The sequence below is a fragment of the Molothrus aeneus genome, chromosome 32 (genome assembly GCF_037042795.1).
Source record: "Molothrus aeneus isolate 106 chromosome 32, BPBGC_Maene_1.0, whole genome shotgun sequence".
NCBI lineage: Eukaryota > Metazoa > Chordata > Aves > Passeriformes > Icteridae > Molothrus > Molothrus aeneus.
The window spans coordinates 423,413-545,308 of record NC_089677.1 but is presented as its reverse complement, the minus strand read 5'-3'; the positions used below and the strand labels follow the sequence as shown (position 1 = coordinate 545,308).

Here is a 121,896-nt window from a genome sequence, read left to right as displayed (position 1 = left end):
TAAAAGTTAGAAATGTATTTACCTCCTCAGCCTGTTAAAGAAGATGGTATAACATTCCCTTCTGCTTTTTCTTCCTTGCCAGTTTGTTTCTACAAAAGGATTTTCAAAGAAGGTTCTTCTGGTCTTGCTCATGACGGGGGGTTGGAATACACAGGTCTGAGTAACAATATGTAGACCACACCAAAGTCCCCAGAAATTCTGGCTGTAAGTAAAGCCAGTAAGTGCTCTTCTCATGGGCTGCATTGTACTGACTCAGACAGTTAATTATCTAATTAGAAGACCTGTCTGCAGCCATGAAACCTTAGGCTGCAATCCTGTCAGCTTTCATGAGCTAAGAAGGGTCAGTCTGGGTGAGGGCACAGGCTGAAACAAAGGGACATCCCAGCCATGGTAAGTGGAAGAGGATGACATTTGCCTTTTACTCCCTTCTCTCTTGCTCCTCTCTGATGTTGCAGGTTGCTATTCCAGGAATTGCTGATCTTCAGCTTCAGATGAACTGTTGACTACCTGGGTGATCCAAATGCATCTGTCAGGGAGCTTAATATCTAGAGGCAGCTAGAGGAAGGAACTGGTGTAAGGGTTGAGGTAAATTGGTGACAAATCTACTCCAGCAAGTGGGGCTGGTGCCAATTAAAACCCGGTTTCTCTCTCTGGTATTACTGTGGACTATAGCAGAAGACACAGATGCATGGAAGGCCTGCACTTCTACCACTGTGCAGCAATAAAGGTTGTCTTGAAAGAATATTAAAAACAAAAAGGGCTCACAATTCAGGGTGTGTTGAATCCACAACTGACTGGCGAGAGAGAAGCAGCAGGGATCTGCCTGGTTCCTCTAAAAATAAATACAACTTACCTTTTTAGTTGAAAGCACAGGAGTTTTTGTTTGCTCCCAAAGGGAGCTTTCCTTGCAGTTCGGGAGATGCTTTGACCCATTTAATCATGTCAAAGTGCCATTCATTATTTTAAAATTGTTAGTTAAACAAGAAGCTTAAATAATTCTTGTCTTTCAAAAACACACATGGCAATAACAGTCCTCCCTCTCTCATATTTTTGAGAAATTAGTACTTCCCAGTGAAATTGCTTCACTGACACAAGATTCCTCCAGGACCAACAACACTCTGGAAGATCTTTTGTGTTCCATGGCTCAACTAGACAAAGTAAAATTTAAATCCTTGTAAATATATACCTGGCAGCAATAACTAAATTACACCTGCCACTGCAAATTCTGCATCTAAATTAATTCCAACTTTTGGAACAAATGCAACAGGTGAAGTCCAGGCACCTGGAAATAGGTGAGATAGCCACGGAGCTTTCTCCTCGAGTTGGTCTGGGCAAGGGCTGAAGTAAGAGCTGTCCTTAAACCTGTACGCATGTCTTGAGGATGTGCAGAATTTACACAGTCTGTCCTCAACACACAGTTTCTTTTCATTCAGCTTCAGGAGAAACATGTATATGCATTGCAGAAAGATATTTGGTTGTCTGAGCCACAACCAGTATTGTGTGTGTACTATGAACATCCTATTCTTACTCTTGAAGTCTTATCCCATAATTACTGTACTCCCTGAAAAGAATGGGAGGAAAAAGAGCAAAAAATTTTAAGTCCACTGTGTGTCACTAAGGACTGAAGTGGGGAATGAAAGTGTAATGTCTCTACAGACAACACCAAATGATTTGGGAAATATTCTTTAAGTGTAAGCAACTGCTTCTGAGCATGATTTATTTGTGGTTGTCCTTTTGGGATTTTCATCAATAATGTGAATTAATTTCCACAGTGAAATGAAGATAATCTCTTTCCTACAGTCCACCCAAGATGAATCAGACCGTGATCTGTTGTGCTGGTAAGCTTTATTGTTTGCTGTGTCTATACAATTTTTCAGGATTCAAATGGATAAGGCAGTGTACAGAGAATATTAGGCTTGCATTGTGAAGTTCCTCCATCATAAAACTTCAGATAAGCAGCTGGGCTTCTGGGCAATATTCATGGTGTGCATGTGCGAGCATGGCATTCGCACAGCGAGGCGGAGGGGATGTAGAGTTGCACCATGGTCCCGTTGGGACAGTGCAGTGGGATCGTCACCGTGGTGGTCTGAGTGGCTGTACAGCAGCTGCAGTGGTCTTCCCACTGTCCTGTATGAGCAGAGTACCTGGTGGTGCTTCTGCACTTGCCCTAAATGGAAAAAGAAGAGAGCTGAAGTTTGAACAGAACCTCATGATACTCAGAATCCTGGTTCCTTCCTTCAAAATATCCATGGGTGACTTTGTCTGGCTTCCATGCTCTGCTGAAAACATGAACTCAGAAACAGGTGCCTGGGTCCAGAATGCAGGGTGCTGCACAAAGAGTAACTTCTTATGAGCATAATCAGAGCAAAGGAGAGGTGAAGAAACTGCTCACACACACAAAAGAGCCCGGAATTTAAAATCTTATAGGGAATGTCCAGAGCTATGGTGTTGGCTTCTGAGTAAATGTGGTTATCATGCATTCAGAAAGTGCTTTAGCCCAAATGCTGCAACCCACACACCCACTGTTGTCCTGCTGGTGCTATTATTTCTTGTTCTGCTTGTCTGGCCACTTAACTAAATTAGACCAAGCTGTCAGTGCCTGTAGCTATAAGCCTTCATGATGTCAAAATAAGTAGCCTCACATAACACTCTCTCAGAGTCCATTTCCTTTGGTGGCTTTGTGCTCTTATTTCCCAGTCTAATTAAATTAAAATATCTTACCATTATCAGGGACGACTTTAGAAAAAATGTACTTAATATTGTTTATTCCCAATGTAAAATCTGGACTTCTGCAGGAGAAAAATCAATACTCATGACTTTATGGCTAAGGACCATTTACTTTGTAGACAGGACAAGAGGTTAAGAATTATTAGTTATGCCATAACTTGGATTGCATACAAGGGTGATTAAAATCCTTGTATGGGGCTTCGTTATCTTGGAAAAAGCAGAGATGGGAACACCCAGAAGGGAAGTTATGCTCCTGTCTTAAAAGGAAGTTGCCATATAAGGTGTAAGCAGTGATGGGCTAGAAATTAAACTTTTAATCTGATTATGGAGGATACAAGACATGTAGAACACAAGAGCTTGGTGCCAAGGCTAACTGAGGAATCCCGGAGGTTTTAAGGCATACAAGTCAAATCTTGGCACTTGGGTTTAAAGGTCTTTTAAAATGCCATTTATCTAAATACTTATTTAAATTCCCCTAATCAACCTAGAGGCTCAGTGCTTAACTACATACTCAGAACTGAAAACAAGCTTCACAAATGTGAAGATAAATATTCCTCTTTTTAAGTAGAAAGTCCTAACAGAGCTACTTCAGAGTCATTAATTTCTGACGGAAGCAAGAGAGTGGGATGAACAAAGCCTTTGTGTCTAACATGTGCCATTTTTCATGCTGGTTTGACTAGGGAAAATTCAGCATCAGCAAATTACTTCAGGAAATAAGTGCCAGTGAGGTTAACACTAAGCCAATCAATGAGAAACTGATGCTCCACTTACTGAAGTGAAACCATGGTGGAAGAAATGGTTTCATTTAGGGAAAGAAAAAGGGGGTTGATTTTTGTTATTTACCTCACAATGAGAAATGGGCACCTCCTTTTCAGCCACACATCCATTGATATTCCCATACTGCAGTCTGGTACTTACTGGATGGCATTCCACCTCCACACCTACCAAGTAAAAAAAAAAAAAAGAAAAAAAAAAGAAAAATATAAAAAGTGTTTGACACTTCTGGCAATTGCTTGTTATAACTTATATCCCTTTACTCCTGAAATTGTTGTCAGTGAAATGTTCTTCCTGGTAAAATCTCTAACTGGGTGTGTCTCAGAGTAATTCATGCAGAGCTGTGTGACTATTTCACACTACAGCCCTAAAATTCCACTAGAGAAGGGTTTTCCTCATGTTTATTTTCAATTGACTGCTTTGTTCTAAAGTCACCTTGGCCATCGAACACCAGCCTCTCTCCTGGTCTTAAATGATTCTCCTAATTGGTTACTGGTTACTGGTTGGTTACTGGTTAACTCCAGTAACCAACAGGGACTCTGTTCCCCCCCCCCTTTCAAAGAGAACCTCATCATTAATATGCTCAAATATAAACTAAGCCAGAACATTTTCTCCTGAACACTTGCATGTTTTGGTCCTGCATCTAAAGACTTGTGAAGGAGTCAATGCTTTTTTCAGTGGGTATTTTGTGCATAGACAACAGCAGCTCTGTGTAATGTTACTGTAGTTTTATGTCGCTGTGAAGACAGATGCTTACTCATACCCATTTCTAACTAACCAAAGAAATTTCTGTTTAACAGAATATTGGACTGATTTTTTAGTACTACCCCAGAACACTTCAGAAAGTTTAAGGAATTCAGCAGGGCAACTGCACAACTAAGTACATACGCAAAGGGAAGAGAAAGGTATCCATCTTCCTACCAGCAAACACAAATTTCCGTCAGCATGTTGGTTCCCAATTGACTCTGTGCCTTGCTAAAACCTTAAATTTCATTAAAAAAAAATACAGCTCATGTCTGGTTCCAGGGCTGAACTGCCCTTTCTCTTTTAATGATTTCATCACTCCATTATGAAAATTGTCCACCTGAAAGTTGGATAAGTTGTGCTCACACACTTGAAAAGCACAAAAAAAAAGAAGTCATCAGCCTCACACAGATCCATTCTGTTTTTGATCCTGACTTATCAATTTGTTTTCTAGTTACTTTACCTCTGTTATTTACTTTTTTTGTTGACTGTGCCTCCTCTGCAAAGCTAGTGCTTGTAACTTAACAAGACATGTGAGACTGAGATCAACAGAGAAAAGAGACGCAACTTCTTTGTTAAGTGGGAAAATAAAAATCTCATGAGAAAATAGGAGCTGTTCACTTGTGTGCTTCCACAAACCTAAAAGCTGGAACAATGCCCTCAGACACGCTAAAAAAAGTCCAGTTGTGAAGGCATAACATAGGAAGGGAAATTGACTCCTCAACCAGCTCCTTTGCCCAAGGACTTGTTGGAATCTGCTGAGCCAAAGGCATCAGCCTGGACTTCAGGAAACGAGTTCTTTGCCCAATTCTTTATGGCACAGAGACATCTGAAAGAGAGACTCTCTCAAGACGCTGGAAAATAATGTAATCTATGTCCATGAGAAACTGAGAACTGAGCTACATCCAGGCAAAACATCATTTGGAATAAGGATCTGAAGGTCTATTCAATATGGGAGGTTTTAGGCAGGCAGCACTTCACTTAGATCAGCTTGCCTTTGCAGCTGCAGGGAGGTATTGCTTTTAAATGATTCTGTTAAATAAATCTATGCATTGATCTCTGCTCATTTGGAACTAGTTTCTCCTAAATTACAGTGATTGGCACTAGCTACCCACCACCCTGTCTTTTAAATCTCAAAATCTGTTTTTGTTAATAAATAATTTTGAGTATTCCTTACTTGTAGCCTGGTAGATTAAAGCTCCTTTAACCAAATTACCTCTTTGATCCATTTGATGACAGTCTCTCAATAGCTTTCTGACTTCTATCTCTCAAGCCAGAGCTCAGTGATTATCCAGACAGGTAAAGGCTGCAAACTCTCAGTCAGGCTGTTCCATAGGAATGCATTTCCCCCACTATTTTTGGTTAATATGTTATCAAAAAACATTACTGCCACCAGGGTTGGGCTTTTTTGATTAATTAATTTAAAGTTGATCTTTTATTCATGAAGTGTTTTCCTCACATATTCAGCAGTATCAGGTTATGTGACTTGACAGGCTGTCTGTGCAGGACTATTCCTGTTATCACCAGATGAACAATAAAATAAAACATTCATAATTAACATCTGCATGAAATATGGAGAGTATCTATTTCATTCTAAGCACTTGGGAATACTGTCAAAACACGTGTTCTAGATGACAAAACATGACAGACAGCAGCATGTCAGAGGGTGGGCTTCTTTGATGGTTTATTATAACCACATTGCTAAGATCTGGTTCATTACCCTGCATATTATGGAAAATGTAGGTACTTACACACTCTGTCTTTTCCATACAAGATTTCTGGATTATTTACTTACACGTGTCACAGCAAGTGTTGCCCATTTTTGCTATTCTGCCCTAAAATTATAAAAAAAAAGAAAACTCAGATGTTGACGTAAGTTATACACTTCGGATCTGCTGGAAGAAGATGTATAAAGCAGGATATTAGGCAAAAAAAAAACCAAACTGAATTTCTATATTATACTAAATCATAAATCTACATTTATAATTTTCTCTTTATCAACTTTAAGATTTTGAACTTGTGATGATATTTGCTGGTCGCTAACTGGAAGTAATTGACTTATTAGCACATTCAACACCTGAAAATATTGCTCTCACCTGCTATTAGGAGCTTTCTAAAATAAAGACATTAAATACAAATAAATTCCTGAAAACCAGAAGGATACAACCAGTAGTATTCAGCTTTCATTCTGTTTAAGAAATATCACATCTGTCAAGTAAATTTTAAAAGCCATAAAACTTTATGTTTTGTTTCATTGCTATCATCCAGAATAAATTCTCAGAAATATATGTATAGTGGAAATTATTGAAAAACTATAGTAAAAGGCAAAATGGAGAAATATTTACACTGCAGGGTGATGCCATTGTTGCACTCAACCCCTGAGCTTACATGCAAAAGTTTGGAGACTTTGTTAATTAATAACCCTAAAATTCTGATCTGCAACAAGATGAAAATCACTAATTTTATAGCTGAAATAGTTCTGTTTGTGGCGGATCAGAGAAGAATAAATGCAGTTTGAGAAGTTGTTTAAAAAGTAAACTATTTTTCACTGATTTTCCATTAACATCACTTAAATATGATAATAACCCAAAGCCCATAATGTAATGCAGCATTCTTTTCTAAATCTTTGTTTATACAACAAAACCATGTATTACAATTACACAAGTGAGAAATGCCCTGTAGAAGTTTTATTTTTCCCACATTCTACGTAAATTCTCCATTTGTTTCATGTGTATGAGCAGACTGGTTTGACCACAAGCTTTACTAAAGGTTCCCTGCTTCCTGCCATGCCCAAGAAAATTGGAGCAGGTGGATATAAACACCTGTAAGATGTGTAAAACCTGACAGATAAGCAAAAACAGGGCCCCATGTGCTACACTCACACCTCACTCTGCTCCTCCGTGTCTAATTAACCTCAAATCACAAGAAAGATGGATGAGTACTTTGTGCAGGGCTTTTTATCCTGCTACACAACTGCAGTTGTGGAAGTTTGATCTTTCTACGGCAGTGTGAAAATTCCTTTCCCTAACATCATATAATGGCAGAGAAAAAATACCATAGCATTTCATATGCATATTTCTCAGTTTGTGTCATTGTCCACACAGTTTTGCTCTGGATCCCAAACTGAGAACATTGTTAGAAGAACCACTTGCAAATGTTTGATACTTCAAATATTCAGCTTCATATTCATAATAGAATTAGGGTCAGCAGTCAACACAGTCCCACAAAAAAAACAGCTTATATTTTCAAACAGAGAAAACCTACATCTTTCTGAATTTCAAAGTTCAAATTCAGTTTAGCCAAGGTGTTGAGAGAGAGTTGGGGTTTCCCAGCCCAGCACACAGAAGGTACCAGAAACATGGCAGAGTCCATTAGGAAATCTGGGAAGAGGACCTGTTTCACTACTTACTCCTTCAGCCAAGCATCTTTTGGCATCAAATGGAGGACAGCCAGTGATTCTCCTTTCCCAGATAAATTCCCCTCTCTCATTTACTCTGCAGGAGTGACTGTCACAGCCATCCTGAAGGGATGCGTTTGCCTGGAAATATTGAAGGGCTGTTAGCTTTACACAGAAACAACAGAGACAGGAAATTTTCAGGATATTACTTTGCTCATGTCTCAATTAAAGTACCATGGTGGTGACAGTTATAAAACATAGAAATCTTTGCCTATCCACAAACTTGTTTTATTCTGTTTAATTCCATGGCCATATTGATCATAGCTCTGCCCAGACTGCGAAAACCTGACTTTTTCAGCTCTTAACAGGGAAGAAATTTCCATTAACTTAGGAAAAAGCCTTCTCTAAGTGAGAGATCTGGGGGTCTGGCCTATGATCTGTCTTTCAAAGAGATATAGATACAATTATTTACCTTCTGGAAGAGTTGGGAACTTCTTTAGAAAACATATATACTACCATACCCCCATCCCCCCACCAAATCATTTAGTTTGAAATAAACCCTTAAGAGCAAGTCCAGCTGTTAACCTCCCACTGCCAACCAAGTCCACCAGAAAACCACATCTCTAAGATCCACATCCACACATTTTTAAAATCCCTCCAGGGCTGGTGACTCAACGACTGCCCTGGGCAGGTTGTGCCAAAACTGGACAATCCTTCCAGTGGAAAAAAAATCCAATCTAAACCTCCCCTGGTGCAACTTGAGGCTGTTTCCTCTTGTTCTGTCCCTTGTTCCCTGAGAGTGGAGCCTGACCCTGAGAGTGGAGCCTGACCCCCCCTGGCTGTCAGGGAGTTGTGCAGAGCCAGAAAGTCCCCCCGAGCCTCCTTTTCTCAAGGCTGAGCTCCTCTCAGCTGCTCCTGATGCTCCAGACCCATCCTCAGCTTCATGGCTCTTCCCATACTCTCCCCATTTAAGATTTTTCATATGAATGGAATAAAAGAAAACTTTAGATCCTGTCTCTGGTGACAGAGGATGGGGTTTAACCAGAAAAATATCCACTCCTGTTTAAGAACATATCCTGCACTGCCAGGTTGGATGTGTCTCTGGGCAACCTGCTCTACTGGAAGGTGTCCCTGCCCATGGTAGGGCATTGAGACAAGATTATCTTTGAGGTCCCTTCCAATCCAATCCATTCTATCATTCTATGCTGGAGAAGTTTCTCAAAAACACATTCTTAATTTAACTATTTCACATCTTAAATGAGGGTTTTCATTTCCTCTGTTTGAGGTCATATTCCAGTTGAAGTTCTGTGGTAACATTTCTGAATCTAGAATGCCCCTCTAGGATTTTGCACTGGGGTAAGAAGTCACCCATTTTTTATTTACGAACAAATTAACTTCCTTGATAAATTATTCTAAGATACAAAAAAAACTGGTAATACCACGTTACCTAATCAAAAACATGATGATACATTTGATTTATATTTGATGATACATTTACATTTACTCATAAATAAAATAAAGAGTGCTTAAAACCTACCTGAAGATATTGAACCCTTCCATCTCTCAGCCTGATGCTACATGAAGTTGGCACACATTTTCCACAGCAAGAGCCAGGGATTTCCTGCCTTCTGTAGTTCTAGAAGGTGAAGGACATTTTTCTGGATTTATTTTGTTTTAAGCATGCATCCTGTATTCATTTTAAGAAGCTTTTTTTAAAAAAAATAAGATTCAGAGGACAAAATGACAGCCAGGAAAATGCTTCTAAGTAAAACCAATGGATTCTATATGAGTGCAACATGGAAAAGCAGTTGGAAGTGCTGAAACTGTAGAGAAAAGGGCAAAGTATCCAGTAAGCATTAGGCAGGGAAAGGGCAGAATAAGGAAAAAGGAGAGCAAGAAAGAAAAGGGGAATAATGGAGCCCCACAAACAGCACTGAAGGGAAAATCAGTGGCAGGAAAAAGAGCATGGGAGAATGAGCAGCACTAAGTGGAGAGGCAGAAAGGTATAGAATGAATAATGATAAGGAAGAAAATCAAACCAAGCAGAAAGCAACTGAGCTAACACACGGAGTGTCCCACAGTAACGTCCCCAGCTGCTCCAGATAACCAACAGCTGCTTATGATGAGATGAACATTTTTAAAAAAATAAACACTTTCTGGTTCAGTTAAGGCATGCATGTTATCCATATGGTTTTTATTGAAGAGAATTTGGGGAGGGAGAGTTACTATTAAATCATTGGGGGAAAACATAGTTCATTGTTACTTAGGCGAACTTTCCCTACTAGCAAAAATATAAGTACCTAAAGCAGGTCATAAAATGACCCAAAAAATGACCCTCCTGAGCAGAATATGCTGGAGTTGGCTGCACTTCAATTGCCAGTGCTTTTCCTTACACAACTTCAGCATCCAGGAGAAAGCAGGTGTTCCTGAGAGAATTGGTACTCTTAACCCATTTGTACTCTTAAATTTTATCCATTAGCAAGGAATTGCTTTTAATCTAGGTATACCATGAAGTCAAAGACTTTGAGACAGGAAAGATCCTGTGAATTGTGTGAATCCCACTGGCCTTTAGGGAGATGAAGACATTCTGTATCTTATTTGATTTTTTTTCCCCTCAAGCTCCACAAATTCATTACAATGGCTAGGAAGGGATATATACTCCTAGACCTGCAACTTCCCTTGTGTAGCTTTCATAGTTCAAGTTCACAGTCCTTAATAAGCCCAACTGAAAATGGCCCTTTCTTCAGGGTTTTCTGTCTAGTCTGTACTTTCATGTTACATGGGGAAAAGGAGCTGGTTAAGTAATGTGTGGGTGGTGAAAGAAGCAGGAGAGGAATGTTCCCCCCCCAACCTTTTTTTTTATCATGTATTATATTGATTCCTCTACCATTAATTTCTACAGCTGGATCCTTGCATTAAGCAGCGAGAATGGATGCTCGTGTATCTTTGTGTGAGAACATACACATGCACACATGTCTCTGGCCACAAATTCAATCTGGTGTATCTGTTTGGGTTTTCTTTCATGGATCTGCCAGGTTATATTTTGAGAAAGATGCTCAGCACTGAGCTTGGCCATTTGTTTTCCCTTCAAAAGCCTATGTCTATAATCAAACCTTACAGAAGGGGTGATATTAGGGTCTAGAACCACAAACGGTATTCCAGATTGTCCTCTTTGTCAGAGGCTATATGCATACCACCAAATAAAAGGGATCAAAGCCAGTTTGATGGCCTAATGGGCAAGTGGAACACTTATGAATTATCTGAGCTGCATTCTCCACATAAAACTGGCTGGCCTTGTGTTGCCCTAACCACTGACCTGTCCCTGGACATCATTTGGAAGTCATATCATCATTTTTCTACTCACAACAGGCCTGCTGGGACACTGTTGACAATTCTTCAAGAAAAAGAGTTGCAGGAAATAATTTGAGTCTGCAGTCTTGCTCTATTTTTTTATTGGTAGAGATTGTCTCTACAGAAACTTAACTACATTTCCAGTCCTTTCCAGTTCTACTTCAGGATGGGAGATTGGACTCATCAAAAACTCTGCCCGTCTCTGTTCCAAGGACCCTATCAGTGTATGCCCCTTCTGGACATCAGCCAGAAATCCCACATGATCATGTTAGAGATGTGGATTTTGGGTGCCAGGGCCACCACTTGCACACACACTGGGTTTGGTTGGGGCCATTGTGCTCCATCCACTATCCAGGGAAAGGATGAAGAAGAGGAAGAGGCATATAAGTTTTGGGGTTTTTTTCTGTGAAACTTAGCTTCTGGTCTGTGCTCCTTGGACACAGGGCAATCAAACCAGCCTCTGCACCTCACTTAGATCTCCTTCTACTCGAGGTATTGGTGCTAAGAGAAAAAACTACAGAACTGAGCAGAGCTAATCAGGCAATCCTGTCACACTGTTGGTCAGTAGAGCAAAAATGGAAGATATATCTCTCTAGCTTTCTCAGCCAAAGTCATTCCTTGCAGGTGAGGGCACCAAAGCAGCAGCAAAGACTTCAAAAACCAGTGGTAACTGATGGGGACCATCACTTCAAATCACCAAAGGAAAGGGCTGGGAACCAAACAAATGCTACTGAGCCCAGCTTTTAGACAATTTGGAAAATTGTCATAGGAAAGGCCTGAAGCATGGAGATCTGCCTGAGCTGCCAGTCCCTGGAGGGACAGGTAACACTGTAGGAAAGAGGACTCAGCAGTTCATCTTGCAAATGATTTGCCAAACCTTATATTGCCCTAAGGGTAAGTAATCTAAAATAAACAATAAAATGTGCCTGTGGAGCTGAGTACCATCTAAAGTTATCTTTGCTACCCTGAGGATTTAGATCAGATTTGATGCATATCATCTACTTCATGGAAAGAACACAGAGCAAGACTTCTCAGAAGAACCTGAAGAAAGGCCAAAGGCCCCAGAGCTGTACCAGGCATAAAGTGGTGTGTACAGTGAAGAACATAACTCTCATCAGACACATTCCTACCAGAACCCCTCAGGCTGCTCCCACTCACCACTGGACAGGCCTGGCAGTTGAGTTTGGTGCACCTCAGGGTGTATTTACGAGGTGCTGACTGGAAGCACTCACACGTTGTGCACTGATCCACCATCAGGCGCCTCCCGTGCTGAAACATCAGAATCAGTTTGTCAGTGACCATCTCACCAGCAAAATCCAGACAAACAAGTGATTTCAGGTTAAATCTCTTTCATTAAATCTTGTACTGTAGTTCTTTGCTAGAGAAACAAGAAACCCATGCCGCCAAGTTTCCAGAGACCTTGATATTTTTCATCTCTAATTCCAGAACAAGCAGCATGAGGCTATTTTTCAAGGAAGCCCTTTAGAAGTCCTTAATCTGAGAAATGTCATTGGCATTTCTTTGTTGCTTAAATATCTAGCAAGCAAGAAAGGGATTCTTGAAAGTTATGAGGAAGATTTTTTTTTACTCTGTCTACATGGTTGCCAAGAGTTTTTTGAGTGCAATGAATTTATTTTGCAACAAGTTTTTATTCTAGAGCCATCACAACCCACAGATTATGGGCAGAAATTATATTGTTTTTGTAACAATTCTGCATGGAATCTCTAAAGGACTAAAAGCTTAAAATTAAGAAAATACAAAATTTTAAAAAGCAAAATTAGTGATTGAAGAACTCTACTTTGTCCATAGTTACAAGCAAATCAGGCTGAACATGATTCAAATGCCCTGAGCTCTTGCCCAGCACCTTGTTTTCTGGATCCCATCACCTTTTCAAAGGAAGCAAAAATGACATTTAAAATGCAGAGCAAAAATGCCAAACCATTAAGAAACAAAAGTATCTGGAGTCAGTAATTGGTTACCCTACACTGAAAGGAATCCTAAGACAAACTCTTTCTTCCTCCCAGGTGCAAAGGCCTTCATTTCAACCTCAAAATAACAAACCACAAAGGTTGAAAGGACAAAGTGGGAGTAGCCTACTCAAGATTTGCACAAACTTCTAAAAACTAATAAAGAAGGAAAATAAATAAGGTAAATAGACAATTTTGCTAGATTATGAAAGGTTTGAATTGTGCTTCAGATATTAGTGGAATGCCACCATTGATTTCACTTGGTACTGTGCATATCCTCAGATTCCATTTTGAATTGTTAAATGCTCAGGAAACAAGTGGATCAAAAAACAAGAAGCTGGCCAGAGTAACAGTGTAAAAGCAATGCATTTATAGGTAGTTTCTACTGTGAAGTAGAAATGTTCTGAGCACAGAATTTTAACTACATTCTTATTCTGTGCCCCAGGACAACAGAGGTGCTCAGGTCTCTATAACCAGTAACAACAATGACTCTCTCCTGAGGTCTAGAAAAAAGATCCTCTACATAAAACATGATTAAAGAGGAAATACCAAGGGGGAGATTCCTGTCTTTTAACAGCTTAGCTTGAGACCTGAACATGGGATTCCTCAGCTTTCCAGGTTTAACCTTTTGTAGTGACTATCATTAATCTGGAGGGTTAAAAAACCTCAACGGAGGCAGGTATGGGGATACACTCAAAATTTTGCTCCTGGAGAGGGAGGGCATGATGATTTTGCCTGGGGTACAATTTCCTTCCCAGTGGCTGGAATGGGGCTGTGGTTTGGATTTGTGCTGCACACAGGGTTGATAATACAGAATGCTGTTATTGCTGAGCAGGGATTGCACAGAGCCAAAGCCTTTTCTGCTTTTCCTACTGCCAGACTGCAGAGGAGACTGGGGGTGCCTCAGAGGTTGGGAGGAGACACAGCCAGGACAGGTGACCCCAGCTGACCAAAGGGATATACCAGACCTTATGGCATCATGATCAGAATATACAATGGGGAAAAGAAGGAGCACCATTCTGCTTGTCTGGGAAGGCTGAACACCTGCCCAACCATGGCAAGTAGTGAATTAATTCCTTTATTTGCTTGGCTTGCACAGCTTTTACTTTTACCCTCTTTATCCCAACCCAGAAGTTTTCTCACTTTTACCCTTCCCATTCTCTCCTCGATCCTGCTGGTGGGGAGGGAGTGAGTGGCTGCTGGCTGGGGTTACACCACAACAGATGGAGAGCAAATATCTTATGAAAATTCATATTTCTTGTTTGATCTCAACACTGGAAAGCAGTCAGACACCAGAGTGACAGTTCTAGTGCAAACCGCATGACATTCTTTATCAGAGAATGCCTCAGTGGCTCTAGGCTACAACATCACAAAGAAAAGGTCTACAAAGCCACAACTGATGTCACTGATATCCTCATGGATTCTTCTAATAGTTCTAACATTCCAATTAAACACAAAATAGATAAATCTGAACTCACATGATTATCACTCTGAGAGGCAGTAACATAGGGATTTACTAGACATGAGTTGAAATTAAATCTTCACACACAAGTGCCTGGAGCTTTTGGGGGAAGATCTAGCCCTGATCCCAAATTTGCTTAGCATGACAGAACTGAACAAAATAATAGATTGATACAGATTTTTCCCTTTATATAACACACCTATCATGTGCTTTCTTGGCTACCTTGGAACGAAATGTCAACACCAAAATAACCTGCATAAAGCTCAAATCTGCTCAGATCACCTTCAAAAATGCCAGTCAGTAAAAACCTGAGAAAACAGATGAGAGATACAGATAATCCTTTTGGTAAATACAGCCACCTGCTTGGAAACTTGCAGTTAAAACCCACAGCATTGTTAAGAACAGCAGAGTAGATGCAGTACACCAAATTACTGGAATATCATATTGATAACCAAATACATGATAAAAATGTGAAGGGATTAAGGATACGACTAGTCAATCACCAGAAATGCAGTAAAATCTCAAAACTTGGAACTATTCAGGGAAGGAGTTAATGAAAGAAAGTTTTCCCTTGACATAAAATGAAACTTGAAGCTTATTCTTAAAGGACCCAACATAAAAGGTTTGAAATCCAGGAAGTATAAACTTCTGTGGACACCACATCTTCCTTCCTGACCAGGACTCTGGAACCAGTCACCGAAGCAGAGAATAGTACAAAACAAAGCTGTGGTGACACCAGGTGCTCAAAATATTTCAGACAGGCAGCTAATTAACTTACAGTAAGTCATTAAATGAAGCTAGTTTAAGAAATTTTAGGATTGTTTTTTCAATATTGCAGAAGCTGAGACATTTTATTTTGAAGTTTTCAAAAAACAGACACTTCTCATTTTGGTTTCAATATGACATTTTGTTTCAAAATTTCCTTATGTTTAATTTTAAATTATTTGTAAATATTTTCAAATGCTTGAAGAAAGAAAAAGTACTTTACTTGACAGATCAGGTGAACATTTTTTTGGAGGAGAAAAAAATTAGTTGGTCATGGCAGAACAGCACACAAGTGGAAACAGCTTTGGTTTGCAATATATACATATATGGAATATATAATCCTGTATAAGAGAAAGTGGCAAGAGCTGCTAATTACTGTCCTGCTTGACATTCCCTACTAATATTGTCTTTATAGGATGCCAACTAGTTCTGACAACATACAAAAGAGGAAAGAAGTAGAGGGATCAAAGAGAAAGTAGATTATTCCAGAATTTATCACTTTTAAAACCAGTGTTCTGATAAGAAAGCTTTTCTTTTCTGACAAGAAAAACAAGAATTTTTCCTTTGATTTAATTCTACAGGGAAGTCGTCTCTACACAGAATGATGGATGTTTAATGACATCGCTTTAGCTCTAAAAAACTTATAAACTTATGCCTTTGGACTATACAAAAAAAAATCCAAACCACAAGAAATAGATAGAGAAAGGTTCTCTCTGCCACACCACTAAAATACAAATATAAATGTTGAGTACATTTACTTTTAAATAAATGAAAAACGAAGGCACGTGTTGACAAAGCAGGAATGAGTAGGTTAAAGTTAGGTTAAATGACTAAAGAGAACCTGTTTCCCTGGGGGATGGTGAGAATATTTAGAGCTCTTTGACACCAGAGGTGCTGCCAGAATATGGATTTAGGGAAACAATGGACAATTGACAGAGCTTTCCAAAGATAAATTCGGCATAAATGAGATCAGATGCTTAACATCATTCCCACTACCACAGGCTGGGTTAAACATGTCTTAATCTATCTATTAAATACGCAGTGGAGAAAAAATTTCCTCACAGAGCATATCAGCAGGGATCTTGAAAGAGAAAAGAGGTCAAACAGGGAGGAAGCTCAAGAACAGGAAGCTTTCCTGTTCTTGCTAATAGCCAAGGAGGGATACCTCTCCTTCCACACAGGTGGAGGAAGTCTCCATCCTTGCTTTAATATGCCTTATCCTCTAAGCAGAATATGGGAAGGTTTTGCTTCCCCAAAGTGGGCAAGGATCGCTAGGGAGATTAACCCTCGTAGAGAGTTTCCTGTGTGTTTGGTAGTCTGCAAACCACTACAAAATGCAGATTATCACAGTTTTTAAGCACTCTTTTCAAGCATCCTTCAAGATAAGAAACTTTGCTATCTCCATTTTGCAGAGATGCTCATTGTCATATAGGAAGACCCTGGCAGAGTCAGGAGCTGGACATAGACATACTGACCCCCTGGCACTGCTTTTACTCCAAGGTCTTCCTTGCAGAGATTCTATCTGGAAAAAAAAGCTGCCCTGTATTCTGTGTGTGACTATTCTGACAAGTGTGTGTCTTTCAAAAGCTCATTCATATATTTAAATATCTAGCCATCTCAAAAGGTAAAAGGAATTTGTGTCTTACCCCAATAACAGTGCCATTCAATGGACAACCATTCAGGGGCACTGAAAAAGAAAAAAGTATTCCTCTTAGCATTACCATTATAATGACAATTCCAAGATTTAATCAACCACAGCTATGCTCTTTTGACTCAGTACAGTTCCAGCTTGAAGAAATTTGTATGCAGTTTCACTGTAAAGAGGCATAACTGAGCCCTCTTACATTACACACAGGCAACAACTTGTCAGAGCTATACTTGATGCTACATAAAATTATCTCTGGCTGAGCTCTTTTTGAACAAGTACATGGCAGAACATAATAAACTTTCCCCTCCAGTTCAAGCCTCACACTTTCAGAAGATTAACTCCAATTTTCTGTAACTTAGAGAGCATATATCCTTTCCTCCTCCTACTGTTCCCTCCTCACCCTGTGGTTGCACACATGCGTGTCAACTAAACACCACTGTGAGTCTTCCCAGATTGAGGCCAATTAACCAAACGTTTAGCTTTAGACTTTTGAGTCAAGACTATGTTAGGAGTTACAGAATCATAGGCTTGGCTTGGAAAGGACCTTAAAGATCATCCAGTCCCAACCCTCTGCCATGAGCAGGGACACCTTCCACTAGCCCAGGTTGCTCAGAGCCCCATCCAACCTGGCCTTGGACACTTCCAGGGATGGGGCAGCCACAACTTCTCTGGCAACCTGTGTCAGGGCCTCACCACTCTCACGGGGAAGAATTTCTTCCTAATATCCAAGCTAAACTTGCTCTCTGTCAGTGTGAAGCCATTCCCCCTTGTCGTGTCACTCCAGGCCCTTGTCAATAGTCTCTCTCCATCTTTCCTGTGGGCTCCCTTCAGGCACTGGAAGGCAGAATCTCCTCCTCCCCTTTTGTCCACAGGGCTTTGGATGCAGCAGCAGGTGCTTCTGTACTCAGTGTCTGAATTACACAGGAGCCCTTCAAAGTGGGGCTATGCTTCCAGAACACAGACTTTTAAAATTGTTGTTGAGAACCAGATAGTCACCCCATGAAAGAATTCATGGTGGAGTGATCCCATTTGGCATGCCCCAAACATTACCACATCTGCAGGAAGGACAACAGTCGATCACTTCGTCACAACGCAGCTCAGTTCCCTCTGGACAGTCAGGCACATCCATTTGGGAGCAAGAAACATTCTTCTGCTGCACAAAAACCTCATTGTTCACCCGGACACACTCGTTGACAATGCAGTGGTTCCAGGGGGATCGCCACTCCGTTCCAACCTGAGGTGGAAGTTGAGAGTGGATTAAACACAATCAGCCCTCGGATAGAGGGATATTTGTGCCCCTGGACAGTGGGAAGGCCACCCCAGACAGATGCTGGCTTGCCAAATGCACATTTACTACATCAGGAACAGTGTCACTCAACAGGTCTCCACAAACCCTTTCTGTGACAATCAGTTTATAAAGTATGCTGAGTTTGTAGAGAATAAGAATTAGAGAAGTATCCTTCAAAAGGGACAGGTCAAATAACATGTGAAGAAGGAAAAGCACTCCTAACTGGAGTTAAATCTGCTTTTATTCCCCGGTGACCGGCTGCACTGCACTGCACTGCAGCTGAGCAGCCCCTTTTTTTGCTGCAATCTGCTGCAAATCTGCTCTGCTAAGCCCAAAGGAGGCTTTAGCAACAGGCTCTGGCCCTGAAACTTGCAAATGTAGAAAAGACGAGATCCTGTTGATAGATCTCTTATTATCATCACCCACAGACCAGACGAAGCAGGAACTTCAAGTGCTGTTTGTGGCAACAGACAGGGAACAGCAGCCAGGAGGAAGATGCTGCCACAGTTCAGTGCTGGGAGAAACTCTTACTGCTTTTTAGTTTAATTCCTTCACTGATACAACTCTGAAAACACTTTAGGAACAGCAAAACTCAAGATTAGATCCCCAACTGCAGTCAAACATCTTTGCTCAGAAAGTTTGGAAATGCTTTCTTCTAGGGGGTTAAATGCTTAATTCTTCACTAATGACAGAAGAGTTACAAGAGGACATAGCAAGGAAAAGACTGCAGAGTATAATTATTAATGTGGTAGGACAAAAAAAAAGTCAGTGAGAGACAGTGGGACACAAAAATAGGCCTTCCAAAGGCTTGTTTGATGAAGCAGAGAAGCATAGTGATCCACCTTAAGAAATCCTCATGCTAAAACAAGGAAAAAGGCAGGTTGCAAAACAGCACTTTAACAAGATTCTTTTTTTAAGACGGCAGCAGATTGTAATACAAATTAACTGGGATAATTTAAACAAATAGCTGACAGCCGGGGAGGCATTATACCCAATGAACATTCTTTCAAGCTACCATGGCTGAAATTAGTGATTGCACACAAAATATCTGGCCCAGACAAGGGTGGGGAGGATTCGCACATGGGAATTGACTGCGTAGGTCACAAGAATACCCAAAACATTGTCTCTCAGTGCTGCTTGATGTGTAGAAGAAAAAGCTGATATCATCTTCATCTCCTTCCATGGAACACAAAATAACTCCAGGGGGCTTTTGTGAGGAGGGAAAGTGTCCATCCCACTGGCACCTCACCTCATGCAAAGGAGGATCTTCATCACCCCGAGGCCAAAAGTGCAGCTCCTCACAGGCAGTTTTCTGACATCTCCCACAGCACTCCCCTTCTGGTACAATGTACTTGTAGCCCTGGGGGAGGAAAGAAAATAAAAGAACTTCCTTATCCAGGAAGAGGAGGCAAACAAGAACATCAATCCCAGCATTTTCTTTTAGGATCGATGTTTAATGTTAGCAACCTTTTATGAAAAGGAGAGTTTGAAAAAGGACAGATAGAATTATGAGGGGGTTTAAATATTTTTTTTTAAAAACCCTTTTTCATATAGAAGTATTTTACAAAGGCAAATTAAAGGTAAAAATTGCTCTTGTGGCATCTTGGAGGTTAACCAGCACTCGCAACTGCCCTTCCCATTCCAGAAAATTCAAGGGTATGATTCAGTCTGAGCACACTCAGACATCTGTGTTTAAGCAGAGAGAGGATGCAGGTTTCTTAGACATGTAATCCAGAGACTGGTTTTGACTGATCATTTTATCTTTTCTTTATAGAATCATTTACATTAAAAAAACCCTTTAAGACCAAGTTGAACCATTAACCCAACACTGTCAAGTCCAACACAGTTACAGGCAACAGTTTACCTGCAAAAGGCATTTGAAAAAAATTCTACAAAGATAAAAAAATGAAACTACTATGCAACACTAGAGATTATGTATCTCATCAAAGTCTAACACCTACTTACGGAAAACTAAATAAGAAGCATGAAAATTTAACAGTAGGGCCTCTGTTACTAAAGAAAAATCTTATAAATCCAGCAAAATAGGTCAAAAAAAACCCGACCCACAGAAACAACAGGAATCCCAATTCTCACTTTTAATATATATTAATCTCCAAAAGCAAGCAGCAAAATACTGAAACAGTAAAATATCTAAGTGCAAGAAAGCAAAAAGCTTTAATCTAATTAGAAATAAAATATTCTATATGTAATAGCCAGGCAGTGTCCAAGGGGTAAAACATAACTCTGATCTCAGCACAGAGTTCAAGGAGAGATGTACTGTCACATAATATTGTTCATTGAAAAATGCCTGTAAAATATAAGCATAATTTTATTTTGGTCAAACTGAATTACTGAGGGATTCCCAACTGCTCCCTCCCTTCATGAACAATCCCTGATTTGCAATCTGAAGCACATTAGCAAACCTTGATAATCAATGGTCTTTGATATGGAAGTTTATTTCATATAACATCATAAAATGTGATGCCAGACATTGACCCAGCTTTGTGAGAGAAGTTGTGCTGTTGAGCAATTTGGTTTTACATTACTTTTATCTGCTAAATACATGTCTGAAGCATCTGAAGTATCAGATGCCACTTTCTGCATGGCAAACTCAAGAGAAGTAAAAATCCAAGAGCTAGTACATGTTATGGAGTCAGGGTTTTTTTGTTTTTTTCTTTTCTTTTCCTTTTTTTTCTTTCGTGTAACAAGACTTAAAAAACTGCAAGATGACACTGTCAAAAATGATACAGCACAACTTTAACACCTGGCAATGAAATTAATAACCAGGAGCAGCAGAGAGTCTAAATATCATCCTAGTAATGATTCATGATTGAAGTAAGTATTTGATATCAATAAAACTTTTAATGCCATCTAATCTGAACTGAAAAATAATTTTAAGGTCATTTCAAACTGTATGACAGCACCACTGACGTCCTTGATATGTATATCCACTGAATCAGAAGTAAGCAAAGGAAAAAAATCTGAGGTATCCAGGTAGTCTATCAATAACAATTTTGGTTGTACAGCCTTGATAACCATTAAAGGAGCTGAAGAAATGACAAATTCCCATAAAGAACTGGCATTGTTTCCACCAAGTCTTTTTATGTGTTTTTAACCAGATTTTTTTGATGCTGCAATGTCAAGGACCTGTAGCTCTGCATTAATGAGATTTTATTGGAATAAAAAATTATTGATAAATTATTGCTGTGAGCTGAAACACAGCTAGATACTTTAGACCTAATATTTCATTAAAATTGCCATAATATAGAAAAGTCTTTTCTACACAAGGAAACTGAAGGGATTGTATTGCAACAGGTAAATCTGCCACATCTATTCTCATGGTTTTTCCTGCATTTGGCATCCTCAAACTTACTCATCAAACTCTGCACTTGCTTTGCTGGTTTTTTCCTAATGGATTAGGGGTTTTTGGTTGGTCCTAGAGAATGATGCAGTCTTTAAGATCCAACAGGATCATCGAGTCCTGCTCCTGGCCCTGCACAGGACACCCCAACAAGCCCACCATGTCCCAACACTTCTTGAGCTCTTCCAGGCTTTGGGCCATGACCATTCCCTGGGGACGGTGTCAGTGCCCAACCAGCCTCTTGGAGAAGAACCTTTTCCTAATATCTGGCTTAAATCACATTTCTCTACCAACTCTTTGTACCAATTATCTGTCTATTCCTGTTTGACCATCTAAGTCAATATAACAAAGTGGCTCACACTTCCTTTGCAGGCTTCCAAAAGGAAACCACAGGGTTTTATAGGATTTAGCAGATGTCTAAGCACAATAAAGGTCCCAGCATGAAGTGTTATTGCTGCTACAATAGGCAGAGCTTAGCAATAGACAGAGCTGAAATGGGAACTTCAGAAAGTGAACTTGAGCTAGAACAGACATCTGCAATTGAACTTCAGACATCATGAACACTTATTGTGCAAGTGGTTAAGTGACATACACTTCAGGATACAGTTTTTCTTCTATCAAAACATAAAATAAATTTGTCACTGATTTTCTTGGCAGCAGGATGCAATCCTAAAACAATTACCCTAAAATGAAGTCAATAATGCCCAGACTCATGCTCTTAGGTTCTGCTCCCAGGATAATCCATTGCTACAACACCTATTTTTCTAATTTTCTCTGGTTACTTTCTAAACAAGGAGGCTTAAAAGGGATCATTGCAGGTCCCCACCAGGGCTCTGCTGGGTAATGCATTGGTTTATGTGTTACTTACCTGAGAGCAGAACGTGTCACATTCTTTGTCATGACACTCTGTCATCTGAAGTCCTGTAACATCATCCCTCAGACTGCTGCAAGAGCATTCCCTGCATCCATCTTCCCAGGTTGTCCCAACAGGATAGACTATATTGTTGTGCACACACACCTATTAAATGCAATAGTTCATACATAAAAGAGCACACTGCTACTGTCAGGGTACACTGTTGGTTCAAAAGGGCTGCATTTTAAGGTGTGAAATCAATCATAAATTCTATGGAGTATTTTTAATCCCTTAGAAATGCTACAGTTCTTAAAATTGTGGTCAGCCTGTTGAGGAAACAAAAATAAGTACAAATAAAGCTACTGTTTTACAGAAAATAAATTGGAGAGTTTTATCTGCAGTCAATGGAGTTGCCCAGGGTCTCAGTTTCCCTGTAAGTATAATGTGACAATATTTAGGGATAATAAACAGTAAGTCCTCTAGAAGGAGCCTTGAAGACAAAATTTCTTCCAGCTAAACCATCTGGAGCTAAAAGCTTTCATCCTCTTGTATCATCTGGCCACCACAGCTACCCCCAAAAAGCAGAGCCATCCCTTATATTGAACTTCCTATTAATAAAATTACAGCTTGGTATTAAAGAGAGAACATTTATTTTTATAGCTAGAGCAAGTAAGTCTCAGAGACATAAAATGAATTATGAAAGGTCATGAACTACTTAGAAATGGACAATAAAAGGTAGATGTCCTGTTCTGCAAGATAAGGTAACCCTATGTTCAGGTTTAATGAAAAAATTACATTGCCCTGCAACATCTTCCCTAAGCAACTTTATATTAAAGGTTAACATAATATAACAACTTAATAAAAGGTTGGCAAAACAAGAAAAATATACCCCGGTGAAGCTTTTGCAGAATAATATTTTGGCAAAAACTTAAAAGTGGTGATATAGTTCTTAAAAAACACAACCCCTTCTCAGACGGAGACAAAGGTAATCAATGAGCCCAAGGAAGTTTAGATCTAAGGTGTACCAAATATGTCAACAAATTTAGTATGGTATTGGAAGAATATATAGTAATGGTAGTGGTCCCAAAGTATGTGTATGTGTTACCTGAAAACAAAAATCACCTCAGAAATTCCTGATGTTTGAGTAACCTTTAAGTTTCAAATGGTTTTTAATATTATCTCAAAGTTACAAAAATCGACTGGCTATGTCAAAATAAATTACTGTAATAAAAGCAACAGTATGAAGTAATAGTGTGTTTCTTTCAGGCACTTGTAAATTAAAAATGCCCTGGCATCATTTTCCAGCAGTCTCATTGGGGGTTTCTTCATATCTAGCTGTCTGCCTGCTTGCTCTGGTACTGCCACTCCATGTGGAAAAGACATTTCACTTCCCTTACCCGGTCTGGAATGCAGGTGGTTGACACACAGCCACAGTCATTGGTGAGAGACTGGGAGAGATACCCCAGAGGGCAGCTCACTGTGGAGTTCCTACAGCTGCAGGTACACTCATATTTGTCACAGCACTCGGTCTTGACAACAGTCAGCATCCGGTGTGATGGGCAGGAAAGGCTTGAGGTGGAGCTGCACATTTCCCTGTTGCAGGCTGGCAGGAAAAGGTGGGCACCATGTCAAGCTCATAAATTTTCAGAGTGCTGCCAGTGAACAGAACAGTTCACTGGCAGCAAGGCATTAATCAGGATCTCAAACTGTTATAAACATGTTTAAAGCCTGAGGAGTAACACAGATATAAAAGGCTCTGGTTTGGGAACTCAAAAAAGTTTCTGCCCTGCCAAAAAAATTCTTGTGCCATTAACAAACAAGAAGATTTATAAAATAAGCACCAGGGTCAGAGAACACATGCCCAAGAGTAAAGTGTTTCTCTTGTCCTTAATTTGAAAGTGTACTCCAAGTGCCAGCAATATGCTTCTGCCAAGTCTGGGAAATCGTTACACATCCATTATTAAAATTAAATTTTTAATAATTAAACCTTTAAACACCAAAATTAAACCTTTCAGAGGGGGGAAAAATAATGCCTAAAGGAAGTCGTCAGTGTTGCTCAAATGCAGTGCTCCAGAGTCACTCCCTGCTAGGAAAAATTATCTTACCACACGTGTAATTTGGTCTGCATTCTCCAGGGTTAGTTAGGGCAAGCTGCAGGCCAAACTCACAGACAGGGGCAGGAGGCAAATCACAGGAAACCAGGTCACAAACTAAGAGCAGAATTTTAGAGAGTGGTTAAAACCATGTCTACTTAGTCCCTGAGAAAACACACACACACACATGCACATCCCCATTAAACTCACACTCAATTGCTGTCTTAAAATATGAAGTATATTAAAGTTCAGCAGGTCAGAGTTTGTTTTCAAAATAGCTCAGAGAAGTGTTCAAGCTCTGGTTATGCGGATTAAGGTTCTAATGTTATATTTAATGGGCAAATATAGATGATGCAAAAATAAATGCTTGAGAAAAAACTATTCTAATGTCATTTAGACAAAAAAATTGCTCCATTCGCTTCCTCATCTACTACAGAAAGAGATACAAAGTTGGAAGTGAATGGAGACTCATATTCTTAGGAGCTGTTTGGTTTTCCACATGGATGATTGTACAACAATTCAGTGGTATCAAAAGTGAAGCACTGAATAATTTTATTTTTTTTAAAGGGACTGTATACCTTAGAAATATCTGGAAAAAGTACAGACCAAGAAGATTCCAAAAGTGTACAAGAACCTACCACACTCGTACTCAGGACAGCACTGGCCAGGGCCCCTGCGCAGGCGAGCGACTTCACATGGACCACACTGGACAGCTGGAGAAAACATCCATAAAACAAGTTTGAACAAAAACTAGGAAGCCAGGAACCAGAGCGTCAATTCAAGTCCAGTCACAGAGCTAAATTTGAATAATATTAATTAATAATATTGAATAATATTGAATTTACATTGGACAGTCGGGCAGGGTCGGACCGTACAGTTTATCCTCTTGCTATCAAGACATGTGCAGATCTTGCAAGGCTCATTCTCAGGAATCCATGTTTCCATGTGCTGAAGGAAAAAACCCCAACAGAGTGTTACATAGAAATCCCATGCTCTGGTATGATGGGATGGGAGGATGGGAGTGGGTGAGGATGAGTAACATTAACCTGGAAAATCAGAAGATTCATGAAGATTAATCTATGAAGGGTTGGTTGCTCTGTTAACAGTAAAAAACTATGGGGACACATAATTCTGCAACGACTGTCGTGTGCCAATTTAGCAAAAGATGTAAAGAATGCGTGGATGGGATGAGGAATTACCATTGTTTTAAGCATCAAAAATGCTCAGGTATAAATGCAATTGCAGGCTATTGTGAGTAACAGTGGACTGGTTCTACTACATATCATGATTGCATGTTCAGTGGTAAAAAGGGAAACAGCATTATTTTGGGAAATACAGAGAAGTGTCTGCTTTCCCTAATTAGTAAAACAGAGAAGAATTTCCTAGGCACATAAAAATATGCACTATTTATTTCTCTGTGTTTAGTTTCCCTAATTCTTCAACACAGAAAAATAAATTGTGCATATTTTTATATTAAGACTATTTGGAGTGTCACTTGATTCTGCAGTGGACTGAAGACTGGAAAAGCACTATTACACCTCTAACACCAAAATCATCACTGTGGTGACTACCTGGGGTTAATGAGCACATTCAGAAACCACCAGTAAAGATAATTTTTCAGTCACTGCTCCTTCCCATGAGATTGGAAATCATTGGTATTAAAGCTTCAGTCAAAGTTACCCACACATTTAACACCCATGTGAATAGGGAGATAAGAGTGGAAAGATGCATTATGAGACATTTTAATTTGCACAACCAATCCAGGTTCTGGATGACAACATGTAGAGGAGGTCAGGATGCCACAAAAAAAATGCTGTCATCTAGAAAACTCTGGAGCTTGGTTTAAAACTAACACTCTGCTGAGGCCATTAGAGATAGGAAGAAAAAAAAAAAGGACAAATCTAAGCATACTGCATCTATACTCAGAGACAGTTACAGGTTTTAAGCCACCCTGTTTGAGTGTTGGGACTAAAATCCCATAAGCCCAAACACAATCTAGGGTAGAAAAGAACAGAGGAATGAACACCAGAAGAAAAGAAGGAGTTTAAGGAAATCCTGACCCAAGTGCCTATTATCTTGTTCACAAAGCTAAGCCTGCAATGATGGAGAGGCAAAACGGGTACATGAGCTGATCCTCCCCAAAAATCTCATTACGGATCAAAAGCCCATAAAACACTGCAATTAAAGTCCCTTCTCTTTCAAATCCCATAACAAAAACGTGGATTGAAGAGGACTGGCTGATGCATGTGCAAACTCTAAGAGCTGAGTAGCTGGGAGAGAAGAGAAACAACCCCTGCACTTGGAACAGGGAACACACCCACTGTGTGATGCTGAAATCAACAGCGTCTTTCACTGCAGCTGTGGAAAAGCATCCACACCTTTTCCCAATCTCATACTGCCACAGAGAGGGCTGCCTTAACTAAGCAAAGTGGATTTTCAGTAAAACCAAAATTAATAATTTCATCGAAGGAATAATTCTCCTCAAAAAAATAAAATATATAGATAGATAGATATAGATATAGATATAGATATAGATAGATAGATATACACAAACCACCACTTGATAAAAAGTTGACTTGGTCTCACCATTCCCCATTAACCACTGGAAATATTTCATACACGAATTGGAAAGGACCCACAAGGCTCCGACCACCAACACAACTTCAACCTCCTACAAGGCTAAAAATTATCATCCCAACTCCTCCCCTTAACCCTCCTCTCCTCACGCAAGCATCTATGAACTAACATTACATTATACAGCCTACTAATCGCCACCATCAGTCTCCAATGACTTACACCAAGGTTCATCAAGTCCAGCTCCTGGCCCTGCAAAGACACACCAACAATCTCACCCTGTGCCTGAGACCATTGTCTAAACGCTCCTGGAGCTCTGGCAGCCTTGGGGCTGTGACCATTCCCTGGAGAGCCTGTTCAGTGCCTGATACCCTTCTGGGAGAAGAATCTTTTCTGATATCCAGCTTAAACCTCCTCTAACACAGCTCCAGCCATTCCCTGCATCCTGTTCCTGATCACACAGAGAAGAGATTGACACCTGTCTCTCCACTGCCCCTCATAACGATTTCAGTGAGCTTTGTAAAGACAAGACATTTTAAGTAAAGGATTTATGATTAAATTGTCATTACTCATAAAAGTCTGCTGAATGGAGATGTTTATCTTGGTAAATATTCACTTATGCCATCACTCTTCCTCTCTTTCCTCTAAACACCCCTCCACATGGAATTGTCATGCCTTTCCAGGTCTGTACAGTCCCATCTGTGATCTTTATATCCAGTCCCAGCCAATTTCACACTAGGGGAACTAAATAGGGCTGACAGCCAGCAGATTAGGAGGAACTGAGCTAGAAAATAAAGTATCCAAAGGGAAAACAGATTTACTTTCAAAGCTGTGAACTCCAACCACTGCCAGAGTTTGCTGTGCTCGCAATTACCTGGTGGTGTGTGCCATCCTCACTGACACACTGAGTGCAGACTTCTTCACTAACACAGCTGTCACCAAAAATCACCTTTCCCTCTGGGCAGAAGCAGCCTTCCATGGGATAATCCTTGCAGACACTGACTTTGGTATTATTCTCACAGCTCTTCACACAGGACATGTGGCAGTGGTTGTACATCAGATGTGGAGCACATTTCATTGCTGAGCAAGACAGAAGAAAACATCACCTTTATTTACGAGATCTAAAGAAATGAAAATCAATCTTTCCTATCTAGCCTTCTTCAGCATTTTTTCCATTTTAGAAAGCCATCACCCAAAGAATGGATCTGATCCCTTGCAGCACAAATCAGTGAACGATATTTTCAGGCCACATGAATCAGCAGCAACATATGACTCACCAATACGTTGGTTTGGGTGAGCATTCACTTGTCAAAATTTGTTTCCAATACTGGGCCACAGACAAAAATTTAGAACCTTATCTGTATGGTAACAGTGCATGGTTAAGAGATAGTCAGGACAGAGTAAAGAGAGTAAAGCATTGAAGAAAGTTTTCTTTTTTTTCTTTTTTTTTTTTTTTTAATTGACAGGCTGCAGTGTTCCCACACAACTAAAGAAAGCTAAAAAACAGAACATTTTGGTACTTCAAAACTGAACCTGCTGGATTTCTGCATATTTTTAACTAAATTGTCTTATTAACAGAATTAATTCAATCAAGTAGCTGTACAGCCCTGTAAGCTAACAAAGTCTTTACTGATGTATTCACGAACCTGAGGATATTGTCTCTGAAAGCAAACACAAAATTAGGGCTACAGCTATTCAAAAAACCTATGGACACAGCTTCCATACTGTGTGTTCCCTTAAGTCTATTTTTCTCTACAGCTTCAATTAGAAAAAGTGTTTCTTATTTCCCAGCCTGTGACTGCTGTGAGGTTTTTAAAACTTTCTTTCAGTCCCCTGACGAAAAACATTGAGACAAAACCCAAGCTCCCAAACAAACGAACAAGAAAACATTCATCAGCTAAATGGTCTACACGTAGTCTTCTAGCAGCCAATGGTGACAGAAAAAAAAGTCTTTAGCATTAACCCTTTCCATGTTAAAGCATGACTTCCTATCCCATCATTCCTTCAGTCTGAGTTTAAAACATGAAAAAAAGCAAAAAGCATTTGTTTTACACTTTCTTTTTTTTTTATCATACCTTTAGGATACTGGTTCTTCAGTTCTGAAATGAAAAGTATCCAGGGAAAGAAGGCAAAGCAACAATAAAAAACTCAACTAGAGAGGCAGGAGGTGAGAAAATCAACTGGAACATCAAGACACTCTGTAAGGAGGTAGCTGGGAAAGAAAATTCCTACACACATCCACATCTAAGGCACTTGACTAAACAGACATGCTGAGGGACTATCTGAAGGTCTGCAACCATCACTGCAGAAAGGTTAACAGGAGAAGGTGGAGAATAAGCCACCTCAAGAGTTATTTACTTGTATTTAATGATACCTTGCATTTTTGGCAGATCTTTAGGTATGCCTCACAACAGGAACAAAAAAAAAAAAGAAAAAAAAAAGGAAAAGAAAGCAGAACTACTTGTCTATGAGCATTTAGAAGAGAAGCCATACAAAGTTGAGTTTGGGTCTAGCATGGTTGTCTTGTTTGCCTTGGTTGGGTTCTGGTAATGTGCAATACTCACATCCTGCTACACAGCACAAACTTTTCACCTCCAAAACACTAGCAAAATCCAGGCACAAGAACCAGATTTGCAAAGCAAATTACAGCTGGTTCAGTCAGCCTAACAGGCATGTTCTGGCAAGAAATGACACCACAAAGACAGGCTATTTCCCCAATTTTCCCTGCAGCAGAAACTTAAAATCACACTGGCTTTTCCACCACATTCTCAAAAGTTTCAGCTTTTATGGAAATTGAAGGATTTGGGAAAACTGTTACAAAGAAAAGTCTTATTTTGTGCCAGGTGTGACAGTGACAGGCTGGGAAGCAATTCCACTAGTCCAAATTATGAGTTTCTCTGTCCACCTCAGACCATCCAAAGTCTGTATCAAAAGCAATGATATCTGCTGCTAAAAGAGCCTAGCAGACTCTCAGCCCAAACCTGGTGCCACAAAGGTTTGGTGGCTGCAGAGCCAGGTACTGTGGTTATCTGTTCACAGTTTATTTCCTCTAGCCTGGAATTTTATCAGTTTACCAAGAAACATTTATTTCCTAACATTCAGCTTAGTAGGTGATCAACGAGTTACAAGATCTGCAATACCACTTGTACAATAAACTTGATCTGGAACATTCAAAAACTTAATATTACACTGATGAGATGTCCCAAAGCAGGGCAATTTCTCTATCAGTTTTAGCACAGAGTAAAACTCTTACGGCAAAGGTCTGGTGTTCTCCAGTCTACACAGACGCCATACGCCTGGCAGATGTGAGCGTAGGAAGTGATCATCTCACAGGCCTCCTCCTCATAGCAGCTGCTTTCCATGCAGGCCTCGTAGAAGATGTTGGGGGTGATGATCCTGTGGCACTCCGCAAAGCGGTCCGAGAGCAGCAGGTGGCAGTGGTCGGGCGCGCGCTCAGAGCACCTGTCCTCCCTCCGGCTGTCACAGACCTTGCCCAGCTCTGCCACCGTCCAGTCTTGGATAAACACGCTGCTGTCAGCAGTGGCAGAGCCATTGCGCAGCGTGAAGTCATTGACGTGGTTCTGGTCACACAGCCCTGGCAGGGAGAGTAACGGGAAAAGAAAAATCTCTGAATAATCAGCACAAAAATAAACCTAGAAAAAAACAGGGATGGGGTGGATGACGCTGGTTGGAGTGGCTCAAGGAATTAATGATATTCCTTATAGCTGTTGTCAACAGAGGCCTAAACACCCGGGGTCTTGTTTCTCATTTCCTCACTAAAGGAGGTACAGGTCAAGCCACAGAGGTACAATCTCTGTATAGATTACATCACTAAGGATACTGTAGAATTAACTCACCCAGATAGCAGTTGCCCTCTCAAATTTTTCACCTTCACTGCAAGCACTGGTCAGATTTCTCACAGAACTGAATTCATAAGTATCTAAAACTAAACCCATATCAAAAAAAAAGCACAAATCTCCTTGAAAAGATAACTTGAAGCAAGAAAAAACAGAAAGTTGTCCCTGCTGTTCTTTCTAAAGTCTTACTGGGCATCAGTGAGCTGTTACATTGGGGATGAAAGTAGAAAAACCTACACAGACATCCAGTATTCCCCCAAAACTGTGGGACCAGTTCACCCAGAGAGTTTACGGATTTGGAGATTCACATATTTCAATAAATAAATAGAAGTTCAAGCCCAAATAGGAAGTTGTTAAAAGTACTAACTTACTAACTTTCAAACTTACCACAAAGCCCTTTTGTTCCTGAAGAAAAGCTCTTTGAATTAAGTCTAAGAATAAATTCATTGTTTCTTGGAGTAAATGTGAGATTATGTCCAAGAAGCGAGAACTTGATTTCGTGCATTATTTCTCCATAGGCAGTGATTTCAAACAAGCTGCTGGAATAGGGGATAAAAACCCTTTCACCATTAACAGTCACCTGTTTAAAAAAAAAAAAGGTGAGGTCATCACATCAGGCCTAGCAAGCCATTACAAATCAACCCAATTTTACAGTTGAACAACATTTTGACTTGACAAATACCTGAAGATCCAACTGAATCTGGACATAAAAACCAATTTTGCCAGCTGGAGGTTTCTATTGAGTCTAAAAATATACAGAAATACTTGACCTTCATCCTGTGAATTACATGAACTCTTCCAACATTTTCCTATATAAGCACACTCTCTGAGTGCCACATGTCTACAGACTAACAACCTCATACTACAAGGTTCAAATGATGTCTCAGTGGAAGTCAAGGCTGTCCAGCACCATGCAGAACTTGCTGTAGGTGCTTTGGTCCACTCTGTTTTGCTGCATGAGTCAGGAGAGATAGTTTTGGCAAGTTGGCCAACACCTGTATGTCTGAGCAGCCAGAGGTTGAAACATGGGTTCAGTTTGAATATTCTCTGCCTATGAAACAGATGTAATGCATACTAAGCTACCCCTTCTTCCAATGCTGAGGTCCATTTGCACACAAGGTGAGAAGCAACTCCCTAGACCTTCAGCTGGCCAGTCAGGCGCAGCTCTGTGAGGGACAGAGCACTCTCCCATGGACTAAACATAGTGTGAGGGACCAAAAGAGGGAAATCAGCGTGCAGTATGTCCTGTCTGTAATCCTGCCTTTCTGGCAGAAGTGTCAGGGACACATTGCCAAATCCCGTGTTCTTGACATTGGCACACCAGCACAACAGGGAGAACAAGAGGGGAAACTTGTCTGGCTCATTAAGCAAACACTGATTGTATCATGAAATGGAGAAGAGATGTTAAAAATAGGCTGAAACTGGATCAAGAGATGAAATTTGTCCCCATAACCTGAATTCTGCAGCATGAGCAGACAATACACAGATGAATTCATGGTGTTTGCTTACTGCCATGTCACTGAAGAGCTGCACTCCTACACCATGATGCTTCACTTCGATGGAGTCCATGCAGTTCATCCTGGGTGCTGCTCTGCAGGGCCCCTCATGGAGCAGGACTTCAACATCATGGTGCAAGTCTTGAAATAAGGTGTAAGAGCAGTTGCCAGTCAGCTTAAAATTCAGCCCATCAAAAGTGACAATATGTTGAGATGAACTTCCTATACAGACACCTGAAAATAAACAACAAAAAAAACATGTAAAAACATTTTTAATTTCACTGTTTCTTCACAACTGTTATGGGCATGGGGAACCAACTAATTGGGAAAGAGGGGAAGGTAATGAATTGCAAATTCTTTGACAAGAAACTTTGGTAAATACTTCATCACACATGGAGGTTTTTTGCAATATCTTTGTCTGAGAACAGTAAGTATTAAAACCGATTTGGATAAACTTGTAAAAAATCCCTTTGCCTAAAATTTTTTCACATTCAATATGATTTAGTAACAGATTTTATGTAAAAATTAAACAGGGAAAATTCCTTTACTGTTTGTAGAAAGACTGTAACACTCTGTTCAACCTTTGCATTGCATGATATTCGGTACAGTGTTACATCTGATTCCAAATGACACTATTTCACCCTTATCAGACATGTCACAAGTTGACACCCAGGGACTGTTTTTCAGACAGGAAACAGGAAAACTGCGGAGAAATAATATGCACAGGATAAACCATTGGCCAGCTGATAGTTGCTCAGTGTCCTGGTCATTGGGTTATAAACACTTTCTTGTCTTCAAAAACTGGAAAACAAGGAAGATTATAACCCCAGAAGAACCAAAACAAAACCTGATGCTCCTGGTTCATATATTTTCAAATCTCTTGCTTAAAGGATAATAAGGACAATAAAATCAATGCCAGCAAAACATGTAAGGGGGGAAATTACCATTGCTAATAATTCAGTACTTTGCTTCTAGCTGAGAATAATCTTTTTCCTAATCAATGACCTTCAAATTTAATTTCTCAGGAAAAACAGCATGGGAGGGAGGGAGAGAGGGAGGGAGAGAGGGAGGGAGGGAGGGTAGGAGCCTGCCCCTTGGAGTACTGGAGGATCTTCAGATATTTTATCATAAATGCTTATAAAGTTTATACATAAATAACAATGAAATGAGTTAGCAATAAAACCACATTTCTCAATCTTCCGTGAACATTAAAAAAAAAATTAAGGAGACTGGGAATCCTTTTAAATTTCTCATAGGTTTCTGTAGCACAAAATGCACTAATGTGATCCATTTCAAAATAGTCTAAGAGCACACTGCAAATCATGCTGCAAATCACACTGCAAATCATGCTGCTGTAAAATTGGTAACTAGTTCAGCAAGCAAGCACCTTTGCACTGTAACTCCTGAACTATCCTCAGAACTCAGATGACCTAAGAACACTTTTTCAAGGACTTCCTCTTTGCAGGAGCATTTGTCACATCATCCACACTGTCAAGCCATGGCTGGAAATTGTGTTATAGCTCTCTAAATGAGTGAATCATGAGTCAATTTAGCAGCATTTTCATGGGTGCCTAACCAGCCTCCTTCCATAACAACAGAGGCGTTGCCTCACACAGAGCTCCTACTCAGCACCTCCTCTGCTATGCCCATCCCTGCTTTTCTGATTGCTGAGAGTTTTGTTTCACACAGCAACAGAATCAACCTTTCCAGCTGCTATGGATGTTGCTCTAGTTGGCACAGAATCACCATGTTTGCACTGAGCAGTCATTAAAAGAGGACTTGACCCATGGGGGTTTTTAATCAGCTGGGGGTGGGGGGAGGGTTGTTCCCTCCTTCTGCAACATGAAAGCTACCTACTTTTCCCTCACAAGTTTGACAACCTCAGGAAAAAAAAAATTGGAGTACCATGGCTCATTAAATTCATAAAGAGACAAACAATTCTTAGCTCATCTTGAGTGACCTATAGGGCTTTTCCTGATAATCAGCTAACAGTATGAAAGGTTATTTTCATTTACTCCTTTCAGAAGGTTTTTTATGAAGGTATATCTTGCATGCCAAAAGTAATGCCCTCATGTTGCTAGCTTTGTGTTTAGGATCAAGAAATTTAATAAAGATGCACTCCTTAAGGGTAGGTATCACTAAGACTATCTTTTAAACATCTTCAGATGGATAGTTATAAGTATTTTAGATATTTCCACTTTTTCAAAATTCTTGTAGCAAACCAGAAATGGTAGATTTCAAGTGTTAAGCGTTTAGATCATCAAATACACTTTTAGGAAATGACAAAACAATGGGTGTAAAAAATTTTGTATGTCTAAGAGTTCAGGGATCAAAATCCAGTTATCAGCTTTGGGATTTCATGCACTGTCTGGAAGAAATTGTACTTAAATCAGCCAGCTCAGCAGAGGACATTTTAAATTGACATTATATGTTGTGAATAGGAGGTGTGTGTATATATAGAGAGTTCAGATCTACTTCTAAGAAGTAAGCATATTAATTTAGATTTAAAACCACTTATGTTTTAATAAATAGATCACCAGCCTTAGGGCTGCATCCCTCTAACCCTGTAAATGTGAGTGGGTACACTTAATTCCTGTTCCTGTCATCCCAGCCCAGGCGCTAATCACACAGCCTTTCTGCTCAGATACTCCATGTGAGGTTATCTGGTGGCGGAGAGAATTTCTTGCTGATCTCTTTGTACTACACCTCCTTGATTGAGGGAAGGCCAAACCCTTAAGCCCCAAGATGGACCAAGAATCCATTGCTAGCTTTCAGCTTGCTGAGATAAATTCCTGGTTTCTCCTGTACTTCTTCCTTCCCAGCTCACACAGCTTTGGAAATGGAGCGTGAGATTCCCTGATAAAACACTGTCATTCTGCTAATGCAAAAAAATTATTGGCCCTGAACTTCAAGTAGCATTAGGCATTCCAGCATCAGTTAGGCTCTTACACGCCCAATTATTTGCTTAAACAGCTGTATAACAATTAAATGGCAATTTCCGCCACCCTGGTCACCTTTGAAGTGTCCAGTGGCTGAGAAGCTCCATTCAGCATTACACTTGTGGTCAAAACATTTCAGGTGATAGGGAGGGAGAGGCACCCACAGACAGATACTCACATGGGCACATCCATCGGCAGCCGCAAGTTTCCTCCACCTTAACAGCAGGAAGGCTGCTGTGACACACAGGCTTTGGCATCCTCTCACAGTTGATATGGCGGCTCTCCAGAACTGTGTAATCTCCTGGGAAGCAGGTCACAGTGTGGCACTGGTCTGGTAATGTCCATTTATCACCAGGCTAGGGAGGGAAACACAGATATGGAACAATTGAAACCATTTCAAATGCAAAGTTTGGCTGGTGTCATGGAACTACAGCCAGAAAGTGAAGTGACCCTGACAGCAGTGCTACTCATATTAGCCTTGGGAAAATAAATGGAATGTGCTGTATTAAGGACTTCATGAGGATGAGAAAGTTTAAATTAGAAACAGTAAGAAGCAGGCTGAAATTCCAAGCTAAAGATAACAGTCTACAATAGGAGACTTTTTGTTCCAACCACCTATAGTTAGAGCTTAGCCATCCTACAACACGCATGGAGAGCAGAGTAACAAAGACTTCCCCTCAGCTTTACTTTAAATTTCAAATCCTTTACTTTTCATAAGCCACAGATGGTCAGAGCACAGCAGGAATTACTATTTGTTCCAAACTAGGAAAGCGTGGAATACTGTATTTTGTCAACTCTGAAACTTTAAAACAGCTCCTTTCTTCCCAAAGGGAAATTGTTCCTATACCAGATCACTGTTATTACACGTATGTAGTGGATTTCTAGAGCTAAAGAATTAAATGTAAAATATATTCGTGTTTTCTAAAGGACAGTCTGAATTTTAAGGCACTGGGATTATGTACTAATAAATGACAGAGAAATAGAGGTGCAATGTCTCAAGATTCCTATCTGCAGAAAGCTAAGCTCTCTGGCTCCAATCCTACAGAGCTCTAAAGTCCATAAGCAGGCTGAATGAGTTTTAAAACAGCATTCATCCCTGAAGTGGGCATTCCCAGGAATACCCCCAAATGTGGGAAACAGCACTTCCCAGAGTTCTCTCCAGAGGTGAGTCCAGAAACACCAGTACAAGTGAATTGGTGCTTCTGTGAGCTGGGTAAGATTCCTTGATAGTCACAAGCAGAAATGTGGAGAAGAAAAGAGAATTGATACTGGATATGGACATCTTCCATCCTGTTCTTCACAGTTTAACCATCACTCCCATAGAAGAGAAGAAAAAAAGGATAAAAATACCTAGGTAACAACATCATTCACAGATAATTCTTCTAATTATGAAAGTATTTCTCTGTATCTCTGAGCTAGAGGAAGCCATCAAGTCTAAACAAGAGCTGCCAGATTTGCGGCCACAAAAAATTACATATTAAATGCAGGTTAATTTACTGGACTTGTTTTATATGTTTCAGGACTTTGAGAAGGTAACTGAAAGTTGCTTAATATTTTTTTACGGCTTGTGAGCCTAGAGAAGGCTGTGAAAAAGTAATAGGAGGAGCTTTAAGGACAGCAAAAGTATTTCTACAGAAAGAGATAGAATGCTTTTTAATTACAGTTGTCCCTCCTACAGCTCACTGAAAGTGGAAGCACCTGGAAGGGTACATATACAGCTGTGCAAGTCTGGCTTCCATACATACTTAATTGGTTTTAGTCACTCTTTAATAGGACATTTACTAGAAAACGTCTAAGATCTGGACAAGAAAAGCAGAAGACATTTTAAAAAAATATAAATTGAGGGATAAAAAAACCCCAAGAATCTTAGTGCAGAGAAAAACACAGGGACTCTGAAGACAAAGAGAGCCTAAATCCCAATTGATATGAAACTGTAGGAGCAAAAGCAGGACAGAAAGGAAAGCAAAATCAGGATTTCTAAGCTGTGAAGGGTAAGTCTGCCAGAACACTGCAGGAAGCCCCAGACTTCCTCTCTGAGGGAGCTCTGAACCTACAGACCTGGACGTGCACACTGTGTCTTGCTGTGCATCTGCAGGAGGGAGACCCACACAGCTCAGCAGCTCCCTTGGCTGTCATCTCTTAGTTTAGATGAGGTTATTTGTTTGTTTGTCTCTTCTTTAAGCCAAGAGCTGAACAATACTAGAAAAGTCACGGTAATAGCTCAGGAACATCGGGTTTGCCACCTTAAACAGCCTAGAAATGCAAATTGCTCTACAGATCACTTCATGAGGAAATATCACTATTATAAAACAAATACCTACACTTCTTTACCACCTTTATGCCTGCTTCTAAATTTCAAAACAAGACTAACAATGAAAATTAACTATGTAAAAAAAGAATCCAAAACCAAAACCTAATTTATCATACTTGTCCTGATATTCTGCCAACTATCAAATTAAAACATTAAACCAGTGGTTCTTTTACACAGCCTATGTTTGGCACTCCTGCAACCCCTTGCCACTGGACCTGATGAGTACTAAAGACTTCCAAGGATTCAAAGAACAGCTGAACAAACTCACAAAGGACAAAACTATCAAACATTAGCAAATACAAAAAGGTGCCACTTGCAGCTCAGAGTAACAAATTGTTTATGGCTAGGATAGTTCAGGGAATTTTTATACATATTTATTAACACTGCTTCCCTGGCTCCTATTTTTGGCCACACAATAGAGGGGATTGGATGGATTTTTGGCCCGATCCAGCACATTTGATCTGCTACTAACAATGACCTTAATCAAGAATATTCCTTCCACAGTCACTTCCAGGGTAAGGGTAATAACAAAACAAAACATTAAAAAGTAACAAATCATAATATTCCAAACACTGATAGGATTTAGGCTGAGATTTTTGATCCTGAGAACTCAGATTTCCTCGTAAACTGCAGGAGATTCCCACAATCTCCAGGTGCGTGACAGACATCCCAGTTGGGGAGCTGAGCCTCCTGGAAGAATTCTCTGAGCAACGCCTGAAAGATTATGAAGCCGATATAAAAGCCTGTGTTTTCTGACTCAGGGAAGGAAGAGCCTTGATTCTTCCTTCCTGTGAATTTGTGGGCTGTGCTGGAAGAGGGGAGCAGAACAGTGGCACCTTAGGGCCAGTGAGGCACAGCAGAGGATGCTGCACCACAGAGGCAGGAACTTCCACAGTGGCCTGTAGGCTCCATGGGATGGAGGCTGTGGCCTCACAGTGCCTTCCAACACCTATTTTTCCTGGCTGACAGAAGAGGCAACTCAAAATGCCCCTAAGGCTGTCATTTGAAAGTGTGGTTCATATGGACTGGAGCCCGGTCCACTTCCTTCTAAAAGCATGTCAGCTAGAACAGAAATTGTGCTTTAAGTTTATCACCCCCAAAAATGAAACCTGACATGTCTGAAGTTCAAGTTTAGCCTTCCCAGCACTTATCTACACATACCCGTGTCTGCTTCTAAGAGCCCAGAGGCTTGGTCACATTCAGTTCAAACAAAATCTGATTTTTTTTTTTTTTGTCTTAATAAAGAAGTATTTCAAGTTTAGTTTTTGTTTGTCGAGTTGTTTTTTTCTTAATTAAGCTGTCAGCCTCAAAGCCATCAGATTATACTTTGTGTCCGATTTAGCTAAAGCCTTTCTGTATTCTGATCAGCTGATTAGGGCCAACTACATAAAGCAGCTTTGATATATTTCCCGTGTTTAGGTAATTCATATTCACTTATTAGCCACACCCTTCTTTCACAGTCATGTCTTCACAAGGGAAAAACCAAAGGAATATTTTTTATGTATTGGAAATTCAAGATGAATCCTAGAGAAGAATTCATAACTGATCCCTACTAGAAAACATGGCACAAGTGTACGCTAATATTTTTAAATGCATGTAGTACAATATACTCTGAAAAACCTTGGCATTTCACCTGAGATAAAGAATCTAAACCATTTATAACATCTGGAACACCAATTTCTTAGAGTGGGATCACTTTTGAGAGATCAGACAAGCTTACTTACACTTCTGAGCATTTTCTCAGGATTAATGAGAACTTTTGCACAAACAAACTCCAAGAAATTTGATTTCCTTGCTAAAGAGATGATTTTACCTAGAGACATAACTATCAAACAATAATTATCTTCCTGTAAAATTGCCATAGGGACAAGGTATTTGTAATTTCAACAGAAGGACAGTGGCTGGACAATGAGGTTGTCCCTGTACATGCACCTTTATTTGGCCACTTCTGTCCCAGAAGTCCTCTCACCAGAAAATGAAAATGCATTTTTTGCTGTCAGGGAAGACAAACATTGTCACTGTTCTGCAGTGGTTCTGCACTGACTTCAATAACATTCAACACTCTGCAAGATGAAATAATGTTAGAGGAAGCCTCCTCTGTATGCAAAGTTATCCCACCAGTTCAAAATCCAACATTTTCTTCTTCCAAAATCATTCTTGATATTGTCTCATGCTTTTTTGTTTTAGGTTTACTGTGAAGATATTCATGTTCTTGTACAAACTTTGCAACTTAAAAGTCAGATGGCCAAACCAGGCAATGCACTTACTCTCCTTTTGTTTCCATCCTCATCTATGCATTCTCTGACTGGGTCTGAAAGAGAAGCAGACATCTTTTAGTCATCCTGTTCCCTTATCAAGCCTTTTAAGTGATGATCACCAAAATACAGATTGCTTACTTAAAAGCTTGATTTACATTGTGAGAAGTTTGGGGGTTTTGTGCTAGAATGCGTGAATCCCTACCTGAAGACTGCAGGCATTTGTCCAAAGAGCATAAGAATAAGTCACAGAAGGCATAAACAATGTCCGTGGTCCCAAAATACTTCATGAGCAAAAACTAGGCTGCAATTCTACAGCACTTCTTGTACAGCCACAGCTCTGCCCAGATGGTGCTTAAAGGATGACCACGGCTTTGGCTCTGAGGCACCGTCCAGCCTTACCTCAGAGTCTTGTGATCCATTGAGGACATTCCTGGGAATTAGCAGGTAATGACAATTTCCACACTCACATTTATTAAATGCAGGTAGATCAATACAGCATAACTACACAAATAGCTATAATAAGAACACCCAAATTCAGTTTCCTTACATTTAGTCATGACTGTGATGAGCATTTTTTTCACATAATCAGGTAAACAGTCACAGGGCACACACTGAATTGCAGCTTCTATGTTTGTATGCTTTCACTACACACCTAAAGATATTTTGGAAGCAATTTCATTTTTGTACTATGGCATGACAAAATCTCTAGGATATTAAGACACTGACTAGCAAATCTTTTGTAGAATACTAGACTATGCTAGCCCTATATACACACTCTGCTCTGTCTTTTCCAGGATAAGTAATGTATTTTGAAATCATTTAGGAACTCTTTAAAACCTTTTTTTAATGGTATTATTTTTGGTACACTTCCATACAAAAGGCAAGACTCCATCTGCATGAGAAATCTAACTGTATGAGTCAAGAGGGGAAAATTATGCTTTACAGATTGTATGAAATTTATGTAAAACAAAACAAACAGGAAAAAAATCCAAACAAAAAATAAATCCCCACCAAAAAAAAATATTGTTTTTCGCCCCCTAGCAAAGTCTTCACCATCAGCAAGAGAGCTAAATTTCTCAGATCTTAAGTGTTGAATATGTCTATAGTTCAAGTTTGTCTATAGTTCAACAGCTTTTTGAGCTGTTGGAAAAGCTTTCATAAAAAATACAAAGCTTTCACCTCTAGTACTGATAGGTTATAGCACAGATTGCAATAAGAAAATAATTATTGGTTCCAAATTCCTGCTCCCCATCCTAAATCTTGGATCAATGTAATTTACAGCAAGAAAAATCACATTTTACAGTGTGAAGAGAATAAATGCATCTTTAAAAATTTATTTTAAAAGGCAGGAAAGAAAATGGAAGCTGTTTAAATCTAGAAAATGGCAGCTGTTTGATTCTCTGGAGAGATTTTAAAACGCCAGAAGTGATCCCAGCAGAGGCTGATCGGATATCTCCAAGCTGGACTGTGAACACTCTGCAACTTCCTCATTCTCAGAGCTCCTTGGCTCCACAAAAAAAAGTCCATTTATTGTAGTGGAGATGTAACTAAGCCCTAGTAATGCTGGCAAAAACCTGTGCAATGACTAACACCATGAGGCAGTGGCTTGTGGTGAGAACATGTGGATGTTATTGGAACAGGAATAACTACAACAAGATGAGGGATAAATATCTATATCCAGATCAAGGAGGTAAAGAAGTAAAATCCTGGTCAGTGTTGAAGCAAGGTTCCTTAGAGAAGAAGCATTGTCATCTATAAATAAGTAAATGCTTGTTTAAAACAGTTCACGCTTTTTTTTTCCAGTATCTGTTTCCCTGGGAAAGGAAATTCTTTATTATTTTTCTTTTTGCCTTCTATTTTGGCTGAATTTTCTGTAGACATGCACATAACAATGTCTGAAAAACACATAACTTGAAATCTTTGCTCACAGCATTTCTGAAAGTTCTGAAACATGCCCCATTCATTCATGACAGCTTCAACTTTCCTGGTGTCCTTCAGTTATTGACCAGTCCTGAGTACTGATTATCAAGATTTTTACTAAGATTGATTTTTATTAAGACAGAAGCTTGAAAGTTCAGGCCTAAGCAGTTCTAAAAACCTTGCTGGAATTGGGCTAACTGGAATAGCAGCTGGATACATATTTAAAGGGCTGAAATTTGGTTTCACACCTAAGTTATGAAGGTGGTCTAGGTCAGCATTTGTGATGGTTGTGAGTGGAACACTCACAACAGATCATCTGATTGCCTTCTCGTATCAAGAAAAATCATCCTGGTTTGGCATTTCAATTTTTGTGTTTTGCTCCAGACACAAGGTCATGACTTTTTGACTCACCCATGCACACTTTTTTGATAAATTCACTGTTCAATGTGATCATAGTGGATAAATCTTCAAAATTCTGGAGCTTCATGATTCTGTTAGCAGCAGATGGCCCAGCCAAAGTCCTTAGCTGCCCTTCATCATATCTGTTTCCAACACCAACTGGGAACAGGGATACTCCTAGGAAATGAGAAGGAAGGGTTTGAAATAGGCAAGGCACAGGAGAAAATCATTGCTTATGGACATGGAGTGTTCATTCCTGCAATTATTTAAAGAATGTGGCACTTGGCAGTGCTGGGTTAATGGTTGGACATGATAATCTTAAAGGTCTTTTCCAACCTAAAGATGATATCACTTTCATTTTTTCATTTGTTTCTAAAAAAAAAATAGAACTGGGAAAAGTTTTTCTCTCAACACTTAATTTTCAGGTGTTACTTGCATCATTTCCCCCACACTGGCAAAAGGCAACTAAGGGCTGAAATGCTGCTGTAATAATCACTCTGTTAGCTAAGATGAGCTCTATTAGTCCCAAGCATAATAAGATCATTCATGATCTTATTATGAAATTAAACAAAACAAAACGCAGCTGCAGACTTAATGACATCTTCACTCTTTTTTAATGAAAAAAAAAGAATCTCAATATGCTGTTTTCTTTCTTCAGTTACACAGCAATTGGATTATTTTCAAACCATTTAATTAAAAATAACAGTTGATAGTTGTAATACAGTCCATGCCTTATTCAATACCTCCCAGAGCAACCTTCAAACAAAGTCAAAGTTCCTCAGCTGAACACCTGAGGAACCTGAGGTACTGAAAAAACAGCCAGAAAACTTGAAAAATCATCAGGCAGCATATTGATAGTAAAAGTATATTCCTGTAGAGGTCAGTGAAGAATCTGATAAAAACCTCTAATTATTATTATAACTATTTTCTTTATGATGATTATTTTTATTTATCATTATTGATATTACTAGAGTGAACCTTTCAAGTTTCACTGTACTGCAACAATACTGAATTTATGATATTAGATCCCATTTCTGTTATCCCTGTCAACCCACACGATCTCAGAAAACGAGACGCTACTAATTTGTAAGTCCTGGGGAAGTTGTCAGCCTTAATTGCAGATGGGTCCTCAACTTCCAAGTATCTCAAAGGCATCTTCACAGGCCATGTTTTTTTCAGGTCTGCTTCTTACCACAACACTATGCACAGTAATTCCAGAACTTACATGAACACACCAGTGTCTTGTTTTTCCATCTTTTGTTCTAGCTCATTACTTAAAAAGTAATAACAACTCTACTGATAAATAGTGACAGTGAAACGAGGTTTACTGTTCACTCTTGCAGAAAGGGCAGCAGCCTCCACAGCATCTTGTGAGCTCCCCGACATGATGACAATCACAACCTTTGATGCGCTGGGTCTGCCCCCGTGGGATTCTGACATTGCATTCTGGACCACAAAATCAATGGCATTTCCTAGGAAGAAATGAAGAGAGAAATGAGAGATATAATAGAAAATTCATAGGAGACCATAGAACTAAATTTTATATTGCTTTCATGTGTTACACTATTAGGTAATGAAAAATATTTATTTTTAAAAGACTCTTAATGTCTGATTTATTGCAGATACATAAAAGATCACAGCTATTAAAAACCTTCCAGTATTTATTAAGACATCCAAACACAAGAGGACCATCCTTAACTCCATCTGTAGACTATCCCAGTCTCTGCAGTGATAGGAATTTTTTTCCCTTTCCTTAGCTATGATAACAAAGTCACGCTCCTCACTTAAGTAGTTACCTTTCCCAGAAGTATTCCCAGCCCTAAAGAATAGAAGACATTGTGGGGATTATATTCCTGCTTCAAACGGCCGAGCAACACTGACATCCAGTGGCAAGCTGATCCACAGCTTGGCATCATCCTGAGTTATTCACACAAGTTGTTCTGACTCCCATAAAAAATCTAGTGCTTCCTTAATTTCATCAACTTTCCCTACGGGTGTGAAAAGCCTATCTTGCCTCCACACTACCAGCAACCTTTCTGAAATTTAAACTCTGTAAAATCCATGATACAACCAGGTGATCCTAATTAAAATAAAAACAAAAAAAAAACCCCACACCAAACCCCACAAAACTCACAAAGAAATTCTACCTGAGCTACCAAATCACAAACTAGCTTAAATGGGAAGCTGCTGCCCATTCATTTTACATCTGTGAACACTCAGGCAAATTTTGTTGATAATTATGACCTCAGCAAGAAAGCACTTTGTTAGTACTTGCATTTAGACATGTACTTGCACAAATATTTACACTGGGACTCATGATATGCAGCTTTCTTAAAAGCTCCTTTGGTCTTGGAAGTTATCAGGTCAGGAAGTAGAAATGAAACCGGGTGACTGATGTGATGTTCAGGGAAAACAGTGACTGGTGAACAATAAACACTTGAAAGAGTATTTCCTCTGAGTAATCTGCAATAACTGTGGAGCAAAAACAGGCTTGCCTGAGGAATTCACTGTAAACAGGTCTGCCTGAGGAATTTATAATAACAAATGCATTTGTAAAACACTGGAAGTCAACCTGTAGATAATTCACCAGCACAGCCCCAGTACATCTTAGCGCACCTGAACACTTTGTACTTGATGTACTTGATGATTCTTGCACCATGTCACTCACACCTGTTTAGTGATAGAAGCAAAAACCCTTTTCCCAAGCTGCTGCAAGCATGGACAAACTTTAGGAATCTCACTCAGCACATTGATTATTGATAAGGCTTGGAGAGCTGGGATTGTTCAGCTTGGAGAAGGCTCCAGGGAGACTTCACTGCAGCCTACAGTATTTAAAGAGAGCTTATAAAAAAGAATGAGAGCAACTTATTTTAGTGGTAGGTAGGGATAGGACCAGGGGAAGAGTTTTAAAGTAAAAGAGTGGAGATTTAGATTTGATGTGATGAAGAACTTTTTTACTCAGAGGGTCCTGAGGCAGCAGTGGAACAGGCTGCCCTGGGAAGTTGTGGCTGCCCCAACCCTGGAAGTGTCCAAGGCCAGGTTGGATGGGGCTCTGAGCAACCTGGGATAGTGCAAGGTGTCCCTGCCTATGGCAGGGGGCTTCAATGATACAACCTTTGAGGTCTCTTCCAAAACAACCCTTCAGTGATTCTATACCATGGCAACAGCAGTTGGATATTCAGTGAAAACCTTGACATTTCGGATGTTTTTCTATTTGCAACAAAACACATTTTAAAACACCATTATTTTTTAGGTGATGATTGCATTTCACAAGCTACTGTTCCTGACCACAAAAAAATAACTAACCTCAGGCATTACCTCATGTCCTACACAGCTTTCCCACAACCCTTTCTACAAATGGTTTTGTGTCTGTCAAGGTAAATGTTAGATATAGAATGGCACATTAGCTAGAAATAACTAAGGATAAAACAAAATACAGCAAATAAATCTCACTATATTCAATATCCCTGAGATTGCTTCTGGATGGTCACTGTGCCAGAAGATTGACTCATTCCCTTTGGTCCTACAATTACCAAAAAAAAGTATTTAATTTTCAAACATATTTTAGGTTAAATTTTTCTGCAGTAAGAATCACAAATTATTTTTCATTCATTTGTGAAAAGTACTTGAAATTTCTTGGTTTTTTTAATGACCCTTTAACTTTTGTGTGGTTGGTGTGGTCGGCAGCCAGTCCAGCTCCATTTTTCTTCTTCTCACATTAATTTTAAAAATGTTCCAAAACTCCATACATATTTGCAAATGGAAAGAAAAAATACATTCTTTTTATAATTTCTCATAATGAAATCAAGTACTGTCGTATAGAATCAGTGACTATTTCAAAGGCCCCAAAAGCAGTTACTCCATGCAGTTAATTTAATGCATGGAAAATCGGATTTAGCATAGTAAAAACTCTTTGGATTTCTCCCTTTATTTTTAAGCCAGCGCTGGAGAAAAGAGCCAGGTGTCTGAAGACATCATCAAATGAATGCTTTCGTCCTGCTAGAGGGATTCAGAAAGTCATCATATCCCAACTGGAAGCTGTCACTTCTCAGCTTTTCGTCTCTCCATATCACCACAGAGGGAAATAACAAATCCCTCAGAGGCCACAATAAAACCTATTCATAGCTAAAATCAACCAACTTCAACATTTCCCTACTGAGAGACCACAACACAACAAAGACCTGACATTTTCATATCAGTAAAGCAAATATGAGTATTTACACTGAATTAAACAACACCATGCACAAGGCTTTATTAAGACTGGAAAGAGTTTTCACAGCATGGAAACATTAAAAAAATCTCAGAATGGTTTGGGTTGGAAGGGACCTTAGAGATCATCCAGTTCCAGCTCCCCTGCCATGGACAGGAACATATTCCTCTATCCCCAGTTGTTTTCAGTCATTTTAGCCCTTCCTTCAGCCCATGAAAAGTGGTGAGCCCCCAGCAGCCTTCCAGCTCAGTCAGTAGGATATGACTGCCACTCACTGGGCATGTCCAGGGAAAAAATGCAAATAAATAAAAAGGGAAAGCAAAAATCCAATTGAACCATACAAGCTCCTTTAGAAAGGACAGACCAATCAATCCAAGCACAGAACAGCATCTTCTCCCCGTCCTTCAGTGCTCATGTTTGGAATAATCATTAATTAATGACTATGAACATTTGATGCTGAAATTCTAAGAGTCAGAAAAGGCTTCTTAAGAGCCTTTTCCTGGTTGACTTGACACCTGATAGATTTTAAATTTAGACTTGTATTCTGAAGTTACAACTCAGAATGGTTCACACACAGGCTCCTGCAAGGACTAAACGGACATAAACAAGTTTTAAGGACAAAAGTCAATCTGTTGAATAGGTTTGGAGGTGTTTACTATGAGTCTGCAGGGAATTACACTAGATTCTACCTTATGAAATAGTTTCATTAATGATTTGGATGGAAGAGTTAAAATGTGTAAAAAGGCATGTTAATCTGAATCACGAATATTGGATTGGGAGCAATCATGGACATCATGGAACTAACTGAATGAGCACAAAGTGCCCTAGAAATATTTAAAATATATCCAAGAAATAAAAATGAAGATTCATCCAAGAATTAGCCAATCTGGAACATGCAGACATTTATTGTTTTGGTGGATGCCTCAGGGAAAGCAAAAACTTCCTAACAGAAACATTTGCAATTATTTTCTTTGGGTCTGTAGGGCTGTGACAGACAAGGGATTTCAATTAGATTGAGGTTCCTGCTGGGAACTCATAATCTGTGCCTTAAAGTGGCCTCAGTGGTTTTTTCTAACATTTCTGCAACATCTTGACCAAAAAAAAGTACCACAAGAGATCTTAATTTCCCACAAATCCTGAAAGCAGCCTGGGAAAGGAACGATATAGGAATGGTCCCTCAGAACCTGAAGTGATACAGAAGCAGCCAACACTGTCTGGATGGTGTAAGTATTCCAGACTGCAACTACTTAACCAAGGACTTGTCTAACCAGGAACAACTCTCTACAATGATAATCATAGAATCATAAAATCACAGAATGGCTTGGGATGGAAGGGACCTTAAAGATTATTTCATTCTAACCCCCCCTGCCATGAGCAAGGACACCCTCCCACTAGACCAGGTCCATAATCCTGAAGCTGGTCTTTGTATCTTAATTTAGGCTCTTCACATGGCACCTAATTGGGATTTTTCACTGAAAATAGCAGATTTTTTTCATTTTGAAATAAAGTTCAACATATTGAAAACTGATCCTACAGTGCTTTAAGTGGTCAGTTCTTGGCACATGAATATTGACATTTTGGCATTAACACACATTAATTAATATGTGCTGAACTTTTCATGAGCAGCACAAACCTATCAGTCCCACATCACTACAGGCCCCAAAAATATCTCCTCTACAGGTCAAAAATCCTGCATTTCTCTTACCACTAAGGGCTTCTGATGAAGCCAGACTCCACCAGAAGCTCATTTAACTCACAAACCTTGTAAGAAATGAACTAGAAAAAAAAAGCAAACAAAAAAATCCCCTGAAGGGCAGTGAATTAAAACAGCTTGGGGAAGATACTAGTGGTACCTAAAAATGGTTTCAAAAAGGAGCTGGCACCACCAGTTCAGCAGTATTTGCGGGGAACAAGTGAAGGCCTCTGTCAGTGGGTGGGAGCCCTCTGATCAGGACAGCTGCTGGCCTTGGGTGACAGGGGGCAAGATTTTGGAAATTTGATATAGAGTGCAACATTTGGGGAGAGATATGAATAAGGAAAAGTGTTATGGGGTGTCGCAGACATCTTTTATGAAAAATCCTTTCCTTAGGATTTTTCCTCCTGAGAAGCTGAGAGGCCTCAGGAACAAAATGTAAACATTGATTATCTGCTGCTGTGGAATGCAACAGGTGGATCTTTGATTGGCCCATGTTGGTTCTTTCTAATTAATGACCAATCACAGCCCAGCTGGCTTGGACAGAGTCCAAGCCACGGGCCTTTATTATCATTCCTTCTTATTCTATTCTTAGCTAGCCTTCTGATGAAATCCTTTCTTCTATTCTTTTAGTATAGTTTTAATGTAATATATATCATAAAATAATAAATCAGGCCTTCTGAAACATGGAGTCAAATCCTCGTCTCTTCCCTCAAACTAAGACCCCTGTGAATATGGTCACAATGGGGAGCCTTTGCTTCCAAAACCAGAGGGGAGGTTTAGGAAAAAGACATTCATACCTTCTGAATCCTGACAGCAAAGCTGAATGCTACTAATCAAATATATTAATAATGATGGAAAGTTGGAGGAAGAATATAAATTTAAGGTTGTTTTTTTTTTCTTGGAGGGGGGAAATATTTCTTTCCCTAAAGATGCTTTTGTACAGCTGAGCCACATAGAGCATACTTCCTCCAAATTTTGAGGCTGAGGCAGGAAAATGTCAGCTTAAAAGAGCAACTTTTACAAGGGCTATAAGGAAGCAAAATAATGTTTTTATAAAGTGTTAAGCAGTATTTACTGTAGGGATTGCTCAATCTGCTCCCTGTGACTCTCCTAAACACCCACAAATGCTGAACAGAGACACATTTACGTGATTCTCAGTTGTCTTGCACACATCACTTTAGTGTTTAATTAGTTTCCTTTTTTTTTTTTATGGTTGTTTCTTATGTGAAGTTGTACACCATTTCATGATGTCTGAATAGCCCCAGAGGTGCTTCTTGATAGGTTACTTGAGCCAAGATTCGCCTGATGTTATTGAATGGCCCCACTGCACAAGCATGGGAAAGATTTGTAGTATAAGCTGCTCTTTCTTGTTCTTTTTATGCCCTCACATACTCAGTAGTTTTTCATAATTTCTTTTTACTAAAATCTCTCCTGGAGTTTCCTTATGGCTAAATAATGCAGGAAAGGGAATGCTTTCTACAGTAAGATTTTTGCAGTGGTAGCAACAATTGGCCTCTGCACACTGAGCTTTTTGAACCAAAAAAGCACGATTTGGATCAACAAAGATGGAATAAAGATTTCACTGAATTGCTCTTCTATCATCAGGCAGCCAGTGCAAATAAGAAGAAACAGCTCTGGTCTGATAGCAATGGTATTTTTTGATGGGTAAATTCAGATCAAGCAAAGGCTAGAAAAGATCTCCTAAGCAAATGCAGCATCCAGACTGGGCCATCTACATTTGTCAAGCAGCCTCTGCATTTCCAGAGGCCCGAGCACAGACAGAAGGGCCTGAGTGACCATGCACTTCCTGGGAATGCTGTCTCCTGCACAGCCAGCCACATTCACACACATCACAAGGTGCAACACAACACCATATTTTCATGACTTCATTTGAGAGGAACTACTTCTCCTCTATTTCACTTTCATTCATTATACCACATCCTCGATCATGGTCTCTGAGCATTTTCCAATGAGACATAAACAAATCACTAATGAGGATGTCATGCGGCTGCCTGTCCCATTTCATTTCCCAAAGGCAGTGTTTGCTCTGTTTATCCTGCAGTTCCATGAGGCTTTCTCTACACATTACACGGAAGGCTTCACAAAACTTATCTATTTATATGCAACAATTCATCCCACAATGAGCCTGTAGAAGTCTCATCAGCCATCTGGTATTTTTTATTTCTCCAGGTTGAGAAAGCAATCAGAGCTAATCCTCCTGTGAACTATGGAAGTCAGGTTTTATTTTGCACTTCTCTGTACAAGTAACTTTTTCTAGTCCAAAGACTCCAAAAATCTATATATTCCTCAACCCTTAAAGGACCCTGATGCTAGGTGGCTGCCAGAGTAAATGTGGTTCCAATCCAGAAGAACAAATTTCTCAGGGTAGCTGGTGTAAGATGCTGTAGGAGAATAATTTTTTGCTGAACCCTGCAACTGATATTTGTGTGTGCACCAAGTTTCCACAGACCAGTGGGAAAGCTGATGTTTTCGCACATGAAAATGGAAATGGACCTGTCTGTCTGGAACAGAAGATAGTATTTCACAAGTAACTCTTCAGCTGAGATGTTGCCTCAAGCAATCCTTGTTCTCTGCTCCCTGGCACCATCCCCAGTCTTGTGTCAGCCCAAGTCCCTGTGGAACTAGCATGGCAACTTGGGTAAAGGAAGTGAACCATACAGAATATAACTCTTGTTTTGCTATTTTTCAACGAGATGGGTTACACTGGCTCAGCACAAACATCTAGTAAGGGCAGCTCATGAAGCCAGTATGAGCAGCTCTGCTCCTAAATGTCTAATCAACTAAACAGCACTGAAAGGTTAATGATCAAAGTCCTTCTTCATTATGCTTTGCTTGCTTGAAAGATATCCTGAGCATTACTTCAAGGCTTCTTTCCAAAATACATTAAAGACAAACCATAATTTGTGTAACCTACGAATACATTTTAGTAGAGAAAACTGAACCATAACAAGAGGTTGAACCTTAACAGGAAATGCCACCACAATGACACAATACATGCTTGTAGCCAGCCTGTATTTAGCATTCCATGTGGTTTTGTTCCTCCTCTTGTTTAAACACCAATGTTCACAAAATCACTCACCTAATCTGGTAGGACCTTGCTCCCTTTGTTGAATAGACTGCACCATCTCTACAAGCCTGTCAGTCTCTTGAGGCATGTTCCATGAAATTTCTAGATTATTTTCCCTGGCATACTGAAGAACTGACACATGAATTGAAGAATTGCCTGAAGCAGAAAATAAACACTTTAGGCAGTGCATGTGAATGTCTTAAAATAAATCTAAAGAAACGTTGGCATTGTGATTTACATTAGGCACAACTGGACAATGGTTTTCCATCAGAGTGTGAAAAGACCAAAACTGAACTATTCCCTGATGAAAAAACATCCAAGTACCGCTGGAAACAGTTGCATTTCTGTCAGGAGTCAGCATGCAGTATTTTAGCCCAGATCAATATGACAGTAACTGGAGAATTTTGTTTTCTTGATCTCCATTCAGGATTATTTCTTTTCCATTTTAAAATTATCTAAACACCCCCACTTTTTTTTTTTCTCTTAACATGCACCTTGTTTTGCACAAGCAGTAGATTGATGCTCCATTTGTCAGATGGGCCAAGCTCCCTGGATTATTTCATGCGCAATTCCCTCTTTCATACAGCACTGGAGTGATGTGCATGGAACAAAGTTGAATCCAGGGAGCTTGACCTGTGAAGGGGAATGAAGATAAATTCCAAATTATTGTCCTCTCTAACATCCTGATTATAGATTATGAAAGAAGTACAAATAAAACTATTAACAGAGCATTTATATAGACAGTTTGAAATACCAGATTTGCAAAATTAAACCAGGCAAAATGTTGTCTATAGTGATTGGCTATACTTCTCTTCATGGCCTCCTATTGAAGGTATTTATGTATAGAGCACAATGAGTCTTTATCAATGCTTTGTAAGACATATATGAACACTACCAATAACAGCAGTTGCTCCATGGAAATGGTTTAATGCTGGATCAGAAAAATATAATTCTGACTAAAAAAAAAAATCCATGTTTGTTAAATACAACTGGGAAAACAAAGGATGCAGATGAACTTGGTACAACCCATACAATGTCTTAAACTGCTCCCTGTGCTACATGATCCCTTCATGTATGTGCAGGATACAATGCATTCTGCCAGGGGGGCTGCACTGATAATGAAAGATAAGGAATGGCCTGACTAGAGGTGTACCCCCCTATCAGTACACACTCTACAAGCACAGTGAGCTTAGCCAGAAAGCGTCAGCCATCCCACAGGGGTCTGGAAATAAACATTGAGCAGTCAGTGCTTTGAGGGAATAGAATGAGAAGTTTAAAATTAAGAATTGAAAAACCTCTAATGAGAAGCTGGTTTGTACCCTACAAGCAAATTCTTTTGTTTTACAAAACATATTTCTGTGTTTGAGCTGAAAGGCAGATACATACCAATCACAACACTTTCAATAAATGTCCGCACAAAGTTTTTCATTTCCTCAAACTCTGATGCTCCAATATTCAAACTTCCATCCAGAAGAAACATGATGTCCATGGGTTTGTTGCACAACTCTGAGGGTGAGAGGGGGAGAGAAAAAAGTTATTTTATATCTATAATAACCAAAATTAATATCTGCTAGTGTGGTAGAAGGAGAAAGGGTAGGTACAGTTGCATTTTGGGAAAACAGAACAGGATAATGACCATTTGAAGTAATTAGTGATGCCCCTTGAATGAAAGCCTTGAGATTCATATCCAGTGGGATACATGGATATTTGAATTCCTGCTGTTCTACTGATTCTGTTCTAGTCCCAGTGGACTAAAACAAAAAACAAACAGCAGATGACAACAACAACAAAAAACTCAACTCAAACCAACAACAAAACAAAAACAAACAAAAAACAAGGAAAATGAGAGCAAGACACCAAACCAGATAAGGGAACCCTTCAAATTTCAGTGATGCACAGGGTAAACACAAGAGACCCAACAGAAGAAAGAAGAAATCACACAGAAAATTCATCCAATCTTACCTGTGATTTCAGTCCACAATCTCATCCCATGAGTGCAGCACGACTGCAGTACTAATTCAGGTGCCTCTTCAATAAGACTGTTATAACTATTCAAGATAATTGGGTCATTAGGCTGACTGATCTTTCTGAGCTCTTGGATATTAGCACTGGGGGTTATGCCTATGGGAATAACATTTATGCTCCTGGGAGGTCGTGTAATAACATCAGTGGAAGGACTGGATGACACCATATATACCAAGTGAGGAACATCTTGCCTGCCTCCATTCACTGATGTAAATGTATGTTTGGAAATATAATCAAGGGCGTTGCCAGTGTTGGTAGCCCTCCCTCCCTGGTAGGGTATACTCCTCACTTTCTCAATAATATTTTCCTTTGACTGTATTTCCTTAAAGGAATACTCCAGACTGACAGTCTCTGAATACTGCATGACTGTAACGTGAATATTTTCCTGTCCCACGTTCATCCCTGTGACAACCTTCTCAATGAATTTCTTGACCTTATTGAAGTTTTCCTCCCCAACATTGTCAGATCCTTCCACAATAAAAGCAATATCCAGCCTGTTGGGATGGGACTTTTCTGAAAGAGGTGGTAAGGCTGTGAGTCCCAAAGGGGGGAATAGGACACTGGACGTGGTTGGAGCAGATGTAGCTGGTAACACAAGACTTTCCTGAGGTCCCAGATCGCACAGGTGATCAATGAGGAAATCTCTATGATCCATTAGCTCCAACACATTGCTCACTAGGAAGGCTCTGCTACCTGGAAACATTTTTGCCATGAATTTGACTTGCTCCACATTGATATGTGGCCCAATCCCCACGGGTATTACTGTGATGTCTCTATTCTTCAAAAACCCAAGCATGTCGCGGATTTTTTTTTGAGACCTGCTTGCTATAAATATCACTGCAATTTTGGCAGCATTGGTCCTCTCTGCTTTTCCAAACACATGCAATGCAGTGTATTTAAAGACTTCATATGCAGATGCTTCTTTATCACCTGTGTATTTTATGTTCTGGACAATTCTTCTCATCTGGGAATTTGTTTTGATATCTTTAAGATTAAGATAGATGGTGGGACCAGCCCTATACACCAGAATTGACACTCGGATTTTTTTCTGAGAGATGTGGAGTTTTTTCATCACACCAATTATGAAAGTCTTCAGCTGTTCAAAGTCATCCTCTGAGAGTTTATTGGAGCCATCGATCAGGAAGGCCAAGTCCATCATCTTGCTGCATGAGTATGCACTGGCTGGTAGCTCAATGTCCTCCTCTGGAATAGGTGTTGTCAGAGTTAGGATGTCCTCCATGGGCTCACAGTCCACACAGGTTAAGTTCTTCCCTTCACACAGACTACAAAAATCATCAAATCAGAAAAACATCAAATTTAACTGTAAAAAGCAATGCTTATAACAACAAGTCATCCACACAAGTCATCCACACATTATAAAAGAACACCAATGCAAAACCAAACATCTCAAAACCACAATGAAACCAAAACATGATGTGAATAATTTTTCCCCCCACCCCAATTCCCCACTACTTTCCACATGATATTGTACACCTAAATCCCCTGCGTTCATGGATGTTTGTTTAGATCCCGGAAACATGACCAACTATGGTGTGTTTGTCTGAATAAACTCCTTAGAACAGTCTTTGGCAGAAGGGGTAAAATTCTGGGTCTGGAAACTTTAGGAACCACTGAGTATCAGCAGTACAGAAACCTACTGGTTGGACTGAACTGGCTGATCAGGTCTGCTTCACAAGGAACCAAAACATGATGAAAACTGCAGGCAGCGAATGCCAAGTAAAATCCTAGAGTAGGAGAGATGTTTTACCTTTGATATGACTCAGCGAACTCTGTGCAGGGGCCAGGTTTACACAGATTTTAACCTTACTGAAATTAACAATCTTTTTTCTACCTCTAAAGTGCTTTACTTTCCTGGTGGTTTTTTTCCTGACTTCATTTTAGTTTGGATACAGCTTTGGCATATGTTCATCCTCTACTCCTTCTTTTATCTCTTTTACCTTCCAATTGTTTACCATGATTTCTTCTTCAGTCCAGTTTCTCACATTAAATGCTTTATTTCAACCATAGATGTTATCGCTTTTTAGTCCTATGTCTTCCCTCACCATTTCTACTCACCTCCAGTAGTACATTTTCCCCTTTCCACCTCAGCTCCCAATTTTCTTTCCCCCCCTTATTCATCTTTTCCACTATTCATCCTTCTGCACCACCATGAGCTTTTTCACCTCTCACCCTCCACCTTTTATGAACTCATTTAAAATTCATCCATCTTTAGCAAGGCTTTAACACTTCTGCCCGTCTAATTCCTGGCTGCATATTTCTCTTTACTTCCTAGAATCACAGAGGGGTTTAGGCAGGAAGAAATCTTTAAAGTGTATCCTGTCCAACTCTCCTGCAATGAGCAGAGACATCTTCAACTAGATCATGTTGCTTAGAGCCATGTCCAGCCTGACCTTAAATATTTCCAGAGATGGGACATCCACCACCTCTCTGGGCAACCTGTGCCAGTGTTTTACCAATCCCTTTGGTAACTTCTTCCTTATGTCTCATATAAATTGAACATCCTTCAGCTTAAAACCATCACCCATTGTTCTGCCCCAAATGGCCCTGCTAAAAATTTTGTACCCATCTTCCTCATAGGCTGAAGCACTTAAAGGTCACATTAAGATGTTCCCAGACCCTTCTCTTCTCCATCCTGAACAATCCCATCTCTCTCTCTGCCTTTCCTCCCAGGAGGTGTTCCAGCCCTCTGACCACCTTCGCTTCTCAGAGAAAAGAACATTCCGGCACTCAGGCAGGTGGAACAGAACTAGTCCATATATTCTCCTTATCTTACTGGACAGTCCAAGGAACAGAGTAGGAAAAAGAGTTACAAACGAGTAACCACCAAAAACCACTTGCTTGCACTGCCAGAGAAAACCCAGGGTGTACAAACTACATGTGTCAATTCCGGAAGAAGGTGCCATTTTCCAGGAAAATACTTAATTTTACATGTGGCACCTTCATTTAAGTTCTCTTAACAGAAGTGTTTTGTTCTTTTTGAGCTCATTTTAGTGTCTTCCTAATTGCAGAATGCACAGCTACTTTTGGCATTAACATACAGCAACAGAAGATTATTCTAATCCTCGTATGAACAAGATTCTTCTAGTTTCCAATTTCTTTTGGATGTTTGCTATGAAATTCATTTTTGTGCAATATTTTTTGTTGTTTGTACAGATGGTGTAGGCATCTAAATTAGGTGACAGCTATGCAAACGGATGTTTCTCTAGTGAGATAAGTTTTCCTAATGTCCTGAAATCTTTTGTGAGCAGCAGCCAGTGTATCAACATTTAAGATAAATTATTATTAAGAATTACAAAAATTAGAGAACAGAGACTCATTTAAGAAGACTCTTTTTTGACCTTTTGCTCTTCAGGGCTCATCATATATACTGTCTAAAAGTATGTATTTAATTGATGAGCCTAACAGTCTCATGCCCTGTGTTTATAGCTCAGTTGCACACCAGCCCTGGGTAGAGACTAGGAATTGTAAGCTTTTACCTATTCTGAGCTTCTGTGAGGTTCAGAGCACTTGGAGGTACATTGCTGGTTTGTGATAATAGCTGCTGCAGTTTTACAACTCTGTTTCCATTAAATCTGATCAGTTTACAAGTTGGAAAACTCTCTTTTATTCACAGCATTATAAATCACTAGTGAAAATATCCATCCATGGTCCAGACATCCAGAGAATGACAAATTTTCATAATATGCCACAGGGCATTCAACAAAATGCAAACAGTCTCTGCTGCATTGCAGCTGAAGGCCCTCATCCTGCACAGTGCACAGCAGTGCACATTCTCTGCCATTCATTTCATCCTATTTGGAAACACCTGTATGCAGGATCAGACCATGGGTATCACCTTAATATCTCATGGAAATTGGTTTTCCAGTAATGGGACACAATTCCAACTGCTAATAATCTCAGCAAGTTCTAGACTGAGTGCACATTCAGACCTTGCACCTCACATAGGAATTTTCTAGCACTGGCAGATGGAAGGAGTCTAACAGCTTTATTGATGTTGAATCACACATTGCACATAAAGAAGTTGAGCATCTGAAGCCAGCAGGGCCACCAACACAGGGAAAAGGCCTTTTTTTAGAAAGGAATTTCTAGATTTTACTTGCTTCAATTAGATTGACATCCTATAATCCCTACTGCTGTCATTGAAAAACTTCAGCCCTGGGTTCTCTGTGAAGGGGTATTGACATAAAAGATGGTTTTCAAGCTTCTTTTTGAGTGATATATTTAAAGTTACATCCATTTACTTATTCATGAGGATGTACTTCATCCCTGACCCTTCATCCTACACAAGAGGGATGCTGGTTCCCTGCACAAGCCCATCATACCAAGACTGACAGTGCTGTGGATCATCTCTGTTCAAAACCACTCTCCTTCCATGTGGGATACTGTCACCTCCAACTGCACACACGGGACAGTCTTCCGGACTGACACAATCCAGGGACAGCTCATCAAGGATTTTCCCTGTTTCAAAACAGCAGAGCAATGTAAAGATGCCAGTTGTCATGAACTGTAAAACTAATCATGGGGTTAAAAACAAAACAGTGCTTCTGAGGTGGGCTCAAACCTCCTGAATACTCTGCTTGGTGTTGTGGCCACTGCCAATTTGACATAGAGAACGATCTCCTTCCCTCATAATGGTTTTATTTAGATATTGAAACCACCTAACCCAGTGTATACTTTCAGCAGCCACACAGAAGGTAAATATATCTTCAGAACAAAAAATGGAAGATGTCAGGGTATCAGTAACATCAGGGGAAAATGGCATTTTCCATTATACATGTATACTATTTATTCCTCCTCCTATCCTCTACCTTGTTCTGATCAGAAATAGCAGGGCCCAGAATAGCTACTCGGGATCTTAAAATACTTTATTGCTTCCCTTCTTCATTTTCTTCTCCCTGTCCCATGTTTCCCATACTTTTTCCTTTCCCTTTTCCACAAGGTAGTTGTTGGAATAGTTAATCTGGAAGCTCATGCTCATGGGAGGATGACAGCTGGGCACTCTCAGGAGCATCTTGGAGGTAATAAGCAGGTAAAGGCAATGGGTTTCACTACTGTAGGTGCTCTCGAGCAGAGGATTTTATCAATTTCCAGCACAAATTCATGCTCTACTTTAACCACAAAGTCAACAATCTGTTCCCACACAGCCCCTAATCCTCCAGTCTCATCAAGCTGATCCCATCCTCTCTCATCCTTGCTGGCAGGGGTTCACACTCCTCTTCTGGGCACCACTTCATGCCCATTTCACAAACTCAAACTGAGATTTTGCCCAATCACCTCCCTCCTCAGGCCGTAAGGAATTGTGGTGAAAACACATCACTGAACCTGTTAAGAAGAAGAAAAGCTGTTTAAATAAATCAAAATATGCACTTACCTGCAGGACAGTGCACGTGGCATCCTTCCACACATTGCAGAGGACACTCTAAAGCCTGGGGGTGTTGGCATGTGACAGGACAAGCAGGTCCACAGCTGTTATATCTCCATTCACACTGATAATCTAATTCCTGTTTATTCAAGTCCTCACAGCTTTGTGCTATGCAGGGACAGAATCAGAGGCAAAAAAAAAAAAAAAAGAAAAGTCAAACCAGAGTGTATATCCACCATGCCTCTCAGAACTATGGCACCAAACATTGTACAAAGTGGACCACATATATCTAAAAAAATAAAGATTTCCACTTTTAAATAAAGATTATTGTTTTATTATTGTTTGACTACAGTCAGGGCAGACCACCTTTTCACACTTACATCTTTTTTCACCCAATGAACTACATGCTTTAGACCAGAAATTCTTAGGTTTGATAACAGCAAGTGCAAAACAAACTGCAAACTTTAATTGATGCACATGTACATATATATTACTGAAACTATTTCTTCATCTAGATTTTGTACCACAGGCTACTATATCCCCTGACTGATGGAACAGGTTTGCCAGGTACAGAAATAGAACAGGGAATGGGAGTGTCAGAGAGAGCTGCTAGCCCAGCCCCATTAACGTGAAATTCTCTGCATGTCAGTGGGAACAGAGCTAAATCTGACCAGTCTGAGCCAAAACCTTGCACGTTTGCACCCAGTTCTGCCTCATGTTTTCTGTACTTACGGCACAGAGTTGGTGACCTCCAGTGAACAGCCACCCCTTTCTGTGCGCAGGCATGCGCGTAGGCCGCAACAGTGTCACAGAAACATGCGCAGTCCCCAACAGACTCACAAGCACAGGTGTCATACAGGCAAATGTCAATGTAGGGCTCTGGATTCACCTACAGGAGAGAAGGGCAAAGGACACTCCAAGTCCTTCATCTCCTCCCTATACATATTAACCTTCAGATGGTTTGGCTGCTCCACTTGCCAAGGGTCAAGGTGCCACATAAATCAGTGCAAATCTTTCTGCTGATGTCAGCAAGGACTGCAGTTTGCAATCACTTAATATTTTTAAGCCTTGTCCCCATCCCTCTCATGCAGCAGCTTGGGTATAACACAGCCTGAAAGGCATTGCATTGGCTCAACTCCCCCTTCCCTCAAATCTCAACTCCTAGGCTTCACCTCATGTGCAGTCCCTGGACCATACAGTAAAATTTCCCTTGGGAAGATGTTACTTCATAGCTTAATAGGTGTGTTTTCCCATAAAGGTGCATTTTCCCTTAAAGCCTCCACTACAGGACAAGGTGAGAGATAAGAACACCAGCCAGCCTTCACCAAGTCCTATGTGCTGTCAGCACAACCACACTTTTTCCCTCATCTGTAATCAATGCCAGCACAGATCATGCAGAATTGAAGAATGTGAAACACATGACCCAATACTCACCAATTTCGTGCATTCTTCAAAGACACTTCCAGACAAAATGTTGCATGATGATTCTACCATCATCTGCTTCACTATGTTTCCACCACACAGTGGAGATATCAAGGTCTGTTCCAAGCTGGGCTTAATATTGTAAAAGACAAGCAGAGATTGTTTTAGTCTTGTCTTCAGGACCTTGGGACTCTTCAAATTGAAGTAAGAGACCCACTACCAAAGGAAATTGTTTCTCTGAGTAAAGTTTCAACCTATTGCACAACACACACAGATCCTGCTGCAGCAGCGCAGATCACCTCCTTGATTTTCTCCAGCTCTTACTTGTACCCTGAAATTTTAACTCAGATTTAGATGACAGGAAGACCCACTGTACCAAACGCCAATCTGACAAATGACCATCCACAACTCCTCAGCAGGTCCACGAGGCTTAAAAATATTATCAGATTTCAGCAGACAATACCCAAGGCAGCTGCTGAATAAAAATAGCTCAGTAACCTTCCCTCCTCCCATTTAATTTATCTAAGAACAAGGAGCACTTGCCAATCTGACAAATGATCATCCACAACTCCTCAGCAGGTCCACGAGGCTTAAAAATATTATCAGATTTCAGCAGACAATACCCAAGGCAGCTGCTGAATAAAAATAGCTCAGTAACCTTCCCTCCTCCCATTTAATTTATCTAAGAACAAGGAGCACTAGTACTGACACAGAATTTAAGACACCAACACCCTGCAGGTCCTGTCCTGTGCCTATGACACTGAAATGAGAAGCTGCTCCTTTTCAGTCTGACCCTGTGGCCTCACTCCACAGTACTGCAATTTTTTTTTGCATTTCAGTCAATGAAAAAAGTTACCTTCAGAAAGGTAATATTGTGGCTATGTCATGCTTGCACATAATTAGCATCTAACCCAGAAGATTTCACGTGATCACAAACAAATGCTTCAGTGTGTTTGTCTGGTAATTCAAATCTTGTAAGAAAATATCTAGAAAAGGCTTTTTCCACCCCCTGCCCTGATCACTTGGACAAATTTTCAAAAGAAAAGCATTAGCTGAATGAAATGCTTTGTTTTACAAATGTCAAAACAAGTGGTTTTCAAGGTATTTTCTCGCACATTTCATTTAGAAATACTTTAGGCTTTATTTGTCAGCTACTTACAAATTTCTTATTCAATTTCATTCTTTCAAAACTCTGTATTTGGAAAATAGGAAGTAGACTCTTATGTGTAATATACTTAGAACCCCAAGAAATTTACAGCACTGGGACATAGATAACACTTTCAGAAAGCAGCTACCCTCCCCAAGATTCACATGCAATGATGGATAGCAATAAGCTCTCCCATCCCCTCCTTTATCCTGCTTTTTTTTGATCAAGCCTTTCCAACCTGAAAATAAAAGCAGAATTAATTAAAAAAAAAAAAAAGAGAGAGAGAGAATCATATAGAAAGAAGTTAAAGAAATTAACCTGTGCATTCCACTGTTTGTAATGGACAAACTAAGATTTGGGATATAGAAATTTGAATAGGGAGAAACAAAACTTTTATTTGAACCCACCCTGACCGAAAATTACAGCGATTTTTTTTAAGATTAAACTCTAAAATGAGATTTCCAGTGATAGCTGGATTTCAAACATCTGGGCTGGATAACTCTAGGAACAGTCTCAGCTAAACAAACTGGCTATTTTAACATTCCACTGAAGCCAGGCAGCCCAGAAGCCTTACATAAGTTAATTGGCCTTTTACCAGATTTAAAAAAGTAATATTTTTTGGCAAAAACATGGAGGAAGGAGTTAATTTCTACTTATTTTAATCCTTCCAAAGCTCTTTGTCCACTCTTCACTGATAGTGTAACCCACACTAATTAGTTTTCACAGTTCATTCACAATTACCTTTGCAACATCAGCACAGTGGGAATTAACTTTCCAAGAATTCCCAAAGTCAACTGGATCTACTTCAAGATGTTCACTGCTGCTGGTCAAATCATTGTTTTGAATTCCATCAAAATTTCCACACAGACCACACACTCGATCCTTGCAGGGAAAGAAACATAGAAAGCATTAATCTTACAACTGTAGACCAGCTTAGGGTTTTGTTAAGAAGTCTTTTTAGCCTGGTGCTTTAATGCCATAAGGTTCAAAAATTGAATTACCCATAGCCTTGCCAAGGCCACTCAGACAGACACAGTCTCTCTCAGAGAATGTGTAGCTCCCATTCCCACTCTGCTTTGCTAAAAACAGGACCACGCTGTCCCCAGGGACTCCCAGAAAGAAGGACTGCTCTAATCAGCAGTGCCCAGTGGCTCTGTTTGGAGTGTGTCCCTACAACCCCATTTCATTTTTGGAGATTGCTGTCCTATCACCATCACCAGTAAATCTGGCTCTTATGCTGCTCTTCTTGAATGCAGAAGAAATCACTCCTTGTTATTCTGAGGTCCCACAACACTCATCCTATCTGTCGTAACTCATTTCCAATGATCCAGGATTTGACCCTTATAGCTGAACAACCAGGAAAATAAGGCAATTCTACAGTACTACCAAACAACCCCTCAATTTTTGAACAAGTGCCTAACATACCATGAAAATCTACATTAAAAAAAAAAAAAAAGCCATTCCCCAGGGACAGGTTAAGTGCATTCTTTAGTGAGAATAAGAGGTGGAGCAAAAACCACTTACTTTGAAATTGCCTTTTAAGATAATGGAGACTCCCATGGCCAGGTCCCAGGTCACACTGATGCTTTTACCCAGTAAAATGATGTAATAACGGCCAGACTTGATGACATCTAAATTATAATTTTCACCCTTAGGAGGTACCCTGATGTTTACCTGAAGGAGAGAAACACATTGTACTATCAGCAGTGTCTCTAATTATTATTTAAGGTGGGTGATTTTCCCAGTGGGACATGTTAACAGGTGCTTCCATTCATGCTGTTCTCCAGAGAGTTTCCATATACTATCCAGATGCTCCAGAGAAAACCAGAAATTTGGGATACAAGTACAGTCTTTCAATCTCATCCCATTTCCAAAGTCTTTGAATGTGGTCCCAGGGTATAACACACAATGCCAATATATGAAGCAGGGCTGATAAAGACAGGGTATACTCAATTAATCACCAGTTTAGTATTGGTCACTGGTTCACTGAATAATTACTTGTTGGTTTGGGCTTTTTTTATTTCGGCTTTTTAGAAAACTTAAGAATTCTGTCCTTCTGCTGTAGTAAGAACTGGCAGAACCACACATATCAGTGGCCTCTGAAAGACCAGTCTTATTCTGGAGTCAGGAATTTTCTTCTCAACTAATTACACCTACAGAAAAAATGCAGAGAGGTTCCTTTTGGTATCTATTCTTTTTTTCCACCACTTTCCCTTCCCCTGTGTGCCTCTTTCATTTTCCATTTGGCTGCAAATTCACTGCCTCCAGCTACTAAGAATTTAAGAGATTCATTTAAAATGCTCTCTTTCACACCACAATTCCCTTTCAATGGGAACTCTAAGAGGAATATTAAACACATTTGAAAAGAAAAGTCTGGCATGGCTGTTACTTTAAGCACCATATTAATGCATTAACTGCTTAGTTCTGGAAGTTCTTTTAATCAGTAGAAATAGCAATTAATGTAAGGGAGAAAGAAAAGCCCAGAAACCATTTACCCACTCTCTTACTTTGAGGGCAAAATATTTCCTTATCCCACTATTCTTTCTTGCTCAATTCAGTAAAAGCTCAGCACAGTAATTAAATTCTTTTAATCTCTGAGCTATCATCAGAAACATTTATCCCAGGAAAGAAAGTTTACATCTTCCATGGATTTCCTAAAGAAGGTCTTCATTGTCTTTAGGGAAGATATTAAAAGATATTTTAGGTACCAAAAGAGCTAACTTTTTAATTTTCTCCTATGCCCAACACATTACTACACTTGACCACTTAAAATTCTTCAACAGTCTTGGTCTTTCCAAATTCAGAGGGTTCCAAACCACCGAAGAGGACAAAGTTGAGCTGGGAGGTTGACTTAAATTACAGAATTTTTATGTTTATGGAGGCTTTTTGCCCAACCATGAAGTCATAAACTTTTGACCTTGCAAACTTCCAGATTTGTTTCAGAAAATAAAAAATTATTTCATTTTGTTTTAAATGTCAGCCAGAACTGTAGCATGTCAATTAAACCCTCATTTACCAGCAGCAGTAGAAGCTGCTCTCAAAACATATAATCTTAAAACAATGTTAATTGGAAACATTAAAATGGCTAAAAGAATACCTGATTCTTCTGCTTGCTTCTAAGGATTCTTGCAGAAAAAGAGTGTAGAAAGTCATTACTGAATAAGAATTTGCCTAGGAGTCTCCATATCCATTGGTTTTCTTTAATGTCTCTTTTAGTTGTTGTTGTTTCTAAGAAAACTTGCTCTGTATATTATTACACTGAGCCCTAAACTCTCCAAAAAGACAACTGAAAATTCACTCAGGGTCATGTGGACAGTGCTGTAATACAGACCTAGGTCTCACAAGGACAGGCTCTCTCAAGAACATCCTCTCATGCTGGAGCTGCTGGATGCCTAAATCACCTGCTGTTATCTTCTGGCCCTTTCTTACATATCCAAATGGAATCAGAGGTTTTCTGAAAATCTGTCATCTAAAGAAGCTTTCAGACAAAGTCCAGCTAGATGGAATGATCCCTGCACTGCTATTTACCCTCAGCCAAGTCAGGGATTCTTTAGCAGTAGAAATTAAAAACTGGACAACCAATATGGCTTGTGTTCATTTCTGCAGCACCCAAAAGCCTCTATGGATCCTATCCTGTCATAGTGCACTGCACAGACACCTTTAATAAAGGTCATGTTTTTGTGTTCCTGCCAAGGCATGGTGGCAATTTGCAGGCAATTCCAAACCTGGTACAGCTTTGTCTGTTAACCCAAAACCAGGCAAATGTAGAGTGGTTTCACTGGGAACATTTTTGCAAATGTCTGGTCCAGACACCAGCTCAGAGCACAGGACTTCTGAAAAGGCAGTGACTGAAACAATAATCCACTGCACCCCTGCAATGGCTAAGCTCACAGGCAGTGAAAATTGTTACAGTGCTTGAGGCAAAGGGCTGAACCCTGCCCTCTGGAAAGCTCATTTCCTGCTGGGAAGGGACATGGGAGATGGAAGAGATTCTTGGTCAATTCTTCCATGTTTGTTGGTAGCAAAAAGGAGGAAAAAGAAGAATATAGCCAGGTGGATATTCCATCCAGCAATTTAACAGGACAAAGGACAGCTAACATTCCAGTATCAACTTGTTGGAGCAGTGACTTTTTTTTGTTCATGTGTGTGTTCAGTCTTTCAGCTTGCTAAATTAGTTCTGATGTTTTACTAGCCACAGGTCAGTCGTCTCTTAGCCCTTCCTTGCACTAAAGTTGCTGGAAACAGGCTTTGACAAACCATGTTTAGAAAGGATCTGAAGCACCCAATACATGAGGGATGTGGAGCTGTTGGAATGAGTCCAGAGGAGGCCATCAAGATATCAGAAGGCTGGAGCATCTCTGTCATGAAAGAAGACTGAAAAAATGAGAATTGTTCAGCCTGAAGAAGAGAAGGTTGCAGGGAGACTTCATCGCAGTCTTTCAATAGCTAAAAGGGCTACAAAAGAGCTGGAGAGAGACTCTTTACAAGGGTCTGGAGTGGGACAAGGGGAATGGCCTCACACTAATAGAGAGCAGGGTTAGATTGGATATGAGGAATAGATCCTTCCCTGTCAGGGTGGGGAGGCCCTGGCATAGGTTGCCCAATCCCTGGAAGTGTTCCAGGCCAGGTTGGATGGGGCTCTGAGCAACCTGGGATAGTGGAAGGTGCCCTGCCCATGGAAGGGGAGTAGAACTGAGTAATCTTTCAGGTCCCTTCCAACCCAAACCATTCTATGATTATCTGAGATAAACTGATTGGCATCAAGAAACAGCAGAAATACCAAACAGCAGAAATACCAAAAAAGCATTATACCTCTGGAAGCAAAATGGATAAATATAATCCTGCTAACCTGATCGTTTTATGATCAAGAACCCCTGAGTGTGAGGTCATTCCTGCTTCAGCTTACTGAACAATCTGAAATTATTTTCCCAAACGAAAAAACAGGAAGGAAAGAGAAAAGAAAGTGTACATACGTTTCCACTGAACAGCTCTATTTCCCCTCCTTCATACACAATGATAACCCTTTTGGTGCACTTTTCTCCAGTGAAGCCACAACCTTCATTTGAAATGAATATCTGAAATGTTCCAGAGTCACCCTTGCAGAAATCCTATCAGATAAGAAAATAAATGAGTCAGTAATGAAAAACACACACAGGGAAAAACACAGAGAAAAAAGAAGCCTCAAACAACACTCTGTAATCTGTGGTCAGTAGGATATATATTGTCATGCTAACTCTTCCCATGTTCATTTAGTTTATTCTTAGCACTGATATTCATGCGTCCCATCTCTTAAAGAATGAGGCACACTCTGCCAGTGACACACATATGCATAATTTGGAGAGTATTTTTTTGGCAGGGAGAATCCACCATGTTACAGCATCTGTGATATTTAAAAATGTATGATGGGCACAGGGCACATCTGAATACACAGATAGCCTAATGTATTGATTTTCTTCTAAATCCAGAATTTCTGAGATCCTTGGAGAGTTCCTACGACATTTACATAATAATTCACATCTCTCTGGCCTTTTAGATTTTATTTTTTGGTTGTGTTCATTTTTTTCAATACACACCTTTTCAGAAAAAGGCCCTGTGTGGAGCTCTCTGTGTCTGTCATTTAAGGAAAACCAATCTGAATTCCATTTTAAGTAGTTTTGTAGTAGCCTATGGTATTGCAGCCCATAAGACCTTTACACAGAGCTCTCAGTGGTGGCAAAGCAATCACTCCTCAAACATAATCCAGCTGGAATCAAGGTGGGAGCATATTTCAAAGACCTAGGCAGAGGCAGGTTGATCACACCTTCCTCCCTAAGGAGAACTGCAAGGAGGAATGTGCCTCATAAGGACTCTGTGGGAAAAATAGTAACCCACCCAAGAAACACATCCAACTGTAACTGCAGAATATTGTTGTCATCAATCAGCAGTGAATCCATCTAGTTTTGGAACAAATTTTCAGATAAATCCTTGTTTGCACAGACATTTCTAAATACATGATAATCTGCATGTAGATGAGTCTTTATCTTAGTTAACTCTAAATTCTGGCTGATTCTGCAAATAAAAAGTTGGGTTTAATGTGCTCTGCATTTATCCCCCTCTCCTCCTTGCTGTGAGGAAAATGGATATTGTCAGGGGACTCCAAGCAGGTGGTGCATGGAACAAGACAGGGATCATGCTGAAAGGAATGAGAAGAGCCTGTGCTCTGGATGCATTTAGGGAAGGTTCATTGAGCATTCCTTGTCTCACTCAGCCAGACAGCAAGCTACCACCTCTGGATAAAAAGGAAAAGAAAAAAACATTGATTTATGGATAGCCAGAATTCCATTTGGGAGATGAGATTCAGACAGCTCTGCTCTGTACCAAAGTGCTCTCATAAGGTTCATGATGGCCAGCTGGACACATGACAGCCTGATTTCTATAGAACAAAATTCACTTTTCAAAATTCTCAAGACATCTCTGAAAACATAAATAAGCTCTATTTTTCTCTACTATACATCTGGCTTAGTAATTAGAAATAGTTAACTGTGATTTATCCAAACACTGGGCTTCTCACCTGGGGTAAAACTGTTTTTATATATCAGGCAGCTTTAGTATTTGACATGCTCTTCTTACCTGAGCTAGCACATACTGGCAGTTTCCTGGAAACTTATATTTCAATCCATCAAATGTCAAGTAATGAGCTGTACCAATAGCAGTGCAGGTGCCATCACACAGATTTTTGGTGCACTCCCACTTCCTCCCCTGGCACACACTGTAACAGAGAAAAGGGGGCAATGACAGTTGTCCTTATGTCAATGTAAATTACAAGCAAGAGAACGCAAAGTGCTTTAGGCAAAGTGAAAGTGCCACAGTCTCTGCCTCCAGGAGCTCTCTACCACCAGATGAGAGGCTCTCTCATCAACATAAATCAGCATATGTTAGCAGTGGGTGCATAAATCCAAAGAGTGCAAAGATTAAATGAATAAGGGATGTGTTTCTCTGCTTCTTACAAACTGCAGTGTAGGACTCTGGGTGGTTTGAATTTCCCTGTTACAAAATAGGTCAGGACAGAGTCTGCTGGAATATTCTTTTATACTAGAATTTGCTGGAATATGCTTTTATACTAGAATTTTATTTAGGATATGCTGCTCTGCTCCAAGTGCCCTTGCTGCAAAACAGAGCATCCACCACTCTTGCCCTTTTCCAGAAGTATCCTGGAGGAGCACAACCTTGCTACAGAAGCTGCAAATATGAAAGGGGAACTCTCCCTTGACATCCACAGGCTTTTGATAAGTGAAATAAATTGATTTGCTAACTAGCAAAAGGCTGAGCAAATAAAGTAAAACTCAAAATCAGTGGAGAGTTAGAATACCATTTCACACAATATCTAATAATAAATATTTAATAATTAATAAGCAATATATTGCTGGAGGATGGCAAAACATTCATCCACTAAATGCTCCATGAATGCAGATGGACATCATCACTGCCCCAGGAATTTTCTAACCAAGCTCTGTGAGGGCAGGGAAAGAGGAATTATATCCATACTTTACAGACATAAAAACTCAGGGATAAAAAACATGAAGTACTTTCCCAAGATCAAATTGCTACCTGAAGGAAAAACTGTGCACTGAACTGAGTCCTCTAATAATGCCTTAACCTGAGCACAGATATTATTTAATCTTGTTAACATTTTGCATCATAATAAATATTGGGCAAGACATTTTCTTCAAAGAAGGAAACTTCAGTAACATGAAACCTCTTCCCCCCCTCCTCTGCTAACAGCTAACAAGAGCAAAATTTTGTAAATATGCGCATGGACAGATTATAAGAGACATGGGGTGGTTAAATTCAGATTAGCAAATTTCTGCAGTGCACTGCTGCACAAGTGTGACTTCAAAATTTTCATTGAGCTCCAAAATGAATTCCCAATACATTGCATAACAGAAGGTTTGCCACTGGCTTAGGCTTGGAGACATTCCGGTGTTCATGAATTAGGGTGTCCCATATGTCAAGTCAGATGTAAATGCCAAATCTGACACCTCTCGCTCATATATTGCCTTTGCAGGTGTTCACATCTGGCTAAGAACAAGTGAGAATGAGAACTCCTGCCACAGCAGTACAAAAGGCAAAAACAAAAGAAAAGGAAGATCTCAACCTCCAAAATCCAGACTCTCAATTCTTATTAATTCTCAAAGCAATAGTAATTTCCTATACGACTTTCTATATTACATTTGACTTGATATTTGCTGAGAACTATCAAGAAACTTTTCAAAGTCACATAGTGCAAAAAAGCCCTAGTGACATTTTTGAAGGGACCTTATCTCCAATTTTACTTCCATTCATGAAAAACACCTAAAACTTGAGGAAGAGCTTTTATCAGTGAGAAAAAGCCTGATTTCTAACGTTTCCTTGACCCTAATATTGAAGGAAATTCTATGTATTTGATGAAATATAATTTACAATGATATTGCCAGAATTGTGGGCAGTTACAACAATGAAGCAACATCATTATGATTACCTTAAGGTCAAAGATTGTATGATTACTTGACAATAAAAAGGCTGATCATGATTATTGTGAGGAATCTTGCAAACTTTTTAACACTTGGAAGTTTCACACTGTACTCTTCTTGTTTCAATAAAATTTTCATGGTGCCTGTTTTTCAGCTGAGTCACTTTTACCTAAATGCAATGTAAGCACATTACAGAGTATGTACCTAGACAAAAACATCAAATTCTCTTCCATCTTTTTCCCTTTCAAACCTATTTTTCCCCAGATTTAATTACAGTACATGGATTCACAATGTTATATGTAGCTGCAAAGGAAAGAAATTAAACAAAACACTGGGAGATTAATATTTCCATACAAAACCTTCATCCAAGACTAACTCGTGCTAGTTAGGAGTGGTCCCACTAGTTAAAAAATCTTGAAATCACTGTTATTCAAAGAGCAGTGTACCAAACAAAAATCAATCATTGGACTCTCTAGTGGTGCTGATTCTCTGACACAGCTCCAGCCAGTCATACAGAGGATGACAAACATTGCTCCTGGGGTTGCCACAGAGCTGGGCAGGAACATTTACGGTAGAATGCATAACAGATTCTCAAGTCTGAGTTCAAAAAACCCCCAGGATTTTCACAGTGCTGGTAGCTGAATGTCCTACACCCTGGACTCTTGGAGCTCTGAAGGAAAAGAGCCACCATTCCCCCCCACCACACACATGGAAAAAAAGTACCTCAGTGCAGCCAGTGTGCTGTGCAGGAGAAGGAAAAAGTGGCCCACTGTACTTTACCAAAGGCTGTGCTGAGGGCTTCCCGCCAGAACTCCCCTTTGAACATATAAATCCTTTTCTAGCAACCAAGCAGGAAAATGGTGAAAGACATGGAGCACTCACTCTTTTCTTCTAAGAAAGTAACAGTTTTCCATCTATTTTCATCTTTTTAAATATATCAATAGATAGAGCACTCTTTTGAGATATAAGAGGTTGACCCTGTCTCTTCCTAGCTCTTTATCATTTCCCTGAAGAGCTCCTATCACATTACAGCTGGTGCATCATGCCACTTCTGGCTGAAAAGGGCTGATTTGACAGGCCTCAGACAGCCAACAAAAAGGGAAACACAACTGCAAAGCTTAGTGAAAAAGCCCAGGCTCCATTCCTCCCACCCCAGAGCATATAGGTCCTAAACTGTTATCTTGTGTTGCAAAATCCACTATCTAGTGCCTACAGAAGAGTTGAACAGACACACAACTATTTGTAGGGCACGAGGCAGAGGTTGCCAGACATTGCAAGGAATTTTATTGGATCTTTATGCAACATGCAAAGGGAATGTGCTGTCTGTGCAATTAATAGGCTGCAAAAACTAGCTTTCGCTAAAAGAAATCTGTTAAGTAAACAATATTTGGTGTTACCAGAAACACAGCAGACCCCCTAAAGAGAAAAAACATTCTTCCAGTGGCTCACCAGGTGTTGCAGTCCTTAGTCACTGTTTCTCCTTTGGAATACTCTCTTCCATTGTGGAAGCACGGGCACCTCTCAGGAGCAACACACTTGTTTTCATGTCGTACCTAAGCAGAACACACAGTTTGTCACCACCTGGGGTTGCTGGGACATGGCCACGTGCAGGGCAAGCAAGCAGCCAGGAACAAGCACAGAATGTGTGGATGGAAAATAAAAGAAAGGTTGAACGGAATAAAAGAAAGGATGAAGGCTATCCAAAGTGAGAAAGGTACAGTACTACTAATACTTTTAGCCATTAACATAAATAGAGCTGTAGATATATAAATCACAACTCGCTCCCACCATCTCAAGCTACTGGGAGAAGAGATGACATTATAGAAAAATGGCACAATGAGAAATTCCAGGATGCAGTGAACCAGGCTAACATGAGTATGGAGAGCAGGTGATAGCTTCTCACACACAACAAACTGGAAAAGGGCCTACTAGAAAAGCAAACAAAGGGCCCAGATGGACTAAAAATGGAAATAGGAACGTCAAGGAGACCAGAAGCCGCAGTGCCTGACCCACCCATGTGCAAATGCAGGTTCTGTTGTTACAGACAACAGCCCCTTGACAAAGCCAACCCTCTATCAACTCTCCTCTGAAAATTGCAGTAATTCCTCATTTTCTTTCAAATCCCTATTTATTTCCTGGAAGGCTGCATAAATATCAGTCCACTCGAGGCATTATTCTGCTCTCTCTGCAACAGGTCCTGTTGCTAGGATACAGGACATTATCTTCTATCCAAATTCTAATTTTCACTCTTCTGATCCGAGTTTCTCTTTATATAACAAAAAATCATTTATGCCACTTTAACAAAAAAAAGGCAAAAAAAACCAAACAAACAAAAAAAAACTACAGCCAAAGAAAAACAAGTAACGCCTTTAGACTATTCCATTTTTTCATTCATTTTCTGGTTTTTGGGGTTTTTTTGTGATTACTTTCCATTTTTAAGACCCCTAGTTTGCGAGAATCAAACATAACCAAAGGTGGCTATGCTGACTTTTCACTCAATAGCAGTTCTGGCAAAGCCAGGATAGGTTTGGCTCTGGTTTCATGGAATACCTAAATGGAGAGTCCTTCCCCTTCTTCGCATTCAAAAGTCACAAAATATCACCTTCCCACTTTAAACTCTTTCTGCAAAATCATTAAAATAGTTTCTTTTTTACCATTAAATATGGGCCAATGAGATCAATGTAGTCTGAATGCCAGGTTAATAAAGAAGAACAGCTTTGCCTTTTCCCATGGAGACCTAGAACTGCCACATGGAACAACTCACAAAAAAAGATCGCACAGCGCAGAGACCCTTCCTTCATATGCAGCTCCACGTGCTCTGTGGCTTATGGAGAGCTGCATTATGCCAAATAAAATCACTTTAATAGAAGCAAGATGGAAAAAAATAAATGCTTTTCTAGACAATGGAGCTACAGCTCTGCCTTCACCTTTACAAAGGATGATGAGAAAGTCCAGAGAAGAATAGAAAGAAGAGTTCAATACCTTCTTTCCTTCCTTGCTGGTGGTATTTAGGAAAAAAGCAGGACTATGACCTCATATTCGTGGCTACATTTCTGAATTTTTGCAGAGTGTTCAGCAACACAGTTCACAATACACTTGAGGGCTTGCCTCTGGATTAAAAACTAGGCATTAGACATTTGGTTAGTAAAAAGAGAATCAGAATCTCTTCTCCTTGCTCCATAAAAACTGGTAGAGACTGGTATTAGCATTTTTATCACAACCAGCGCAGCAGCCATAAAGCCACCAACAGAGGGAAGAGCACCTTGTCTTGAACACTGACAGAGTAGGTGGGTGGGATTCAGCAAGCAGGACACAAAAACCCCAAGTGGACTTTGACCAGAAGAATGCTCATTTTTTTCTGCAAAACTCAATTAATTATGATTTTGTTAACAGTAACACACAATCTATTGGGCCGATTAACACCCCATCCAAAATCTGGGGCATATCTGGCAGCCTGCTGCCATGGTGCACTACAAGGACCATGTGGTACTACAGTACAAGGACAGGAGTACTATTCATAAGCAGCTGGATTTTCTCTGGAAGTCTCTCAATCCATCAATAGACCGCAGTTAATACAGGAGATTTAGCAGTCCTGAGTGCTTGAGATGACAGGAGGCAGCAGCACTGGGGAGGCAACTATACAAAAAGACGGAGGTTTGTAATGAAAACAACAGCTGCTTGCACCATTTAATGTCCTTAGGATGATGCTCCGCATCCATGGGATTACAAGTGGTTGACTAACAACTCTCCCATTACTTGGGGATCAAACAGAAATGTCTGTAATTTCCTTGCTCTGTGTTATTAATTGCTAAACCTTGAAAAATCTTGCAAAAGGAAGGACAATATCACAGGTTTCAGAACCTTTAAGATTCTCCTTACCCACACTCATAGGAGGTGATTGTTCTGCTCCGCTCTGCATGGTGCAGCCTCACTTTGAGTCCTGGGGGCAATTTTGGGCACGACAATATAAGAATCTAAAGCTGTGAGAGGGTGTCCAAAGGAGGCTGTAAAGATGGTGAAGGGTCTGGAGGGGAAGACACATAAGGAGTGGCTGAGGGCACTTGGTCTGTTGAGCTGGAGAAGAGGAAACTGAGGTCAGAGCTCACAGCAGTTCTGCAGATTCCTCACAATGGGAAGAGGAGGGGCAGGCCCTGATCTCTGCTCTGATGGACGAGGGACAGGACCTAAGGGAATGGCTGGAACCGTGTCAGGGTAGGGTTAGGCTGTTTAGGAAATTTTCTTCCCCCAGAGGGTGGTGAGGCACAGAACAGGCTCCCCAGGGAATAGTCACGGCCCCAAGGCTGCCAGAGCTCCAGGAGTGTTTGGACAATGCTCTCAGTCACAGGGTGGGATTGTTGGGGTGTCTGTGCAGGGCCAGAAGTTGGGCTGGACAATCCTTGTGAGTTCCTTCCAAGTCAGGAGATCCCATAGTCCTGAAATCCAACTCACCCTAAACTTTGAACTCTCTTGGTCAACATAATTTGATGAGTATCCCTCTGTCAAGGGAAGCTCAGACATTGCTCTGTTCCTCCTGACACATGCGTGGATTTCAGTGGAAAGCCAGCCAAATATATGAAGAAGCATGGGATTAAATAAAGTGGGTCAGATGAGAACCCAATAGTTAATAGGCTTTAGAATAAGAAATTGATTTGGGGAACAAGGGACCTTAAAGATCACCCAGTTTCATCAGCAGGGACACCTTCCACTATCCCAGGTTGCCCAGAGCCCCATTCTACCTGGCCTTGGACACTTCCAGGGATGAAGCAGCCACAGCTACTCTGGGCAGCCTATGCCAGGACCTCAGCACCCTCACAGGGAAGAATTTCTTCCATAAATTTTTTTTTTTAACTAAAACAGCCTCTCACTCTTACTGTGCAAACAAAGAGAAATTAACAACATGTCAGAAGATCGAAATGTGTTTACACTTGACTTCTCTTTCTTAGGTTAGCTGCATGTCTCTAATGTTTATTTGGCATGTCCATCTCCTCATGAAGACATTGCAACATAGGATAGGCCCACACTAAAAAATATACAACAGAGAAATCAAAATAGTCAGGTAAATTTCAGTTTAACAGTTAGAAAGAAAAAAAAAAAAAAAAGCCTTCCAAACTTTCCTGGTTAAGATGTTTAAGATTTGTAGGGGTTTTTCCCTTTTTATACTAATGTATCAAAATTTTAGAAATAGTTTTATTTCAGCAGTCAGAATGCAATAAAATATTTCATTTAAATTTTAAACCGTAGTTTTTTGTCAGTTGTTAGGAATAGAAAGAAAGTAATTTTCTACTTTTGGAATGTCTGGATTTTGTGCTCTGTGATTGTTCTGTTCCTCTCTTTCCCCAGAAAGGTGGTTAACACTCAATTCGTATATTTATTAATATTTTCCAATGGGAAAAACTGAAGTGCAGTAAACTAATCTGAGAAAGACTATTTTCCCCCACACTTCTGCACCTATGTTATGATCTCTCTTTTCTGCTGTGCAAGAGGGTGACAAGTATGGAGAATTTCCCACCTTCCAGATGATCAAAGACAGAAGAATTATTTTTATGACATATTGAACATTTTTTATTTGCTAGAAATCAAAGCAATATAAAATTCTAAGTCAAGATGAACCAGAAAACTTTATTTGAAAGAAATTGAAAGAAAGTTTGAAGTTGAAAGTTTGGAAGAAGTTAAAAGAAATTGGGTTTTGTCTTCAAGCTAGTAAGTTACCTGTGAGCATTGATAACTTTCATATGCTACTGTATCACAAAAGAAAAGAAAAATCTTCAGTAAGAAGGCACAATTTCTTCCAGCATGATAATATGTGCAAATATTTATGGGAACACATGTTAAGTAGCCTGTTACTTCCCACAGACCTTCCCGCAAACAGCAGCTCACCTCTGTGAGTTGCTTGTAAATTACGCAGGATTACAGCAAACTGACAAATAAAATAGTAATTCCTTTTTCCAGTCCCTTTATTGCTCACCTCTGTTGTACAAGCCTGGAAAACACAGACTTTGATTTGACTCTGAAGAGCTTTGTCTCTGCGCTCCCAGAGGCTCTGTGTTAGAAAAGGACAGGATGGAAAGGAGATCCTGGTCACCAACCAAATCCTTCTCTAGTGGGGGAGCACAAAGCCTGATTGCAGAGCACAGAAATAAGAAAAAAGGCTCTCCCAAACCTCATCCCATTGGGTGAGGAGAAGTAAACTACTCTTTGAGAATGAGCTGGCAGCTCCTGTGAAGCCAGGAGTCAAAGACAGGGCAAACAAGACAGACCTGAATGGGGACTGGGCTTGATCCTGACTTTGCATGGCAGTGGTTACAAGACCATTTCTACATGGGCTTCTCCCATCGTGGCTTGGATGCAGCTCATGATTTTTATTCTCTGCCACAAGGGAAGCCAACGAGAACAAGTAATTCCAGACTGAGTTTAGTGAAGATTAAACCATACTGTCATCTAGTGGACAGAGAATTTATTTTACTTTTTTTTTAAAATATTGAGCCTGATTCTTCAATTCAAAACCTGACAAACCACCTTGCTGAACTCAGGTGTGTTTCACATCACTGCAAAGTCAGCTGGAGTCTCCAATTCCAAAAGGCCAAAGACTGCTCTCTTGGCAACAATTTTATGAAGAAATTATTTGTTTTAACTTACTGAAAAAAATGCAAAATACTGTACCAAACATTAAAGTTAGTTACTATGGGGGTTGGGGTTTTTTTCCTGTGGAGTAATTATCATAATTTGTTTTCCACAGTTATGTCAAAAGTGTACTATTACCATGTCCCAGAACTGAAACCAAAAATCTCAAGCTCCTTTACCAAATCAGCTGAATGTCAGATGCAAAGAAAAGTCTGTTCATCCTGCAGCTCTGGGAACTTTAAAGTAGAGAAGCTTTTCTAAGTTTTCTTATCTCACTACTATTTAGGAATATTTTTCACTTAAAGGATAGGCATTTACAGACTGAAATGTGAAAAGAAGCAAAACTTGTTTTTAAAATCATGGCGAAAATTTATGGGTGACTTCAGATTCTGTTCTTTTTCACCTCCAAGACATTTCACAAGCCTTAGCTTTTTTCCTAGAGCTGGCATTTTATTCTAGAGTAGAATCTATTTATATAAATGGGTGTTTATCAGCAAAATACAGTAGCAACGTTCAAAATATATGTTTATATTATTGCTAAAAATGATTGCATAATTTGGGAAGAGCTGTTTTTCTAGAAAGATAATTGAAAGAATTTGGAATTTAATTAAACTTATTCTTATATTTGAGGGCTGCCGTGGGATATAACCCTGGACCCCAGAGCGCCTCTTTTCAGTGGAAAAAAAAAGGTGTGCTTAGTACAACACCTGCAACTCTGAGACACACTCTGACATCATCTTAGCAAATTTCATATCCCACATTCCTTCTCACAGGGTTGTTCAATTTGGTACAACCCACAGGAGGGCAGCTGAAGGGATGGAGACTTGACAAGGAGGAACCAATATCAGCAGGAAGGATGGCTGTATCAGAGAAACCCAAGAATGGGTTGGGTTGGAAGGAACCTTAAAGATCATCTTGCTCCAACCTCCTGCCAGAGGCAGGGACACCTTCCACTAGCCCAGGTTGCTCAGAGCCTCATCCAGCCTGGCCTTAGGCACTTCCACGGATGGGGCAGCCACAGCCTCTCTGGGCAACCTGTGCCAGGGCCTCACCACCCTCACAAATAAAGACTTTTTACCTCACACCCAATCCAAATCTGCTTTCTGTCAGTGTAAAGCAATTCCCCCTTGTCCTGTCACTCTACAACCTTGTCAAGAGTCTCTCTCCATCTTTCCTGTGGGCTCCCTTCAGGCATCAGAAGGCCACAATGAGGTCACCCCCAACACTTTCTCTTTGCCAGGCTTAACAATCCCAATTCTCTCAGCCTTTTTTTGGAGGAGAGATCCTCCATTCCTATGATCAACCTGAATATGGGTGTCTCTCTCCTGTCTCTCTGGCTGACAAAGTTCAACAAGACTGAGAAGGAGTTTAGGAGCAGAGCTGAAGGAAGACATAAACTGGTCTTCAAGGCAGGCTTTGGAATTTTGATTAATAATTATTTTTGCAAGCTAAAGTTCATCTTCAATGCTTGTACATGTTCTTTAAGCCAGCCGCAACTTGACAGTCAGTACTTCACAACCACTTATTTCCAAGCTGCAAGAAGACAGAGATGGTAGCAGAGAATGAAGGCAAGAAACAAACAGGACCTGCTTCTTGCTGCTGTATTGAAAGATGCTTACCATCCCTTTTGGACAGAGGCATCCAGATATGCAGCCATGGCTGATGCACTCCAGGTCATAGTTTTGGCAGGTCTTGGTACATTCCACTCCTTCTGCTCTTGGGTTGTTGGCAGGACAGATAATTTTTTCCATGGGGAATCTGCATGTCAAGCTCCTTTTTACTTTTAAAAAAATGAGTTCACAAAAAGTGCAATTAGAACTCAAGTACTCATTGTTGGCACAGTATTTTTCTAAAAGGTGGATCTTTGATTTGAAAATTAATTTCATTAATTAGAAAATTAATTTAGAATATAGCCTGAAGTAACATCACTACACATGACATGGCAAAGGAAACAGCCCCTACTTCCCCTGGAGTGACCTCAGTTAGGCTGTCATGAAAGCAGCTATTTAATACTGAAGCAAAAAAGCTGCACTAAACATATAAGTGCAATTCCAGACTGCACTGGGGCTATGCAAACACCCCTAAGCACTGTACAAAGTTAGCAGAAAATTGATATTCTGAGAAGCAACAGCATCTTATATTATTGCATTTAGACCCATTTCTCACACTGAATATAGCTACATTGGTGACTGTAAAAGCAGTGCCCTGAGCTTTGATAAAAACTGTTTGAGACTTCAGGATCTGACAGAAGATCAGAATGTCCCAAGAAACTCCAGGGTACTATTTCAAGTGGTACTAACAATATGCCTCTCTGAGGTTTTGTAATTCTTGACATCCTATTATCAGGAAAATTATGTCTTAGGAGCATTAAGGGAAGAGTTTGGTGAGATATTCACCTGGAAGGCTTCACCTGAAGAACAAGTGACCCAACCAGTGACACTGTCACTGGTGTCCTAGCAAGCAACATTAAGCAGGTCACTGCCCTGTACCTACAGAGGCATTTACAGTGTTTTCCTCTAGAAGTTGATTTATCCTGAGAAGGTGCAAACACAAACAATTACCCTTTGTCTCCAATGCACTGGCAAATATCAACCAGAAATTTCCTCCAGACCCTATGTACAGGTGCATTTGTCAGAGTGCCATGGAAGTCACTGTGGTTAGCTCTACTGGTGTTCCCATAGGGATCATAGGTTATCCTGAGCTGGAAGGCACCCACAAGGATCACGAAGTCCAACTCCTGGATATTCTCAGGCCTCCCCAAAGCCTCACTAGCCCTTTCCCCTCTGAGATGCATCCAGTCTCAAACCCCCTATGCCATGAAAATCCCATAAGCTCCATCCATGTATTAGTGGAAAATCCCAAAAGATCCCAGAGCACTGCTGGCCTTTCTCCAATACTACAAACCCCAGTTAGATGCTAGAAGTGTTTCCATGCACCTTTCACAGCCAAATGTTAGATAAACCTGTCCACTGATGGGAAACATGGTAGCTGTCAGTCTCCAGGAGGTTTCATGGAGATTCCTGCTGGCTGGAAGGCACACTGGAAACCTGGCAGCAGTGTAACCTTCAGGCCACTAAAAGTCTCATTAACACCAGGAAAGCGTTTGCATCCCACTAGTGAGAAACAGAAGGTATAAAACTGATGAGTTTCTGATGTCTTGTGATCCTCAAATAGCAACTGGGGACCTCAGATCACTGGCATAGGTGATCCTTTAACCTTTTCAGCTCAAGAGAGACTGCAGTGGCTATTTATAATTTTGAGAGGTGAGATTCAGTGAGCCCTGCACCCTCCCATACATCCCTTTTGTTTCTATCCCGTAAAAAAAAAAAAATTGGAAAAAATCTCACAATATCACAGTTGTTGCAACCTCTGAAATTTCTTCTCCAATCAAAACTACCAAGAGACTGAATAGAAAAAAAAATCAAAATAAAATATTGAGATTTTAAGGCATACTAACTTCTGGGAGATGGCCTCTCATCAGCAAAAACATCAGCCAGGAAGGCACCAGGAGCTCTGTTTGTACTGCAGTGCATAAATCCATTCTCACAATAGCTAAGAAAAACAAACAGAGGTTATATTTAATGAAACAGCATTCAGCTTTCACTCACACTGACTTTTAGTCAACAGGGAACTTGTCAGAATACAAAACTACACCTCAGCGGGGCTGAGCTGTTGCTCTCCATCCACTGTGTCTACCAACATTAAAGGCAAAATTTCCTTAAGGGAGTTGATGCCATATAGTGGCATGGAAACCCAGCTGCCTGCTGGCCCTGACCTGCTGGAGCCAGTGCAGCTGCACAGGGATAAAGCTAAGCAAGACAATAGGCAGCTTTGCTGAGGAAAAGAGGTAAGGGACCATCTAGTTCCTGAAACTTGGGATTTTTGTGGTAGAGAGGAAAAGAAGACACTGTTCCCAAAACTGGGCCTGTCCAGAGATTGCATTCCCACTCCAAGTGTACTGCTACTCAATTTAACAATTAGAAATGCTTTTTAATACTTGTATCTTTGACAAGAGGTAATTAGGTTTTAACAGTTAAGAATTATAGCACAGTACATTAAAGTGACATTTTAAAAGCCCACAAAGTAGCTACTGTCAGTAATTAAGCTCCATTTCAAACTCGCAGGAACTGTTCATAGGACAGGGCTTAATACTGAGTAAGGTGGTATTTGAAATTAATCAGAGCGCGATACAATAGCAAAACTCACCGTTTGGCTTCTTGGAGGCAAACTCTTGCCTTTTCTTTAACTAGTTTCAGTGGATGCACCAGAACTGACGCAACAACTCAAGCCCTCCAAGAAGTGAAGCGATGGTGTGTAGGGAAGGGTTAGGAATAGTGCGCTTACCACATGGAGTAATGGTTCGAGAAGACATCCTCTGGCTGGAAGATCTCCCCATCATAGTAACAGGAGCACTGGGATTTGGGCACACACTGCTCATGCTCATCCAGGTAGTGCCCGGGGGGACAGTAGCACCCCTCCAGGCACAGCTGCTCACAGTCCTCCTCCGGGTAGGACAGAGACTGGCACGTCTGGTTGCACGGCGTCCCACATTGTTGGTACACCTGGCCTTCAGGACAGGCCATTGCTGGTGAAACACATGAGAGAGAAGAGCATTTGATTCAAATCCAGCTAAAGGAACAGCTGCCTTGTCGCAGACATCTTTCATGAAAAATCCTTTCTTAGGATTTTTCCTTGTGAGAAGCTGCAGTTTCAGCAACCAAAAGTAAACAATGGTTATCTGCTGCTGTGGAATGCAACAGGTAGACCTGTAATTGGTCTCCTGTGGATGTTGGGATTTCCTGACCACTCATGGCAGAGCTGGCTCTTGCTCTGTCTGAGACACAGATCTTTGTTATTCATTCTTTTCTATTCTTAGCTTAGCTAGCTTCTGAAGAAACCTTTCCTTTCTATTTCTTTTTAGTATAGTCTTAATGTAACATATATCATAAAATAATAAATCAAGCCTTCTGATCATGGAGTCAACATTCTCATCTCTTCTTTATCCTGAAAACCCTTGTGACCACAGTCACAGCTGCCTAAAACAGACTGGGAAGCTTGGGATTAAAAGGTGTTTGCTCAATTTACTTGTCAATGGAGTGTAACACCATCCCTCCTTAACTGCAGCACTGGTGTAGCCTAAGGCACTGCTTATATATACACACAAACAAAACCTTACTAAAAGAAATTCCCCATAAATGTCAGGACTGGACTACCCTGCACTGTGATGGAAATTTAGCCACAGAATTTTGCCCAGAACATGAAACACACACACTGTCCAACCTCTATTATTATCTGGATCACAGTCAGGATAACCTAACTGAAGCTCCCCTGAAGGGAACCTACAAAAAAGATGGAGAGACACTCTTGGCAAGGGCCTGGAGTGACAGGACGAGGGGGAATGGCTTCACACTGACAGAGAGCAGGTTTAGATTGGATCGTAGGAAGGAATTCTTCCCAGTGAAGGTGCTGAGGCCCTGGCACAGGTTGCCCAGAGAAGCTGTGGCTGTCCCATCCCTGGAAGTGTCCAAGGCCAGGCTGGATGGGCCTTGGAAAAACCTGGGCTAGTGGAAAGTGTCTCCGCCCATGGCAGGGGGTAGGAATGACACGGTCTGTTGGAATGACATGTTTGGGTCCCTTCCAACCCAAACTATTCCATGATCCCATGCATTAAGAGCATTACAAGTGTCATGTACACATTCACACCTCTCTTCCTTTGCAACATATTTAGGGACTATTTGGTCAAAATAAGTAGAAAAGTATTCTTCTGCTTTGGTAAACAGGAGTGCAGCAATACACAACAGCCTCACATCCCAGAAGAACCCTGTGATTTCTATGGAAACAAGTGCAAATAATGAAGGAATTTAGCAATCATGGAGCCAAACCTTGATACTAAAAATTTTTGATTATTAATTCTTTCATATGGAGACTAATTATGGCCTTTGTAGCCATTTTGGCTTCTTTGTTTTTAAAACCACCGCTTCTACAGGGCCGATTTTGAGGCATTCTCCTCTGCACCCATCAGCATCAGCACTAGGTGGCAGTTATGACAACACATTGCAGAAGATGGGAAACAAGCTTGTTTTATCAAGAGTTAGAATTTAACAGGCCTCCTGATAACCAGGGGTTACACTGTCGTTTGTAGCGACCTTCCACAGCAAACAGTTGTAAGGTTATGAGGAACGATGTTGGCACATTTGTACCTTGCTGAAACCAAGATCAAAGGGTTAGAGAGAAAGGCCTTCCCCTTGTCATTCCTGCAGAATGATGTGATAATCCCTACTCTCTTCTAGCTCACATCCCTGGGAACTCTGGCAGGCATGAAATAACAGGATAGTCCTGCAGTTTCAGCCAGGTGTTTGCTGGACTAGCAAAGCAAGGCCTATGTGCTGACCAGTGACTCATGGTCACCTTCACAAAACTCTTCTGAAATGAAGAATTATTCCTGCCTACTGGAGAGAGACGTGGTTGCACTAGCTTCTCTTGAGGCTCCTGCAGCCCCATACATGGGAGTATAACACCCTAAACTGAAAATCCAGCCCAAAAACATCTAAGGTGACTTGAACCCTTCTTAAGAGCAAAAATCTCCCAAATCTGGGACCGGTGCCCAAACTACTTAATGTACCTTTCACAGCACAGTCCAAGAAATGTGTGCTCATCAATACAGCAAATGCTTCCTAATTCGGGACTAAGCAGAAGATAAACTCATTCACTGTTACAGGAATTTTTGGCAGCATTCACAAAAATGTGCTTCTGACTTACACAAACCTGATCTTTGCAGTAAATCAAACCCTGAACAGGCACAGCCCAGGGCTGAGGACCATTTTAAAAATAACTCTCATTATTAAAGGCACATCCCAGCAGGAGAACCATGGGGCCTCAGCCAAAAGTACAATTTGTTACACATGAACCTCTGGAAACATGGAACTGGTTTGGCAGGTTCCAGATGGGTACATCAGTTTATGAATTTCAAGATTCAAAAAAAGGATGTGATAACTGAGCCCAGCATCCTGCCCTACTTTCTAGTCAGTTGTAACACTCCCTATCCACGGGAAAACTTTGCAGTAGATTCGTTTATTAGATAAACCTTTGTAATCCATGTGTGGGAATGGCTTCCAAGTGAAAGAGGGCAAGTTTCAATTAGATATTAGGAAGAAATTTATCCTTTTGAGGGTGCTGAGGCTCTGGCAGCGGTTGTCCAGAGAAACTGGAGCTGACCCATCCCTGGAAGTGTTCAGGGACACGCTGAAAGGGACTTGGAAAAACCTGGTCTAGTGGAAGGTGTCCCTTGGAACAAGATGATCTTTAAGGTCCCTTTCAACCAAAACCATTCTATGATTTTCCTTGTCCATGTACCTCCTAAAATTTTTTGAACATCCCCTGTTTTTCCAGTTATGCTTCTAAATGCCATTCTTACACTCCACATCCCAATACACTGCTCTATCCCTTCCCAGCAACATTTGTTTTTAACAACAAAAAGGCAAGACAAGTGACCTGGGAAAGGCCTGATGTCTGTACACTGTGTAATACACTGCCACTAAAAAAAACCCATCCCATTATTGACAGGAAAATTAGAGAAAAAGGCAAGATGCCTCTAGTCCCTGTGGATGGCTTCTGTAAAACCAAAACAGCTTAATGCTGTGCTCAAAGCACAGCCTATCCCAGGAATAAGATGAGAAACAGTGGGAAAGCATTGGAAAAAATGTCTTTGCATTGAACAGCTCATGCAGCTCATAGGGGCAGGTTTTGAAATCAGAGTGAAAGAGACAAACCATGGCCAGTTCCTCAAGTAACACAAGGTGAAAACGTTGCCACCTCTGAGTGAAGGTGGACCCTGCCAGAACTAGATTTAACACAGCTTCTCTGCCATGCTGAGGCCCAGCATGCCCTGTAGCCATTCTCATATGCTGCTCAGAGCCTGTCCTTAATTCCCTCCTCCAGCAGTCTTAGATTTATCCTATACAAATCCTCTTACAGAAGGTATGCAAAGCCACCAACCGCCCCAGCACTACCACATTAAGGAACATAATGGGATTAGCAACATGTCCTAAAATCTGAAGGAAGATCTAGGGACCTGCTGATGGATTCCCCTGTGCCACAGAACAATACACACATGGGACAGGTAAACATAGAAATATATGGGTTGGAAAAGACCATAAGATAACTGAATACAGTCATTAACCTCACACTGCCAAGTCCACCACTAAAGCATGTCCCTAAGTGCCACATCCATGGGGCTTTTAAATACCTCAAGGCATGGTGACTCAACAACTTCTCTGGGTGGTCTGTGCCAGTGCTTGATAACAATTTCCATGAACAAAGTTTACATAAAACCTAATCTGTACTCTCTGTGAAACCTGAGGCCATTTCCTCTCCTCTTGTCCCTTGTTCCCTGGGAGCAGACCCCAACCCCCACGTGGCTGCACACTCCTGTCAGAGTTCTAGAGAGTGAGAAGGTCTCCCATGAGCCTCCTTTTCTCCAGGCTTAGCCCCACCTCAGCTCCTCCTCATCATATTTGTGCTCCAGAACCTTCTTCAGCTCCATCCCCTCAATGTCTTTCTTGTAGTGACAGGCCCAGAACTACCCCAGGATCTGAGGTGTGGCCCCAGCAGTGCCAGCCCAGGGGACAGTCACCGCCCTGGCCCTGCTGCCACACCATGGCTGGCACAGCCCAGGTGCCATTGGCCTCCTGCCCTCCTGGGCACACCTGGCTCCTGTCCAGCTGCTGTCCCCAGCACCCCCAGGGCCTTTCCCAGCTTTCCAGCCCCTCTGCCCCAGCCCGGAGCTGCAGGGGGTTGGTGTGACCCAAAGCAGGACCAGGCCCTTGGCCTTGTGGAATCTCAAGAGCACTTGCCTGGGCCCATGGATCCAGCCTGTTCAGATGCCTCTGCAGAGCCTTCCTGCCCTCCAGCAGATCCACACTCCCACCCAGCTGGGTGCTGGACATGAACTTACTGAGGATGCACTCGATCCCCTCACCTAGATCCTTGATTAAAATATTAAATAAAACTGGCCCAACTACTGAGCCCTGGGGAACACCACTGGTGACCAGCCCCCAGCTGGGTTTAACTCCATTCACCACCACTCTCTCAGCCCAGCCATTCAGTCTGGGTTTTAACCAATTTTTTACATGCAGCTGCACGAGAGACACAGCCCTTCATAGTGTGGCCTGTCTGCTCCTCCCTCCCAGCATGAAGGGATTGGCTTGGTGCTTATTCATGGTGGGTTACAGGGGTATGAGTCAGGTCTTAAATAATCAAACTGCAACTAAAATAATGTCAAAGATAGGGGAGCTGAAGGCACTTCTTAGCTTGACACAAAGCAGAAATGTTGTGCTACACTAATGACTATGCTCCCTGATACTTATCCACTCCAAATCAAGCAAACTGGCTCTGTCAAGTCATTTCCCAAGAAACCAAATCTCTGGGGATGAAGGCAGGAGTGCAAGACATATTCAGTGCATTGGGCCACCAGCACAAATTACACAACCTGCACATTCACATCTCAAACCCATTAAGAAAGAGGGATTGCTCTCCCTCCCCATGTGTCAGGAGATGTCTAGGGCATTAGGATTATTTAATGGGGGCTGATGGATCTGCAATCAGGGAAATTGTCACTTTGTGCAAGTACAAAGCTCTCTGTAATGTACAGAAAGGAAGAAGCAGCTCTGCACTATTAAAGATTAATTGTGAAAATTGACTTGTTCAATTACAGAAAGAGCAATGGGGCATTATCGCTCCTCTTTCTTTCAGCCTCCAGACCTGCAGAGTTCTGAAAGGATTTTTATTACATTACTGTTCTACTACCTGAACATTTACATAAACTAGGTAAAATATTATAAAACCATGCAGCAGTTTAATATAAACTGAGTTTGTTCTCATTCGCAGCAAGCACTCTACAGCCTGAAAAAGTTGTGTTACTGACCTTGCAGACCCTACCAGGTCAAAGGCCAGAGATGTCTCTCTTTTCCACTTTCTGCACACTCAGTTTATAAATGTTTTTCCCACTCTCTGCTTGGGTAAATGTAAGAGAACAAATCTGGAGAGCTGCCAGGCACACATGCTTTCCCCCAAATTTTTCAATTGTCTTCTTTCCTTTATAACAAAGTTGCTCAGGAAAATGGAAAAATATTCACTTCACAAATATTTATGGGAAAAGTATGTCTGTGCTCAATCGAAATTACATGACAATGGATTTTTTCCTACCTCATTGACCTAAGAGAGAAATAAAAGAAATGAAAGGTGTTGGACTGTTCTGCTCCAGCCTCTTGGCAGTTTGGCTATTAATCTGGTCCTGGATAAGAGAGAGACAGATGTTGGAGAGGCTGTGGTACCTCAATTTTTTGGAGATATTCAAAATTTTTCTGGCCAAAACCTCAGGCAATCGACAGTAATTTAGCCTTGCTGTGAGCAGGGGTGATGCCACAAGACTGCCAAAATTCTCTTCTGATACAAGTTTGTCTTGCCCTTTTGTGCTTCCTCCATAACCCCACGTTCAGGAGTCATTGATGAGGTCAGGACCTGGGAAGCTTGGGCCTCAAAAAAAGGCAGTTCATGGATTACTACAAATCACTTGGGAGATTCCCACCCTAGGACATTCAGAAAGTTTCCAGGTGAGTAGCTGAAAATGGAAACCAAGGGAAAAGTTCTGTGGGGCTGTGTCAGATCAACGCTTCTCTCCCCCACTGCTGAGCAGTCCCTGGGAACACCTTTTGCATCCTTATCAGTGTGAAGGAAAGATTTACTCTCATCGTTTGCCATAAGGAAAATCTGGCATCTCATTCTTTCACACAATGTTGCTAGAAAAATTCCTTCAGGAGGACGACAATAAGTGGGTTTGAGTAGCAGTGCACTTACGGCAGAAATCAGGTTGTCTCCACTCCACCAGGATGCTTTTCCTGGCACAGGCTGCTGCATAATTAGCAATGGCAGAGCACAGGCAATCCTTGCCACTGGAGCAGGAGCAAACATCAAAGCGGCAGTTCTTAACATAGGGAGTGGGACTCACTACATGGTGACAAGGTTCAAAGGCAGGAGACATCAGAACTGAGCAGGAATCCTCAGCATATTTGGCTAAAAAGAGAAAAATTACATGCTCATACTGAATCAGTCAATCAACGTGGCTTTCAAGGAAAGCCAGAGAAGCCACAGTAAGCATTTTCTCTTCCTTTTAAAAAAGAAAGTATAACCAAACAAACCCCACAAGAATAAAACAGGATCAGGCAGGCACAGATAGCACCATAGTTCATACATCATGAGCTCTACTGAAAGAATAATGTCTCAATAGTAAAACAAATCAAGAAAAAGCAATGCTTTTATATTCCGTTAGCACTATTTCTGGTGCTGTAATTCCCTTTACAGGGCCTTTGCTTTCTGCTACCTTTTTAAATTTGCAAAATTAAACTAGTTTTTGTTTTCAATTTTCACAAAATATTATGTTTTCCTTATGAGGCTGCATCAATACAAGTCTCTCTGTGTGTGTTTTTTTTTTGTTGCTGCTGTTTATTGGGTTTTTTAAAATATATATTACAGCCACCCTGGTGGCAATGTTAGCAACATTAGGTTCTTCTCTTTATTTTCCTTTTTTGTGTAAATGGAAGATCACCATTTGCTGCACACGTTAATTTTGAATAGAGTTCAGTACCTAAATGAGGATTGAGATTGCAGGGGTCACTGTCTTGTTTTAACAAGTCCTGGCAGTCTGCATTGAGCTTCCAGGAGTTTCCAAAGTCCTCCAGAAGAGATTCCACCATGCCAGAAGGTGTAAGAAAATCATCCCCTTGGTTCCCATCATAATTTCCACACAGCCCGCACATCCTTTCGGAGTAGACTGGGGACACCTAAGGAACACAACATTTGCCTGGTCATCTTCTAGAACAGGTTACCACTGTAGAGGAAGATTTTTTTAAGGAATGAGCCATACACAACTGAATAGTCCAGAAAATTCTCGAACACAAAGCAAAATGCTGCAGACACAATGCCATTGTACTGTATTTTCAAACTTCTAACAAAATTGCTACTGTTAGTAGCTGCAGGACAATTTCTGCACACTACAATGAATTTCAGAGGGTGACTAAGAGAAAAATAGCTTATTTTTATGCCTTGATCAGCAGTCCAGTTTAGTCTTTCGTTGTTCTCACCGTTCATTCATATAAATGAGCAGGGTACCAGTGGGGGTTGCATTTTTTTTAAATGCAATTCCAATGGCACCTGGGAGCATTTCACATTTTAAAGGAAAAGTGGATGATGAAGGAAAGATAAACTAATACCCCCTAAAGCTACTTCATATTAGATATTCCTGCTGCCCAGAGGAACTTCAAGCAGACTAAAAGCAGAATTTCCAACAATCCACAGAGAAGGTGCACTTCTCACCTGTTTTATTCCTGCTGCAAATCAAGGAGCATCTGAAAGATGACCCTAAACGTAGAGGTAAACAGGGAGAAATCTCCTAAGCAACACCTGCATCACAAAGGCACCAATACCTTTTATTTTAGTAGGAACTGTCAGTTTCTGTTAGGAGTAAAGCTCAGGTACATTACAAACACCACATTACAGGTACATTACAAACACAGGAGCTCTGACGCTACATCAGCCATCTCTATTCATGTAGCTGAGGGCTAGTTTAGGCAGGCTTGCAGGAGTAACCAGTGAAACAAACAAAAAAAAAGTTATAAAAATCCACATTTTTCAAAGAAAACAGTTTTTCTGTATAAATAAAAATAAAAAGCGTTCTCCAAAATATAACCTAATACTACCCAGCATTCAAACACGGGGGTCAGAGAATAAATATGGAGCATCAAAAAGAACAATTAGAGAATAAATATTCTTACTAGTAAGAGTATTACTGCTCCTTCGCATACTCTGCAGATGGAGCAGTGACTCACACAAGTCCAAATTGTGCAGTATTTTGGAGTGGAAGCTCAAATCACAAATATCAGGCAGTCACAGAAAGGAGAGCCTTCTTGAGGAACACAGGAAGAATTTTTGCCAGAACAAGGTAATGGAAGTGTATCACTTCCTCCAATTATTATCAGCAATACTTGGCAAGAGGTCAGTCTCCAAATCCAGTATAAAATAACTCTCCAAAAGCAATTAAAGAGATGCTTTAGATGCCCAGCAAGGGAAGGAGCAGACAACTGGAGAAACTGCCACTGCTTTTATGGGTAGATGATCTGGAGCAGAAAATTAGGTTTGTTTTCAATGGGACAAAAAATTTGCCCAGTTGTATGGGTCTCTGACCAGGGAGAAAAATATTTTGAATACTGAGGAAAGCCAAAACTCCTGAGATGTGCTAAGGGCTGAAGTGAATTATTCTAAGCCCCAAAAGAACTTCTAGGACCCTCAGAGCACAGAGATACAGGTTAAATCAAAACAACAACCACAAACCCACAGATGCTTTCTAAAATTATTCCAGACTTTTCTTATCTGTTTTCTTTTCAACTCTTGAACTCAGTTCTGAACTGGCTTTCATAACCCTTGGTGCTGTGCCAGACATGACATTTAAGCCAGATTTTGGGGCAGGGAAGAAGAATGCAAAAGCAACACCATGGTTCAAGGAGGACAGCATTTACCACTCGGCAGAAAATCCCAGGAAAACTGGTTTTCTTGGCAAGACTCCTCTCAGTGAGAGGGATTCAAAGGCAACAGGGCTGTGGTTACACTCCCTTACAGATCATTTCTGTTAAACCTAGCTCAATTTTTCTACACTTTGCTGTGTCTGCAGCACCAACAAAACCTAATTGTTAATCAAGGCTGACTTAAAATATTCCTCACAGTAGAAGGAGCCCACAACACATCTACGAACTGATTTCTATTTCCTGGAAAATATGAGTAACTGTCTCTGGGGGCCTTTCCTTCCCTTTTTTTAAGTCATTCACATCTGTTGGTTTAGACAAGGCAGTCAAAGCAAACAAAAAACAAAACTCCAGTTTGGAGAATATCTGCTGAACAAAACACAAAACTGTTCATGGTTAATAACGGCTGTCATTACACACACATCCAAAAAAAAAGGGGGGGAGGAGAAAAAAGCTACCAAGCTGCTCTAAGATGAAGTGTTTGTTTCTGGAATACAAAAGAACCTGTATATTACTCTGGGAGTAGCAAAAGAGAAAGGAATTCCTAACATGCAACAAAAAGCAATTTCTGACTTCAGATAAGAAAATCTTTGTACATATATGGGTGGAAGGAGAGAGGGGGCAAACAGGCAGAAAAAAACCCAGAAAAACTACCTTCACTAGGAGTTGTCCATGACCATCCCAGTCAATCTGCAGATCATCCCCATAGGTGAGGCGAACTGAACTCCTCACCACACGCTGGACACGGAGAGCACCTGAAGGCAACCACAGGGTGCCAGTAAGCTTTTACAAGATGTAATGACAGGACAAGAGGGAATGGCTTTACATTGACAGAGGGCAGGTTTAGATTGGATATCGGGAAGAAATTGTTCCCTGTGAGGGTGCTGAGGCCCTGGCACAGGTTGCCCAGAGCAGCTGTGGCTGCCCCATCCCTGGAAGTGGCCAAGGCCAGGTTGGATGGGGCTCAGAGCAACCTGGAGTAGTGGAAAGTGTCTTGCCCAAGGCAGGGTGGTTGAACCAGATGATCTTTAAGGTCCAAACCAATTCCATGATTTCAAGCTTCTGTTGAAAAACAATAATTTCAAAAAAGAATAGACCAACAGTGATTTTCACAAATCTCACAAGTGCAGACCAGCTTAATTCTTCTGATTTTAGAGGAGCCAAGTCAAGATCCATCTGCTGCATGGAGAGAAGCTGAAATGACAGAGCTTCTAGAAGACACTGCAAGAGAGTTTGGCATTGAAAACACTCTTTGATTAAGCTGGGCTAAGGCATGTCTAAAACCACTACTAAGCAGGAGGCTTTCAGTGGCTGGCCAGAGTCAGCCCATGTGAACACACCTTGCAGTGAAGGGATCTGTATGTCCTGTCCATTCAGCGAAACTCCTCCTCCGTGTTTCATTTTAATGATGCTGTTGTCCATATCCCGGATCCGGACAGAAGCTGAGCGAGTGCACACGGCATCAGGATCATCTGCACACTGCGGAGAAGGGAAAATCTGCCTCGAACATCAGGTTTTCATTTTCTTGGTGACTTAGTCCCAGAAGGCACTTTCAAAAAATTTGAAAGGTGTTGAGTGTCACACTGTTTTTATAGATCTGGTTTCTGCCTCCCACAAACAGCAGGCTGGCAGCCCTCCCCCCATTATCCCACTAATCATGCACCAGGGCTGAGCTCCCCATCTCAGAACTTGGAAAAGGATCTGTGGGTGTTCCACCAGACCCCTGGCAGTGACCAGCCCCAGAGCTGTGGCAGGAGCAGGAAGGACACCTGACCCATACAGCCTGGGAAAAAAGCCACTCAGTTCACATTACCCAAGACTCCTGAGGTGTTTGTTTTCCCGGCTTTGGGATACCTAGATGAGGAACAGGGATTGCAGGGGCCCCATGTCTCCTCCCTGGTTTCAAAAGGGAAGTTTCAGTGGAAACCTGTCCTGCAGGTTCCCAAGCACTGATGGCTATCAGAGCTCTCTAACGAAGGAGACAGACACAGATGGTATGGAGAACTGTCACAGCCCATTTCTCCAAAGCCTGCAACTTCCCTGGTGCTGCTGAATACTGATACTGATCTCCCCTTCCCTCCTGTCAGTCTCCTGTCTCCATTGCACCTCTCCCTGCCTTCAGTTCCACTGTCCCCGTCACCTTTCTTCCCCTCTCCTTGCCTCAGGGTCCTTTTCAGTCTCTAGGTTTGTTCACCTTTTCCCAAGAACAACTGGTCGATTTATTTCACAACTGTATAAACCTCCCTGTGACATCCCCCTTCAGGGTCTCCATCCCTCCCTGCACTGGTCTGGCTCCCTTTCCTGCCTCTCTGCAGCTGCCTCTCACCCATCCATCGGGGGGGGCAGCAAAGAGAGTCAGAAGCTGCTGTCTAAGTAAAAAAAAAAAAAAATCACCAGCCAATCGGACTAAATGGGAAACAAAGCAAGGTACTTGTCCGCCAGTGCACCCTGCTTGATGTCCAAGGAAATGTCTTTTCCCCACAGGCATTAGGGAGGCACCAGCAGCCAGGGTATTTGGCAAGGAGTGCACCCTCGCCTCTGTTTGTTCAGCTGGCAAAGAGTGAGGGCCCATTCTCCAAACATCATCATGAGTCTCCATCCCCAGGCAGGCTCCTGGCAATGGTGGTGAGGAGAAGCAAAACAGTTATTAACTAAGAAGAAAGACTGCATCTGTTATTTAAACTATTTATCTCATAGGGAAATTACTTCCGTTGGCCTGCGCATCTGCAATTCATGTCATAGTCCCACAGCCCCGCCCACTCTCAAGAGCATGCGCAGAGGCAGCAGCCGAGGCTACCTGCACCGTCTCGATGATCACAGAGAAGGAATTTTCCACACAATCCTTGGCAAATAAGTACTGGCAAATCCCACTGAAGGTGAAATACTTGTTGTCAAAGCTTTTGAAATGGGACTGGCCGGTGACAGAGCATTCCCCTAGAAAAAGCAAAAAGCCATTAATCATCCCAGTGCCAGATTCAAGCAAAATCCTGCTCAGCCCCCACAAGTCTCTGAGGGGGAAGAGCAGCCCTGGTGGAACAGGTTGTACAAGGCCTGAACTCCACACAGACCAGAAAGCACCAGCAAGATCCTTATCTCACTGTTTCTTTCTGTAAGACATTACCAGTAGTAACAGAGGAACCAACAACAGCTGGGGAACACAGAATAAACCACAGCCAAGAGCTGAAATTTGTGCCTATGGAAAAGCCTATATTCTTTTCTTGGGATGCCTTAAATACCAATATGTTATTTTAGTATAAAATATTTTATGAGAATGAAGAGCTGGAAGATAATGTCTGTGTGAGTCCTTCCAAGGGTAGAATTTATGTTGGACTTTACCCTGAACCATCATATCAACAAACAGAAAGTTAAAAATCATTCTATAGTTACAATAGCTACATCTAAAGTCCTCACAGAATAATGTGAAAGATGGCCTGGCTGGACCATCTTTCTACTAGAAAAAGGAGCTATTTAAACATATCAACATTTGAAGGTGTTTTGCTAAGTTGTGGTTTTTCAATTCCAGGAAGGCAGTATCCCAATACCACAGCTGGGATTTAGTATCCTGTCATGCAAACACATGGAAAGGCTCCAACTCCACAGAGCTTGCAAAGAAAATCTTCCATATGAGAAGACCGTCACACTTACAGATGATCCCATGGCAAATAAGGTGGGCAGCCACTTCCTCACCCAGAACAAAATACAAGCGCTGGGCCTATACTGGCCATCACCAGCCAAACGTTGGAGAAGGCTTAAATGTTACAAGTTGGTAGGTGAGCTCCATGAGTTATTCTCTCTTTGCTGACTTTGAGTCCCACAGAAGATCTGTCTAATGAACATCATGTGGAAATTTCCCTCTTCAGCATATTATTTAGTGTTTACTATCTTAAACCAGCTGATGCTAAAGTACAGATCCTGAGGATTCCCAGCCTTACACAGCTCTGATTCACCCTAAGAGAAGTCCAGCATCTCCTGGATATTTGTCATCCCTTGGAGTTTGATTCTCTCCAACAAGGAAATGAGGACAGGTTTGAAGCAGAGAACTGAGGACTGCTATCTAAGACAAGTCCCAGCTTTTGGCACTGCTTCTGAAAGGGAATTTACTTTTCTGTTCTGTGGCCAAGTCTTTACTTATGGATCCCTCTGTCTACACCATTTGATATAATGCATCCCATAAAATTTCCTGAAACCTTCTGCCTTCATAATTATTTCCGTTATGATAACAGCTTGAAAGCCTCTTGGTAGTGCCAGCCAGCTCCAGCTTTGGATTCACCTTATCACCAACTTTAAAGCTGGGCAATTCACTCCCACAATATGAAAGCAATCTTTCCTGACAACAAAAAGTTGGTCAAAAGAAAAACAGAACTATCTAAAGTTTATACAAGTAACTACATAAATTTTCTGGACATATGATTTTAGAAATATTTGTGGTAACTGACCAACAATGAAAATATGCTGCAATATTACTTCAAGTAGAGACAAACAGCACAGGTAACAATATAAATTTGGCTACTCTGGGAGGCTTTGCTGCCCTCCCATACTGTCTCAGTACAGTTTATAGAGTTTTTTAGCAGGCACATGTACAACAGCTGCAGGTATACAACATTCAGTCTTGAACAAGCCTAGTAGAAAACTGATTTAGATATATTGGCAGAAGGTACAAAAATAAGCTGCTTTTCTTTTCCACTTCTGCTCATTTGGGACAGCTTCCCAATTCAGGAAAAGACTGCAATGCTATATTGCCTCTTGCACAGAGCTGGAGATAAACATCGGTTTGCAAGCCTCAATACCAAATTTATCTTCACTTCTATAATCACTATGAAGAAAATGTGGAGTTATGGATAAAAATTTGGCCCACAGAGTATTCATCACAGCCCAGAGAGCAAGGACATTAAAAGCTATAATCTAAGGAAAAACTGAAGTTAGAAAAGCACCTATTTCTTGTTTGTAATCATGCTGCTGGCCATTAGCTAGAAGATGTAATGAATCAGCCTGGGCTGTGTCCTTGAAGCTGTGTTTTAGACAGTGAGATTCTCTGCACTTGAAGAGATCCTTAATAAACAAGCACAGGGGACAGCTCACTAAAAATGTCATCTCCATTTTGAATATTTACATACACCAACCCCCATCCTCTTCCTTAAGTGTTGATATTTTGGGGGAAGTGCTCTTTTGTTCTAAAGCAGGAGGAAAAGGACCATTGATGGGTTAGGCAGGTTTCATGTCATCAAAAAAAGACAGACTTTTTTGATAGAACACCTTAAGATTGTTGCAATTTCCCTAACCTGTGAGGGTTGCACAGTCTCATCTCAACAAAAAACCACTAAAGCCCACAAATCTGCTGTTTTCCTGTCCAGCCATAACCCCAGTCTGCATCTGCAGAGCTGCCTCTCCAATCTGCCAGCACCCATGGAAGGCAGGGCAGCCACTTTCTCCCTGAGACTGTGGCTCCTTCACCCACAACATGACCATGAGGGAATTGTGGTCAGTAAGGTACAATGAGAAATTGTACGTGGTCAATTGTATGTGGTCTAAGAAAGCCAGGAGTGTTCCTCTACCTGCAAGCCAATCCTCTGAACATACAGACCCTTATAACTGGCAAACTAAGTAATCAAAGCAGGAACCGGCCTTCCCACCAAACAGGATTTTACGTTGCTACACATAAACCACACAGAGCAATGTCTGACTTGTCTCAAGAGAAGAACTTAAAAGTAGGATCCCAACTGGACTGTACTGGATCGAGCAAGGAAGAACAAAGATTTGCTTTTTTGAGTAAAAAAAAAATACATAAGTGGGGCATGAGTGGGAGGGACGTAGGCAAGGCTTATTTGTCAAAACCTGAAAAGAGTGAAGCCAACATACCTGGGCATTCCCCATTGCTGCAGATCCACATGCCATGTCGACAAATGCTAGGAAAGAGATAGTAGCAAGTTAAGTAAGAGTACATGAATATAAATTTTCTGTTGCACATTTTTCCCAAAAACCTGAAAATGGTCATCTGTCCCAGGGAAGTTAGATCAGTCCCCAACATTCCTTCCATCTCCCATAACTTCATTTTTTAATGTATTCATCCCTTCTTCTCATCATATGACAGCAACTGCTGATAAGATGAATGGGTATGGTGGCAGAACTCAAGGATTTCTGGGTTTCCCTGTCAAATCTCTGTGTTTAATGGAATTTTCAGCTATATTCCACTAATGTGGAATGAGTTCAATGCAGTTCTCAAGGTATATCTATCAAAACAACAGAATCACAGGGGAAAAAATGTTTGAAGGGACTTCTAGGAAAATAATTTACTACAATCCCCAACTCAGAGAAAGCAATGTCAAAGCTAGATCAGGTGGGTGAGGACCTTGCCCATTTGAGTTTAGAAATATCCAAGATGAGGTCCCACAATCTCACTGAGCAGCTGTCCCAGTACAGCACTGGAAAAGGGAGAAGAATTTTTCTTTGTGCCAAAACAGAATTTCCTTTTCAGCTTATCTCCATTGCTTCACAGCCTTTTGCTGTTTGCCTCTGAGAAGAGTTTGACCCCATCCTCTTCACAGCCCATCTTTATTAGGCAGTGAAAATTGCCTCTCTAGCCCTTAAACAAATCTATTCTCCTTTACTTCTTCTTACATCAAACTCCCTTGCTGTGATCAACTCCAGTGTCTTCCACAACCCCCTCTGCACTCCTTGGTTCAAGAGCTACTATATTCTTCTCATTCCTTTAATTATCCCAGCCCCTGAAAACCATTTGTGGGGAGGCAGATTATTGAAGATGTTAAATGCAGAGTCAATGGAATGACGTTCTCCACAGCAGCATCAAATTTGAATAATAGGAAGCAGTAACAAAACACAAGCAATAAAAAACCCAGCCTGTCAGGCTACACTCATCTCCCAAGAGCACTAAGACTGAACAATGCGGCCAAGCTCAAAGCTGCCGAGGACTGCACGGAAAAAGATAAAATGCTAATGTCATGGTTATGGCTTTTGTTCTGGGACATGTGGTGCAGGTAATGAATAGCTGCTGATTAACAGGGATGATGCACAGACCACCTTTCTTCTGCATGTCATGGCCTTCATTGAGTTCTCCTCCTTCTGTGCTCCAATTGGAAACTTCTGAGTAAACAGTTGTCCAAACTCCTTGCACAAATATGTCCACATTGAACACAAAACCAGATCAGGAATATGTGACTAATTCCTCTTCCTTTCTTTAAAGTGCTGTTTTTTCCCTCCAGTCTGGTACTCAGGAGTGAAAGAAAAATTGTGGGCCATGCTAGGAAGACTCATTAGCCCTGTAACAATTTCCAAGGACGTGCCTTAGGCTAACTCCTCTTGGAAAGAAATGGGGTTTAGAGGTTAAATACACTTAGGAAGTCAAAACAAAGACACCACTGCTGACACTACCCAGACATGGGAACCTGCTGGTCTGTCTTATCCACAGGAAACAGGTAGTTCTCTGCTCTTTGAAGGAGTGTGACCTTCATGTTGTTCTATCAGATCAAATCTCCCTTTGAAAATAGAGCTGATTTTGCCTTTGTGAACAGCTCACTTCTTGGAAGGGGCTGGGAATTCCAGTAAAAGAGCAAGCCCTTTGCCAGTGAAAGGAAATTTTTTAAAGGTAGAGAGATTTCTAGAAAGATAATGCAAAGCAGTCACTGACCGGTGTGCAGTACTTATCTAGAGCAACCACACCAGAGCAGCACAGGGTTTACCATGAGTTGCAGTCCTGGGAGATGGTGAAGCCAGGAGGATAATGTTTTCCAGAGTGGATGCAGGAGCAGTCAGAGCTTTCAATGCAGTGGTCACCATCAAGGAGCAGCCCCTCTGGATAGGTCAGGTAGCATCAGACACCCATATCACACACACAGGGACAGAAACATAAATACAATTAGATTTTGTTGTTCTTCATGGACTTTGCCAAGACTTCATATGCATTATTATCCATACTTAGTCATAGACAACAATAAAAAGGAATGAGGCTTGCCAAAAAGCCTCACACGGGCAGGTGTCTGCTTCCCTTCTGGTGCTGCCTCTCCCTCAGACCTGCTGAACAAAGCATTCCTGGTGCTGCCAGAAAAGCTCCTTGCTTAGTACATCCTCAGGTCTAGAACACATGTTGGGACATAGACAAATTAAACACAAGGAGCACAATCAAAGTTGGTAAAAGTTGGCCTGGGACTTGACTGTTGGAAAAACCATGAACTTCACTGGCTGCAGTAAAGGGTGGCCACAGAAGGTCTTGTATTCGTCATAAGAGAACCAAAGATGAGGCAAAGTGAGGAATGAAGAAACAAATTTGGACACCATTTAAGTCCAGCAGAGACTTAAGAAAGTCTCAGACTCTTAGCAGAGTCTGAGAGAAAGAAGCCACTTCTGAACATCTGCAGAGGCAAAAAGCAAAAGGGCCAGCTTCCCAACTTCAGTCCAGCTGCTGAGGTTTCTATATTACACAGCTATAATTACCTGTTCTATAGAGAGAGCTCTTTGTACTCTAAGGATAAACAGAGGCACAAAGGAGTTAAAAGGTTATTCTAAGGTAGAAACTTGTCCTTGCTTCTATTGCTAGTTTATAGTGCTTTCTATTCAACCCCCATATTGAGAGAGAGTTGATATTCTGCCATTTTCAAAAGAGCTGCTGTGGCAAAACATTTGTTTTCTTGAACACCCCTGTCCCTTCTCTTTGAGTGACTCCTTCCAATCGCCTGCAGAGATTTTGGCTCTTTTCCCTGGAAGCAGCAGCCATCACTGATCCCAAGACCCAGATAAGTCTCCTTTCTCTTATTCTTCCTATAGAGCTGCCTGGAAAGATCTTGGCTGTTGAGAAAATCCTTCCAGTGAGAGAATCACAACAAGGTCTGAGCATTTAAGAGTGCTGTGACTCTCCAGAGAACACAAGAAAACAGAATGCCTGTCTTTTTTTTCCTGGCATGAGTAATTCCATTTACAGCAATTAATGTAACCATGAGGGGCATTTAACAGAGGGGAAAAAAAAAAAAAAGAAGACATTGGTCAAACATACTTCAGATCCTGTTTGCCCTTGGAGCACTGGAGGGAAGCTAAGTGAAGGTAGAATCCTCATCAAAAATCCCTCTAGTCATCTGTCAGATCCTCCTGGTTTTCTCCAGGTTCTACTTTTCTGGCTGTACAACAAAGAGCAGTAAAAGTTTTGAACTGCTGATTGTTATTCTCATGCCCTTTACCGTTTCTGTGGAGCTCCTACTTCTCCACCTCTCAGTTCCTCTCTCCTTAGACCTTTCCCATGCTGAACAGACCAATGCATCTACCAAATGAAAAGTACAGCAAGAGCCCTTGTGCAGCCAGAGGATTAATTAAGCTCCTTCAGCTTTCTCCAACACTTCCAGGACTGCACAAATACAGTAGCTGGATCCTTCACAAATACAGTAGCTGGATCCTTCACAGCAAAATAATCTCCAGAGTCTGGTTACATCACCTGTCTGTCACCTTTGCAGGTCCTGCCACACTTCTGAACCTCCAGTAAGGAAGAGACTGGCAGCTGAATGGGAAACTATCAAACTCTGAATGCAGTGACTCCTCAAACAAGGCTGACATTGTCATTATTGCCTTGTTTTGGAAAGCAAAGCTCTGCAAACCTCCGTCACACTTGGCATCTTGTACAAGGCGACCCTAAACACCTGTGTGCATTTACAAAGCCCAGACAGGCTGAAATGCAGAGACAGTCCTATTCAAAACAAACAAAGCACCCAGTGAACAACAACAAAAAAAAAAAAAAAAACAAAAAACCAAACCAGCTAGAAATGGAAGCATATGGAGCTTTGGAGCCAGGAACCAAGCTCTCCTCCTGCAGTTAAGTACAAGAGACAGAAGTAGAAAATGGGTGCGGCTGGGCTGTTCCCTTTAATCCAATCAAATCTCCTGTATGGAAGATTCAATAATAAATTAAATTATTCACCTAAATGATGAAGAACTTTGAATTTGCAGTGCAAGCTTTACATGTACTGTTTTTCTGCAAGAAATTCCTTCAGTGCATTCTCTGCTGTTTCTTCCCCTAACTGTATTTGCCTCTAACCCAAGCAATTCAGGAGTACATCAAAGGCAAGCAGTCTCTCACCAAGAAATAAAGGCAATCTTGGAATATTAGTTGGTACTGATTTTCACAGAAACATTTACTTTTTAGTTGGCCCTGAAAAATGGCCCTTTCATGGAGTGAGCATACAGGTGCTACAGAAACTGGATTATTCTAGGGCATGGTCCCAGAAAAAAGAAGTGTTCCTGATTTCAAGAAAATTTAAGGGTAGACACAGCTTTCTTTCTTCTAATAAAATAGTAGCTTGACTGCCAAATTTTTCTCTGTAAATAACCCAGTAAATAAATTACCAGGGCATCTGCAGCCATCAACACATTGTCCATGACACACTTCATTGATATTCAGACTCTGGCAGGTTTTGGCACATGGGGATACACACTCCTTATATTCCATGCCAACTGGACACCTTGGCCCTGAAACAATTAAAAGAAATTAGAAATGCAAATTCCTCAGTAACTCTTAAACCAAAAAATCCTTTCATTATCAAGGGCTGAACTACAGAGACAAAAAAAAGTCATGTCAGTTTCCAAATGATTATTTCTTTTTTAGAAGCAGAACATTTTAGAAATATTTGATTTTCAATTTGCTGCAATATCATCTGTCAGGTAGCATAGTAAATACTCAGAGGTTAAAGCCAATTTGCTTTCTAATAAAATGAATCTTAATAACTAAACCCAAGTGCATAAAGAATAATAAACCTAGGGAGAAGTTTTGTAATAATATCTAAGCAATTTGGACAGACATGGTTGTTTTGCACCTTTAAGCCATGCACTTACTCCACTCATTTGTGAAATTATCCTGTTTGGTGTTTCTCCTGGAAGAACCAGGAGACAGTTAAAACTCTGAAACCCCATCCTCCTTCTTCCAGAGAACCACCAGTTCAGGATAACACCCATGCCTGGTATCTCCACTGCTGCCATTATCTAGGCCAGGCTACTACGCAAACACATTATTACAGGCATTCCTTCTCTTCAGTGCATACACACACCATGTCCTACAATACTGCGGGGGCATGAAGTGGGAAGAAAAAGTTAGAGACTGCCCTTTCCAAGCCAATCCTCTGCTGAAGTAGTGGGAGGGTAACGAAGAAGTGATCTTGCCCTGGGTGCCCTCAGCTCGGGCACCAACTCACACTTGCACAGTGTGCCCAGCACTAGAGCCCTTCCCACACAGCAGAGTATTCCATACTTTCATCATCATCATCATCTCCTGAGAAAGCACCATAGCACAGATGAAGGGTGATAGAAAATTAAGCTCCCGCTGTGGCAGTGGGACACTTCCCTCTTTCCTGACTCAGGAGAAAAAAACCAAACTGCAGCTCGTGAATTCAAGGGTTAGAAATGAGCTCCAAAGCTCCTGGGATTACACAAAGGCTCATTTAACTCGTGGCTTTTAATCAGACTTACAAAGAGCCCCAGCAAAAATGGGTTACCTGGCTCACACCCTGAGCAAGGAGATGAGCTTTAATAGATCCCTTTTATGTCCCAATGGAAAGGTAATAAAATACTGCTAGAACTCAGACTGTACAATCCCTAGAACAAGTGGCTGGCAGCATCTTGCTGCCCTAACCACAGTCTGAAGGCACAGATTTCTTCAGTGGCCAATAGCAGAATATCTTTACCAGAGAACAAAGTGTTATCAGTACAAATCAGACAGTTTACCCCATGTAGTCAATTTACACAAAGATCCCAAGGAAAATGTCCTTTCTCATAACAAAAAACCATGAGAAAAAGCACTGAGAACATGACATTAGTGGATTTTTAAAATTATTTATTTAATGCTCTCTATTAAACCACAGTTCTCAGCAGTAGGTGGAAACATGACTTTTCCTCTATAAATACAATCCATCTCAGTCAGTCTTTGCACTTCCTTGTTGCAAAACCTCAGCACAGATACAATCAGGACCTCTGAATTCAGCAAAATTGGGCTAATAAAGGCAGCAGTTCAAGATGTAATCAGGATCTCTAAACTAGACAAAAATTAGATTAGAAAAGGCAACATCTCAATTTCAAGGCAATTGATTCAAGCAAATAAAGGGTGAAACAATTGTCTTTATGCAAAAACGTTAGAGAGCATTTCACAAAGATGCTGACTTAAAATACAGGCTGGAAAATGCCATGTGTAAAATAGCACCTAAACATCCTAGTCTATACGTTTGTGTATCAAATAAGTCTTCACTGACTGTGTACACTGTGGTGGGACATGTAACAGCTCAGGATCTTCTTTGTAAACAGTTCAAAAAATACTGCATTAGGGACAAGAACTTCTAGTAAAAGATGGGTGATGGAGAGCTGAAAGGGGGAAGTGAGCAAAGGCACTTCCTATAAATGAACCAACCTCCTAAAATACACCATCTGCTTTTAGCTGCAGGACAAAAATCTGCAAGACAGGCACAATCCTATTGGGGATGAGCAGCCTAGGAATAAATCTGCCAGCTTACTGCACGAGCTCTCTTCAGGCCACCCCTCCAAAATGACTCCTTCATGAGCGCAGCTCCTGGCATACTCTAGGAAGGCAGGGCAGTGACAGTCCACACCCTGGGGACAGACACAGATGTCTCTTTCACAAAGGCTGATGAATGGCTCAGGATCCACTCGATGGTGGCACCGGGAGAAGGTCAGCGATGTGCTCAGCAGCTGGCAGGTTTCCAGGACGCCCTGCACAAGAAGTTAGGAGCAAAGGGACAGAGAGAGAGAAAAGGGGACAAAATTACCTCCTGTAGTCTCAGGAAGACGGGAAAACTCAACTTTTCCAAACACATCATCACCACTGTTGTTAACAACATCACAGCTCTTATTTAAGAGCGAGCTCTACCCATTTATTCACTACATGCATGGATACATTAATATACTGATTATTATAAAATGGAGCATCACATAAGGGATGCTTCACACAGAAACACATCAGTCAGTCAGTCAGCAAAAGGATGGAGGCATTCTACTTCCTTTGGCTTCCCAGAAAAGAACTGGATTGTGCCTGGATTCCCAGGAAAGTCACACAGCAACAGAGGGGAACTAAGGCAGGTAGGAAGAAAAACAACCAGACAATCTTTTGGATAACAAGTGGCCAGAGCAGGTGTCAGAGGGAAAGATTGAGTCTGACTGAAATCCCAGGAATGAAATTTGTTTTCCACTTCTGGCCACACATTCCCATTGCTCCTGCTGGCTTGTCCAAAGCACAACAGGTCAATTTAGCTCAGATAAATAGGAGAACAATAGCCCAGGGAAGAAAAGCAATTTGTTCTGCTCTTCTCCTGAGTTAAATCAGCGTGGTGAGAGCCAGTGAGGGAAGGACAGCACAGGGAGATAGGAGGAGGTATCAAGACCTCTTCTTTCAGACAGCAGAAACCTGAGAGGAAACTTAACTGTATGTAGAACAAAACTTAAGGAAAACGTAGAGTATGATTAAATTCTCCAGGGGAGGCTCCCACATAAACTCTTTTGTACACATTATGTCACAGTTCAATGAGTCTGAGGATCTCAGCACAACTTTCTGAAAGGATGGCACTGAGTTTAGCTAAGTGAAAAAACAATTTTCTGATACAACCCCAGCACAACAAAAAGTTGGAACACAACTTTCTTCTACTTATTTGTCAGTGTTTTATGTAAGCAAATGTAAACCATGGTGTATTTTTTAGGAGTTATACTCAGTGGTTAGAGGGGAGGGCATATTCTTCATAGTGGTTCACAGTTACAATTCATTACTTCTAAAAAACTTAACATGTACCTGAGGTGACAGCACATACAAGCTGCTGTGTAAAAAAAATTAATAATAATTATATTATAATTATACATATAATTATAATAATTATATGTAATTTAAAAGCATCTTATTTTCTGGGAGATGAAAAATGTAGATCAAAAAAAAACCCCAAAATAAAAAATCAAGATGTTTTCTCTGAATGGCAGCTATGGTGCCTGTATAGGAAAACTGCTGAATAGAAAATACCTTTTTATTTTGTCTAAAGGGTGTTTTGTTCAGGTGATCAACTCAAGCTAGTACATGTCTGAGCCTAGATAGAATTTCTTGCTTACAAAAACAAACCAACCAGAAATGTCTACTCTGTTGGGAATGTATTCCAAGTTTAGCAAAGGACTCAGGGAACAACCACATGTGCAAAGAGGTTTTGAGCTTTCTGAGAAAGGACTCAGGGAACTTAAAACATGACAGCTGGACATGGTGAAAATCAGAAATTCAGCTCCAGCCTGGGATAATTCTGATCCCCAGACAGCACCCACCATGCTGAACCAGATGGGAAAAGATAAAAAGACACTAGAAGCAGGGGGGAGCAGGAACCACATAAATGGTGGTTGGTGCTGCTCTAAGACTCACAGAAGTACAGAAAAGCTGAAAAGATGCCCTAAGGGTGGAAGTAACAACAACAGAAGCAGCCAAGAAAGCTATTAAAGCAGGGCTTGGAGATGAAACTGATAAAACCAAAAGTGAGCTCAGAGCCATTCAGAGGATGAGCAGTACAGCAACTCCTGGATCAAAGCCTTTATCCAGATGGTATCAAGTGCAGTAGAAAACCAGTATATGCAACAATCCTGTTTAGGGGCTGAGCTAATGAAGTTTCTCAAGGTAATACAACTCCAACAGCAAAACTCAGACTGTATATTCCACTAAAAGGAACATTTTAGATAGAAAAGTGACTTAAAAAACAAAGGAGATTACACACCAAAAAAACTAACCCATTTTTCTTTTCCTCTAGTTCTTTGGTCTTGGATTTGTTCACTAACAGCATAGCTAAAGGCTGTGCTGAGCCCCAGCTGGTTATCTAGAAACCAAGTGATATATGTTGAAAAGCAATAAACAGTTCCTTTTCTCTGTGTAAAGGTTTTCTTGCCGTTCAAATTTCATCAGATTTCCAGTGACTTTAGGCAAAAAGTTATAGCAGAAATTTTCCCATCTTTCAGACATATCTCAATTATCATGATAAATAAGCTGAAATATGGGTAAATCTGAATAGATACAAAACCAAAAACTTTCCCCGTGAGGGTGGTCAAAAAAAGGGTATGGAACCATCACCCTGGAGATATTCAAAATGTGAGTGGACAAGGACCTGAGCAGCCTTACCTAGGATGGCCCTGTTGGAACCAGGGAATTGGACTCAATGACCCCTTCCAACTCTAACCATTCTGCAAGTTATTGTTATTTTCATTCCTTCCTTTCTTTAAAACTCACTGGCCAGGCTGGACTAAGAGAGGTCCTTATTCTTTAGTTTAGAGGACAGTGGTATTAGATATTTGGCAGCCTCAGCCACTGCTGTAACATTCCTGCTCATGGAAGCTGCTCTACACAAAGTATTTAAACCCAACAGACTGGAGAGTGAAGCCTCAGGCTGAAACAGTGCTTAGGCCAAAGGTGGCTGTAAGATTAAAATTGGCAGGACTGACCGCAGTATCTGAAATGCAGGTGAAGGTTGTAAAATTCCTCCCTTCCCTTCTGCACTAGTCCTATTTTAAATATTTCTTTAAATAGGTTGGCGGGGTCCTGGCACTGGCAACCCTCAGTAACCACAAAACTTGCTGACCTTCCTTCTGTCCCAGGCCCACCGCACAGAGCTGGAGGTGGAATTTTGTACATTCTTCCCATTTCTGTGGCATTTCCTTCTGCTGCTGCATGAACTGCATTTGTCCACAGCTTAACAATTACCATTAAAGAGAGAGAACCTAACAAATAACAGAAGCAATCAAAGACACCCTCTTGTTCCCTTGAATTTAAAACCAATGGTATGCAGATACACATATGGATTCTCCAGAACACTCAGGAAAGGTATATTTTGGTGCCATTAACTGGTTATAGTTTTTCAGAAAATATATTTCATGGAGAAAGATTTAGCCTCCCACCTTTTCACATTAAAAGTATCCAAACCCAGTATGTTTAATACACCAAACAGTGGCTGTATGTTTGAGCAGACTAGGTAAAAACTGAAAGAAATCACTTCCCTTGAATGCTGATTAATCTGATGAAGAAAAATGAGATTTTAGATATATTTGGCCTCATTTTCACCCATGTAGTATATTATTATATTGTATAGAATTATTTGGGTTGGAAGGGACATTAAAGATCCTCTAGTCCAATCCCCTGCCATGGGCAGGAACATCCACCACTAGACCAGGTTGCTCCATCCAGGGACAGGGCTGGACCTGTGGACCTTTGCTGGACCTGCCTCTGACCCCAGCCATGATGAATGATGGTCCAAAGCTGAATATTTCTACTTGTTTTCAGATCTGGGAATAATGCTATTTCTTTATTACATATGGAAGTATTCCATGGGATAATGGGGGACCTGTTTTTTACCAACTGCAGTAAGAGCTGAATTTCAGCAAAAGCAGAAATTAGATTAATTTTAATTTCAATAATTTTCACATCTAACATACAAGAGGTATAATTTCCTAATTAGAGAAGAAAAAAGGAAATAATACAGTGACCTCTGGCCACCACACACCATTTCTATTAGAGGTGAAATCTACAAAATAAAGGTAACGTATAAGAACACCATAATTAATTGCAATGCTTTAAACCCTACACATTTTTGTTTTCAAAGCTGCCTTGTTGCCATCCTTTTCCAGATCACCCATTTATACTTTCAGATCCATGTTACCCATACTGTTGGTCATCTTAGAGCCTGTTAAATTGCAGTACTTTGTTGAACAGCCTAAACCAGTGAAAAAAGGATCAGACAATACAGTGAGGCTCCTTTTGGGTAACTAAACATCAGCTGCAGAGGGCAGGGCATGGTAGGAAGACTTTCTTCCTCCCTCCAACACTGCCCAGTTTGGAATAGTCTCTGGATCCTGAGGCAAGGCAGCTAATCACACTAAGTGTGTGTGTGTTTTAGAGGTGGAGGGCAGAGAAAGGCCCTAGCAGCAGTGGGATAAGAATGTGAGGTGGTTCAAGACTTCTCAGCTGACACACAGAGATGTGTCAAAACAGAAAGACGATAGAAACTTCCAAACAAGAAACAAGACAGAAACTTCAAAAAAAATATTTAACATTTTTAGGATTTAAAGATAAAGGAACAGCAGGGCTTTCTGTTTAGGTTTAAAGAATCATGATTCCACTGCACAGAATCATACAATGGTTTGGGTTAGAAGCGATCTTAAAGATCATCTCATTCCAACCCCCTACCATGGGCAGGGACATCTTCCACTATCCCAGGTTGCTCAGAGCTCCATTCAACTTGGCCTTGAACACTGCCAGGGATGGGGCAGCCACAGCTTCTCTGGGCAACTTTTGCTACGGCCTCACCACCCTCACAGGAAAGAATTTCTTCTTAATGTCCAGTCTAAACCTGCTCTCTGACAGTGTGAATCCATTTTCCCTCATAGTGTCATTATAATTCCTGCTGAAAGAAGCCAGAAGCCATCTCTCCAAGGATGCTATTGGCCAGGGAGGGGGGAAACAGAGAGGGTAAAGAAAACCACAGACCCACCCAGTGTGGGGGCACTGGGGTGGGAGGAGCGTCTTGAAGCAGAGCTTTTGTTTCCCTCACCTAACAGCTGACTGCCTGGCAGGGAGGGAGGCAGGGAGACCAAGGAGATTTACATTCCTGAAGCTGAGGCAAGCAAACAAAGCACACGATTAAAAAGCCCTACATTCTTCAGCAGGCACTTGTTTGGCTGGCCTTCTGTTAATAGTGCTGTGTTTATTCTTGCACAATGAATAAATTAAGGCAATGTTTAATGCTGTGAGCTTATGAACTCACATTAGAGAGAATATATTTTCATTCAGTTTGTGGGAAAGAAAACTTTATCAACAAAGCATCAATATTTAATAGCATCTGTATAAAATCCAAATTAGTTGTACTTGACCAACGGACTGGAATTCACCCTACATGCCACTCCCCAGCCTCAGCTGCAATGTTGACACTTTCTAAACTTGCCTGAACAGATTAAATTCCAGGGACCACAACCAGTCACAAGAACTACCCTTTCTCTAGAGCTGTAACCAGGTTTAAAGAATCATAAAATGGTTTGGGTTGGAAGGGACCTTAAAGATCACGTAGGTCCACACCTCTGCCATGGGCAGGGACAACTTCGACTATTCCAGGTTGCTCAGAGCCCTATCCAGCCTGGCCTTGGACACTGCCAAGGATGGGGCAGCTCCAGCTGCTCTGAGAAACCTGTGCCAAGGCCTCTCCACCCTCACAGGGAAGAATTTCTTCCTGATATCCAATCTAAACCTGCTCTCTGTCAGTGTGAAGCCATTCCCCCTCGTCCTGTCACTCCGGGCCCTTGTCAAGAGTCTCTCTTCATCTTTCCTGTAGGTTCCCTTCAGGCACTGGAAGGCCACAATGAGGTGACCCCAAAGCCTTCTCTTCTCCAGGCAGAACAATCCCAATTGTTCACACCCCCACACACCATCTCTGCCCAAGCAAGAAACATCAGCTGGAGATTTCCAACCTGAAATCACTACCATAATTCCTCAGCCAGTTTTGCAGGTAGTGAGGCTTAAGTGCTGAGGAGCACAAGCATCCTTCACTGAATTTCACAACACATCTGAAGCATCCCCATCCAAAAGCTTAATGGAAGTATAGAGTCAGAACTTTGCAACTTGTCCAACTCTTAGTTAGCCTTTTCCAGGTAGGTAGGAAACCAGCACACAGGTTAGCTGGAGAGCAGATATATTCCAGGAAGTGCCACTACACTTGAGAAGCTGTTTGTGTCTAGTTTAGCAAATACCTGTCTGCAGGAATTGAATAGTGAGAAACTTACAACTACATTTCAGCCTCAATTACTCTGGTATAAATCCAAACCTGCCACCCAGAAAATCATTCTGATTTACAACAAAGTACATGGAATCAGTTGTAACCCCTCAAGGGATGAAGTCTCAATTTACCACAACAGCCATAATATTCAGTAAATATTCAAAGGTACTTTCTTCCCTGAGCTGGTGACCATCTGCCTGCAACCACACCCTGTCTAAGGGAAACAAGAAGCATGTTTGTAGTTATAAAAGACAAGAAGAAAAAGGTTGATGCAGCAAAGGGGGTCACAGAGTTGGCCAAGGCAAACAGTTCTGTGTTTCTTCACTAAATCAGCACTACTATGTGTACACATAGCTGAAAGAACTTCCTCCTGGGAAGGGAAATAGCCTGGTGACACAGAGTTTTTGGAACACCAACTGAAAACATATCCTATATCAAAAACAGCCTGGCTGGAGCATCTCCCTCCTCTGCTGACTCCCAAGTATATAAACTGCAACAAGTTCCATTGGGGGAGGCAGTGCCCACAGAGGCTTCAGAACTGATGCTTCCCTGCTGGCACAATCAGAAAGGGAATTAACTAATTCCTCATTTTGCAGGAATCACTGAAACACACCTTTCCCAAGTAACATCATAATTTCTTTGGCAGTAATTCACACTTCAGCCTCAAACAAGCTGATGTTTTCTCTGTTTGCCTATTTAATGTTTGGGGTGGGGGAAAGGGGAAGGTGGTTATAGGTAGGTAGATTAGATAGACAGATAACAGGTTTAGGTCGGATATCATTAAGGGTCCCTCCCCCAGAGGGTGCTGGGGCACTGAACAGGCTCTCCAGAGAATGGTCACAGCCCCAAGGCTGCCAGAGCTCCAGGAGCATTTGGACAATGCTCTCAGGCACAGGGTGGGATTTTGGGGCTGTCCTGTGCAGGGCCAGGAGTTGGATTCAGTGATCTTTGTGGGTCCCTTCCAAATCAGAATATTCTGTGATTTCTGTTCTTCTGCCAAAGGGCAGGCAAGTTGCCTTTCAGGTAGGGGAGGACTGAAACCAGAATGCCATCTTGCAGCACCAACCTTCTCTGCCATATCAGATGAAATGTTGCAGGTGTTGCTCGGAGTCTGCACTCTCTTGCAGTGCTTCTTTTCACTGTGCAAGGCCCAGGAGTTGGCAAAATCATAACTGTTCCCCACCAGGGTCCCTGGGAATGAAGAAGAGGAGAAGAAACATGCTGTTTGAAGGGTTTTAGCAACAAATGGGCATTATTGACTGCTATTAAGGTGATAGTCTGCTGAAAGCTCTCTTTAAAAATATAAACTGTTGTATCAAATAGATTTTTATTCCAAACAGATTGACTGTAGGAAAGCCATGATCAGTGATACGGATTTTGTTCTGCTAAGGATGTCTCTATGCTCAAGGACAGACTAAAGCCTGCAGAAGGCAGCTCCCACCTCCCTCACACCTGCATGAACATGGTAGGAGTTGCTGCTGGTCAGCTACAATCTGCAGGAGCCAAAGCATGCCTGCACATCTTCTTACCAATTAAAAGTTGTCAATAAAACACAAAACATATTAGACAAACAAACCCATCTGCTTTCCCTAACTGAATAAATCATTAGCACTCTTGATCCCAGCTAGCCTTGATTTTTCTCCTGTCCAAAACTAAACCTTGTATGCAAAGAAGCTAAACATGCACCACCATTGTTTGGGCCCATCGTCTTCCTGGGTAAGATGTCCTGAAACATGCTCCTCTGTCCCAGGAAAAGCATCTCCTGGCCCAGGCTTACCAAAATTTGCATCAATTTTGCATAAAAGCAAAGCTGAATGAGTTAGTATGACTGTGACTTCCCAGGAGACGCAAACCACTTCTCTGCTGCTCTTGCTCCATCCTTCTGAGAAGGGGAACCCTCCCAGAGAGGGAATGCTTCCTCCAGCCTCTTTTGCCACCCATGACCTTGCTGGTTCCAGGACTATCTCTGGCTTCCTATTATGGGTACCTGCTACTAAACAATTTTGTGACCCTTTTTAAATTTTTTTTAAATTTTTTTTTAATTCTTTTAAACCCCATTGTGGTGCCTGTGAGACTATCAACTGCCAGTGTTAATGCATTCCCAAGACCTTATGCAGAGGATATATTGAAATACAAACCTGGCTGTATCTGAAAACCAAAAGAAACCAAAAGAAATTCTTCCCAAGTATACTATAGACTATTTAATAATATACACGTAGAGATAATAAAGATTCCATTGAGCTCCCTGTTTAGTACAAACACAAGGAATATACAGACCACTCTTCCTAAACTATGGTAGTCATGAAAACTGCACTGAGAATGCTAAGGCAGAGGTATTAAGACCTGTAGACTTTTTGTAAACTAGAAATTAGGGGCTTTTAGAGGTAGCATGTATCAGGCCCACAGCAGAGAGCAAAGAACTCCCAGGGAAAGGGGATAAAAGACACAAAATTGTCATCTATGCAGCCAGGACTTGGAACAAGGAAAGAAATGCAGCAATAAGAAGAACACAACCCTTTAGTTTACCATGTATTATAAACATTAAAGCAGCAATGCAAGCTGGCCTGAGGAGAAGCAAGGTGCCAGATTCCCTTTTGTTTGCAGTAAGGCAGCCTTTCCCTAGCAGGTGTGTAACAGGAGCTGGGTTCTGCTCTGAAGCAGTGTTTCTCCAGCCCTGGATACACATCCATGCCAGGATTCCTGCTGGCAGCAACTCCCAGGGGCTCCATCACCCACAGGTTAATATTTGAAGGTCGGGACAACTGTTGGCTCTAAAATACTGGTCACTTGTTTTTTCATTTCTCTCCTTCCATTAATTTTTCTCTTCTTTCTTTCTTTCTTTCTTTCTTTCTTTCTTTCTTTCTTTCTTTCTTTCTTTCTTTCTTTCTTTCTTTCTTTCTTTCTTTCTTTCTTTCTTTCTTTCTTTCTTTCTTTCTTTCTTTCTTTCTCTTTCTTTCTTTCTTTCTCTTTTCTTTTTTTCTTTCCTTCCTTCCTTCCTTCCTTCCTTCCTTCCTTCCTTCCTTCCTTCCTTCCTTCCTTCCTTCCTTCCTTCCTTCCTTCCTTCCTTCCTTCCTTCCTTCCTTCTTGCAATGCTTGTAAATTTATACCTCTTATGCGGTTCTTTTACACAACATTTGCATTATGTGATTATACTTCTTTGTTTGCTGTATTCTATGACTCACATTTCAAGTAAATGAAGGGTTTGGAGAGGCAGTCACGTGAGGAGCAGCTGAGGGGCTCAGCCTGGAGAAAAGGAGGCTCAGGGGGGACCTTCTGGCTCTGCACAACTCCCTGACAGGAGGGGGCAGCCAGGTGGGAATCAGGCTCTTCCCTTGCTCCCAGGGAACAAGGGACATGATGAGAAGAAATGGCCTCAAGCTCTACCAGGGGAGGTTCAGGTTGGACACCAGGAAGAATTTCTTCATGGAGAGGACTGTCAAGCATTGGAACAGGCTGCTGAGCAGGGTGGTGGAGTCACCACCCCTGTAAGTGCTCAAGAAATGACTGGACAGGGCACTCAGTGCTGTGGTTTAGTTGACAAGGTGGTGATCTCTCAAAAGTTGGAGTCAATAATCCTGAATGTCTTTTCCAACCTAAATACTTCACTTATTTGAAGAGGCTTCAGGAAGAAAAATGGGGAGGGAGAACTATCCCTAGCACACCTTACTGCTATGGGTAGAGGGAAGAGCAGCTGCCAAGACCCCTGGCCTTTCCCACCTGACACCTCCCTTTCCTTCTGCTGAACAACTTGAGAAGGGAGAAGAGGAAAGGCAGTGGAAGGGACAACACAACAGCCTAAAAAATAATCTGGGGGTTAAGTGGGCAGGTGATGCTGTCAACATAATCTGCACTGCAATCCCACCACACAGCAAGACTACCCTCATCTCTTGCACAGCAGAGTTTTGTTTTGCCTCCTGTCCTTTCTGTGGTCACCTCTTCTTCCTGGAAGCACCCAAGACTCTGCAGAAACAGCTAAACAACTCCCTCATAGGGCTCATCAGAGCTCTACACCCAGAAGCCCTCCATGCAGCCTGGGTGGGACTCTGGCTGAAGCACTGGTTTTGCCTAAGACTTGCAGGAAATGTGTTGAAAACAGATGTTGTCACAAAACATAATGAAAACAAAGGATTTGGACAGAAGTGCTTCAAGAAGGGATGATCAGATGCCTGATATGGATCACAGTACACATCCCAGCAGGTAAACTTGCTGCTCAAAAGCCAAGACCCCCAGGCAGCCAGCTAGGGTGGAATCTCCTTTTAGCATGCAAGATGGGCTCAGGAGGCAGATATTAAAGATAACACAAATCCCACCTGCTCCTAACATCCCAGACACATCACGACACTGTGACCTTGCAGAGTCTTTGAGGAGAGGGCCACTCCCCCACTGCCTGAGCAGCAGGCAGGGTCTCCAAGATTGTCCTGCTGGACTATGCCTTTAGTGCTCTGAGTGCTGCCCTCATGTCTGTTTCCCTTCAGAACGATTTTCAGATGGCCACTCTTCGCAGCAAAATACTTGTTCACTATGATTATCTGAGCCTCCAATCACCAGCTCTTTCTGAAATCTGAAACTGGCACCACCTTGTTTACTTTGACACTGATGATCAGGCAAGCAAAGCATCAGGAATAACCACCTCATGCTCCAGGCACGGAACCCTGATCTCCTTCCCTGGACCTCCTGAAGATTTTCCAAATGGCCACAAGCCCAAACTCTCTCAGGCTCTGTTAACTCATCCATAAAAATAAATGGAGAAATTTGGTCAAGACACTACAGTCCTGTGAGTCTTAATTGATAAATAGAGTCTCAGTTGGTAAATAACCAATTTTCACATGTTGGTTATTTATCAAGCAATTCCAGGGGAGGAATGAGGGTGGGGTTTTTTGTTTGTTGTTTTGGGGGCTTTTTTAACACAGTTTTACATTATTCCGACAGGCAAAACTATTGGTAAGGCTGCCCAAAAATTGATTCATACTTTGCCTCAAATTAATGACATGAAATAACAAAGTCATGGACTATAAAATCTTTCCTGCCCTCTCCAGTTTGTTACAATGAATGTAAAATCAGTAATACTGAACAGGAGAGGGAAAGAACCCCCTCCAGAACTCTACAGCCTAGTGATGCAGCCACACTCCTCACAACAGAATGGTCTAGTTTCAATCCCAGACCCTGAATCAAGCACATGGGCTAAAGGTGGCCAAATAGATATCTGAGCATCTAGAAAGAACTCAGCTTCATTTTTTTGATATGAGCAAAGGCTGGCAACCAGTTAGAAGTGCATGTTGAGGTCAGAAAGCAGAGCCTGATCAACTGGCAAGTCTTAGAAGCCTTCACAGAATGGCCATAAAGGACCAGACCTTATCTGGCAAGAAAGAGCAGAGAGGAAACCTTTCATTAGGGTCTAGGAGAAAAAACAGACAAAAGACCAAACAAAAACCCTAGAAAGCTTCTGAGACATTTCTTTTTATATTTTAGTTATGCTTAAATTGTGAAAACAAAGTCTCAAGGTTAGGCTTGGTTTTGTCTCCTTATCCAATAAACAAGCAAGCCCATAGAATAAAATCAATGTTGTCTGCCAGTCTGGACAGGACATGAGCACTTCTCCACAGGACGAGCTATTGTAGGAACCATGTCACTGGCAGTGACTCAGCACCCCAACCTGTCTGAAGGACAGTGAGTCTGCAACTTTGAGAAAAGGTTCTTCCCCTGCAGGGTGGTGGGGCACTGAACAGGCTCCCCTGGGAAATCATCACAGCCAGAGTTCAAGATGCATTTGGACAACACAGTGGGATTGTTGGGGTGTCCTGTACACGGCCGGGACTTGCTGATACTTTCAACTTGCTAAGTCCCTTTCAACTCAGGATATTCTATGAACTCCAAAACCTACTGGAGAGGCTTTTTTGGGGAATTCAAGAACTAACACCTGAGGCCTTCAAAGCTCAGTCCTCCCAGTATTACTTTAGCAGGGTATCAATTTTATTCTCATCTTTCAGAGCTCCAGACCTCAATAGCTGAGCATCCAAAGTGTACACAGAAACAATGTGTGCCATTCTTTCATCAGATTCTCATCAGTTCTCCACTTCCACACTAAAAACACAGCAAGGAGTCATAAGCTAGGGGCCTTACTACTACTTCCTGTCTCAAGAAAAAGCCATAAACTTCCTATCTCATCTCATTCAGACATCAAGGGATCCAAGCCATGGCAAGCAGGTTTTGTCACCAGAGTTTGTTTCTTATTATTTACATTGCTGAAGGACAGATTAATCATTTTAACACACCATCTCTTTTTATCATTTTAACACACCATCTCTTTTTATCATTTAATACACACATCATTTAACACACATCTCTTTTTTTTTTCTGTACACTGAAGTTATGCTTATGTAGCCTGAGTGCCAGTAGGACACATCTCTGGAGCACTGCCAGGCTCCTTTCCAAGCTGCTTTGTCTCCCTATCACTATCATTTATTTTTAATACACACTTCATGTTATCAATCTAATATATCAATGTATTAACTAACTTCAAACCTCTCCTCTTCAGGTAAGCATTCAGAATTAAAAGACACTCTGAAATACCACAAATCAAGACCAATCCTTCAGTCTCATTCAGGGCTTTCCAGAAACTCTGAGTCTTCACACAAAGGTGTACTGAGCAGCAAAGGTGTGTCCTTTTCTCCTCATTCTCACCAGGAACTGCTGTGATACAAGGTGTACCCCCCAATCCAACAGCCCTTATAGGTGGCGAAATGTCATTAAAAGGTAACACCTTTATAGAACAGCATCCCATGCCAAACCTGCAAGCAGCAGGAATTTAATCTTCTGCTGTTGTATCTTTCTATTCTTACACTATCTATTCTTACTACCTCTTGGCTAATTCATGAAAAATTAGATGTTGAATCAATGGGTATTTCACAATGCTTTTTTATTGGGTCTTCTTCTAGCCAGTCTCCGCACATGAATTAACCTGTAGCTTTATCTTTGCATTTGAAAGTTTCCAGGTTTCTAAACATGCTACATTCAGATGCCTGGTCTTTTCTCAGGAATGAGATGTGACTGCCATTTCCTTTCAGGAGAAAGGAAGATGAACGGACTTAGCTTTTCAACACACCAGCTTGAGGTATCTGACAGGTTCTGTAGAAACATTTTTGCTGGATCAGCAACATCTTTGTTGAATCGGGAAAAGTGTGCAGAGCTTCCATTAACATACAATCAGTTAGTGGTAACCTTACCTTCCCGAGTTCTGAAGTCATCCTCAAGGAATTTATTAAAATTGCCACACAACCCACAGGTCTTATTATAGTGCTTTTCTTGAAGGAGTATCTGAATGTTTCCACTGGCATCAGTCTTCACCACAAAGCCATGCTCATCACTGGATATTTTATAATAGCCTGCCTCCTTCTCTATAAATATACCATTGGAGGCAAAAGGTATGGAAACCCTGTGGAGAAAAAACAGGAAATTCTCAGCATGTGATACACAAAACCCATCAGGTTGTTTTCTGCTAGAATAATAGTTCCTAGAGGTACCTTTTTTCTTCCTGCATCACAACTCCATCTAAAGAGAGGTGAAGACTGAAATATTCTCCAAGATACATAGAGAAACCAATTTTGTCCCCATCCTGGTAATCACCTGAGGAGATGAAACACAACCAAATACTCTTAGTTCTGGGACTCAGGAAGACAATTTGTGGCCAGCAAAAACCTATTTTAAACTATGACCAACACAGAACAGTTATTACTGAATATAAAAACATCTACCAAAGCAGTTGGTATGAAAGTCACATACAGTTTTGGTACATATATCATCACTTCTATGCCCAAGAATAACTCTGCAGAGGCCTATGCTAATTCCAAGGCCTGTCCTAGAAGGTGGGATTTTTCTTACTGGTGTGGTTTAGAATACAGATAAAATTCGTTCTAAAGGGTTGTATAGCTCTTATTCCTGGACTCAGCTCAGCCACATCCCCCTGAAAAATACAAAATTAGTAAAGGTCTTCTTTTTAGTAGGAGTAGTAAGAAAATCTCTGCTTCTCAGCAGCTTATTTATGTATGAGCTACATTACCAAAGGACAACAGAAGCCCGGGAAGTAATCCCACTTTTCAAAACAAGCCCAAAATACCCCAATACAACCCACAGACAAACAAAAAACCCCCAACCAAGACCACTTTTTATGCAGTGGTCCATCCTATCTGACAAAGGGGAACTATTTGTCTTTTATTCCAGTGATGGAACCCAGTTCAGACTCACCTAAGAGGGTGAAGGAGTGCTTGTGACAGTCCCCAGCAAGGAGGTAGCTGCAGTACCCAGCAAAATTGTACAAGGAACCATCAAACGTTTTGATGTGATCATTCCCAAAAAGGCTGCAACGGGCAACTGATGACTCCTGAGGTGAACCCCCTGATGACCCTGAGTATCAAAACACAACATTAACCTGCAATTTAAAGCAATCATTTTGCAGTTCAGGAATTTCTCTGCAGGAATTTATCCCCACTGGTGTCCTGGTGGCTTCTAGGCAGACCGTAAGCCTGGCACGGCAGTCCATATGATCACAGGGTTTTTTTTGTTATTATTATATGCATTACTGAAATGCCTTTTCTTTTTTATTTCCGCCAGCCCAAACATTGCATGAGTAATTTAAGTTCTGATCCTTTGAGGAATGCCATGTGTTCATTTGTGCGTGCCTACAATCCCACTAAAGCCTATAGGACACTAGGAAAGCCCTATTTCTTGTTCAGTCAAACCTTCCTGACTTCAGGGAATGTTTGGGACTCAACACAGTGCCTGTTTTGAGGTAAACAGACAAAAGGAATGACTACTGATGCCTTCAGCATTGTGAGAAAAATCCCTGAGTCAGTACAAAAAGGGGAAGGGGGGCTCATATCTCACAAAAAATTGTGAAAATATATTCTAGTCCAAACCTGTTTTCTTACCTGTGATTACAGTGCCCAGCAGTAGGCTTGTTTGCAGCACTGTCAAGAGGAGCATCTGTTAAAAATCAAAGAGCTTAGAATATTCTTCGTTTGAGACATAGTCTGTTTCACAACTCCTCATCACTTTCTATCCTTTCTTTATAAGGAAAACTATTGTTGAGGCTCTGCAACATTTCAGCAAGCCATAATCCATGCAGACAGTTGTGATAATTCAGCTGCCCTGCATCCTGCTTTAACTAGATAATCTAGCAGAGTTATCAATTACTCTTTGTCTGCATTTTCACTTCTCATAGCATGGAAGTCAGCTACCTCCATGGGAAATGCAACCCAACACAGACACATATCCCAATTCCCCTCAGCTAACACTCTGCACACAAAGCCCTTCAACACACAACATTATTTCTCAGTCAGCCTGATGTGAAGATGCACCCCAGACTGGCTCAGCCAAGCTGGCTCCAGTAGAAGTCCCCTCTGCAGCACAAACATCCACAAAGGGAAAGAAAGAACATAGAAGTTTTGCACCAGCCAGCAGGTTTGTTGGCAGACCATTGTAACCACATAATCCACTGATTTCAGGGTGATAACAGGCTTGAGATAGGGGGCAAGAAGGAAAGGGAGAAAATTGTGCCGAGATTAGAGACCCAGGGTGAAAATTTTCATTCAATAAAATCAGTTTTAGCATTGCCTCCTCCTATGTTCTAGCACCACAACATCAGTCTTTGTTTTCCGTATGTCTATAAACTACCTCCAGGATGACCAGGCCTTTAAAAATAATAATTAATAATAGGATAGGAGGGTCATGCAGATTGTGAACTACATGGGTTCAGTGGCAAAACATCAACTGTTAAGTATGAAAGCTGCACGGAGCTCTATCTAAGGGAATTAATTTCAGTAATCATATAAGCAACTAGAGAAGCTTAAATATACTAAAGTTAAAATATCAATGCCAGAAGACCAGACACACCTTTTCCTAAAGGAACCATCCAATTAAAGACTAGAATGCATTTTGCAAAGACAAATTGAGATATCAGTATAGACATACACTTCTTATTGCTGTTAGTTATGTAGGTCCAACTCTCAGTCAGATAAATAAACACTGAGTTTGACTCATACACAAGACAGAAAAAGAAAGATCTATTCTATAACTCATAATGCTGCAAATCCCAAACTGACATAAGGCTGCAAGACAGCTCAGAAGTACCACCTGTGTGGGAAAACCACTACAAAGAATGGTGAAGGAAACAGTAAGCATCATTATTCTCAGAATACACACTTGCTACTGTATTTTTGGTGCATGCACAGTGCATGCAGGTATTGTGGTGAATCAGATACTACTGATCTTTGTCAACCCTTTTGTTTTACAAAGCAGGCAGAGAAAAAAGGCAAGTTATAAATCCCTTCCCATCAGTCCCCATCCACCTCCCACTCTGCTCTGAACTGCAGATGGAGTTTCCCCCAGTTCTAATGGAGCAGGTGCCACTAACAAATCAGAATATAATCCAGTAAGATCTGCCGGTATAAAACCATCTACAGTTTTATCACTGGCTTAATTAGAAACGAATGTACCTTCTTCTGCACGAGACTCCTCTTGCACATGAGCAAAAAACTCCTCCGGTTTCCACCTCAAGCCTACAACATCATTGTTCCCCTGGTGCTTCAGAAGTCAAGACTGGAATGACTTTGGTCTGAAATCTCTTGTTTTTGTACAAGCCAGGAACTCTTGTTCATTTAAGAGGAAAGATAAAAACGCAGACGTCACATCCGCCTGATTCTCAAGACAATAGATGAAATTGCTATCGTGGAAATCAGGCACTCTTAATTGCCAGGAAGGTACAATGAGGGGAAATAGTTTTAAAAACTGACAGATAAAGTCTTTGAAATACATTTCACATGTGTATATGTGACAAATCTCACTGGTTGAGCCAACAGGCAGCATATTTATTTGACAGAACATTATTCAAAGGGAATAGTTGGATGCTCCCCACCTCAAAGGCCGCAGAACCATTAAGCCTTTTTTCCTAAACAACTGCCTTAAAGGAGAAAGAAAAATTCAGAGCTAGTAATGCCCTGAATTTATTGTCTAGGTGAAAAAATACTCGAATTTTGCCACCTTCTATCAGAGCAATACATTTGCTCCTTGAAAAGTTCCTCTGGAACAGCACACCCTGCTCTGACTTGTTTGCAGACTAGGCACCAAATCTATGGGCATATGTACAGCACTGAGCAAAAACACACAAAAAGAGTTTGTCAAGTCTTACTTGACTTTCCATGTCCCATTCCTCACATTTTCAATAACTTCTAGGATTAACAAAGGCCTTAGGAGGCAACACATTGCACTGATTGGGAATTGTTTTCTCCTCTTGGATCCAGCTGCCACATCTCAGCAGGTCCTTCCTAGCCCTGAGAGCCTGAACATGAGTGATCACAGACAGATGTTCCCTAAACCGTTCCTTATGGGAATGCCAGCACTACTCAGGATAGGGGGAATTAGATCTTCTATGACCATGGTCTCTTAACATCTTCTCAGTTCTAATCCTTTCATTCCCTGAGCCCCAAATAAGTAATTTCATTTAGCAACTTCCTCTTGCAGATCTAAATCCAGCAGGGCTTTTTTTGTTTGGCACATAAGGAAGGTAGAGTGAGATTACCTGGGAAAATTCCTTAAAAATAAGAACAGTGGTCAGATAACTCAGACCTTGTGACACTTCTTAAGTGTGTTAATGGCCTTGGGGAACATAACAAACAGAATTAATTGAGATAGACACACAAGGAATAAACTTCCCTTTTTCATCCTGGCTCTTTTTTCTCCCCCCAAAAATAAGGAAATGGTAATTAAAGAGTGCATTTATTGACTGATATTGTACAATGTTCAAACACAAAGCTTAGTGATGCTTGGGTATTTCTGACATGCAATTTTCCAAACAATACACCTGAGACACAGGAGAAAATATAGAAATAGCTATGAAGTGTTGCCAAAAAACATCTATAGTCCATTCTCATAAACGGCACAGGAAGGACTTCTGAGAAAAATTATCCATAATACTGTTTTTCATTGCTTTGTTCAAATACCAGGCTGCATGCAACAAGTCCTCGCCCTGCTACAAGTATGTTTGAATTGAAGGATTCTATCCTGGGCAAAGTCAGTTTGCTTGAGAATCACTTAATGTCTGCAGGCAACTGCACTAATTGATTTTATGGGATCTAACAAAAGTCTTCCCAGCATCTGGAGTAAACAGAAACCCCAAATGCCACATTCTCTGATGCCACACAAAAAGTCAAATGAAGGAAGGTGCACGCAGACATGTAGGAAAGGACAGAAAGAGAAAAGATAAAATTATGATTAGAGGTAGGAAGCAACTTCTCTGTGAGCAGAGGAAATTTCCAGTCTTGGAAGTTGAGAGGAATTATAGAAGGTCCTTGTGTGTCCTATTACAAGTAGTACAGAGAAGGTAAGAAATCAGTGCTCCTCTCTTCTCCCAGGGTAAAAGCTGGGAGCAAGCAATGAAATCCTCGGGGGTTGCTGCCTTTAAAGCACATAACTGGAAGGTATCAGCACAGGTCACTGTGTCAAGGAGTCAGACAAACTAACAAAGGGCCCCTGCATCACAAGGATCAAATCTCAGGGATCAAGTGCTGAATCAAAGACAGCTTTTGGCTTAGAAAGTCTTTACCCTACTGTGTGTTAGAAGCAGAAATCCCATCCTTTAATGTTACACTTCATTTCTGCCTTCTCCTTTCCTAAGCAATTGCTGCTAGCCACCAGAATCCTACTTTTTGGTCAAAAAGAAACCCAAAAAACAAACCAACAAAAAACACCCAAATAAAATAAAATCAACTAGACAGCGTTCTTTATCCTGTCCCAGTCTGCAAGAAGATATGTTCCAGTGTTTTTCCACAAGTGAGATTCAAATTAACTTCCCGTTACAGATCCAACAGTGAAACAAAGCAAAAAGCTCAGGAGAGGGGCAAAAGAAAACCCCCCAAAAAATAAAAACAAAAACCAAAAAAACCCAAAACAGGAAAGGGGGGAAAACCCCCAAAAAACAAACCAGGAAAGGGGGGGGGGGGGGGGGGGGCTAAAGCTCTAGGGGTCATCAGCGCTCAGTTCCTTTTCCTGGCACAGCTAACGATCATAGTTTAAAGGAGGACACCCCTCAGAGAGGATGGGAGGCAATAACGACCCTCACTTTGCATTTGAAAGCCCCCAACCTCCGGACATCCTTCCACAGGTTGGGAAGTTCACTCGGCAAAGCCAACACTTGAACACTCTCCCTCCTGACTGGGCAGGGAAGGGCTTTATCCGAGATAATCCTTTTTACCAGTTTAAGTCCTTTCCTGGTGGTAAACTCACGGGATTTCCAATTTCACAGCCCTT

At 41.0% G+C, this 121,896-nt stretch overlaps 1 protein-coding gene across 1 annotated transcript; it reads right to left on the bottom strand.

Moving 5' to 3' along the window:
• Positions 1-1,828: 1,828 nt before the first annotated feature.
• VWF (von Willebrand factor) lies at positions 1,829-119,198 on the bottom strand. Its single transcript, XM_066568403.1, has 52 exons — positions 119,088-119,198; positions 117,522-117,576; positions 116,839-116,997; positions 116,118-116,220; positions 115,821-116,029; positions 109,664-109,788; positions 102,325-102,541; positions 100,175-100,297; positions 97,531-97,642; positions 95,693-95,739; positions 92,634-92,770; positions 91,177-91,315; positions 90,491-90,591; positions 87,907-88,102; positions 87,120-87,335; positions 80,610-80,850; positions 79,723-79,817; positions 77,885-78,045; positions 71,094-71,197; positions 67,765-67,903; positions 66,129-66,263; positions 62,680-62,829; positions 61,897-62,037; positions 60,021-60,140; positions 59,319-59,475; positions 58,596-58,754; positions 57,547-57,682; positions 53,141-54,486; positions 52,565-52,684; positions 51,191-51,334; positions 43,513-43,656; positions 42,197-42,361; positions 39,875-39,918; positions 35,475-35,652; positions 32,371-32,591; positions 31,249-31,441; positions 30,258-30,599; positions 27,879-28,084; positions 25,276-25,378; positions 25,069-25,143; positions 24,443-24,547; positions 23,735-23,940; positions 22,353-22,502; positions 19,373-19,483; positions 17,886-18,069; positions 16,834-16,874; positions 12,152-12,262; positions 9,180-9,278; positions 7,655-7,783; positions 6,041-6,080; positions 3,571-3,668; positions 1,829-2,167 (listed from the first exon to the last, which is right to left on the bottom strand). Exons 1-52 carry the CDS (start codon positions 119,115-119,117, stop codon positions 1,979-1,981), a joined length of 8,451 nt encoding a protein of 2,816 aa, XP_066424500.1. The 5' UTR covers positions 119,118-119,198; the 3' UTR covers positions 1,829-1,978.
• Between the last annotated feature and the right edge of the window lie 2,698 nt (positions 119,199-121,896).

Bases quoted from the DNA above. Each gene is read 5' to 3' on its own strand.
- VWF (XM_066568403.1), bottom strand. From the start codon at position 119,117: ATGTGCAAGAGGAGTCTCGTGCAGAAGAAG. The intron at 16,875-17,885 runs GTAATGTTTGGG...TTTCTTTTTCAG, and splicing joins TTGTCCTTCCTGCAGATGTG to TGCCCCTGAATGGTTGTCCA. The intron at 7,784-9,179 runs GTAGGTTTTAAG...CAATATTTCCAG, and splicing joins GAAGGGTTCAATATCTTCAG to GCAAACGCATCCCTTCAGGA.